At 43.5% G+C, this 123,590-nt stretch overlaps 4 protein-coding genes and 1 pseudogene across 9 annotated transcripts; 2 read left to right on the top strand and 3 right to left on the bottom strand.

Moving 5' to 3' along the window:
* The first annotated feature begins 4,568 nt into the window (after nucleotides 1-4,568).
* LOC115645798 lies at nucleotides 4,569-5,072 on the top strand (annotated as a pseudogene).
* Nucleotides 5,073-20,783: 15,711 nt separating this feature from the next.
* Nucleotides 20,784-22,303, bottom strand: FUT4 (fucosyltransferase 4). Its single transcript, XM_030555676.1, has one exon. The coding sequence runs from the start codon at nucleotides 22,301-22,303 to the stop codon at nucleotides 21,155-21,157; it is 1,149 nt and encodes a 382-aa protein (XP_030411536.1). The 3' UTR covers nucleotides 20,784-21,154.
* A 16,035-nt stretch (nucleotides 22,304-38,338) lies between these two features.
* C1H11orf97 (chromosome 1 C11orf97 homolog) lies at nucleotides 38,339-55,129 on the bottom strand. The gene is made up of 4 exons (XM_030559790.1): nucleotides 55,016-55,129; nucleotides 50,552-50,656; nucleotides 41,273-41,398; nucleotides 38,339-40,222 (listed from the first exon to the last, which is right to left on the bottom strand). The coding sequence occupies exons 1-4, from the start codon at nucleotides 55,116-55,118 to the stop codon at nucleotides 40,218-40,220; spliced, it is 339 nt and encodes a 112-aa protein (XP_030415650.1). The 5' UTR covers nucleotides 55,119-55,129; the 3' UTR covers nucleotides 38,339-40,217.
* Nucleotides 55,130-68,436: 13,307 nt separating this feature from the next.
* Nucleotides 68,437-72,623, bottom strand: ANKRD49 (ankyrin repeat domain 49). Of its 3 annotated transcripts, none has more exons than XM_030559755.1 (3): nucleotides 72,374-72,623; nucleotides 70,888-71,173; nucleotides 68,437-69,799 (listed from the first exon to the last, which is right to left on the bottom strand). In XM_030559755.1, the coding sequence occupies exons 2-3, from the start codon at nucleotides 71,158-71,160 to the stop codon at nucleotides 69,338-69,340; spliced, it is 735 nt and encodes a 244-aa protein (XP_030415615.1). In that variant the 5' UTR covers nucleotides 71,161-71,173; nucleotides 72,374-72,623; the 3' UTR covers nucleotides 68,437-69,337. The 3 variants fall into 3 exon arrangements, with proteins under 3 accessions (XP_030415615.1, XP_030415635.1, XP_030415625.1); XM_030559775.1 differs by having other exon boundaries at nucleotides 72,437-72,623; XM_030559765.1 differs by having other exon boundaries at nucleotides 72,503-72,623.
* A 97-nt stretch (nucleotides 72,624-72,720) lies between these two features.
* MRE11 (MRE11 homolog, double strand break repair nuclease) lies at nucleotides 72,721-121,585 on the top strand. 4 transcript variants are annotated; one of them, XM_030559720.1, is made up of 20 exons: nucleotides 72,721-72,823; nucleotides 74,275-74,414; nucleotides 74,855-74,987; nucleotides 76,004-76,164; nucleotides 77,401-77,488; nucleotides 78,351-78,492; nucleotides 83,739-83,853; nucleotides 85,431-85,616; nucleotides 86,714-86,885; nucleotides 87,636-87,716; nucleotides 88,242-88,368; nucleotides 94,177-94,280; nucleotides 100,540-100,713; nucleotides 103,053-103,115; nucleotides 105,968-106,193; nucleotides 107,698-107,781; nucleotides 112,415-112,473; nucleotides 114,492-114,559; nucleotides 115,399-115,477; nucleotides 119,821-121,585. In XM_030559720.1, exons 2-20 carry the CDS (start codon nucleotides 74,395-74,397, stop codon nucleotides 119,872-119,874), a joined length of 2,136 nt encoding a protein of 711 aa, XP_030415580.1. In that variant the 5' UTR covers nucleotides 72,721-72,823; nucleotides 74,275-74,394; the 3' UTR covers nucleotides 119,875-121,585. The 4 variants fall into 4 exon arrangements, with proteins under 4 accessions (XP_030415580.1, XP_030415572.1, XP_030415589.1 ...); XM_030559712.1 differs by having other exon boundaries at nucleotides 72,741-72,836; XM_030559729.1 differs by lacking the exon at nucleotides 72,721-72,823 and adding an exon at nucleotides 72,862-72,939.
* The last annotated feature ends 2,005 nt before the right edge of the window (nucleotides 121,586-123,590 follow it).

Here is a 123,590-nt window from a genome sequence, read left to right as displayed (position 1 = left end):
ATAGTGATTTAAATTACAATACAGAATACAAAGTGTACAGTGCTCACTTTATATTATTTTTTATTACAAATATTTGCACTGTAAAAATGATAAACAAAAATAGTATTTTTCAATTCACCTCATACAATTACCATAATGCAATCTCTTTTTTGTGAAAGTACAATTTACAAATGTAGATTTTTTTTCGTACATAACTGCACTCAGACACAAAACAATGTAAAACTTTGGAGCCTACGAGTCCACTCAGTCCTACCTCTTGTTCAGCCAATCACTAAGACAAACAAGTTTGTTCACATTTAAGGGAGATAATGCTGCCCTCTTCTTATTTACAATGTCACCAGAAAATGAAAACAGGCATTTGCAGGGCACTTTTGTAGCAGACACTGCAAAGTATTTACATGCCAGATATGGTATACATTCATGCTTCAGACACCAGAGGACTTGTATTAGGTGAACTGAAAAATACTATTTTTGTTTTTTACAGTGCAAATATTTGTAATAAAAAATAGATATAAAGTGAGCACTGTACACTTTGTATTATATGTTGTAATTGAAAATATTATATTTGAAAATGTAGAAAACTTCCAAAAATATTTAAAGATATGCTATTATTGTTTAACAGCACCATTAATCGTGCAATTAATAGTGATTAATTTTTTAAATCGCTTTACAGCCCTATATTAAACCATTATTTCTCACAGCACCTCTAGGAAGTAGATAAATATAACTGGGCTTATTTCTCCTTTTACAAACTGAGGGCTCAACTGTGGCTTTGCCATGAGCCCTGCATTAGTGGCAGTAAATCATTGCACTGCCCAGGAGCCGCTTAAGAGGGAGACTCTGATTCAGGAAGTCAATTTCCCTCCCAGTCCCCACGCTGCTCCAGAGAAGGGATATGCAGCACTAGGCCTATACCTGGTGCAGCATAGAGATAGCAGCGGAGCTACACTGCCAGGTACATTGGAGAAAGGTGCAGGGTGTGGCACAGTGCTCCCCTGCTCACCTGCACAGGGAAGGGATGTAATGGCTCTGTGGAGTCTCTGTCCCTTCCCATGCTGCTGTCCCCACTTCTGCCCTGCCACATAGTTTGGGCCATGATTAGGCCTGGAGAAACTAAGGGAAAGAAAGATTTAGCGCCCTACTCAAGGTCACACAGCAGAACAGTGGTAATCCCCAATCCCCTGCTCCAGTTGCCACACCTTTATTCATAGAATCATATAAATGTAGGGGTAGAAGGGACCTCAAGAGGTCATCTAGTCCACCCGCCCCCCCATGCCAAGGCAGGACCAAGTAAACCTAGATCATCCCTAACAGATATTTGTGTAACCTGTTCTTAAAAGCTTCCAATGATGAGGATTCCACAGCCTTCCTTTTTTTGGATTGAAAACTAGGGGTTTTTAAAAAGCAGAAAAAAATCACGGACAATGTCTGCTTTCCTTCAAAATTTGTTGTGTTTTTTTTAATTGAAAAGCTGAAATTAATCTGCCAAAACCTGAACATGGTTTGAGGTTTCAGAAGTGTGTGGCCAAATATTTGCTGCTTGCTGTGTTTGATTGTTTAAAGAAACAATAAAAAAAATCTGCTTAAAAAAAACCCCAAAACTTTTGAACCACATCAGCTTGTGACCAAACACCTGAGCCCATCCAGTCAGATTTTTCCAGGTTTCTGATACTCTGCTGGCTTCCTTGACTCATATCTGTCTCCATAACTTTGGGTTCATTTAGCTTAGAACATAAGAATGGCCATACTAGGTCAGACCAAAGGTCCATCCAGCCCAGTGTCCTGTCTACCGACAGTGGCTAATGCCAGGTGTCCCAGAGGAGTGAACCTAACAGGCAATGGTCAAGTAATCTCTCTTCTGCCATCCATCTCCACCCTCTGACAAACAGAGACCAGGAACACCATTCCTTACCTATCCTGACTAATAGCCACTAATGGACTTAACCTCCATGAATGTATCTGTTTCCTAGAGACTGGCTCCACAGGGTCACAAACTGGAGATGGTTACTGTGGGTTTGTCTTTAGTATAGCTTATGTACATACTCCATGAACTGAGCATTTGAGCTTGTTCCAGAATCTGGGATGAACCTATGTTGTGAAAACTGAAATGCTAAAAATAGCACATGCATGTGAATGGACACAGGGTGCTAAAATTAAATTAACCCAGGGAGTCACAAGGTTATTACTGGGGGTCACAAGCTGTCAGCCTCCACCTCAAACCTTGCTTTGCCTCCAACATTTATAATAGTGTTAAATATATTAAAAAGAGTTTTTAATTTATAAGGGTGAGGCCACACTCAGAAGTTTGCTATGTGAAAGCAGTCACCAATACAAAAGTTTCAGAACCACTGAATTAAGCCCTCTGGAGCCTCAGGGAATGCAGGGGAAGGGGGCTTCCCTTGGCAGGGTTGGGAAGGAGGTTGGTGGTTTAGGATATTGCTCTTCTCATATGATCCCTCTCCCATGACTCTATCACTGTTAATCTAAAGTGACTAATTTTAAATGAAGCTACCTTCCCATGACATGAATCTCCTGATGGCACTGAAATTAAATGTAGACTATAATTTGGCATTTGAGAAGTGAAAGGGATGGTAGCCCTAAGGGAAAAGATAACAGCTTGGCTCTTTGTGTTAAATAGCTGTCTTCAAGCCTCAAACCGCTGAATGAGCTTTAGGGTAGGGAAGGCTGTGCCTCCCCAAACAGCCTGGCCCTGCCACCTATCTGACCCTCATCCACTTCTGGATGCCCGACTGCCCCCCTCAGAATCCCTGACCCATCCTGCTCCTAGTCACCTGACCGCACCCTGAGATCCCCCCAACCACCACCCTGAGACCCCACCCCTCACAACCGCCCCCCCCGCTTCCTGTCCCCTGACTGCCCAAAACCCTATCCACTCCCCTGCCGAGTCCTGACAGACCCCCAGAATGCCCACGATCCAACTCCCCATTTCCCATCCCCTGACCACTCACCTAGAACCGCTGCCCCCTCCCTATCCCCTGACTGCCCTTTATCCAACCCCTCTGGCCCTGGCTCCCTTACCATGCCGCTTACCCCCGCCTCGCCCCTCTCCTGAAGCCTCAGCACGCCAAGTCCAGGAGCGGCCCTGGATAGCGCTGCAGCGGCCTGGCTCCAGGAGGACCTATGCTCGCAGCCCTGCTCCCTTACCATGTGGCTCTGAACGGAAGTAGCTTAGGCCCCACCTGAGTCACACCGCTTTAGCTCTGTCCAGGGCTGCTCCTAGACACGGCACGCTGAGGTGCCGGGGGATGGGGGAAGGTGGAGGCGGGGCTGGGGGGAGCCTCTGACATTCTCATGGGAGCCCCTGAGGGGCCTGGGGAAAATTGCCCCACTTGCCCCCCTCCTCAGGGCAGCCCTGCCTATTCCAGTGCTTAACTATTCTTATAGTTAGAAAGCTTTTCCTAATATTTAACTTTAATCTCCCTTGCTGCAGATTAAACAGTATCTATGGGGACATGGGAAACAATTGATCACCATCCTTTTTATAGTAACCCTTAACATGTTTGAAGACGTGTCAGGTTCCTTCTCAGTCTTCTTTTCTCAAGACTAAATATGCCATTTTTTTAAACCTTCTGTCATAGGTCAGGTCTACTAAACCTTTTTATCATTTTTATTGCACTCTACAGTTGTCCATCTCTTTCCTAGGTGTGGCACTCAAAACTCAGCAGTGCTGAGTAGTGCAGAACAATTACTTCCAGTGTCTTACATATGACAGTCCTGTTAATTCACCCCAGAATTACATTTGCCTTTTTCACAATTGCATCACATTTTGGCTCATATTGAATTTGTGATCCACTATAACCCGCAGATCCTGTTCTGCAGTATTAGTGCCTAGCCAGTTATTCACCATTTTTATTTATGCATTTGCTTGTTCCTTTCTAAGTGTTGTACCCTGCACTTGTCTTTTCTGATATTTATTTCAGGCCAATTCTCCAGTTTCAGTGGTTTGAGCATTGGCCTGCTAAACCCAGAGCTGTGAATTCAATCCTTGAGGGGGACATTTAGGGATCTGATGCAAAAATCTGTCTGGGGATTGGTCCAGCTCTGAGCAGGGGGTTGGACTAGATGACCTCTTGAGGTCCCTTTCAACCCTGATATTTTATGATTCTGTGACTGTCAACTTCCAGGGGCACCAGATCAACATTTGGGGCATTGGGGAACAGGAGTGCCAAATTGTTTTGTTTTGTTTGCTCGGCTGCTTCGGGAGCACCAAAAATGTTTTCTGTCTCTGGCAGCAAAACACATAGGGTTGGCCCTTCGTGGGCTCCTAGGTGAATTAATACTAGAACTAATACATATCCTAAGTATACTTTTAAAAGCAGAGAATGAAATGGCCATAATCTGCTAAGAGGATTTGAAGTTCTATGATTATTTTGCTCAGGAAAGATCCCCTCTTTTTTCCTGACTAGGACTTCGGAACAGCTCAAATAAAAATACCCTATCAGATCTCCATACCATGTTTTAACGAAGACCCTATGCAGGCTGAGCTAGGACATCCAACCATTTTAGTTAAGTTTCCTATAGTAGCCCCAGCCAGATGCGACAGCAAGATGGCGCTGGCCATGGCCCTAGTGGAGCTGAAGAGGCAGCCAGATGGCATGTGGGGCACAGGAGCTCAGCGACTGCTGCAGAGCCAGTCCTGAGACAAACCTGAGACCTGCGACCCTCATTACCCCTGGACTGTGGAATCCACTGATGAATACTTGTGGAGAGATTCGTTCCACCCACTAGAAACCCTACTTCCCCCAAACATGACTAGTACCCCAACCTGTCTGGCTGGAGAGCGCCATCAGATACTCCACCTGCCCTTCCTTACTTTGTGAGATGTCCCCACATGCACAACATTCCAGGCTATAAGGACATTACCTATGGCAAAAGGAGGATGACATTCATCAGGAAAATCGAAGGAGATATCTGGACCCTGGAGGAGGAAGTTCTTCACTCAGCTTGCTAGGAAACCACCACCTATTCAAGTCAAAGTCACTGGCAGCATCCATATCAGGGGCTATTTTGACAATGAATTGAAAGAGTGGTTGTTGAACAAGGGGTTTTAAATAAACCAGCTACCCTGTTTTCTTTGTGCTGATTTATGCTATCTGTCCCCTTCTGAGGAGGATGTGTTTTCTTGCTCATAGCTATTATAGACCCAGTTGAACCAGTCTTACTTTTTATGTAACGGCAGCAAGGAACCACAGGGGCACAACAAGGTTCCAGGAATATCCATAGTACACCCCATCCAAAGAAAGAGGAAGTGTCCAGGTAATGTCCTATTAGCACAATGCTTTTTGCCAAGAGAGGGAGCTGCACTATGACACCCATGTGAAAGTGAACAAAACTCCATCCTCTGCTGCGCTGAAGGACAAGTTCTGCTTAAATGCACTTTTATTTATACCACATGAAATGTGCAGGAAAAGTTTACAAAATGACCCTTCCCTGGGTGACTGTTGCAATAAAGTTAATTAAAAAAAAACAACAACACACCACTACATGCTATACCAAAACTGGGTACATTCATTAAAGTCACTAGATCTTTCCCTTCATTCTGAGTCTCAGTTAAATGCTCCAAATAGGACATATCTGGATTTGTTCTCTTTTTTCAGAGTGGATTACTATTTGTGAAGCCAGACAATTGACAGCCCGGGAAACTATAGTTCTCTGTATCCCCACAGAACAGATATAGCACAGGCTGCAAGTTTCACCAAACTGTCTCACCCATCTGCTAACACCAGAGTGGGAGGGCTGAGACAGATGACAACACATCATCATCATCATCATCATGCTCTTATTATGCCACTGACGTTTAGGGCAGCAACAAAGCTCCTCCACTCCTGTTTGTTTCTGGCAAGTCTTTCAATGGCTCCCCAGTTGTGCCCCAGGTTTTTCAGCTCGGCTTCCACAGCTCTTCGGCATGTTGTTTTCGTGCGGCCTTGTTTTCATTTGCCTTCAGATGTCCATTGTGATCAACACTGCATGTAAAGTTGAAATAGAAGCTTTTGATGACATTGATTATATGGAAAGGAATTCCATATGCCCACAGAATGTGCCAGAGGCTGGTCCTGTGAATGCTATCAAAAGCCTTTTCAAAATCTATGAAATTTATGTAGAATTGCCATTCTAAGTACTGTTCTATTATGTTTCGTAGAGTGAAGATCTGGTCTGTGCATCCATGCCCTTTCCGAAAACCAGCTTGCTCTTTTCTGAGAATGCTATCAACTGTGTCTGATATACACTGGACTATGATCTTACACAGATAAAAGTGTGATACCATGCCAGTTATTACAATCACTGAGAGTTCCTTTCTTTGGTATCTTCTCTATAACCCCATAAGTCCACTCATCTGGCACTTTTACCTTTCCCAGACTCATGTAAATAGAGGGGCCAGGATAGATGCTGCCCCCGCTCGTCCCGTACTTCAGGTACAGGGTCAGAACCTATCCCCTCTTCTGGCGGGAGCTTCCCCACCTCAGTTTCCCCCCACATTCTCCTGTGGGTTTGAGGTCTTATCCATGGGTACCATGTCCACAAGGCCCTCCATGGAGACCGGCCCTTCCTCTGAGGGGCCTGGGCCAACCAGCTCCCCCAGGTAGATCTCCTGCAGGTTCAGCCACTCTATGCTCTGTTGTTTAGGAGTTTTGTTGGTCTTGACGGCCCTTGCCCATCTTCACATCTCACAGCCTTTTGGCATAGGCAGTACACCCCCCCCCCAACTGGGGTACGCCCCTGCTCCCTTCTTAATGGTGGGCCCCAGTCTCTGTCCACCACCCGTGGGTATGGTAGCCCCTTCAAGACCCCCACTCACTTCCAGCTGAAGCAGCCCCTCACTTCCAGGGGTACCTGGGCTAGCTGGTAAAACTATCCCCTTTATCCACCTGGTAAAACTTTATCCTTGTATACAACCAAGGGCCTTTCTCGGTTTTACCGATGCTTGCTGCACAAACGTACAGCCGGATGCAGTATCCAGCAGGCCGGTTTGGGGTTTTCTCCCTACCCTTACGGGGATGGTGGTCAGGTTACATCTCCCTGCTCACTCCTCTACCTGGATCCACCCACAGAACTCGGCCCACCCACATTCCATCTCTGGGCAGTTCCATTTTATATGTCCTGGCTTTCCACATTGCAAGCAGCTTAGCCTGCCCACTCATTCAGGTTCCCCTCAGGGCTTGCCCTTCTTCTCCTGGGCCGCCCCAGAAACTGGTCCAGACTGTCTCCTCCGAGGCTCCCTCTCCTTCTAGGGCTCGTCCTCCCTCCACAGTACCTCAGCCTCGATGTATTCTTCAGTCAATCAGACTGCTGCCTTCAAAGTACCTGGCTGTTGTCGCCTCACCTAGATCCATATGGCCTTGGGGAGGCTTTGTAACAATTGTTCCTGTACTAAACTGTCCATAATCTCTGCTGTGGCAGACATCTCTGGCCTTAACCACCGGGTCACCCAGTCCACTAGCCTCTGGGTAGAGACTTGAGGCTACACATGCAGCACATGGCCTGGAATTTCTGCCAATAGCACTCAGCTGACAGGCCCAGGTGGTCCAAAATGGCAGCTCATATAGTCTCATAATCCCAGGCATGCTCCTCACTCAGCACCATGTAGGCTGCTTGAGCCTCTTCCACTAAGTATGGCAAAGCTGGAGAGCCCAGGTTGTCTTCTCCCACCCAGCACCTATGGCTACCTGCTCAAATGTCACCAGGAACACATCCTGGTCATCTGCCAGACTCCTTTTATGCAGTATCCAGCCCAGGGGTCAAGTCCTGTGACGGGTGAAGGCACCTACCACCCACTGTAGATGCTGTGCTTGTGCATTGGTTTGCTCCCTGATAAAGTCCTGCAGGCATCATTGCTGTTCTGCCTGTAAGGTCAGGAAGGCCTGCTTCTGTCTGGTGGGACAGCTGAACATTCCACAGAGCCTGCTGAATTTCCTCCTACTGCTTCACCAGCCATTTGAGGGTCTCCTCTGTGTCCAGAGTCACCAACCACAGTCACTGACCCCCAATCCCAGACAAGCCCTCACATGTAGCAGTGCCTGCTCCCAGCCCCTTCACAAACTCAGTCAAACTGCTCCAAAGTAAATGCACCAGTGCTCTTTTATTGTCTATACCTATCTCCCCACCACCTATTATTTACATACCTTACAGACCAACATCCTAGGAGACCACTAACTTCTCCTGCCAGTAGGGAGCTAGCCTTCCTTACATCTCCCTTTCCTGTCTCTCCCCATGCTTCCTCTCAGCCAGCTTTATATAGCAGGCTGGCTACTGAGGCCTCCAGGTGCATCCCCTCAGGTGATTAGGGCGTGGCCTCCCCCAGCCAGTCCTAACAATCCCCCTTTTAAGCAAAGCTGGGCTAACAGGGGTCTGGCTTGGATCTCCTAGCCAGCACCCTGTTACTTTGTCCCATTACTTGTTAATCTCCTCGTCTGCCTTCCCCTCCTCTTCATCAAGGTCTGCAAGTGCTTGAGACCTGTTCTTTAACTGCAGAACAAAGGCTTTCTGTATTTCAAGGGACTTTGGCTTTATCCATTGTGTTTTATAATAAACACTCCAAGCCTTAGCTATATTTTGAATAACATGAAAAATAGGATAGATCCTGGAAGGACAAGGCAGGTCAGATCCACTAGTGATAGCATAAAAATGGTGCTGATGGATGTTAATGACTTTAAAGCATTACCACCTCAGGCCAGATTCAGGATTAGCAATCGAATGCTCTATATCCCATTACTAATCCTTGAGTCATCCAGTCCATGGTTTGCAGAATTATTTTGTTGCTTGTATACAGCTAGGTATGTGTAGAAAACTAAACATGTAGAGGGGTTCAATCATAAAAATAATGTTATGGATAGTGTACTGTACAGATGTATTTTACTGCTAAAACACTGGTACCATGCAAGACATTCCTTTAGCGCAAGAGGTGAAAACTGGGGCTTTAGGCAAACAAAGTCCACAAATAACCATGTGGCCACAGTCATAGATTCATGGCCTTTAAGGTCAAAAGGGACCACCAGGTTATTTATCTCTGAGTGTCCCTAGCCTCAGTTTGTGAGAAGCTAGGAGGGGACAACAGGATGGATTCAATGATTGTCTGTTCTGTTCATTCCCTCTGAAGCACCTGGCATTGGCCACTGTTAGAAAACAGGATATCGGGCTAGATGGACCATTGGTCTGACCCATTATGGCCATTCTTATGTTAGTCTGACTGCCTGTATATCACAGGCCATACCTGTGATATACAGGAGGTATGTGTATGTGAAGTTCAGTGCAGCCACTGAATCACGACAATTGCTTTAAAAAGATCCCCCAGTCAATTATTACACATTCTGCAAAGCTTACTTCTTGCTTCTTATACAGTTCTTTGTTAAAGGATTTAGTCTGCAACATATGTTCAACTTCTTAAGCTTCTCTAGAGATACTGAAATTATGCTTAAATGTATTGCAAGTGCACCGTGGGCTGACTACAATAGTCATGAACACATAAAATTGTTCATATACTTGCGAATATATATGACTCTGCTTATGTGCTGCACAGCTGATTTGTTGGCAAGTGCACTTGAATATAATATAGGAAACTCCCAGTACCTCCCATCTTAATAATGCCTTTAATAAACAGTTTAAACTTATCCCCTTCACCTTTAGTAGATGGCTTTATGAAATTACCCAAGAACTGCTTCATTAGAATATATGAAATGTGTTCTTTTTCCTTGTTTTTTTTGTGGCTTTTTTATTTGTTTTTTCGTGGCAGCCTTACATCTGTTAGAACACAATATACAACAGCAAAGAAAGAGCATTTTCCTCTAGAACCCCAAAGCAGTAATGAAGTATGTGATGGTCACCAGTAAAGATTCTCTCAGCACACCCTAAAACATGGAGCCAAATTTAGCCTTGATGTAAGTGGACATTAGGCCACAGAAACTTACATACTTTAAAATGTCCTGTTGACTTTCAGTGTGTTCTTAAATCACTTAGGCACTTTTGAATATCCCACCCAAAGATAGGAGTCTGACTATATTCAGTTGGTAACCTATTCATAGAGGCATATAGGTGTCTATGTTGACTGAGGTTTAAGTAGCACGTGGCTTACAAATAGCCTGAGGGCCCAGATATATCCTTGGCAGCCTATAAGTGCTTTGGGAGTTACGGACTGGAGTAAAAACAAACAATGGATCCTTGATGTGAGTAACCCATTTTCTCCTGGGTGGGATAACACTCTCTCCCTTCCTTCCTTCCTCAGCACAGATAGAATTAGAAAGCAGTGTGGAATCTGGTTGCCCAGGAAGGGACTAAGGTATGTAGGATTTGCAGTATCAGGGGACAGGGAAAAATATATAATGACTACAGAAGATACACCTCCTATAAATGCCACTCGATATTGAATTTCAAAAAGCCCTGCAGAGAATCCAAAAAGTAGCTTTACAAATAGTACATTGGGTCACCCTCCCTCATTGATTCTTCCTTGTGAGATGCTCAGTCTTGTGTCATGGGCAGCATGATTAATTCAGAACATAACAGAGCTACACTAGGATATGTTGCAAGATGACAACTACACTAAAATGACACTATGCCAAATCTTGCCCAGTTCACACAAGTAGTCCCAGTGAAGTGAAAGATTACTCCATGAGTAAGGCAAACAGAACATGGCCTACAGTCATACAATGGTACAATCTGATGCTGCCTTCAAAGGTAGTTACCACCTCAGGCATATCTTTGATAATTATTATTTCAATAAATCATTATGTTGATATAGCATATACTTTCTGTATTATAATCATTTCACTATTTGTTATTATTTATTCATATTCTGGTAGCACCTCCACTGTGCTTGGCATTGTCTAAACACACAGGTAAACACGAGCCTTGCCAGAAAAAGCTGAAAATCTAAGGATATATCTTATCCTTTTGCACTCCTGTAGTTTTTTCTATGCAAGGGTCTCAACATACACTTTACAATCATAAATGAATTAAACCTCTCATCACAACACCGCTGTGGGATAAACAGAGTACATTTCCTTACCCTCCCCCATGTGCTTTAATCAGGAGACTATGCTTCCTCTTCTAAAGACATCAGTGCCTGCTGCTTATTCCTCACATCACATCATAATCTTTAATTTAAATATCATTCTAATTAGCTGCTGTGGAGGTAATTAAAGTGTCACAACAAATTCTAAGAACTGCAATCAAGAAATCTTTGGGAAAAATTTTTGTCAGAATCTAAGAAATGGTGTGTTAACTCTAAAGAAAATCTAATTTTTGCTAGCATCCTTAATATTCTGGAGGAAGAAATAGCTTGGTGTATAATATTCCAAGAAAGAAAGGAGGAGCCAAATTCTCAGTTGTTGAAGTCAGTTATGTTGATTTACACCAGCTGAGGAGCTGTATCTGTATCTCAGGTAATTTTGGAGACTCAGGTGGAAAGAGACCTCTCAAAGGAGGGGTTGCTCTATGAGCTCCTTAAAGCTACTCCTAGAACCAAGGAAAATGTCAATAAACATTTTAGGAAATTCTATTCCTAACCTCTCTGCAGACCTTTGGCAGAATTTGATAGATGGATTTGCAGACAATTGCCTGTGGCTCCATGATAAAGTTCAATAAGAACTTTAGTCTAATTTCTAGCTGTTCACATTCTAAAATGGAGTATATTAAGAGCCTCATTTCTAAGAGGTGGACCCCAGGTACCATTCACGTCAATGGGAGCTGCAGACTCTCAGCATCTTTGAAAATCAGGCCTATAAAAAAAAAAAAAAAAAAGAACCAGATGCCTGAATTTGCAAGCCTTTTCTATCTTGGTCTAATACATTTCTATCTCTTGGCCAATAGTGCTTTCAATAACCTGAACTAGGTGGTGTAAATACCCCTCATTTGGAAAAGGAGAGGAAACTGAGAAAACAGATAATCCTAACACTCCGCTTTTTCACATTGAAGTGCCATGAGTGAACATTTTTGTTACTGTCTCCGCATTGGCCAAGGCTCACTCTACTGATTTTGTCAGTGTGAATTCTTTCCTTTCTGTCTTAAGTCTTACAGATTTTGCCCTTTCATAGGCATGCAGATTTTGCCCAAAGCCCACACCCAAACCTGCTACCCAACATATTGATATATTTTTTCTTATTCTCTGCCTGCCTTATTGCAGAACTTTACAAGAGCCTGAAAGCAAAATATTTCACACTTGGGTCCAGAAAGGAGAAGAGTTTGACATGAACAGAACATTAGGTATGATGTCATCTCAAGAGCGTTACAAGGGCAAAGGGCTTTCTCATTCATGCATGGTCTGTTAAAACAAGCTCCTGAGCAGGGGTGGCTCTAGACATTTTGCTGCCCCAAGCACAGAGAGTCCGCTGAAGCCGTGGGACCAGTGGACCCGCTGCAGGCACACCTGCAGGAGGTCCACCGAAGCTGCGGAACCAGCGGACCCTCTGCAGGCAAGCCGCCGAAGGGAGCCTGCCTGCCGCCCTCGCGGCGACCAGCAGAGCACCCCCTGCGGCTTGCGGCCCCAAGCACCCAAGCAGCCTGTTTCTGGATGGGTTGTAGTGTTCTGCAACATTTGAAGGACTTACATTCCATGGGCATAACAGTATATCAGTCGAGATAAACCAGAGACATTGGAGTGCAGGAAGGTAGCATTAAAAATGTGTTTTGCCCTATGTACCAGGTTCGCTGGCAACACTCAAATGGATCAAAAAAGAGGGTTGATGGCCTCAACTTTTCAAAACAAAAGGGGAAATATAACCTATGATAATAGGCCAGGTGTTTATCTTAGCATGAAAATCCAAAAAGTGGCTTTAGTAATTCCGTACATGCACCTAGGGAATGAGAGACATTTCTTGTAAAGTAATATTTTTTTTGCTTTTCTATAGCACTTTCTGTTCAGTGATCACTAAGCATGTTGCAAATATTAGTTAAGTCTCATACTACACTTGTGAGGTAAGTATTATTAACCCCACTTTACAGATGCAAAAGATTTAGGTACACAGAGCCTAATCCAAAGTCTAATGAAATCAAAATTCCGAGGGTATTCCCACTGGATTAAAAGAGCTGCAGTTGGCCCAGGTCAGCTGACTTGGGCTCACAGTGCTTGGACAGCAGGACTAAAAATTTCAGAGTAGACTTTTGAGCTTGGGCTAGAGCCCAGGCTCTGGGACTCTACCCCCATAGGCATGGGAAATAGAGGTGCAGGGGGTGCTGAAGCACCCCCAGTTTTTAATTCAATGTTCTGCCGACCACCCTGCACCCAGGGTCCCAGTGCTGTTGTCCCAGTGCCTGGGGCTGTACTCCTGGCCCTGCACAGGGGTCCCGATTCCCAGCTGCAGGACCTGCACCTGGGGCTCTGTTCCAGGCCCTGCATGCGGGGTCCCAGCCTTGGCCCCCTTACCCCATCCATGTTCCCCCCTTTCTCCCCCATCCACAGTCCCACTCTTGGCCCCAACTCTGGGGGGGGGCACAGACAGGGGTTGGGGGGTGAGGTAAAAAGTTTGGGGTGGGAACCACTGGCTTTCAGCATCCCCACTGTAAATTGTTCCAGTGCCACTGCCTACCCGCTTGCGGGGTTCCAGGCACTGGGCTCCAGACCAGGCTGGAATGTCTACATAGCAATTTTATAGACTGTAACTCCTGGCACCTCTATTGACTTCAGTTAAAATCAGACTCAGAGAACTTAAGTAACACCCCCTCAATCACATAGAATCTCTGTAGCAAAACCAGAAATTGAACTCACATCTCCTGGTCATGTGCTTAAAATTAAAGACCATCTTTCCTCCCTCCGTTACATCAAGTAAAAGTACTGTGCTTATTATTTATGTTTTTAAGTAATATGTCAGATGAGACATATTATATATATTTATAAATTATTCAAATACTATACGGTGTCTATATCAATTTTATAGGTATCTATACTTAATTATAGATATGTCTTGATTTGTTATAGTGGCAGTAATTTTTACATTTGAAAAATAAAACACTTCTGGATTGCAAGTCAAGGAAGTGGTTTCTATGCATGAATCAGGTTTCAGTTTCCTGCACACGATTCTGCGTCAAAAGACGTATCTAACAGTAATGGGGAAAGAACGTCTGTTATTCCGTTAACATACTTGTTGGCAACTTGCCAGAATGTCATCTTAGCATGTTCCTAGCTCTGGTTAACGGAACTTACTTGTGCATGGGCATAAGCAATTGATTGATTTGGGAGTCCATGTTAACATCCAGGCTGAAATAATAGGGACTGAAAACAATCATGGATACTCTACAAAATAATCATACCTAAATAGAAAATCCATTAAGATCTGATGAGTTTATCACTCAGTGGAAATGAAGATTGAGGTCCCAAAAAAAAACCTCTTGCATAGACTGAACTCATTGGACCTGGTTCTCCTTTCACTGATACTTAGGGTTGGAAGGATTCAATTTTTAATCAATAAATGTCAGTACATCACTTTCACCATACACATACTTACTGACAAAATTTTATTATTATTGATGGACATATAAATTTACAGACAGGCAATGTAAGAAAAATGCTGTTTGAGAAATTAAAGTCAAAATCCAGTGATTTAGATTTGAATTAGGCTGGTTACAAATAGAGTGGCAAATGAATGGTAAAAACACACATAATTTGTTGATGTAAGGATATTTACTTTGTATATTTTGACATGTGATGTTGACAATTTGTGTTAACTTTTTGAATCTCAGCATCTACTGTCATAAAACTATCTGACCACCTGTAGCAAAGTGACGACTCACCAGCGCGGCACCTTCTGCTGGTTATCCTGGGAATTAGCTCACTAGCCTCCAAAGTGCCCTCTGCAGGCCAGTATCTCTCCTTGCTACTGGCCCCCATGTCCCTCCCAGATCCCAGTGCCCCTTCTCTCGGGGTTCTGCCCCCTGCAGTACCCCACAGTCTCACTCAGTCTCCCCTCCCCAGGGAACCCCCAACCTCCTATTCCCACTTTGCCTCAGTCTTGGGCTACAGACCGTCACCATCTAGCCCCCGCTCACTAGAGTGGACTGCAGTATAATTGCCACTCATCATTGGCAAGGAGGGTTTGGACCTGCTGCCTCTGCAACCCCAGTACCTTCTCAGCCTTTAACAAGGCCTGCAGCCTGGGGGCTTTCTAGGCCAGAGCTCCCCAGCTCCTCTGGCCTTTCCCCAACCCTGCTCCAGTCTAGGGACCCTCTCAGCTTCCAGGCAACCAGACCCTTCCCTCCCTACCACTAGAGAGAGACTCCTAGCTCCAGCCTCACAGCCCCTTTATAGGGCCAGCTGCGGCCTGATTGAGGCATGGCCTTAGCTGAGACTGCTTCCTCAATCAGCCTTTCCTCAGCCACAACCCTCTCCAGGGCTGCTTTTAACCCCTCTGGGCAGGAGTGGGGTGATCACCCTGCTACACCTTCTAATTTCCCACAACTGAACATTTATAAATAGAAAAAAATGCTTAAACCCCGTAATTTCACACACCTGTGAAAAGTTAAATAGATACAAATCTAAAAATAGCTTAATATAGATATTGATATGTCAAAATTATAAAAAATAAAATTTAATTCTGCCAAGTCCACTGATCCTGCAGTAACTCCATTGTGGTAGGTGGAGTTACCACTAATGTATACCCATGTGACAGAAGAATCAACCCCAAGGTGTATAAATTCCAAACTGTACAGGGAGACTTTGGCAAACCAGTAAAGTGCCTAAAACCACTATGGCTTATTGTTACAAAGCAACCTAGTCATCAGGCTGTAAAGTGGCCAAGCAGCTTGACCAAGACAGGAGGGAAGGGGTTGGGTGCCTCAGAAAGGGCAGCTTAACCCCGTGTCCTTCCTGATAAGAATTGTGTTGAAGTTGCTGATACATGCATTTTAAAAGAGCAGGATGTACCCTCAGGAATGTCTATTGGAGTCTCAAGGCTGCAGACTCTGGAAAACCCACACCTGGTTAATCAATAATCAGAAGGAGCCTCTTGCTTGATCATAGAAATTGCTTACTTAACAAGGTTTCTTTAAGGTACATGTCATTCTATTACTACTGTATAAATAAGGGGGAAAAGCTTGAGATAGTTGGACTTGTTTGGGGACTCTTTTGGACTCTCCTTCTGGCTGCATCTCACGGTCCCTACCGGCAGATGGAAGATTTGGCCACCGGAAGCCTGCTGCTGTGTCACTCGAAAGCCACACTCAGCTTTGATAATTATCAGGGGTTAGGGGTGTTTTACTAATCTTGTTGCGGACGTGCATAAGTGCTTGAGACTAGTAAAGTTTAGCTTTAAGTGAAAGCACTCTTATGTGGTCCTGTTTGTGGCAGCCATCTATCGATCGGACGGCCGTGTCTCCCCTGATTTATTTCCTGACACCTCCTCGCACAGAGTAAAAGTTACCAAGAGCTTTGGGTTGAAAGAACCCCGGGTAACAAAATTTCTATCATGAACTTCCACAAATTAGGGTTGACACCCACTGAGAATGACAAGGGCTTTGGCTGAAAATAGAGGTCTGACACATGCATCCATACAAGGGCTACACGGAGGACAGAGACTGTAATGGCATGAGGTCTAATGTGGCCTAAATGTAGGTTCCCACAGATAGATGATCTGCTGGTATAACTCCATTAATTGAGAATTTGGCCCCTAGATCCATATTTAGACATCTTAGAGGACTGACATGATTTTCAAAGGTGCTGAGCACCAGTTCTGCTCAGCACCCTTAGGCAGACAAATTTAAAAATTGTGTTTTTTGTCTGTAAATCACTGTGCACATCTATAGGATTATATCAACAGTAACATTATGGAAGGGGTAGTAAAATGGTACACTTTTAATGTATGACAGTGGTAGATAATGGTGCAAGAAGGTCAGGAGGGTCAAGAGATTATATGGAAGATAAAAAAGAGTTTCAGAGCTTTGGTCCCAATTAAGGAGAGCATCTCTATTCAGGAAAGCACTTGAGCACATGCATAATTTTAGGTACATACTTAAATGCTTTCCCGAATAGGCCATAATCAAGTACAGCGTATGGTACTCCTGGGGGAATTCTGCAACAAAAAAACAAAAATTCTGTTCACAAAATTTTAAAATTCTGCCAAAATCTGCATATTTTATTTGTCAAAATAACGCAATATAATCACACCAGTTTCAATTATTTTTGGTCATTTATTTCAAAATACCTGTCAGCAAGTATGTCTGTAACAATATCTACAGCAAAAAGGATTCAGGAAATGTTTTTTGAGAAATAGATTCCTTATTAGGCATATTAATATCGAACTCTGAATAATAATTCATTTAAACTACAACACAGTTTCTCAAAACTCATTGCACTGTGACCCCCTTCTACCAACAAAAATTACTACACAACCCCAGGAAGGGGGACTGAAGCCTGAGCCCTGCTGCCCCGGGCAGGTGGGCCAAAGTCAAAGCTTGAGGGCTTCAACCTAAGGCGGTGAGCTGGGGGCTATAACCTGAGTCCCACCATCCAGGGCTGAAGCCAAAACCTGACTCCCACTGGCCAGGGCTTCAGCCCTTGGGCTTTGGCTTCAGCCCTAGGCGTTGGGGCTTGGACAGGCTGTGTACTGCACCCTGGTTCCCCAAGAACACAGAGCTGCTACGTAATAGTTATGAGGAAGAAAAAGTGTCCTCATGGCTTAAAATAAGCCCAGGCAAAACTCTCCAAGAGCAGAGGGACAGTTCACACCTCATCAGGGCATGTATGGGACAAACCCAGCCCAGCCTCACAGGAACAAAGGACATTGGCCTAGGCAGCAGCAAAAGATCTGTTGGATTCTCGAGTGAGTCACCCCCTGCTTCCCTTGGTCAGTTCGGGACTACAATGAGGTAATGCTCACCTGATTCTGAAGGGTGGGGGCAAAGTCAAGAGGGAAGAAAGAACATAATAAAAGGGACAGAATTTACCATGCTCTCTCTCTTTCACCTCCATCCACAGACATCATCACCAAGTGACTGAAGTGCTGATCAGACAGGAGAACCTGGCTGAAGGGCAACCAGCCAGCCTGTGGTGAGAAGCATCTAAGTTTGTAATGGCACTGAAAGTGTTAAGATCAGCTTAGAATGCATTTTGCTTTTATTTCATTTGACCAAATCCAACTTGTTATGCTTTGACTTATAATCACTTAAAATTTATCTTTGCAGTTAATAAATTTGTTTATTCTACCTGAAGCAGTGTGTTTGGTTTGAAGCGTGACGGAGACTCCCCTTGGGATAACAAGCCTGGCACCTATCAATTTTGTTGTTAAATTGATGAACTCATATAAGCATGCAGTGTCCAGCAAGCATAACTGAACATTCCTAGAGTTGTGTCTGGGACTGGAGATATTGGCTAGTGTTATTCACTTGCAAGTAGCAGCTTATATGCTAGAGGCTGTGCATGAACAGCCCAGGAGTGGGGGTTCTCACAGCAGAGCAGGGTAAGGCTGGCTCCCAGAGTCAAGGACTGTCATGACCTAGCAGATCACTGGTCCGGGGGAAAGTCACAGTGGTACAGTAAGCAGGGTGTATGTGCAGCTTGTTACTCCAGCTGGAGTTCGCACTTTAAGCACTGATATTTGTGATTTTAAGTGAGTCTTAAGTGCAGTGGTTATTATATTATAAATCAAGATATACTGATCTCATAGAACTGGAAGGGACCCAAAGGGTCATTGAGTCCAGCCCCCTGCCTTCACTAGCAGGACCAAGTACTGATTTTTACCCCAGATCCTTAAGTGGCCCCCTCAAGGACTGGGCTCACAACCCTGGGTTTAGCAGGCCAATGCTCAAACCACTGCGCTTTTCTTCCCCCACCTGGTTAAGAACAGTCAGGAGGAGGTCACAGTTTTGTTATTTTCTGTTTGCTTATTTCAGGAAAGGAAAGTAGGAACAGAGAAGCAGAAAAATGACTACCAATGAGGCAACTACAAAACTAGAGCTTGCAAGACTGGAAGCGGAAGAGAAGGCAAAGGACCGTTTGTTTCAAATGTGGCAGGCAGAAATGAGGCTCAAAGAAACAGCTGCAACCAGGAAAACTACGGAGGCAGAGGCAGCCAGAGAGGAGACTGCACACAGAAGGGCTATGGAGGCAGGGTCAGCCAGGGAGGAGGCTGCACCCAGAAGGGCCATGGAGGAAAAAAAGAGAGAGAGAGAAAGAGATAGAGAGCGAAATCACCAACCGTACCTGCTAGAGAAGCAGAACCAGAACCCACTGACCCCAACAATTCCCATCACTCCAAAAATCCACAAATGGGAACACTTATGGCCTGCGTACAATGAGGACAATGATATTGCTGAATATCTGACTACCTTTGAAAGACTTTGTGTAATGCATGAAATTCCTGGTAAGACAGTTCCCACCCGAATTGTGAAATTAACTGGTAAAGCTCGAAATGTATTGAATGGAATGCCTATTGAAGAGGCTTTAGACAATTGTAAATTTAAATACACTGTATTGCAAAGATTTCAGATTACCCCTGAAACATATAGAGTTAAATTTAGGAATCTTAAGAGGGATATTGGTATGAGTAATGGGGAATATGTAAACAAAATTAAAGTTTTGTTGGGAAAATGGGTGAGGGGTAAAGAGGTGGCAAGTTTTGAAGGAATGCTAGATCTTGTTGCTCACAAGTATTTCTTAAGCATATGTAAAGCAGTGTCTATGGCACAAAGATGTAAAGACTATGGATGAGATGGCTTTTTTAGCTGATGCCTTTAAACAGACTCAGGCGTCTACTGAAGGCAGGCCACAGAAAGATGGGTTTAAAACTTCAAAGAGAAACTGCAGAGCAACAATTCATTTGCAAACTTAACACCATTAATTTGGGCTTGAACAAGGACTGGGAGTGGCTGGCTCACTACAAAAGTAATTTTCCCTCTCTTGGTATTGACACCTCCTCATCGGTTATTGGGAGTGGACCACATCCATCCTGACTGAATTGGCCTTGTCAACACTAGTTCTCTACTTGTAAGGTAACTCCCTTCTCTTCATGTGCCAATATATTTATGCCTGTAGCTGTAATTTTCATGCATCTGAAGAAGTGGGTTTTTTACCCATGAAAGCTTATGCCCAAATAAATATGTTAGTCTTTAAGGTGCTACCAGACTCCTTGTTGTTTTTACTTAGACTTAGTCCATCCCATGCTTTGCTGCACGTTAGGATACCCACCAAGCAGTGGAGGAAATACTTGCTACCCTTCAGAGCTGCTTATTGTTCTACTCACACCCACATCCTTCCACACACTTCTTCCTCACTGGGACTTTTAAGATGCCTAGTAAAGGATTTTTCCATTTTTATTTTTGGTTATAGCTATTTAAAACACTGTCAAAAACTGCCTGTGTATTGTTATACTATTACATTAAAGGGACAAGGCTCAGAATTTGTATGCAAAAGAATTTTCATCTTCCCAATGATCACTGTTAATACATTTGCCTTTGTTCAGCAGAAATATATTACCAGAAGGGAATAAAAATACAGTCAGAACTGTATGAGGAAGTCTCACAATCCTGGAAACTGTCACAGCTGACAAAATTGGCTGAGTGACAGAAACTGGATTTGATAACAGCCTTCCCTGAAGGAGGGTTCCAAAGAGCATGGATCTAGGCTGTTCTAAGTGGTAGCTGATGACAGAACAAGGAGTAATGGTCTGAAGTTGCAGTGGGGGAGGTCTAGGTTGGATATTAGGAAACACTATTTCACTAGGAGGGTGGTGAAGCACTGGAATGGGTTACCTAGGGAGATGGTGGAACCACCATCCTTAGAGGTTTTTAAGGTCAGGCTTGACAAAGCCCTGGCTGGGATGATTTAGTTGGTGTTGGTCCTTCTTTGAGCAGGAGATTGGACTAGATGATCTCCTGAGGTCTCTTCCAACCCTAATATTCTATGATTCTAACACCATGCTGCATTTATGGTTTCAGCTCTGAATCACCAGATAATCAAGTTCTTGAGAAAGTGCTGGGTCTGTCATAGCCCAAAGATGGAATTGCATAAGTTCATAACAAACATATAGCAGTCTGATGGCCTGTTCACCCACATTTTTAAACCTGCTTCTCAAGCGACAGCTCAGACACACTTCCGAAATCTTCTGGGGTTTTTGGCTGGGTGCATGACCCCATGAAAACTAGTGCTTTTTAAGCCTTGGTTTGGCTGTACTGCATCCTCAGGAGAAGCCAACAAAGAAAACCTCCCCAATCAACATTATTAGCTTTCAAACCAGCTGGCCAAATTTTGTATGATCTTGAGTTGATCCCCAGCTGTCCTGACAGCCTCACAAACCTTGCAATATTGCTCATCCCAGAAGGAAGTCATATGAACATTATATTTGTCCCTCCAGGCGAAGTACCGTCTGTAGAGGGGTTTGTTTTGGTCGAGGAATTTTAGGTAGATGGCTAACTTCCTAGGGCTGGGGAAGTCATCGATGTGGATGAAGGAGTTGGGTGGGATAAAAAGCTCGTAGTTGGACCTGGGAGGGCCCAGCACGATGGGCACAGCGCTGGATTTGAAGGCATTCCGCCACAGCTTCTCAGTGATGTAGTCGGTGTGCTGAGAGTTTTCAAAGGCCAGGTAGAACTTGTACTGGGAGATGGTCCTGACCATGCTGTCCTCCTCCAGCGCCAGGCCTTGTGCCCCATACACATCAATGGGGACATACTTCCTCAGCTGGTGGTAGTAGCGCACCCTGGCATGCGCCTCGTTCCAGTTGCTGATGACCCAGGCCACCAGCTTGGTCTTGCGGGGCAAGCTGAAGCGTGGGGATGCCTGCCTGGCACGGAGGTACCCATAGGGCACGAAGATGTCCGAGTCCACTCGGTAGGACATGGTCCAGTTGAAGATGCCAGCCAGGTCCCTGAGCCCAGGCGAGTGCGAGGGGGACTCAAAGTTCATCCACACCCACCGCTGGGCCGGGGGGCGCTGCGGGGGGCCGGCGGGCAGCTGGCCCAGGCCGTGGAGGACCAAGTCCCGGTGGTGGAAGATCACAGCCTGCGCCTCCCAGTAGCGGCTGCGGTTGGTGCTGGGCCGGCAGCCGCTGATGTTGAAGCGCAGCTGGCAGTCGGCCATGTGGCGGCGGTGGCCGAAGGGCTCCCACCAGAGCAGCACGGTCACCTCCGGCGGGGGCCGCGTCCGGCCGGGCCCCACGTCCAGCGGGGGCAGCTCCTGCAGGCAAGTGTACAGGGTCAGCGCGGTGCAGCTCAGCCCCGCCGCCAGCAGCAGCCGCCGCCCGCGGCGCAGTCCCCGGCACGGGGGCCCAGCGGGGCCCGGCTCCATCGGGGGCAGCCGCCCGCGTTGCCTCTGCTCTGGCCGGCGCCGCGAATGCTGGTGAGCCCGGGATCGAAGCGACGGAGCGAGCATCCTGCAGCCGCCGCGATTCCTCCAGCCCCCAGCTGCGGGATCCGGGGGAGGCTCCGAGCCACGCCCCGCCGGCCACGTTGTCCTCTCTGGTGCCGGCCCGGCGCTATCAGCCCTGCCCACTCGGGCCCCGGCCCTTGAGTAGCCGAGCAACCTCAGCTAACAGCCCTGTGCCAGCGCATCGGCCACTCCCCAGGGACCCGCCCCCCAGCAGGGAACAAACCACTCCCCAGGGACCCACCCCTACCTGCGCACAAACTCCTCCCCAGGGACCTTTACCCTGTTCCAGGGCACCAGTCGCTCCCTTAGGGGGACACCCCTCCCTGTGTAGGAACCGCTCCCTGCAGCGCATGTATCTCTTCTTCCCTCCTCCCTCGCCTACCCCTCCCCACGTTATTTCTCATCCCTTAGCACCACCTTGCCTGTAAAGATACCACATCTCTTCCCTTACTTCCATCCCTCCTCCTTCCCTTGTATGGTTCCCCTAGCAGCCCCACCATCCCTCCCCAAGGTGTGTTCCACTTCTGGCTGCTCAGCCTTTCTGGGCTGATTTATCTGCAGCATCATCTTACTGATGTGGCACGCCGTGGCTGAAGGCAGCATAAACACAATGAACGTCCTTGTTCACTCTGAATCCTGCAGAAAATACGGAAACCCACTTCTTCTCTTCCACCAGCTGCATCAGGGGTTGCACTTCAGGAAAGAGACACACATCCTACTCCACCCCACCCCGTCTGCCTCCAAGCATAGGCGTGAGGAGAGCACACAGGGAACAGAATATGAGGACACAGAGTACAGACTGTGAGAACTGTGGGCAGACACAGGGCAGGATGGGGACAGCAGAGGCCACAATAAGCACGGTGAGGAAAGGGCCCAGCGAACACTCAGCGTCAGGGTTGGAGGACTCTTGCTTCTTCATACACTTTCACTCATTCCTTTACTTCTGACTAGGCTCTCTCCTTCCAAAAGGTTTGGAACAGTCTCCATTCTCCAAATACTTTTCCTCCATCTTCTCCTTCAGATCACTCCTTCAAACACACAGGCCTTGGCCCATCCAAATCCCCTTCTCACATTGCCTCTATGTCTCCTTGTGTTTAAATCAGGTTGTGTATTTTCTGAGTTTGTCTATAAACCAGGTGGGGCAGGCAGGGACTTCCCCGTTTTAACAAAGTGCTGTGTACAGCTTTGGTGCTTTGTAAACCTGAGAGCTATTTTATGGAAAGGCGAAGTGTCCAAATCTGACACTCTATTTTCATATCCAATAGATATGTAGGGCCAACTTCACCTCTCATGTAAATCTACCCGCAGTCCATGGTGACCCATGATTTAGATGAGAACCTAGATTTTATTATAAATAATAACAATAATGATAATAGTAAATAATTTTATAACAGTAGCCTCTAGATGCCGGCCAGATCAGGGCCCCATATGTGCTAGGCACGGTGCAAATATAGAAAATGACAGTCCGTGCCGCAAAGATCTTAGGAGGATTTGTGTCAGGATTATGTTGATCCTGAAAAAGGAAGAAGAGTTTCTGTGTGGAGGTGTTCAAAGTTAGTTGGCATCATAGACAGCCCTCCAATTCCCTGTTCACAGCACTTACAAAAATCTAAGCAACAGTAGCCCTGATAGTCACTGTATATTTATAATAGTCTATCTGTGCTGGATCCTTATTTGCAAAGATTTACACAGTCTGCATAATATTTTCCTAATGTAAAAACAACACGCATCTCACCAGACAAATATAAGATCATGTTTATTTTGCTAAATTTGTCACTACTGTGGAAGTGGCTGGGGATTATTACATTTTAAGTCTGATGCTTTAGATAGTTATTTCCTTCAGTTGTGGGTATCCAGGTTTTGCTAGTAACTGGAATATGTTAAAAGCAAATGTAGATCCCAATCCTGCAGTGCGTTTTGCATTCAGTCAATGAAGCTTTGGGCAGGCTCCCTGGAGGATCAGCACCATAGTTATAAACACGCAGCACAGTTCTCTTATCTAAAGTAAATTGCACGTTACCCCTATTCTAATGCAATTGCCTTCTGCCAGGTGGTTAATGGCAGCAAAATGGGATGGGTTCAATACATCTAGGGCCCCACTTGAGAAACTGGCTTGAGCCCCCACCCAGAAATCTGGGAAAACGAAAGACTCCCTTCTTGGATTACCCACTGGCAAGTACTCCAAAACTGTGTACAAACAGAAAAATCTTTATTATAGGAAAAGGAACATAGTCATAAACTTGGGAAAACCCAGCAACAGAGTATGTATGTGAATAAAAAGTAAAATATCTCAGCCCTGGCCTTCCAGTAACTTTGCCTATATTCTGACTCCTTTCCTATCAACCGGTGAGAATGTTGGATGGGTGGTTATCCCTTGACCGCACCACCTCACCCATCCACCAAACCCTCCTCACAGTTTGGATCACATAGGTAACCAGCACCATGACCGGTATGCAGAAGTCAGTGCAGAGAATTGAGCACATGTATTATGTGTTCACTTTGGCCTAACTGGCTTAAAGAGAGGAGGACCATCTCCTGCTCTAACAGAAGAGTGCAATTGATATAAAAGGGCCACTTTATTGCTACCGATTCTTTAGCTGAGCCATTTTTGCTTGATAATTAGTGAAAACCTGGCCCCACTGAAGTGAGAAAACGCCACTGATGTCAATGGGGCTAGGATGTTGTCCATTATATTTATCATTCATAATGGCTATAATCATAATTCTTATGGCTTTCAGTAGTATAATTTCTAGCAGTGATGTCAGATGCTATTGAAAGTTCAACTACATAATTTTTTATTCATGTGGCTCCGCTTGGCACATCAAGTTTTTATTTTGGTAGCTTGCAGAGGTGGTTCTGTGTTAAGCATATTATGATTTGATCATACAAAGCCCAATCCTACACACAGTGAACTCAATCAGTATTTTGTCATTGCTTTAGAATTTATAAAGTACTTTGGGACCCCTCAAAGTGTAAGTTGCTATATGTTAAGTATTATTAAGAAATATGAAAATAAATATAATGTAAATTCCAACTCTTCTGTCTGTGTTTCACTGATGTAGGACAGGAGTCGGCAGCCTTTCAGAAGTGCTGTGCCGAGTCTTCATTTATTCACTCTAATTTAAGGTTTCGCGTGCCAGTGATACACTTTAATGTTTTTAGAAGGTCTCTTTCTTTAAGTCAATATATATAAATAAACTATTGTTGTATGTAAAGAAAATAAGGTTTTTTAAATGTTTAAGAAGCTTCATTTAAAATTAAAATTAAAATACAGAGCTCCTCGGTCTGGTGGCCAGGACTCGGGCAGTGTGAGTGCCACTGAAAATCAGCTCGCGTGCCGCTTTTGGTGTGCGTGCCATAGGTTGCCTACCCCTGATATAGGATATTGTTTCTCTCACTGATTGTGCAAGGCTTCCCCTTTTCATAGCCTTATCTGTTTTAAAGGTAAAACAAAAGGTTTGTTTTCTCTTTGGGGATTAGTGGTAACATTTGGCTAATTACTTTTGATTTCTGGCAGTCTCACATTGAGTCTTCAGTCAAAAATCTGAAATCTTACCTAAAAAGCCAAATAAACAAGTAGGAAAAACAGCTGCAATACACTTTGAGCCTGATTCTGTCTAATAACAAATTTCTAATAACAGCGTTAGTACAGATGGGGATACGTGTAGCATTAGCTTGGATCCTGGCACATATCAAGGTAACAGGAAATTAAATCACGGAAAAAGTAGCTAAAAATGCTATATGAAATGGAAGAATTGACACAGAAATACCTTTGAGTAAATGGGAATTCAAAAGCTTAGTACAGAAAAAATTAAAAGAGGAATGTCAAGAAAATTAATTAAAAAAAAGAAGGAAAAGATTTTTTGAAGTGAGGATAAAGATACATTTCAGAGCCTGGATAGGAAAAATGAAGTGCGGTTTTTTTTTTAGAATACTAACTGGCCACTGTAGCTTAAACAAAAACCTGTTGAAATAAATAGACACAAAGATGGACTATGTGTGCACTCACTGTAAGGTGGAAGAAACAGTTGATCACCTTTTCTGGGTATGTTAAGGCTTTGATGAAGAAAGGGGAAAGCTTTCTGAGGAATTCAAACATCTTAAGGTAACAAAAAAATACATTATGTTATTTAATGAAAAATATTGGGGAAATGGGGTAGTATTAGAAAGTGGTTGTTGCATTCTCTGAAAGACACAGGGTAGACTGAGAAAATATAAACTGAGTATAGTATTTAGGAATTATAGTTGATGGTGGCTATTAACTGTTCAGACAAATCTGCTTCCCCATTAAAAAAAGAAAAAGAAAGAAAAGTTATCTGAGCAACTGATTGCTCCTGCTCCAGCATCAGATCCTGCTCTTTCTCCAGCACCAGACCCTGCTTGTGCCTGCTGTACCAACCCCTGTTCCTTAGTTCCTGCTCTTCTCTCGACTTGCTTGTGGATCCTGCTTCACCCCCTTTGCTCCCAGTTCCTACTGTGCTCCTGGTCCATGTTCATCCTTGCCTAGCCTCCCTGCCCTTATGCCTCACTTCAGACCATAGGTTACCAGTCCTGGCTCTGACCGCCAGCTTGGACTTCTGACTCCAACTCTGGCTTGACTCTTGGCTCTGGCATTTGGTATCTGACCCCAGCTCTGACTCTCAGCTTCGATTCCTGACTCTGGCGATCAGCAATTGATTCTGGTGCTGTCCTTCAACTCCATTCCCTAACCTGGATGTGTGATTCTTGCACTAGACTGCCTGTGTCTCAGACCCTAACAACTGCTACCTCTTCCACAAACACCAGAAATTTGAGAGACAGCATAATAATCTCTTTTAAGATCACGTAATAATTATCATAATAATTAATAATAGTACATTGCACTTTTAAAGTGCCTTGCCTTTGACAGTCTAACAGCAAGTTGTAAATGTGGACTAGTTAAGCCTGGGAGATAGGTATTATAATTCCCACTTTACAGGTTGGGAAACTGAAGCTCAAGAAAATTGAGTGACTTGCCCTAGAAAGAATCAATGTCATTGCCAGGGTTAGAAGTCAGGAGTTTTTGTCTCTTGCTCCTGTGCTCACACTGCTGGGTCACCTTTTTTTTTAATTCTTCACTTTTTTTATAGAGAAGGAGTACAAAATTTGGACAAATTTCTGCATGTGAGCTCCCCTATACCTGATTCTCACCTGGTATAAGGGATTTTATTCCAGGAGTGTCACTTGGGCCTGCTTCCCTGCTGCTTGAGTAGGAGGAATGAGGTTATTTTACCTCTGTATCTGGCACTGGTGCCACTGCTGCTGGAACACTGTGTCTATTTCTGGTGCCCACAATTCAAGCAGGCTGTTGATAAATTGTAGAGGGTTCAGAGAAGAGCCACAAGGATGATTATAGGATTAGAAAACATACCTTATAGTGACAGACTCAACAAGCTCAATCTATTTAGCTTAACCAAGAGAAGGTTAAGGAGTGACTTTATTACAGTCTATAAGTACCGCCATGGGGAACATGGAAATATTTAATAATGGGCTCCTCAGTCTAGCAAACAAATCTATAACATGATCCAATGGCTGGAAGCTGAAACCAGACAAATTCTGACTTGAAATAAGGTGCACATTTTTAACAGTGAGGGTAATTACCCACTGCAACAATTTACCAAGGGTTATGGTGGATTCTCTATCACTGGTAACTTTTACATCACGATTGGATGTTTTAATGAAAGCTATGCTGTAGTTTCCACAGGCACTAATTCAAGGACATCTTATGGCCTGAGTTACACAGGAGGTCAAACTAGATGATCACGTGGTCCCTTCTGTCTTTACAATGTATAAATCCGAGGCAGGTGGCTCAGACTCTAAGAGCTGTAAGCAGCTCCCTGCACTGCCCCTCACCTTGCATGTGAGTGGAGCTCAGACAGGGTGAGGAATCTGCCTCTGAGGGTATGTCTACATTGCAATTAAAAACCCGCCTCTGGCCGGTGCCAGCTGACTTGGGCTTGTAGGATTCGAACTAAAGGGCTGTTTAATTGCAGTGAAGAGCTTGAATTTGGGCTCTGGCTGGGGCTCAAGGACCCTGTGAGTAGGGGCGGATGTGCAGAGCTCAGTCTTCAGCCCAAGTTGAATGTTTACAGTGCAGTTAACAGCCCCGTAGCCCAAGCTCCACAAGCCTGAGTCAGCTGGCACAGGCTAGGCCCGGGTTTCTAATTGCAGTGTAGACATAGTCTTAATTTCTCTGGGTGGGAAGACTGGAAACTGCAACATTTTCCTTAGCCATGGTTCTTCTACACAAACATAGGGTCTTATCTGGCAGTACCGCTCTCTCTTTACTTGGGCAAAACTCCCATTGATGTCAATGGCAAATATGCGCTAATAACAACTGAGTAATATTCCAGGATTGGGCCCTTAAGTCATAAAGGCATTGCAAAGCAAAACACATTTGCTTGTTTTGTATTCCAAATGTTTGCAGTTTCTAACAGCAGCAAATGTTTTTGCCCAGGAGCTGTCCAGCTGGTCTCTTCACCCTCTCTGACTCACTGTCTTCTTTACCACCTGATGTTTATTTAGATCTGAATTCTTTCTAAATTCATCAACTGTCTCAAAACTCCAGTTTAAAAAGGCACCGAAAGATGGTGATGCATTTTTAGTCCCAAACTATTGAGCCAGATACTGTAGTGCAATGGGAGATCTTGCAGAGTTTGTTTTAAAAACAGAAATGATTATTTTCACAGAATGGCAGGATACCATTTTCCTGCATATAAATATTTCTGGGTCAGATTTTCAAATCCTTTCTCCGCAAATAGTATTCAAGGGAGTGTTTGCAGAGTATGGCATTACTCAGTGTGAAAAAGTGGGTCAAATCCAGCACAAAATGAATTATATGCTATTTTCTGGTGTAATGTTTAAACACATACGTAATTTGATTACATGCAGTGTATTATTTGGACAATGTAATCTGTTTGGTTGAAGGATTAAACAATTCTGAAAAGTAACTGTGTATAAAAGATTAAATCCATGGTCTTTATATGCAGCAAAGGGATTGTGTCAGTGTGCAACAGGATTCTAGTAGGCAATAGTCCCACGTGCAGGACCGGCTCTAGGCACTAGCAAACCAAGCACGTGCTTGGGGCAGCACAATTTGAGGGGCGGCATTCCAGGAAGCTTTTTTTTTTTCTCTCTCTTTGGCAATTGCGCTCTTGGAGGTTTTTTTTTTTGCTTGAGGCGGCAAAAAAACCTAGAGCTGGCCCTGCCCAAGTGCATCTGAGTAGCATAGGCACCAACTTTCCCCGGTACCAGTGGGTGCTGGGCCCCCCCCCCGCCCTGGCCCCACCCTGATTTCACCCTTACTCCACCCCTGCCCTGCCCCAATTCCAACTCCTTTCCCAAAGTCCTTAGCCCAACTCTGCCCCCTCCCTGTCCCTATTGGACCCCTTCCTCAAATCCCCGCCACATTCCCCCTCCTCTCCCCTCCCTCAAGGCGCTTGCTGCGTGAAACAGCTATTTTGCAAGGCAAGTGCTGGGAGCTAGGGGGGAAAAGCAGGCACAAGGCACCCTCAGGGAAGGAGGTAGAGGCAGAGCAGAGGCGGAGGTGAGTTGGGCTGGGGGCAGGGAGTTGCCAGTGGGTGCAGAGCACCCACGAATTTTCCTCCATGGGTGCTCCAGCCCCAGAGCACCTACGGAGTCGTTGCCTATGCTGAGTAGGGTAGAATTAATCTATGCAGAGGGCTGTGTAAAGTTAATATTGCCAGATCAGGTCAGAGATGCACAGATGTGTTGACCACATCCTGATCTACAAACCTTGTCCCAGACTGCCTCTGTACTTTCTGTTGCAGAAGATGTTCTCAATGGCCATTCCACATGTTAAAGTCAGAGCCAAAACTGGAGCAAAAAACTTTCATTTCAAGATTCCAAACTGCTCTCAAGTTTTGTGACAAACACACAGAGGCAGCTGACAGCCACAGTATGACTCTGTGGATGTCTGTTAGTTCTTTTATGATACAGTGTTCCATTGTGAATCTTTAGTTAGAAGCAGTTCTTGAATAACTTGGCTATGAGACTTGGGTTTATAAATCCAGAGACAAAAAATAATTCTGCACAACCAAGATTTCTCCCCTACTCGAAGGTCCCATATATGATGAATCTATTGACTAAGGAAAAAGTGTTAAAAGACTAAGACTTGCACTTCTACAACTGGCTCCACTCAGATGGATCCTTGCATTGGCACCACTGAAGTCAGTGAGTTTCTGTACAAGTGCAAGGATCCACCCTTACAGAACTGCAGGATGAGACTATAGCTGCAAGTATTATATTAAACTTACTCATAGACTATCCCAACTGCTAAAACCAGACTATGCATAACTCTACTTCTACTCATGACAAGATGCAGGAGGAAATTCTTGGAGGAAAAACAAAAAGCCAATGACTTTTATGCCTTTAGTTATGTAATTCAGCACTCTTAATCAGCAACAACCATTTCATAGGGAGGTGTTTCCCTTATAATTTTGTCTCTGATTTTGGATCTCTTTTGTGTTAATAGTTAAAATATATTGCATGACTTTGAAAGACAAAAGTCAATATATGAGCATTTGTAAATCTTATCAACACTTACAAAAATAAGAAAGGTTCTTTGGTTTTTTTAATGGTAGGAATGTTTAGTTTGGAAATGGAGGGAGACATACAGGAGAGCTGTATAACAGAGAAGGCCAGTTGGACAATCCTTTTAACCTTGTCCCAGAATAAAAGATCAAATCAACAGCTGATAAAATTAAAAGACAAACACACTCAATGCAGATAAAGGGAAATATTTTTATGTGCAAGTACTTTGAACTCACAGTTGTGGAATATTATGGAAGCAAACTGTTTAATAAGATTCAATTGAATGATTAGATACATGAATAAAAATAGCACCTGTCTGTATATTAGCCAAGAGATAACAGTTCAAGAGCAATCAATCGTCAAGCTTCTAGGGAAAAAATGTTCAGTGAATAGGAGAAGAAATGGGCTCCATGGTTGTACAGTTGTGCAGGTGCAGTATGAGCCTTTTCATCCTCCTGTGAAACTCCTAGTACAAACTACTTTCACAGCTAGGAGACCAGACTAGATGGACAAAACTAGACAGAGGGTGAAAGGAAATTGCTGTGCTCCTTGTAGTCAATTTTACACCATCTTCACTGCAGCAAGGTGAGACTTAGGCTTCATAGGGTATGTCTACACTGCGATAAAAGATCCGCAGCACAGTTGACTTGGGCTTGAATGTCTAAGGGTACGTCCAGACTACCCGCCGTATCGGTGGGTAGTGATCGATTTTTCGGGGACCGATATATCGTGTCTCATCTAGACACGATATATCGATCCCAGAACGCGCTCCCCGTTGACTCTGGAACTCCACCGGAGCGAGCAGTGGTAGCAGAGTCAACACGGGGAGCCGTGGACATCGATCCCGCGTTGTGAGGACCCGAGGTAATGCGATCCGGTACTTCTACTTCAGCTACGCTATTCATGTAGCTGAAGTTGCGTATCTTAGATCGATACTCCCCCCTAGTGTAGCCCAGCCCTCAGTCTGCAGGGCTATAAAACTGCAGTGTAGACATTCCGGCTCAGGCTGGAGCCTGGGAGTGGGGAGTGTCTCAGAGCCTGGGCTCCACCATGAGCCTAAATGCCTACACTGCAGTTTTATAGCCCCACAGCCTGAGTCAACTGACCTGGGCTCTGAGACTCAGTGTCACAGGGTTTTTTATTGCAGTGTAGGCATTCATAATGCCTAAAGTGACTCCCAGGTCAGGTAGACAGATGTGCTTGAGCTAGCATGCTAAAAATAGCAGTGTGGATGTTGTGGCATGGGTGACTGCATGGGCTAGCTTCCTGAATGCAAGCCTGGCAGCTCCCCTGAGTCCATACTCAGGTGGCTAGCTCATGCCACCGCCCATGCTGCAAGTCCACACTGCTATTTTCTAGTGTGTGTCTCTCTGTCTGGGCTAGGAAGCTTTCGTCCAGCTTCAGTGTAAATGCACCCTCTAGCAAGGCGATGGGATCCCCCGTAGCCCTGTGGAGGGATGAGCCTCCTATAGCACCAACATGGACGGAGCCAGCGTGTCCTGTACCCGCCCCCCAGAGGGCAGGGCGCAGGACAGGAAGTAGAAAAGAGCAACTGCAGTGCTCACTTGGAAGCCAGCCGCTGGAGAGGCCAGATACCTGTGGCCTAGCTTCGGGTTGGGACAAGCCAGCAGGCTGTGGCCAACACGAGGACTAACCAGGCCAGCCCAGCCTACCCCTGGCCAGCTACCCTGAGAAGCAGCTGAGCCTACTCCTTGCCTACTACCTGGAGGAACTGATGGTGCTGAAAACCTCCGAGGACACCACCCTAACCCAGGTACCCTGGGGGGGGAGTCTGGAAGTAACCCGGGGGCAGTCGGCTCTGGTCTGGCTGCAGCACAGCCAGAACTGATGTCGGTGTGTTGCGGTCAGGATCCCCACTGACACAGCAGCGAGCCTCTTGTTGCTGCTGGGGCCCCAGGCTGGGATACAGTGGAGTGGATGGGCCTGTGTCCCTCCTGCCACCCCACTCATGGGTGGCAGTCTCTCCCTCACACCAGACACTCAGAAGCCTGAGCCCCTGACTGTGTGTTTGCTGCCCTGCCCTGACCTAGGGCCTGGGCCCATATTGAACTATTGGCTCCGCCCCAGCCTAAGGGCCTGAGCTCCTGATTGTGTGTTTGCTGCCATGCCCTAACCCAGGGCCTGGGCTCACATTGAACTATTGCAAGGCAGTGGGATCCCCCACAGCCCTGTGGAGGGACGAGCCTTGGCTGAACCCTTCTACACACCCTTAGACTTAGGGTGACCATATTTCCCAAAGGGAAAACGGGACACTGCATGGGACTAGCCTGAGGGCTTCCTTCCTCTCTTCGTGTCAGTGGCCATTACAAACGCAGGGGAAGGTTTATTCTGTGTGCAGCTCAGCAGTCAAAACAAAATGGAAGGGTTAAACGCTGAACAGCTGTACTTGAACCATGAGGTTGCTTCAGTTTCTGAGGAGTCGATTGGCCAGCCTTGGGATAGAAAGGACACTATCCCATGGGATTGTGGGATAGCATTGGTGGACTCTCAGGACTTAAGACGGGGCCCAGGCTGAGCTGTGTTCATACTACAAAACGATGGAGTTTGGGCCTGTGCCTCCATGGGACTCTATCTCAAACCCTCCACCCCTCAGGGTCCTGGGCCCAAGTCAGACCCATCAACGGCTATTAGCCAGGATAGGCAGGGATGCTGTCCCTAGCCTCTGTTTAACAGAAGCTGGGAATGGATTGTGACAGATTTATCAGAGGGGTAGCCGTGTTAGTCTCAGGATTAAACAAAGACTGTGAATGGCTTGCCAACCACAAAACCAGTTTCTCCTCCCTTGGTTTTCACACCTCAACTGCTAGAACAGGGCCTCATCCTCCCTGATTGAACTAACCTCGTTATCTCTAGCTTGCTTCTTGCTTGCATATATATATCTGCCCCTGGATATTTCCACTACATGCATCCGATGAAGTGGGTATTCACCCACGAAAGCTCATGCTCCAAAATGTCTGTTAGTCTATAAGGTGCCACAGGATTCTTTGCTGCTTTGACAGATTTATGTTACCAATCTGCCTGGGGCATCAGGTGATCAGGCTGAGGCCACAGGATCTTTAGGGGAGGAGATGAAGAGCACACCAAGTGCTGAATTTTAAAGCTTTATTAATAAAATAACAGCAGAGAGTGCTGGATATCCCCCACATCACTCAGTGAAAGGAAAAAGCCAAGCGTTAGTGTCCCAAGCTCTAGTCCATTTTCATACTCACACCCGCACTACCCAAGTCTGGCCAAGCCTGGGTCTAATATAAGAAGAGCAGGGAAGGGTAGATGAGAGTTCTTATCCCGTGAACAGGTTGTCCAGGGTCTGCTGTGATCTCTGACTTGCTTTGGCTCTCAGGATGCTTATTAAGTCCTGGGTTCTTTTGGGGGTGTTTTTGTTCAGGGCCCTCTGTGCCTGGTGCTCTACTACTCTTTATTCCAGTCCAAACCAGCTCGCTGTGGCCTCCTTGGCTTTCCCAAAACACACAGGCTTCAGAGACTTTGTTTTCCACCCCCATTGGCCTTCGCCATCTCCTTTGCTCTCACTGTTCTCACAGCAATCTCTGCAGCCCTACTCAACTTAATTCTCCTCTTCTCACGGCTGGGCAGCTGCGGATTTCTCATCAAGCCCATGACCTTGGACCAGGGTCAGCATCTTATCTTCAGATGAAGCTAGCTGAAGTGTCGAGTTAACCCGTTCTGTGCTCTCTTCCTCCCTCCCCCTTTGGTCTTTCGCAACCTGCAAAGGAATCTTCCACTTTACACTCACACACCTTTGACCCTCCCCTGAAATGCTTTGCAATGCTTGCAACTACATTAGCAACATACAATGCTAATTTGCCTCCCCATGAGACCCCCTGAGGGAGTCACTGGGCCTGTGACAGGATCACTTGATGATTACCTGTTCTGTTCATTCCCTCTGGGGCACCTGACATTTGCCAGTGTCGTAAGACAGGATACTGGGCTAGATGGACCTTTGGTCTGACCCCAGTATGGCCGTTCTTATGTTAGATTGAGTGAGCGTAGACAGAAGGAGGGTTTGGGTTGAGCCTGGACTTACACTGCAGTGTAGCTACACCCTTTTATGCTTTTTAAAATGTTACGCTAGGTAAATAACCATGTTCTAGGTCAGCGGTTCTCAAAACCTGAGGACCCCCATTTTGATTTTAAAATTTTGGGGGACCCCCAAGCCCCCCACTCAGCTCTGGGCCCCGCCCCCACTCCACCCTTTCCCCCAAGGCCCCACCACACCTCTTCCCACTCCCTATTCACTCCATCCCCCGTCCCTTCGTCGCTCACTTTCCCCCACCCTCATTCACTTTCACTAGGCTGGGGCAGGGGGTTGGGGTGCAGGAGGGGGTGCAGGGTGCAGGCTCTGGGAGGGAGTTCTGGTGCAGGAGGAGATGTGGGGTGCAGCCTCTGGAAGACATCTTTGGTGTGGGGTATGGGCTCTGGGGTGAGACACGGGTTTGGGGTGCAGGAGGGGGTGAGCTGTGCGGATTCTGGGAGGAAGTTTGAGTGCAGGAGGGGTGCAAGAGGCTTTGGGAGGGAGTTTGGCTCTGGGAGGGGGTATGGGCTCTGGGAGGGAGTTTGGGTGCAAGGAAGGGGTGAAGAGTGCGGGCTCTCGGCTGGGGCAGATGGTTGGGGGGGAGAGGGGAGGCACTTACCTCAGGTGGCTCCCGAAAGCAACCAGCACATCCCTTTGGCAGCGGCTTCTAGGTGGGGAGGGCAGGTGGTCTCAGCGCACTGCCCCTGCCTGCAGGTACTGCCCCTGCAGCTCCCATTGGCCTCAGTTCCCCGCTAATGGGAGCTGTGGAGTTGGCGCTGAGGCAGCGTGCAGAGACTGGGGCCGTAGGGACGTAGCAGCCACTCCTGGGAAAGGTGTGGAGCCGGGGCAGGTAGGGAGCCTGCCTTAGCCCCACTGCAGTGCCGGAGTTTTAGTGGCTAAAATCTCCCAGTTTGGCTTCAGTAGCCTCTGAAAGATAGACGGAAGGGGAGGAGTTCATCAGTGGGGCCCACAAGGCCCCTGGAGTTCCCTCGGGGACTCCCAAGGGTCCACAGACCCCCGTTTGAGAAATACTGCTCTAGGTTGATTTCTTTCCCATCTGTACCATACCAGTGACTACCATACATAGAATCATAGGGCTAGAAGGGACCTCAAGAGGTCATCTAGTCCAGTCCCCTGCACTCATGGCAGGACTAAGTATTATCTAGACCAGCGCTCTTCACTATTAAGTGGGGGCCACTTTGGCAAAAAACTGTCAATGTGAGAGCCACATGGGGTGGGGCCGAAGGGTTCAGAGTGAGGGCTCTGGCTGCGGGTGAAGGCTCTAGGGTGGAGCTGGGGGTGAGGAGTTCAGGGAGCAGCAGGGGGCTCAGGGCTGGGGCAGAGGGTTGGGATGCAGGGGTGCTGCCTCTGAGGCGGGGCCGGGGATAAGGAGTTTGGGATGCAGGCAAACTGCCCCAGGGCTGTGGCCAGAGGACTCCCCAAGCCCTCTCTGCTGGCAGGCAGCATGGGAGCTCCGGGGGAAGGGGCCTTTTCTCCCCCTGCTGGCAGGCAGAATGGGAGCTACGGGGGAAGGGACCCTTTCCCCTACCCAGCCAGCAGCAGGAATCTCCAGGATCAGGGGAGAGGCCCATAGCAGCCCTGCAAGCCCCAACTTGCTCCCCTCCCCAGTTCCCGCCCACCCCCTACCTCTCTCATCTTCAGCTATTTATAGCCTGCTACACAGCTGCGCAGCTTAGCGGCAATTTAGGGAGCCACACTTAGAGTCGATGGGTGCTGCTACTGGTTCGCGGGCCTTGCAGTGAAGAATACTGATCTAGACCACCCGACAGGTGTTTGTCTAAGCTGCTTTTAAAAACCTCCAATGATGGAGATTTCACAACCTCCTTAGGCAGTTTATTCCCGTGCTTAACCACCCTAACAAGCAGTTTTTCCTAATGTCCAACCTAGTGGTTTGAGTATTGGCCTGCTAAATCCAGGGTTGTGAGCTCAATCCTTGAGGGGGCTCAATCCATTTAGGGAACTGAGGTAAAAATCTGTCTGGGGATTGGTCCTGCTTTGAGCAGCGGGTTGGACTAGATGATCTCCTGAGGTCCCTTCCAACCTTGATATTCTATGATAAACCACCCTTGCTGGAATTTAAGCCCATTTCTTCTAGTTCTGTCCTCAGAGATTAAGGAGAACAAGTTTTCTTCCTCCTCCTTGTAACAATCTTTTAGGTACTTGAAAACCGTTATCATGTCCCCACTCAGTCTTCTCTTCTTCAGACAAAACAAACCAACGTTTTTCAATCTTCCCTCATAGGTCATGTTTTCTAGACCTTTAATCATTTTTTTTTGCTCTTTTCTGGACTCTCTCCAATTGTCCAAACTTTCCTGAAGTGTGGCACCTAGAACTGGACACAATATTCTAGTAAAGGCCTAATCGGTGTGGAGTAGAGCAGAAGAATTACTTCTCATCTTCTTACAACACTCCTGCTACTACATCGCAGAATAATATTTGCAACAGAGTTACGCTGTTGACTCATATTTAGCTTGTGGTCCACTATGACCTCCAGATTGCTTTCTGCAGTACTCCTTCCTAGGCAGTCATTACCCATTGTGTATGTGTGCAACTGATTGTTACTTGCTAAGTGGAGTAATTTGCAGTTGCCCTTAATGAATTTCATCCCATTTACAGCACTTCAGACCAAAGACAGGAGTTGCAGAGGGAGCAAAGTAACAGGAATGGAAGATGATTTTGTCAGAAGTTTTTTGGCTGGATTAAGAGTGGGCCAGGTTAGTATGGAAAAGACCCAAGGTGATGTGGTCATGGATGAGTAATATGTCTGTTAGGGTAAAAAGGAAGACTGTTCATATGGAATTTCGCACTGGTCACTGAAAAACTGAAGACAACAACAAGTCTGTTCTTAGAAAAGAGGCAAATTCTCATGTCTGGTTCATTATTATGTTAACTGATGGTTAACAAGAGCAAGAGCATGGCAGCTGCACATGCCCAGCACCGCTCAGGATCAGGCCACATGAAAGGTGTGGACCAGCAGTCTGCACAGAGTATGAGGAACCAGGAACTCCTGAGCTCCAGCTCCCTCATCGACCTCGGGCAAGTCACTTAACCCTGCATGCCTCAGTCTCCCCCCTCTGTAAAATGAAAATAATGCTTACTTCACAAGTGTGTTGCGAGAATACTTGTGAAGTTCTCTGAAGATGAAAACTCTGGGATAAGGGCTAAACCTGGAGTAAAACGTGACAAGTAGTTGGGAATATGCTGTAACTGTTTCTATCAATAAGTAATGGATTTCTCATTAAAATTTCTTTGTATCTTACTGTAATAATGCCTAAAGGTTGCAGTTAATTTAGAAATGGGCACCAAGGAACCCAGAAATAATTAATAGTCTCTTTAACACATGAGGATAGATATTAATTCACAATCTTTTAATGTTGGGCCTACAAGATGCTGCCATCAATAAATGAGCCCAGACAAAGGAGGTTAAAACAACTGCAAATTGTTTTATAATCTTGCTGTAGGGATTGGTATCACTTTACAGTAAAATTGCCAAAAAGAGGGCCAAAAATACCAGCATTAACTATACTTTACCTTCAAATACATTTCACAGTTCATGTGTGGCAAATGCGCCTTTTATTGTGGAGTTCCTAACTGATATGCTGGCCAAGATACATGCAGATTTCCTTTTGCTCAGACATGGATGTTACAGTAATATCAGCTGACTAAGAAATACAACGGTAAGTAACAATTGAGCAGAACAGTGAGCCCATTACTTTCCCCAACGCTTTAGATGGACAGGCCTACATTTTCAGAAGTGACTAGTGATTTGGAGCGGCCAACTGGAGACACCAAAAAGGGCCCAGATTTTGACAGGGCAGGTGCTCAGCATTTTGTGAAAACCAGGTCCCTCTAAGGTGTCTCAAGCTGGGCACCAAAAACCTACTTGCTTTTGAAAATTCAGGCCACAAGACAATTGTCAAGGAAAGACAATAAAATATAGCAGCAGAAATAAATACAGGAAATTCTCTAACGTCCAGATTGTAGGCATCTCTTCTTGATTCTCCCTCTTCCACCTCTTACCACCTCCTCTTCTCTCTTCTTTTATCTATTTTATTGCTTTCCCCTCATTTCTATTTAATTTTCTTATTTGAATCTTTCCTTCCTCTGAAAGCATCTCCCTCCCGCTCCTTCTTTGCCTCTCTCCTATTTGCCCCTTGTTCTGTTATCTACCCTGCTTGTTCTCCCTAGGTTGCCTGTGTCCACTTATTCCTCCTCTTCTGCTTTTTCCTACTTTGCCCTCCCTTGTCTCTCTGTTCCTTCTTGCCTCTCTCCTATATTGCATGGTATCTGGATGGTCCTTCTCTCTCTCCTTCCCCTCACCCCCCTTTCCTGTGAATTTTCCCTGTCTCTCTAGCATCAGGATATTTGCCTCTTCCCTCACACCTCTGGTTTCCATTCTTTTGTCCCTTCCCTCTTTTTCCTGGGGATTCCCTTATTCCTCCATTAAACTTTGCAGGCTTCTTGTCTATGCAGTACCCCTTATTTTTCATCCTTGTCCCATTATCCTAGTCTGTGTCCAGTTCCTCTCTTCTCTACCCTAGGATCTCACCAGCTTTTCTTTCCCCCCACTCTAGCATTCCTCCAGTCCCTCTCAGGGGAGAGGGAGAGTACAGCTGATGCTGTCATTGCTGTATGTATGTGTGAAGGGGGATGTGTTGGTGAGCATGGGAGCTGAAGCCAGATCACATAGTATTGGGATAACTATGTCAACTATGGGTGTGATACTAAAATAGCTATACCAGTATAACCTATAGTGTGGACATAGTTATACCAGTATAAAGGTGTCTTATATCACTATTGCTTATTCCCCAGGCCCCTTCCCATATAAGAAAAAGCTCTACTGGGATAAGCATGTTATATGGCTATAACTGCATCCACACTAGTGGAAATGTGCCACTTTAACTATACTGCTACAATTGTTATATGTAGACAAGGCCTTAGTACAAGGTTATTTGCCCAATATGTTAATTTGAGGTAAAAAAATATCAATAAACCTGAGTGGCCGATCTGTATCTGCCAATGCCTGCAAACAGATAGGTTTGGCAATCAAGCCTTTACACATTCAACATCTTCTAGCTGGAGCGCTCTGTCGTTAGAGCTGATCAGATGCCAGTACAGATGGCTTTATTATTTTATTATACAAAATATAATACACGGTCTATATTGTGGTACTTTGAGTTTGCTGGAACAAAATAATCGTGGGCTTGGTAACACGTGGAGGTGCCTGCCCTGACCCACATCCTCCAGAAAGGGAGATGTTGCTTTTCATTGGGGCTATCCTAGAAGCAAAAATATATGGAAACAGAAATTAGTACAGATTTTATTTGGCAGGGGATATTTTTAAACAGCCTTTGCCTCAGAATTCTAGCACATTTTATATTTGTAAGGAAGCAGAACAAGACAAAGAGAGCACAGTATGTTGAAATCCACGGTGGAGCACTGCACACAGCACAACATGTGATCTTTGAGGAAAGGAGAGTAACAGTGGAGGTTGGGGAGGAAATAAGGTGTAGATATTGTGTATATCTGTGTCTAAGCCAACAATGTATGGGCCCCCCAAAAATGAGTTCTTAGGGGATTGCTAATAGCTTAATCACAGAATCACATGCCCAGGCAGGAGGAGAGAACTGCTACAGAAGAGCTGAAGCAAGTCCTGCCTGGAGTGCCCACTCACCAGCCTGGTGAAGAGGAGACCCATTTAACCACACAGTATGCAGAGAGTATGAACTCTGCATGCTCCCCCTGGCCCTAACAGCACTGCCCTGCCAGAGCTTATAAACTCTGTATGCTCCTGAACTTGGCTGCCTTCTCCCCACAACAGTCTACAAATTCCTCAGGAAGAGAGCTGATGGGCATAGTGTGCGTGCTATGCTGATAGCTGGGAGAGGACAGGCCCATTGGACTGAAGAGGCCCCTTGGGGATTGTAAGGAGAAACCTCCCCAAGCTGCCCACTATCCCTCTCAGATGGGAGACGGGCAGAGGAAGGGAGTCACTGCAGTCCAAGACCTGAAGAAAACTCTAATCCCATGAAGAGAGGAGAGCAAGTGTGACTCAGGATCCACATAGAGCTATTGAGATCCATCCACCAACATGAATAAAAAGAAAGTATTCTGCATCTTCAAGCAGGGGCCTTAGCACATGAGCTTAAGGTGGCTCAACAAAGCAGCACTAAGCAGCTTTCCTATGTAAGGTCTGCAACCTAGTGTCCTGCTATTTGCTGAAGGAAAAGAAAGGGTTGGTTGAAATGTTAAAAAATATTATAAAACAGTGTCATCCTAATGTTGCAAAATGAGGTGTTACAGTTGAAATCTACTGATTATTGTCTTACTTCTTATTCCTCCGTGCCTGGAATAGTACTTGGGCTGTGAAAGTAAACTGTTTCTGTTCTGTGATGCTGGTGTCAAGCCTCTCACGGAGAAATTTCTTTTCACACTCCATATTCCTTCCAGAGCCACTGTTAATAATTGATTAGAATAATACCATTAAAACTGATAATTCTAGCTTGGGTTGTTTTACTTTTCAGCTAGGTTGTTGTAAAGAATTAATATAAGCCACTTTTAAAACAAATATCTTTGGTCAATGCAATGAACAGAAACAACATAATATACTACAGATGAGCACTACACAAAGGATATAGCACACAATTAACTTAATATACTTTATTTTTCTATAATTTGGATCAACGGTTATTGAATTTAAGGTTTTCATTAATTCCTTCCCCAAACAACACCAAGAGAAGCTCTACAAACTCATCCTCCAAGAACCCACACCAGGGACCTTCTACCAGCCACAGCACTCTTACTAAGGAATATAGGGACTCCTAGAAACCATCCTCAAACCTCTCACCACACAAAGGCCCAGCTTCCCCCAGGACATAATGAACTTTCTCCACAAACGCTGCAACATTAACAACGTCCATCGGTACACCATCGTTGCCACCATGGTTGTCACTTCCCTTTATGTCAACATCCCTCACAATGACAGCATAGCTGTTTGCCTCAAATATTTACAAGACAACAGACGACTCTGGGCTATCCACCCCAGGCACATCACTAAACTCATCAATTTCATCCTCATCCATAACAATTTTACATTCAACAACAAACACTTTGTCCAAACCCTGGGAACAGCCAGGGGTATGAGGACAGCTCCCCAATATGCCAACCTCTTCATGGGCCACCTTGAAGAAGAATTTCTGGTCAAATGCACTACAAACCAATGATACACCTGAGATACACTGAGGATATTTTCATCCTCTGAAGAGATGACTTAAACTCCCTCATAGATTTCCACCACAACTTCAACAGCCATCACCAGTCCATTAAACTCTAGAACACTCCCTACCAGCAGCAACTTCCTAGACACCATGATCAGCTTTTACAATGGAACCCTACAGATAACTACATACAAGAAACCCACGGATCACCACACCTACCTTCATAGATCCAGTAACCACCCCAAACATACCAAGAAATCTGTTATCTACAGCCAGGCACTCAGATACCACAGAATATGTTCTGAGGAGAAAGTCTGGGATATACTCCTTAAAACACTCAAAACTACCGTCACCAACCAAGGACACTCCACCAGAGAAGTAGATTGCATCAAGGAATGGGGCTCCCAAATACCCCAAGAGAATCTGCTTCAATACAAAAATAAAATCCCTTCTGACCGCATACCACTAGTTGTCACCTATCACCCCACACTGAAATCTACATGGGGTATAATAAGGTTAAGAGTTTGTCATGGGTATTTTTAGTAAAAGTCAGAGACAGGATGCAGACAATAAACGATAAATCACAGAAGCCTGAGCCCCCAACCTGGCACTGACAGCCTGAGCCCTGCTGTGCAGGGCTGAAGTTATGGAGGTCATGCAAAATCACGGAATCTGTGACCTCCATGACCAACTCATAGTCTTAGTGTATCATCAAACAACTATCAACCCATACTTGACGGAGATCCCATTGTGAAAGACACATCAACTCAAAGCGGCACTAGACCACGCCAGAACAACAGATGCAAAACCTGCCGACATATCTCTACTGCTACAATGCTCAACATTCCCTACAAAACACCTTTCAAGATCCATGGTCCTACACATGCCTATCACAACATGTTGTGTCAGGGGTGCTAGAAAAAAATGTATAGTGGGGGTGCTGAGAGCCATTGAACCAAACTGTAAATGATGGAAGCCACTTCAAGCCAAGGGGTACAGTAGCACCCCAAGTTTCAGCACCTACGTGTGGCATACCTCACCTAGTGCACTAAATGCGAAAATAGAAACTATGTGGGTGAAACCAGACAATCATTGTGCTCTGGAATGAACTTACACTGGAAAATGTTAAAAGACAACAACAAACCTTTTGTTAAAACACAAAAACGCCCTGTGAGTGAACTCTATATCTGACCTATCAGCCCTCATCCTCAAAAGAAACCTGCACAACACTTTCAAAAGACGAAGCTGGGAGCTTAAATTCATTACTCAGCTAGACACCAAAAATCATGAATTGAACAAAGATGCTGGATTTATGGCTTATTACAACAATCTGTAACCCACTAACCCCCTCTTTCTGTCCTATAACTGCAGAGGTGTTAATGGGCCACTGTAGCTTGAATGGTCCCTTATACTATGGGCTAACTACCTATGCTAAACACTCTGTTCCATTCTATTCTATGCATCTGATGAAGAGGGCTGTAGCCCACGAAAGCTTATGCTCAAATAAATCTGTTAGTCTCTAAGGTGCCACAAGTACTCCTGTTCTATTCCACCCGGCATTTTGCTGTGACTCTGGCAGTTCCTTTTCCAGACCTGAAGAAGAGTTCTGTGCGGCTTGATAGCTTGTCTCTCAGGATAAGTCTACACTTAAAACTCTACAACAGCGCATCTGCACTGATGCAGCTGTGCCACTGTAGTACTTTAATGAATACGCTCTACACCGACAGGAGAGAGCTCTCCTGTCAGCATAGTTAATCCACCCCCAGAGAGGCGGTAGCTATGTCAGCAGGAGAAGCTCTCCCACCGACATAGTGCTGTCTACAAAGAAGGTTAAATCAGTATAACTACGTCACTCAGGAGAGTGGATTTTTCATCCCCCTGAGCGATACAATTAAGTCGATATAGGTCTGTAGTGCAGACCAGACCTCACCAACAGAAGCTGGTTCAATATAAGATATTACCTCACCCACCTTGTATCCCTATTAAGGGTACCTTTCAATTCCAAGTGTGCTGGTGATTTACATTACAATAGAAACAGCCTTTCTATACCTTCTCCCATCTAAGGGTAAAGTCTTTTTATCAAAGATGTTTGCCCATCCAGCCCCCTGAAAAATCAAGAGCTTCTGCAGGAAATATCAGGATGAGAGTGTGCAGACAGGAACAAGGTTTTTAGACTGACATTAACTCAGGTGCAAGCATATTTTCAAATAACAGAAAATTCAACTCTCCTTAAGATTGGAGAGATTTTTAAAAAGGAATAACTCATGTAGAAAGAGTTTTATTAATAGGAATTCAGACTGATTTTACCCTACTACTGTGACGATATTAAAGAGCATGTTGTAATTATTAAAGAAAAAGCCTTTTGTGTTACTATGTATGAGGAGCAGGACATTATTACAATTAACTGAATAAGCCTGTTAAAAGCTAAGGACCCAGCCCCATGTTATACTGTGTATTCTCAACCCACAGTGAAGGCAGTGGTTGTTGAGAACTCTCAGTACTTTCCTGGATCAGATCCTCTAATGGTCTTGTGAGGATTTAAATGCATTTTGCCAGCCCCTGACTGTTGCGGAATCAGACAGATACCTCATTAATATGTTTTTTCAAACAACCATTTACTTAAGAGAAGTGAATGTGTCATATACACTTTATATATGGATTCCATTACAGAATGGATGGATGGACCTAGTAGATATGCTGTAAAAGCAGACTTCCTGGATGAACTAAGTAGGTATGATAGATTCATCAAATTATTTTAAAACTAAGATTTAAAACAAACAAAAATAACACATTGGTTCTAATGTCTGTGCAAATGTTTGATCAAAATGTACTGTAGGTACAATCTTGCACTTGCAGGGAGATGGGCTGAATGACCTACACGGTTTTTTCCATCTCTAACATCAATGATTTTATGCTACCTAACATTTCACAGCTAGGCAGCAATATTGCTAGATTACAGTGTGATTCTCGCAGTCAGATGGAAAACATTCAAAATCTCACTAATGTATAAAAGGCAGGTTAAATGAGGCATTGAAAAGGATTAAGTAAAAATGTGGAAGAACAATAAAGAGGTTTGTATTTATAATGTGGTGACTCAAAGTCCTGTAGGTGCAGATTCATTCACCTTCTAGAAACTGCTCTTGCATTCATCGGGAATTTGGCCAAATCTGCAATTGCCCATTGGGCAGGAAAAAAACAGCCTGAGAGAAGAGATTGCAAAAAGGAACTGTTTTAAGCTTCATTTACCAATAATCCTTCACATCAGCTACCAGTCAGATCTGCTGGGCTTAGCTGTAGGAATACATAGTCATGAAACAACTGTAATATAAAGGTTAAACAATAATTAAACAAGCAACAAAAAATATGCTGAGATGCCTTTCAGTGTAGTCAATGGAGATTTCGAAACCAATTAATGAAAAGCCAGTTAGTGATATCAGCTAACAAAATGTTCCAAGAATGTTTCAGTGATTTCTGCCAGATACCCTCCTTCCTTGTTCCCAATCTGGTATATTAGTACGGATCTTCTTAAACTGCAATGTAATCCTCTCATGCCTGGAGGGCAAAATCTTGCCCTCCTAGCCCACTCGAAACTCACTCTGAGGCCATGTCTACATCTAAAATTTTGCAGCGCTGGTTGTTACAGCTGTATTAGTACAGCTGTATAGGGCCAGCGCTGCAGAGTGGCCACACTTACAGCAACCAGCGCTGCAAGTGGTGTTAGATGTGGCCACACTGCAGCGCTGTTGGGCGGCTTCAAGGGGGGTTCCGGGACGAGAGAGCAAACCGGGAAAGGAAACCAGCTTCCCCGCGGTTTGCTCTCTCGGTCCCGGAGCCAGCCAGCAAACCGCAGGGAAGGAGACCTGCTTGCTCGGGGTTCCGGGACCGAGAGAGCAAACCGGGAACGCCGCGGTTTGCTCTCTCGGTCCCGGAGCCAGCCAGCAAACCGCAGGGAAGGAGACCTGCTTGCTCGGGGTTCCGGGACCGAGAGAGCAAACCGGGAACGCCGCGGTTTGCTCTCTCGGTCCCGGAGCCAGCCAGCAAACCGCAGGGAAGGAGACCTGCTTGCTCGGGGTTCCGGGACCGAGAGAGCAAACCGGGAACGCCGCGGTTTGCTCTCTCGGTCCCGGAGCCACCCAGCAAACCGCAGGGAAGGAGACCTGCTTGCTCGGGGTTCCGGGACCGAGAGAGCAAACCGTGGCGAAGCTGGTTTCCTTTCCCGGTTTGCTCTCTCGGTCCCGGAACCCCGAGCAAGCAGGTCTCCTTCCCTGCGGTTTGCTGGGTGGCTCCGGGACCGAGAGAGCAAACCGCGGCGTTCCCGGTTTGCTCTCTCGGTCCCGGAACCCCGAGCAAGCAGGTCTCCTTCCCTGCGGTTTGCTGGGTGGCTCCGGGAACGCGAGAGCAAACCGCGGCGAAGCTGGTCTCCTTTCCCGGTTTGCTCTCTCGGTCCCGGAACCCCGAGCAAGCAGGTCTCCTTCCCTGCGGTTTGCTGGGTGGCTCCGGGAACGCGAGAGCAAACCGCGGCGAAGCTGGTCTCCTTTCCCGGTTTGCTCTCTCGGTCCCGGAACCCCGAGCAAGCAGGTCTCCTTCCCTGCGGTTTGCTGGGTGGCTCCGGGACCGAGAGAGCAAACCGGGAAAGGAAACCAGCTTGATTACCAGAGGCTTCCTCCTTCCACGGAGGTCAAGAAAAGCGCTGGTAACTGTCTACATTGGATTACCAGCGCTGGATCACCAGCGCTGGATCCTCTACACCCGAGACAAAACGGGAGTACGGCCAGCGCTGCAAACAGGGAGTTGCAGCGCTGGTGGTGCCCTGCAGATGTGTACACCTTCAAAGTTGCAGCGCTGTAACTCCCTCACCAGCGCTGCAACTTTCTGATGTAGACAAGCCCTGACTTTAATAGGAACACTGGGTATGTATGCAAGGAATGCAAGATTGGATCTTGAGTCTGCAAATTAGTGGTCTCATTCTCTTTGTCCACAGACCATTGCAACTGTTGCATAATAATAATGACTTGTTTTTTTTTAATGAGGGGAGGAGCTAATCAAGATGAGGGGGCCGCAGAGGGAGGGGAGCAACCAGGCTGGGAGTGGGGCAGAAGGACCAAGGGGCTAGCTTCAGGGCTGGCGCAGGACAAACCAAGCTGCAAAGGGAGACGGCCAGGGCAGGCAAAAAAACTGAAGTGGGGGGGGAGGAAGGCTACGTGAGGCAAATGGGGCAGGCAACAAGGGGCAAAGCTAGAGGGCCTGTTGCAGAGGGGAAGGGGTCAGTACGGGGTGGGGGGGAGTGCATGCAACCACGAGCACTTGTGCAAAGGCAAATGTTTAGCTGGCTGCTGCTGCAGGCCCAAACGGTGGCAATAGGGCGTGGCAGGCCAGGCAAGCAGCTGAGTCCCAGAGGCAGGAACTGAGGCAGATGGTAAGTGGTCTGTGGGGGTGATGGAGGGGGCAGCGGTGATGGTGGGGGTTGGTGGGAGACACTGATGGACCAGGGTAGGACTTGGTAGGAGTTAGGAACTCTTGCCCCAAAGCCTCCATTCAGGGTGGAGGAAGTATGGTTGTTCTTCATAGAAAGGGAATATAGGGTATATTGGAACACACAAGATTAATGTTTAGCAACCAAACTGTATGGTAGGAGAGTTGAAAACATAGCCTCCCATGTCTTCACTGGAAAAAAGGTTGTGGTTTTATGCTGCGATAGCCATCTGAGTGTAAAATCCTAGTGGAGACAAAGCACTGTAGTTTTTAACTCAATATAGCTAGTTCCCAAGGGGGAGTATTGACCTTGAGTAGCTACAGTGGTATAGCTATAGGTAAAACTACCTATGTCATGTCTCATTGCTTTCTCGGTGTAAAAACCACACCTTTTTTGCAGTGAAGATAAAACCTGAGTTACAGTGACTCTAGAGGAGTGGGAAGATGGAGAATACTTTTTAGACTTACCTCTGAATTTAGCTTTTGGTCACATACAGGCTTGGCAGAATTAGGCCTTGGCTACACTGGCGCTTTACAGCGCTGCAACTTTCTCGCTCAGGAGGGTTAAAAACACCCCCCTGAGCGCAGCAAGTTACAGCGCTGTAAAGCGCCAGTGTAAACAGTGCTAATCCCCACGGGGAGGTGGAGTACCTGCAGCGCTGGGAGAGCTCTCTCCCAGCGGTGGCGCTGCGACCACACTCACACTTCAAAGCGCTGCCGTGGGAGCACTCTCGCGGCAGCGCTGTACAGCTGCAAGTGTAACCATATCCTCAGATTTTTTTAAAAATAATTTTGATGGATAATATCAATATTTGTTTTTAAACATGTTTTTATTTTTACAGTTGCAGGAAATCCTGGGCCCCAAATTTCCTGGTGTCCTACGCAGCTGCGTAGTTTGCATATGGGTAAGGATGGCCCTGACTGTACACTTTGTATTCTGTGTTATAATTGAAAACAATATTTGAAAATGAAGAAAAACATCCAAATATATTTAAATAAATTTAAATTGGTATTCTATTATTGTTTAATACTGTGATTGAAACTGCAATTAATTGTAACTATTTTTTAATCTTGTGATTAATTGCAATTTTTTTAATCGTTTGACAGCCTTACTTTATAGGTGTTAAAACACAAACTGTCAACATCGTATATCAAAATATTCAAAGTACATATTCTTAAATCAAACTCTAAGAAGTTCCTTAACACCATTATCTTACTTTTCCTATAGGTAAATTTTGCTTATTATTAATGGAAATAATTTTAATGGTTTTGCTTTAATGAACTGACCCAGTGTATATACAGTGCAATCAGCATTTAGGGATAAAAATCTAATACTTCAAAACCAAGTCATATATGCAAAGGAAAAGCACAATATAACAGTAGCATAAGTTAAACCTATCTAGAAAATGACTGTTACAGAAGCACCCTCTTTATGGGATATACAATCATTAGCAGAGCTAAGACAGGATACTACAGAAGAAACAGTAGCCTTGTTTGTGCAGGACAATTTTAGTTTCAAATGATTGGATTTGGGAAACTCTGTGAATAGATTCAGGCAGACACAAATCAAGACTGGAGAGATCTTAAAGAATAAAATAGCCACAAGGATATATTTCTGAACATGTGACTTAAAAACAGATGGATCATATGTTCTTAAAATATTTGAACTACGTATAGACCGGAGCATATTCATTGAAAAAAAAATGATATGCAAAGTATGTTTTGAGACCTGGTACAGGATTTATTTAAACTCACTCTGGGTCTTATCCAGAAAGTACCTTTGGGGCCATGCAAGCCCTAAAAAGTTGCTGCAGATCCTGGTTCTGTAGCAGTCTAATTTGCTCAATAGAAAGACTGAAATGTCCTGGAAACCGATACATTAAAAATAACATTTATATCCCAAATGGCAAGTTGCAGAGCTGACTAGGAAGCAGAGATCTCTTTGCCTCTTGTAATCTAGTGTCATATTTTAAAACACTCTTCTGTCCCTTGTGTGATGGAGTAGGAACTGTTTGTGTGGGGGATGGGAGAGCCAGAGATGTCTTTAGGTGAGGGACAGGTGCTCAGCCTGTAACTGGAGCCAGGGAGGTGGGAGGTGTGTCAGCACCTTTGCCTGGGAAGCTGGACAAAGGGAGGGGGCCGGCTGGAGGGGGTTGAGTTTAGTTTCGGTTTTGGGCTGGGTGGTTGGAATTCAGGGAATCCTAAGCTGGGATCCAAAGACCCTGAACCCCCAGAAGGACTCGATTGAGGGGTCCTGGTTGTGCCTCCAAGCTCTGCTGTAACCTGCATTCCGGTTGTCCAATAAACCTTCTGTTTTACTGGCTGGCTGAGAGTCACTGTGAATCCCAGGAAGAGGGGTGCAAGGCTGGACTCCCCCACACTCCGTGACACCTTGCCATTACACTTCAAATGGGAATTCCAGAGTAGCATAAACCTCTTGAATGACCACAAGCAAATCAGACAAGTTCCTAAATCCATGGTCTGAGTGGCTGCAATTTAGTTTAATAAAATATGGAGTTAGAAATATGCTGAACTCAGTGTTTAAGAAATAAAGGTAAAGAGCTATTTTCTCTGTGCAATGGTGTCAAGAAGGTAACAGGTATATTTGCCATAAGAAAATTTGATAAATACCAGATTACTGAACCACATGGTCTTTTCCAGGTTCTACGTTGCTATAATGTCAAGCTGATGAATTGCTTGGACTTCTATGTGCTCTGTATGTTCCCCAAGTTTTAGAATGATGGAACAAATAATGGGCCGTAAGGATTTCTCCAAGTTCTGTACATTCCAATAAGGATGATAATCAACATCATGGTTTTGCTTTAATAAACTGACCTAGTTTTGAACATACTCTCTCATCAGCATTTGAGATTCCATTTCCCAAACAAACATTTCTTACTTTCTGACTACAGAGATTACCTGCAGCTGGATGTTTAATTTGGCATCCATCTCTCCGAAAATAAAGCTCTTCTTCAAGTACTTCCTTAACTCTCTTAGGTGGCTCAACATATACAAATTTCTTCCCTGTTTGCAAAACATATTGCAAAAAATTGGTTACTTTAAAGCCCCAAATTGTTAATGTACTTCTTGTTTGATCCTGCTCTATTGGTGTTTTTAATACCCCTTCCCACTTCTCATCATTCTGCATCCAGTGATACGCAGTCAGGCCCAAATATTCCAAACTTGGGTGGCACTGTGGCTCCCAATATTATGGCCACAGGGGAACTGTTTAGAAACCTTTGCAGGGTTCAGAAAGTGCAAGACTGTGCTTGGATTCACTGAACACCGTGACATGGCACTGCAACTTTTGAGACTATGGGCTTGTCTACATCAGAAAGTTGCAGCGCTGGTGAGGGAGTTACAGCGCTGCAACTTAGGAGGTGTACACATCTGCAGGGCACCACCAGCGCTGCAACTCCCTGTTTGCAGCGCTGGCCGTACTCCAGTTTTGTCTCGGGTGTAGTGGATCCAGCGCTGGTAATCAAGTATAGACACTTACCAGCGCTTTTCTTGACCTCCGTGGAATAAGCAGGTATCCCAGCATACCTGAGGAAGCCTCTGGTAATCAAGCTGGTCTCCTTCCCCGGCTTGCTCTCGCGTTCCCCGAACCAGCAGGTCTCCTTCCCTGAGGTTTGCTGGGTGGTTCCGGGAACGCGAGAGCAAACCGCGGCGAAGCTGGTCTCCTTTCCCGGTTTGCTCTCTCGTTCCCCGAACCCCCGAGCAAGCAGGTCTCCTTCCCTGCGGTTTGCAGGGTGGTTCGGGGAACGCGAGAGCAAACCGCGGCGAAGCTGGTCTCCTTCCCCGTTTGCTCTCGCGTTCCCCGAACCCCCGAGCAAGCAGGTCTCCTTCCCTGTGGTTTGCAGGGTGGTTCGGGGAACGCGAGAGCAAACCGCGGCGAAGCTGGTCTCCTTCCCCGGTTTGCTCTCGCATTCCCCGAACCCCCCTTGAAGCCGCCCAACAGCGCTGCAGTGTGGCCACATCTAACACCACTTGCAGCGCTGGTTGCTGTAAGTGTGGCCACTCTGCAGCGCTGGCCCTATACAGCAGTACTAATACAGCTGTAACAACCAGCGCTGCAAAATTTTAGATGTAGACATGGCCTATGGTATATCTACACTGCAAGGAGCAGCCTGTGACAGTGAGTCTTGGAGTCCAGGATCTACAGACTCAGGCTCATGGGGCTCATATTACAGCGCTAAAAACAGCTGTGTAGACCAGGGGTAGGCAATCTATGGCACCCGTGCCAAAGGCGGCACACAAGTTGATTTTCAGTGGCACTCACACTGTCCAGGTCCTGGCCACCGGTCCAGGGGGCTCTGCATTTTAATTTAATTTTAAATTAAGCTTATTAAACATTTTAAAAACCTTATTTACTTTACATACAACAATAGTTTAGTTATATATTATACACTTATAGAAAGAGACCTTCTAAAAACGTTAAAATGTATTACTGGCATGCGAAACCTTAAATTAGAGTGAATAAATGAAGACTTGGCACACCACTTCTGAAAGGCTGCTGACCCCTGGTGTAGACATTACAGCTTGTGCTAGAGCCCCTACCCCGTTCGCTCCCCAGGGCCTCCGTGAGCTGCAATTATTTTTAGCACTCGACGAACCAGTCTGAAGACTTGGGCTCTGAGACATGCTGTCATGGGCTGCCATTTGCAGCATACATGTACCATGACCCCATGATGTTGTTCCAGCACATGAAGATCCCAGGGGAATGACAGTGCAGGGGGGTGGAGCCTACTGAGACACCCAGGGTAAATGGACAGGTCACACTCCTGCCCAAGGAGAAGACAGTGTCCTCGGCAGGGTGGGGATGTCTGAGACTCCCCGGGGAAGGCTACTGTTCACTATAGGGTGGGGATGGGGTAGGAAAAGAGCTGTAGGAGGAAGGGTGAAGGGGCAGGAGAGACTACACAAGCATAGTGTGATGACCTTCAGGGAGATGTGGGGAGACTCCCCCAAGGAAAGGCACTGCAGGAAAGGATGAGTTGGGAAGCGGGGAGACCACTAGGGCAATGGTCTCCTATTTTTTCTCATGTGCGGACCTCTAAAAAATTTCTAATTGAGGTGCAGACCCCTTTGAAAATGTATTGTCTATATATACAGGTGAACAGATTCAGTCACTTTTCAGTCTAAGTCTTTCATGGACTCCTTAAACATAGTCTGTGGACCATCAGGGGTTCATGGACCAAAGGTTGAGAACTATTACGCTAGGGAAAGGATAGTGATTCCTGGAGGTTGCTGGGGTGTTTGGGATCCCATGGGGAAGCAGTGTCACCCACAAGGAGCACTGGAGAAGATGAGGTGAGACCCACCACAGGAGAGGGCTGGGGTGACACCACCAGGGCCAAGGCTGTGCCAACTACTGGGGAATGGATGGGGAGACCAGGGCAGGACAATCCCACTTGAAGGGAGGTTGTCATAAACAGATAGCTAAGGGTTAATGTTCTTTTACCTGTAAAGGGTTAACACAGGGAACCAAACACCTGACCAGAGGACCAATCAGGAAACAAGACTTTTTCAAATCTCGGTGGAGGGAAGTTTTGGGGTGTGACTTCTTTGTCTTGTGTCTGTGCCCTCTTGGCTCTGAGAGTGATTTCTCTATCTCCTGCCTTTCTAATCTGCTGTTTCCAAGTTGTAAGTACAAGGATAATAAGGCAATAGGTTTATATTGTTTTCTTTTGTATTTACATGTGTGTAGTTGCTGGAAGGTTTTAAATTGTATTCTTTTTGGATAAGGCTGTTTATTCATTTTTTTCCTTTAAGCAATTGACCCTGTATATTGTCAGCTTGATACAGAGCCTATTTTTAATGTCTTTTTCATTCTTTTTTATATAAAGCTTTCTCCTTAAGACCTGTTGGAGTTTTTTTTTAGTGGGGACTCCAGGGAATTGAGTCTGCAGCTCAGCAGGGAATTGGTGGGAGGAAGAAGTCAGGGGGAAAATCTCTTTGTGTTAGATTTACTAAGCCTGACTTTGCATACCCTCTGGGTGAGGGGGGAGGGAGATTAGCTCTCTCAGTACTTGTGTTTCCAGGACTGGAAGCAGGGAATCTCCTAGGGTCATCCAGGGAGGGGAGCCTGGGAGGAAGTAACAAGGAAACAAGGGGAGGGGGTTATTTCCCTTTGTTGTAAGACTCAAGGCATCTGAGTCTGGGGAGTCCCCCAGGGAAGGTTTTGGGGAGACCACAGTGAGCTAGGCACTGAATAATTCCTAGTGGTGGCAGCCATACCAGGTCCAAGCTGGTAACTAAGCTTGGAGGTTTTCATGCTAACACCCATATTTTGGACACTAAGGTCCAGATCTGGGAAGAAATGTTATGACAGGTGGATAGTGAGATGGGATTCTGGGGCAGGTCAGTGCCCTTTGCAGGGGGGATGAATGAGGCATGTGACCACAGCGGTGGGGCAGGGAAGCAGCCCTGCTGGGGGATGGATGGGGAGATGAGACAGGACAGCAGGGCAGTGCCCCTGCAGGGGATGGATGGCAGCCAGATGGGACACCCCAGGGCTGGGGTGGATGGGAGCTGGGACCCCAGCGTAGGGCGGTGCCCCTGCAGGGGGGGTGGATGGGAGCTGGGACCCCAGGGTAGGGCGGTGCCCCTGCAGGGGGGGTGGATGGGAGCTGGGACCCCTGGGTAGGGCGGTGCCCCTGCAGGGGGGTGGATGGGAGCTGGGACCCCAGGGTAGGGCGGTGCCCCTGCAGGGGGGGTGGATGGGAGCTGGGACCCCAGGGTAGGGCGGTGCCCCTGCAGGGGGGGTGGATGGGAGCTGGGACCCCAGGGTAGGGCGGTGCCCCTGCAGGGGGGTGGATGGGAGCTGGGACCCCTGGGTAGGGCGGTGCCCCTGCAGGGGGGTGGATGGGAGCTGGGACCCCAGCGTAGGGCGGTGCCCCTGCAGGGGGGTGGATGGGAGCTGGGACCCCAGGGTAGGGCGGTGCCCCTGCAGGGGGGTGGATGGGAGCTGGGACCCCAGCGTAGGGCGGTGCCCCTGCAGGGGGGGTGGATGGGAGCTGGGACCCCAGCGTAGGGCGGTGCCCCTGCAGGGGGGTGGATGGGAGCTGGGACCCCAGGGTAGGGCGGTGCCCCTGCAGGGGGGTGGATGGGAGCTGGGACCCCAGGGTAGGGCGGTGCCCCTGCAGGGGGGGTGGATGGGAGCTGGGACCCCAGCGTAGGGCGGTGCCCCTGCAGGGGGGTGGATGGGAGCTGGGACCCCAGGGTAGGGCGGTGCCCCTGCAGGGGACGGATGGCAGCCGGACGGGACACCCCAGGGCTGGGGGGGATGGCAGCTGGGAACCCAGGGCAGGACACTGCCCTTGCAGGGAGACGGTGGGGACACCCCAGGGCTGGGGGTGGCGGGACGGCCCCACCACTCACAGGGCTGGCCGCAGTGGCCGCTCCCCGCCGGCTCCGCACAGACGCTGCTTCCCGCTTCCCCGGCCACCGGCTCCTGCTGCTGCTCCCCGGCCGCCTCCCTCATGCCGCCGCCTCTGCCGGCCGCGCCCAGCCCGGCTGCGGGACGCGCCGGCCCGTTGCCATAGGAGCTCAGGGGCGGGGGAGGGAGGAGCGGGCGGCAGGGCCCGGGGACGAGGCTCGGGCTCCACTGGGGGCGCGGGGAGACGGGCCCCGCAGCCGGGGCTGGGGCCACGGGACACTGCCCCAGCGGGCCCGCAGGGCGCCGCCGGGTGACGGGGGGAGCGGGTGGGGAGGCGGAGGCTCGGGGCGTTCCTGGCGCTGCGCGGCTCTCCCCTAGCTCTGTGTTACGCGGCTCATGAACCAGCCTGGCTCCTCTAGCGGCACTTTTCGTCCCCAGGGGCTCTCTGAGCGAGGCGGCTGCAAGCAGCGCCATCTGCACCCCGTGCTGCACCAGCTCTGGGCCTGCCCCTTCCCACACCTGCACCAGGCTGTCTCCACCCGCACCCCAGGCCTGGGCTCACACACACCCAGTGCTGCACCAGCTCTGGGCACCCCTGAGTGCCACTCCCCACCACCCCAGCCCTGGGCTCTGGCTCCTCCACCCGCACCGCCTGCTGCCCCAGCCCTGGGCTCTTCCCCCACTCCCCCACCTGCACCCTCCTTCTGCCCTAGCCCTGGGTCACTGGTGACGTGCTCCCAGGGCAGGTCATTCAGCAGGCTTTTTGGATGTGCACAGAACACAGAGGATTGGTTCCCATATGGTTACAGAACTGCAGTAAAGTGCAACAATTTTCAGCTTGTGTGATTGGAGGCTATCTGGCTGTTGAAAATAGCAATTCCAGTCCTAAAAACCACTGGGAAGCATTCTTGCCCAATTTTTAGCTACATTTTGTATAGCAAATTACAGTGGATCAGTGTATTTGATTTGGGAGAAATGAAGTAGCAGCTGCCCAAATTGAGCTTGAGCACTCCTGAATTTTGGGGTGTTCAAATCTGGAAGGCAGGTGCTAGATTCCCTTTCTGAATATTAGCTAAATCTGGACAGGGAAAAGTCAATTTCTGCTTCCATGGCTCAGAAGCGGAGCTCCTCCAAAGTGCCTGGTACTGTGTCTAACGCTGCCCAGGTCCAGTAGAGTCTCCCCTCCCTTACTTCTCATTTTAAATTCTAGAGGGATCCATGTACCTCCCTTACTAGGCTTCAGATAGAGAGAGGCACTGTCCATTTACTCCACCCAATTCCTTCTTTGGGGGCTGCAAGGTGAGGTCACACCAGTATCCCTAAGCCAGTCTGGAGATGTCTTCTGAAGGGGATATCCGGGCCAAAGCCTTCTACTCCTTGGGCACACTTGTTCCCCATTCAGAGTGCCATCCCTCTCTAGCAGTGAGCTCAAGCTACAGCATGAGGTTTCAGCTACCATACTTCCTCCCCCCCTTTCCTGTTGGTAGTGACCAAGGGAATACTGGGAAATGTAGTTCTTTCCCTGCTTCAGGGCTGCTTTTATAGGCAGGGAGCTAACCAAGGAACTAAAGCTCCCAGGGCCCCATGTTGGTTCTCAGCTCCCAGACTCGATCCCTGCTAGCTGCTGCCCCTGCAAATGGGCTGCCCCAAGCAACTGCTTGCTTTGCTGGTGCCTAGAGCTGCCCCTGCCCCTGCCTGAGGTAGGTGGGGAAGGGAGGCGAAGCGTGTGTCTCAAGTTCACCCAGTGGTAAACCTAGCAACGTAACATGAGTCCTGGCTCCTGAGCCCCTGCTTCGCCCACCCCATTGCCGCCTGAACTAGTGACAGGGGCAGCAGGAGCTATGGAAAACTCCAGTTCCATCCTCTTCCTTTGGCTGCTTAGGCCAGTGGTTCTCAAACTTTTGTCCTGGTGCCCCCTTTCACATAGCAAGCCCCCCTTTATAAATTAAAAACACTTTTAGATATATCTAATACCATTATAAATGCTGGAGGCAAAGCGGGATTTGGGGTAGAGGCTGACAGCTGGCAACCCCCAATGTAATAACCTCATGACCCCCTGAGGGGTTGTGACCCCCCAGTTTGAGAACCCCTATTTTAGACTGTACAATCTTCAGGGCAGGGATTGGGTCTTCCCCTGCCTTTGGAAAGTCCCTAGCACATTTGAGGCACTATCACAGTCTAAAGAAATAATAATTTGGGTAAAATAAATTAAATAAAGACACACCTCCTCCTGGCTACAGCATGGGAACAAATCTACACGGACACATCCCCAGAGCCCTAACCAGGGGTATTCTATCTGCTACCCAAGATCCATAAACCTGGAAACCTTGGATGCCCCATTATCTCAGGCCTCAGCACTCTTACAGCAGGATTATCTGGCTATTTGGACTCTCTCCTCAGACCTACGCTTTGAGCACTCCCAGCTATCTTCAAGACACCACCAACTTCCTGAGGAAGCTACAATGCATTGGTGATCTTCTTGAAAACACCGTCCTGGCCACCATGGATGTAGAAGCCCTCTACACCAATATTCCACATGAGGATGGACTACAAGCTGTCAAGAACAGACCCCTGATGAGGCCACAGCATGCCTGGTGGCTGAGCTCTGTGACTTTGTCCTAACCCACAACCATTTCAGATTTGGGGACAACGTATACCTTCAAGTCAGCGGCACTGCTATGGATACCCACATGGTCCCACAATATTTCAACATTTTTATGGCTGACTTGGAACAACGCTTCCTCAGCTCTCGTCCCCTAGCGCCCCTCCTCTATTTGTGCTACATTTGTGCTACATCTTCATCATATGGACCCATGGAAAGGAGGCCCTTGAGGAATTCCACCTGGATTTCAACAATTTCCACGCCACCATCAACCTCAGCCTGGATCAGTCTACACAAGAGATCCACTTCCTAGACACTACAGTGCAGATAAGAGATGGTCACATAAACACAACCCAATACCAGAAACCTACTGTTCGCTATACTTACCTACATGCCTCCAGCTTCCTTCCAGGACACATCACACGATCCACTGTCTATAGCCAAGCCCTAAGATACAACTGAATTTGTTCCAATCCCTCAGACAGAGACAAACACCTACAAGATATTTATCAAGCATTCTTAAAGCTACAATACCCACCTGGGGAAGTGAGGAAACAGATTGACAGAGCGAGATGGGTATCTGGAAATCACCTACTACAGGACAGGCCCAACAAGGAAAATAACAGAACACCACTGGCCATCACGTACAGTCCCAGCTAAAACCTCTCCAGCGCATTATCAACGATTTACAACCCATCCTGGAAAATGATCCCTCACTCTCACAGACCTTGGGAGGCAGGCCAGTCCTCACTTACAGAAAACCCACCAACCTAAAGCAAATACCAGCAACTACACACCACACCACAGAAACACCAACCCAGGAACCAATCCCTGTAGCAAACCTCATTGCCTACTCTGTCCCCATATCTACTCTAGTGACACCATCAGAGGACCCAACCACATCAGCCAGACCATCAAGGGCTCATTCACCTGCATGTCTACTAATGTGATATATGCTACCATATGCCAGCAATGCCTCCCTGCCACATACATTGGCCAAACCGGATAGTCCCTACGTAAAAGAATAAAGACGCAAACTGGACATCAGGAATGGTAACATACAAAAGCCAGTAGGTGAACACTTCAACCTTCCTGGATTTTATAAACAGATTTAAAAGTAACTATTCTTGAGGAAAAAAAACTTCAGAAACAGACTTCAAAGAGAAACAGCAGAACTAAAATTCATTTGCAGATTTAACACCATTAATTTGGGCTTGAATAGGGACTGGGAGTGGCTGGCTCATTACAAAAGCAGCTTTGCCTTTCCTGGAATTTACACCTCCTCATCTATTATTGGGAGTGGACTACATCCACCCTGATCGAATTGGCCCTGTCAACACTGGTTCTTCACTTGTGAGGTAACTCCCTTCTCTTCATGTGTCATTATATAATGCCTGCATCTGTGACTTTCACTCCATGCATCTGAAGAAGTGAGGTTTTTTTACCCACGAAAGCTTATGCCCAAATAAATCTGTTAGTTTTTAAGGTGCCACCAGACTCCTTGTTGTTTCTGTGGATACAGACTAACATGTCTGCCCCCGATACTCCTCCTTTGCGGTCCCACTTTTTAGGTCTTCCACATGTTTTGTAGGCCAGGTAAAGGTAGTTGGGTAAACTGCCTTTTTTACCAGATTGCACTCTTTGTCCTATGGCTAGGATTGGTTCTAGCTCAAGGCCAGTTTCTGTGATTTATGGCAAACTATGTATTAATTCTTTGCAGCCTTATAAACTGGCTGTGAGTGGCCACTATAATTAAAAGTGGGTGTGGGTTTTTAACTGTTACTGGATCTGAAAGGTTTATGCAAGTCAGTATGTTGGACATGGAGTTTGCACATTGCGCTAATTAACCTTTTCTTTGCCACATCTCTACATGGTGCCAGTGTTGTGCCTTTTAGCAGCACAGCTATTTAAAGGAGAGGACCTACAAAAAATACATCACAGTAACAAAATAAAAAATATGCTGCTATGTAGATTGGCTGTTGTAGATTTATAGTGTAGGAAGAATGTCTGATTTTAATAATTAAGTTTGCAAACTGTATAAAATTAAGCATCTTGAAATGTATTCCATTCATAAAAATAAAGCACAGAGCTTTGCCTCTTCTTGTTTAGCGGATGTTTTATTTTTTCTAGATTTGAGAAAAAAAATGTTGGTATTTATTGTAGTACATAGAGAACGCCACTAGATGGAGGTAGGATTGCAAAGATTGATGATCTGATGCTGGTCTGGTAGAAAATTGTGAGTTTTGCTAGTCACATCAATTGAAGCAGCCTCAAGGAGACCCAGACTGAATTTTGAAAAAGATGAAATTAAAGCTTGTTTTATGGGTACAGTACCTAGTTGTATGGTGCAGAGTTTGTAATCAGTAAGGAGTCATATCTAAGGAATGGTAATTTTGAAAACCTGGGCTTGTCTATGTTTATCGTTTTTAGTTGTGTTTTCACGTTAACCTGTGCTAACACATTTGTAACTTCTAGTGTAAACCCTAACCTAGACTTTGAGTTAAACTTGATTAGCAGTATATGTCTGTGTCCTGGAACAAATGCTCGTTCAGCATCTAGCATTTACAATCATATTAATAAAAGTGTTAAAACACCATTAAATAAAAATATAGACAAGACCTATGTTACTATCATGTTTGCATCTCTGTTACTCTGTGTGATACTGGTGTAGTTTGGACTCAAGGGTTTCATTCACTTTCTGCAGACATGCTACAAATAGAATTTCCAAACAATGTGATGATTAAAAACCAAGATTGTACTTTGAAATTTTACTTTTCAATTGCAATTCTGTACATTATAATAGAAGTGCTGAGTAATACTACTTTTGTAATACTTTTCATCTCAAACTACTTTACAAAGGAAGGCAAGTCTCCAAAGTACAGAGAGGTGAAGCATCTGTACCAGGGATCGGCAACCTTTGGCACGCAGCCCGCCAGGGTAAGTACCGGGCTGGGCCGGTTTGTTTACCTGCTGCGTCCGCAGGTTCGGCCAATCGCAGCTCCCACTGGCCGTGGTTTGCCGCTCCAGGCCAATGGGGGTGGTGGGAAGCGGTGGCCAGCACATCTCTTAGCCTGCGCCGCTTCCCGCTGCCCCCATTCCACCTGACGAAGAGAGGGAAGAGCATCTTTGCAAGCAGGCTGGCTAACCTAGTGAGGAGGGCTTTAAACTAGAGGACTCCTGCCTCATACTGAGAAAGCAGGACCATCAGCGAGTTATCTTAAGTGCCTATACAGAAATGCAAGAAGCCTGGGAAACAAGCAGGGAGAACTGGAAGTCCTAGCACAGTCAAGGAACTGTGATGTGATTAGAATAACAGAGACTTGGTGGGATAACTCACATGACTGGAGTACGGTCATGGATGGATATAAATGTTCAGGAAGGACAGGCAGGGCAGAAAAGGTGGGGGAGTTGCACTGTATGTAAGAGAGCAGTATGACTGCTCAGAGCTCCGGTATGAAACTGCAGAAAAACCTGAGAGTCTCTGGATTAAGTTTAGAAGTATGAGCAACAAGGGTGATGTCATGGTGGGAGTCTGCTATAGACCACCAGACCAGGGGGATGAGGTGGACGAGGCTTTCTTCTGGCAACTAACAGAAGTTACTAGATGACAGGCCCTGGTTCTCATGGGAGACTTCAATCACCCTGATATCTGCTGGGAGAGCAATACAGCGGTGCAAAGACAATCCAGGAAGTTTTTGGAAAGTGTAGGGGACAATTTCCTGGTGCAAGTGCTGGAGGAACCAACTTGGGGCAGAGCTCTTCTTGACCTGCTGCTCACAAACAGGGAAGAATTAGTAGGAAAAGCAAAAGTGGAAGGGAACCTGGGAGGCAGTGACCATGAGATGGTCGAGTTCAGGGTCCTGACACAAGGAAGTAGGGAGAGCAGAAGAATATGGACCCCGGACTTCAGAAAAGCAGACTTTGACTCTCGTAGGGAACTGATGGGCAGGATCCCCTGGGAGAATAACATGAGGGAGAAAGGAGTCCAGGAGAGCTGGCTGTATTTTAAAGAATCCTTATTGAGGTTGCAAGAACAAACCATCATGATGTGTAGAAAGAATAGTAAATATAGCAGGCGACCAACTTGGCTTAACAGGGAAATCCTTGCTGATCTTAAACACAAAAAAGCAGCTTACAAGAAGTGGGAGATTGGACAAATGACCAGGGAGGAGTATAAAAATATTGCCCAGGCATACGAGAGTGAAATCAGGAAGGCCAAATCACACCTGGAGTTGCAGCTAGCAAGAGATGTTAAGAGTAACAAGAAGGGTTTCTTCAGGTATGTTAGTGACAAGAAGGTGGTCAAGGAAAGTGTGGGCCCCTTACTGAATGAGGGAGGCAACCTAGTGACAGAGGATGTGGAAAAAGCTAAGGTACTCAATGCTTTTTTTGCCTCTGTTTCACGAACAAGGTCAGCTCCCAGACTGCTGCACTGGGCAGCACGACATGGGGAGGAGGTGACCGGCTCTCTGTGGAGAAAGAAGTGGTTCAGGACTATTTAAAAAAGCTGGATGGACACAAATCCATGGGGCCAATGGCTCTGCAATCACATCTGCCAACTCCTTTAGCACCCCAGATGCTAAAGGAGTTGGCAGATGTGATTGCAGAGCCATTGGCTATTATCTTTGAAAACTCATGGCAATCGGGGGTGGTCCTGAATGACTGGAAAAAGGCTAATGTAGTGCCCATCTTTAAAAAAGGGAAGCAGGAGGATCCGGGGAACTACAGGCTAGTCAGCCTCACCTCAGTCCCTGGAAAAATCATGGAGCAGGTCCTCAAGAAATCAATTCTGAAGCACTTAGAGAAGAGGAAAGCGATCAGGAACAGTCAGCATGGATTCACCAAGGGCAAGTCATGCCTGACTAACCTAATTGCCTTCTCATAGACTCATAGACTCTAGGACTGGAAGGGACCTCGAGAGGTCATCGAGTCCAGTCCCCTGCCCTCATGGCAGGACCAAATACTGTCTAGACCATCCCTGATAGACATTTATCTAACCTACTCTTAAATGTCTCCAGCGATGGAGATTCCACAACTTCCCTAGGCAATCTATTCCAGTGTTTAACTACCCTGACAGTTAGGAACTTTTTCCTAGTGTCCAACCTAAATCTCCCTTGCTGCAGTTTAAGTCCATTGCTTCTTGTTCTACCATTGGAGGCCAAGGTGAACAAGTTTTCTCCCTCCTCCTGATGACACCCTTTTAGATACCTGAAAACTGCTATCAGGTTTCTATGATGAGATAACTCGCTCTGTGGATGAGGGGAAAGCAGCGGACATGTTATTCCTTGACTTTAGCAAAGCTTTTGATACGGTCTCCCACAGTATTCTTGCCGGCAAGTTTAAGAAGTATGGGCTGGATGAATGGACTATAAGGTGGATAGAAAGCTGGCTAGATCATCGGGCTCAACAGGTAGTGATGAATGGCTCCATGTCTAGTTGGCAGCCATTATCAAGCGGAGTGCCCCAAGGGTTGGTCCTGGGGCCGGTTTTGTTCAATATCTCCATTAAGGATCTGGAGGATTGCACTCTCAGCAAGTTTGCAGATGACACTAAACTGGGAGGAGTGGTAGGTATGCTGGAGGGTAGGGATAGGATAGAGAGGGACTTAGACAAATTAGAGGATTGGGCCAAAAGAAATGTGATGAGGTTCAACAAGGACAAGTGAAGAGTCCTGCACTTAGGACAGAAGAATCCCATGCACTGCTACAGACAGGGACCGAATGGCTAGGCAGCAATTCTGCAGAAAAGGACCTAGGGGTTACAGTGGATGAGAAGCTGGATATGAGTCAACAGTGTGCCCTTGTTGCCAAGAAGGCTACTAGCATTTTGGGCTGTATAAGTAGTGGCATTGCCAGCAGATTGAGGGACCTGATAATTCCCTTCTATTTGACATTGATGAGGCCTCATCTGGAGTACTGTGTCCAATTTTGGGCCCCACACTACAAGAAGGATGTGGAAAAATTGGAAAGAGCCCAGCGGAGGGCAACAACAATGATTAGGGGGCTGGAGCACATGACTTATGAGGAGAGGCAGAGGGAACTGTGATTGTTTAGTCTGCAGGAGAGAAGAATGAGCGGGGATTTGATAACTGCTTTCAACTATCTGAAAGGGGGTTCCAAAGAGGATGGATCTAAACTGTTCTCAGTGGTAGCAGATGACAGAACAAGGAGTAATGGTCTCAAGTTGCAGTGAGAGAAGTTTAGGTTGGATATTAGGAAAAACTTTTTCACTAGGAGGATGGTGAAGCACTGGAATGGGTTACCTAGGAAGGTGGTGGAATCTCCTTCCTTAGAGGTTTTTAAGGTCAGGCTTGACAAAGCCCTGGCTGGGATGATTTAGTTGGAGATTGGTCCTGCTTTGAGCAGGGGGTTGGACTAGATGACTTCCTGAGGTCCCTTCCAACCCTGATATTCTATGATTCCTTGAAAAGTCATAAATTTACACAGATAGCAATGATTTTTGCTTCAAACATAATGTACTTTTTTAACACCTGCTACTGATAAATCGAAGTGGTACACACCCTTCTTTCCACACTCCAGGAAAAATAACTCAGGTTTGAAAAAGTACCCTATTGTAGCTAGTTAATAATCCAGATATGTTCATTTTTCAAAGTAAATAACAACATTGACTAGTTCTATAGGTGCATCTATCCCAGTGAAAGCACTGGGCACAGGAAGTGCAAGTCTACTTCAGTCATAAAACTTTTGCTTGCTTTCAGAAGGGCTGAATCTATTGTTGAAAGAGAGCAGGCTTAAGACAGGGAGCTGTTCAACCAGCAGACTAAAATTTCCTGCTGAGCAAAACAAGGATGAGTACTCTATATAGTGCCAAGACTACAGCACGCACTAATTCCATCCGGTAGCAAAAGTCACATAGTCAACAAGGCAGTGATCTTAGCTATGTACTGTAGATGTGCAATTGGTCTAGGTTGGAAGTAACCAAAGTGCAGCACATGAAACAAATGTGGTGCAAGAGTCCTGTGACAAGCATTCCACCACTAAGAGAAAAAGAGAACATTGCACACAGGGCCTGAACATCTACGCTACAATTAAACAGTGTTACCAGATTTGCCCATTACTTTGGGTATGCTAATTTGGGGTAAGCTCATCTGGGGGGAGCGGGGGCAAAGGGTTCTGTAATTCTACCGTGTACTGCTTGTGTCACTTGTGTTTTCATACAGAGCTCTACTTCTCCCTTCTGCAAGTTCTCTCCCGATGGAGCTATCCTGCAGGACTTAGGTTCCCCAGGGCTGGGTTCCTCCAGCCCCAGAATCAGATGAACACACACAATTAACAAAATGCATCTGAGTGGACCAGGTTAATCAGCACTCCCAAATTGACCCCTTATAGGTCCCTGGACTAAGCAAGCTGGGTCGAGCAGAACTTCCAAGCTTTCACTCTTATATGCCCTTGGACTCAGCAGGCTGTGTCGAACAGCACTTCCACTCTGCCACCCTCATATGCCATGGGCACCACACCTGAATAGAGTATGCCTGAGCAGGCTGGGTCGAGTAGCACTTTCAAGCTGCCATCCTCCTATGCCACAGGTTCAGCATGTCTCTATCCCCACTTTCACATTACAGTTGTTCTGGTAGTAACCTTTTGATGAGAAAAGACCACAGGATTTTTGGGCGCTACAAGGATCCTTAGCTTAGGTAAGAGGAGCGTTGCTGTAGAGCAAATGGGGAAGCCAAAAACACAAAGAGAGAGAGGGAGGGGAGGGAAACAACCAGCTTAACCATAAACGTTATTTATTGCCAGGTAATAACCATACAAGGAGACATAAACAAACAAAACAGTTCAAATTTAAGCTAGATGTAATATTGTATTACAAAAGTCAGGTTTAGAAAACTGTATCTGATCACACAAGTTAGGGTTAGAAAGCTATATGTAGAGTAGAAAAGAGAGAGAGAGAGTTGAGTTCTCAGCACTCCATGAAGCTTGAACTGGTCGGGATTCCCAGGTGTGATGGTAGCTGAGGGTATGGAGTGCTGGATACAGGCAGAGCCCCCAGCACCATCAGTCAGGAGAAGATGAAGTCCCAGTGAAACAGATGCAGAGTTTCGATCCAGGCATCAGAACACTTACTTGAGTGTGGGTAGGGTGTTTTTGTTGGGAAACAACAGTGGTTCAAGGGAGAACACTAGATTTATGGGTAAACTGAAGGCTCAAGGGAGTATACCAAAGTTATTTTGTTCAGGCTAGACAATAGGAACTGATCATTCCTGGCTATTGGAGGTATTCCTTCAAGGGAGCTAACAATGCAATTAGGCAGCTTCAGTATTTTGGATACCAATAAAGAATTTATTACTAGAATTGGTCAGATAACTACTGAGCTGGGTGTGTGCAGGTGTGGATTCATTAACCTCTGGAGTAGAGATCCCCCATGATGCAGTGCTTCCCTGCTTTTCTGGTCCCAGAGTTCTGTGTGGTTCTTGCCTTGGAATCTCTTTCTCCACCGTGTGTGCTAATGGAGTTGCCTCCCTGTCCCATCTTCGATGCAAATGAGGGTAGGGGAGTTGCCTTAATCCTGTCACCCTTGTCAGGAGGGGTTTAGGAGTGTCTCCCAGTGCCTTTTCCTTGCTTATTGTGAGGGTATGGCTACACTTGAAACTTCGAAGCACTGCCGGGGCAGCGCTTTGAGGTGCAAGTGTGGTCGCCGTGCCAGCGCTGGGAAAGAGCTCTCCCAGCGCTGCACGTACTCCACATCCTCTACAGGTGTAGCTTGCAGCGCTGGGAGCCGCACTCCCAGTGCTGCGGCACTGTTTACACTGAGGCTTTACAGGGCTGTATCTTGCAGCGCTCAGGGGTGTATTTTTTTCACACCCCTGAGCGCGAAAGTTGCAGCGCTGTAAAGCGCCAGTGTAGCCATGGCCTAAGTCTTCTGAGTGGTTTTGGCTCGAGCAGAGGCGGCGGGGATGGATGGGTGGGTGGGGGGAATGGGTCCTTTGTGAGTCAGACAGCCTGGATACTGTGCCCTGGTTCCCCAAAAGCACAGAGCTGACAGGTAAAAACAGTCCCTTAGCCCATGCACCATGGCCCTGAGTCTGCTGGCATGGGCCAGCTGCAGGTTTTTAATTGCAGTATAGATATAACTTCAGTGACTAAATTTTCAGAATAAAACTTCCTTATGTGCCTAGGCTTCTGCCTCTGGGCATTTGCAGTACTGCTTCAGTGTCAACATCCAGATGCTTCTGCCTAAATGCCAGAGCAATTCATGAAGCAGGACGTGCCTGGGGGGAACCTGATCCAGTAGGTGTGCTCAGCTCCAGTATAGATAGAAGAGGTGGTATTTTTCCCAATTTGTAACATTTAGCCTAGTGGTTAGACCACTCTTTCAGCTGAGAGACCCAGGTTCAGTTCCTCTCCTCTGCCTGACTGGGGGAAGAAGATTTGAATAGTCTCAGGAGAGTGCTTTAACCACTGAGATACAGAATGTTGTGAGGTGGGGCTCCCTTAACCTTTCTTGTTGAAGCTCTTCTGGTGTGTATAAATATTTAAAGAATCATTAGCCCAGAGAGAGAAAGATTCTGTAGCCTGGTGGTTAGAAGACCCAAGGTCCTGTCCCCCTTCTCCCATGACCCTCCTGCATCCCAGATGCATGCTCTAATCACTGAACTAGCCTCCTGCACTGGCCATTTTGTGTAGAGTGAGACAGAAACCTTACTCATTCTCACAATAAATGAGTTAGGCACCTAAGCCACCTGATTGCAGGAGACAGGTTCCTAGATGTGGGCCTTGTGTCCCTGCAGCCCAAAGTTATGTGCCTATTTCTGTGAGGAGGTGGGGCTTAGGACACACCCCTCTCCTCAGTGTCTCCCCTTAGCTAGCTTACCTGGCTCACGAGCCAGTACACTGAGTTTTTGTGGATCACATGCTAGGGAGTCTGTCCTGTCCCATTCATTATTTAGGCACCTAACTTAGTCTTTGTGGATCACAGTGTTGTTCCTGTGATTTTTCTAGGCACCTAAAAGGCAAAGCTGAGCATTGCAATTCCCTTTGTAGATCTGAGCCTGAGCCGCTTGAAGAGGAAGGTGTTGGCAGGAGAAACTGCTGGAGTCAAGGGCTACCCAGTGTTGCCAATGCTTGTGATTTCATTAAGACATACACCAAACATGATGAGACTCATAAAGCTCTAGCTCCTGGGCATACATGAGAATCTACTTTAAACTAAAAGCTGAAAGTAAGTTTCTAGCTCTCATAGTTGCAGAGAAAAGCTTGCCAATGTCACACAAGTGCACCCCACAAGGTTCAAAAAACAGTGAGAACTCAAGATGCATGATTTTTAATCCAATCCCATGTTTTTTGTGCCTGCCTCATGATATTTGAGTGCTCCAGGTTGACAATACTGGCCACTCATCAGTTAAAAAGGGGATCAAACAGAGAACTGAACTTGAGGAACTGTTCAAAAGTTAGAGAGAATTTCTGAGAAAACACACAAAATGAAATGTATAAGCCTAGAATGGTGTCCTGACTCCTGTGTTAGAATGAACCGTATAAGACTTCAGCATGGATCAGACACACTACTAAAGTCCCTTCCGCCCTAGAAAATGTTCCAATCAAGTCAGACACAACAGTATTTTGTTTATCTTGACATGCTTAACTTGTAGACAAGTGTGTATTCAGATGCATCTAAACATTATTTCTTAACTAATTTTGAAGGAAAGTGTAAACAGGACCCTTAATGATAGTCATCTCCATACAAAAGTACCAATAAAACTAAACTGGAACTGCTTTTAACACTATAGGAATACTGCTCTTGGTCTATGACCAGACAATTTCATTATTAGGCCTTCAACAAAGATCCACAACACAAACAATATTTAGTGTTAAGTATTTTATTTTAAAATAAGGAGACTATATATTTTGAATGTCCCCGTATAAGTTAGTTACATTCAGTTGGCATTTTTGTGCACTTGAAGTTAAAACAAGTGTCTCAAAAGTTTAAAACAAACAGTAACTACCAATGTGTGCATACCAGCTAGCTTACTTAACAGTTAATGTTCCAGCTTCCTCCTTGACTTGATATTAGTGTTTCTGACTTTAACTACAGTAGATCCTTGCTAATTTGCACTGATTAAGTGGAGACCCACTGCAAATTACTAAATTTACCAAAACTTTATCCTGCAGAACACTTCAAATCCCATTCTGTATAAGTCAGGAACATAGCCAGGTGGAGGGAAGAGAGGGAGCGGGGAAAAAAAGGCACCACCCGCTGCTGTGCTCTTACTGGCGGGGCAGCACTCCGGGTCTTCGGTGGCAAGACCGTCACTCGCTCCGCAGGTCTTCAGTGGCATTTCGGTGATGAAGCTTCAGTGCCGCTGAAGACACCTGAAGTGAGTGAAGGTCCTGCTGCCAAAGTGCCACCGAAAACCTGGAGCGCCGCTCCGTCAGTAAAAGTGCCACAGTGGGTGGTGCCTTTTTTTTCGCTCCCGGGTGAGTAAAATTAAAAAGGCGCCACTTGTGCTCAGTGGAGGAGCGGCCACTCAGCTATGCTACTAATATAAGTGATAATATGTCTAAGTCTGAGTAAGTATATGGTCATTTATTTTGCAAAAATAATGAAATCTTAATCATGAGACCTCCCTCTACAATATCACCCATTAAATCTTTTCTGAAAAGTGGGGAGAAACCACTTGTTTTGGGTGAAAGTATAAAGAATGCTGTGTTACAAAGAGGAAGCAAGTGAAATTCACATTCTGAAGTTTAAATAATGAGAATTTCTAAGAATCTGGCACAGAATTTGTGCAATTTTCTACAATTTCAAAAAGGTAGTGATATATGTCAGTTCTTCTAGCAATATCAAATGCAGTTTCATCCAAGTTATTTTTTAGGTTTGGTTTCACGTAACGATTCATCAGCAGAAGTTCTAGTGTTTCTTTACTCCCTCGGTTTCCTGCAGCAAGATGCAATGGTGTCAGTAATCCATTTGTTTGAGCGTTGATATCTGCACCATGCTGAAGTAAAAACGAAGCCACCTTTGTATTGTTCCACTTACATGCACTATGTAGAGGTGTCCAGCCGTCCACTGTCAGTGCATGGACATCTGCACCTTGGGCAATTAATTCACGCACAACATCTAAATGTCCACCGTAGGCAGCTCGATGGAGGGGTGTGTATTGATCTTCGTCTTGGATGTTAACAGGAGCTAGCTTTTGAGAAAGGAGCCTGCGCACTGTGCTAAGCTATGTAAGAAAGACAGATAGCTTAAAATAACCCTCACTCAGTGAGATGCACTGCTTTTATTTCTACAATCTAGAGACAGCCTGGTACGCAGTCAAATCAAGTTTATAATATTGGTCTCAGGAAGAAGCTTGTACACATCAAACAATTGTAAAATGATACCCGTTATTTTACTGCTGCTATTTCTTTTGGAGAACAGACATGAACACACTGGTACATGAACATGTGTGTGTGCAAACTCTGTACTTTTAGACAGTAGTTTATGTAACAAGTATAATTAAATAAGGTCAATTTATAGTCCGCTGATTTTAGTGCATATAGGATAAAGTACTATTTAATAGGAATGTTTTTGTCAAGAGTAACTATCTTCCCCTTCAGTCAAAACACAATTCAATTCATCTCCTGTATATACACAGCATAGTTTTGAAGAAAAAAAAAAAGAGGAAAATAAAAAGACCATGTTTGAGGTAAGAATTTTTGGGTTTGTTTTATCTTATGGATAAACAGGAATTATCCCACTGGATTAGACCAGTAGTCTACTTAGTACAACATCCTGTTTCTGGCCCCAGTTCAGGCAAGCATGTGCTTAAAGGTACTTGCTTCAGTCCCACTGACTTAAAGCAACTCCATTTCCAATTATGGAATAACTTGCCCAAGGTTATTCCTAACTCCCTTCACATAGTGCTTAGTTTATGCCCTAAAGCATGAGATGTTTTACTGACCTGGACCAGGAGCCAGGCCGGAGGGAGCCACGGGTGAGCTGGGGCCGGGGGTGCTCAACCGGGGTGCCAGGCTGGAGGGAGCTGCTGAGCCAGCCGCACCTCCCCTCCCCCCAGCTTACCTTCCTGCCTGTTGCTTGTTTCAGGCTTCCCGCAAACATCTGATTCGCGGGAAGCTGCGGAAGGGAGGAGAAGGGGGGCAGAGCATTCAGGAAAGGAGGAGGAAGTGAGCTGGGGCCGGGATGGAGTGCAGGAGCTTTTATTAAATAAAGCCCCCATAGAACCGGTTATCCTGGAACAACTGGTTCTAAAAGGCCTTCTATATTTAACAACTGGTTCCTGCTATATATAGTGGATGAACTCCTTCTTACCTGATTTTTTTCAGCTGCCCAAAGCAGCAGTTTTTCTGGATTGTTCTCCATTTTCTTTTCTTGCAGTTGGTACCACTCCTCACTTTTTTCCTCCTCTTCATCTTCCTCATCAGACTCTCCTGACCAAAGACTCTGAGTTCCTATAGGAATTAGATGTCTGTGTGTTTCCAACAATTCAAGTTGGTTAAAGTTCTCAGAAAATTCCAGTAGCTCTTCTCTGTCATCTTTTCTATTGTCAATATTTTTCTCATCTGATTTTCTACTTTCATTCATTTTTAGTTACCATCTGTAAATGTCAAATGTACAGAGTTAAATATTTTTTCTTCATGTGCTGTCTTGCTTCTTTTCTGAGTCATTCAGCATTACCTCCTATCAAACACACATACATAAATCATCAACCAAAGCTAAAACAAGGGTTGTGCCAATAGGAGCAACACAATGAAACACTTTTCAAGAACCAATTTTAAGAATGCCAATTTTATGTAAATTTTACCAAACTGGCTATGTAAACAGGAACTGTGTTAGCTGCAGTTAACATATTTCCTATCAAACAGCCCCCCCCCAGAAATAGAGAGCTTGTACACAGTAATTATGACATCTGCAAAAGTATATGGAGCAGCATTGAATGTGCATTCTGCATAATGTGCTTGGAATACCCTGCAGAAGCAAAAGGGTTAACAGAGTTTAGACATTTTATAATGTATATTTTCAACATTAGTTTTTGTTACAACTCAAAAGTAAAACAGAAGCAATAATGACTTATCTACACATTTCATCCAAAAGCCTAGGATAGCTTTAGGGTGTAGATGAGGTGAAAAAGATGGAGAACATTGGGCATTTCCTCTGTAAAGCACCACAGCTAGGAGAGAAACCCAAGACCAGGGCAGAAAGGCAGCCCTGCACTCAGCAGGACAGGATTTTTCTCTATCAGTGATACTGTGGGAACTGCCTGAGCATGCAATCCTCAAAAGCATGCATTCAATTTAATCCATCAGCTCCCTTGCCCCCACCCAAGAATTAGTTCATCCATCTTTAAAATTCAAAGAGAAGGGATGGAAGCCAAGGTCAGCCTCCTGTCCACTGCTGCCAGGTTCCTCCTGCCCCTTTCCTCTACCTATTCCCTGAGTCACTTGTCCCTTCTGGCTCCTGCTGCCAGGATGCAGCTGGTGCCCAACAGACGGGCTAGTTAGCATTGTACTCAGCAGGGTAGCTCGTCTGATACCACTTCCCCAAAAAACGTACTCTCGTTCCACATCCCAGTTTGTTCTGATGATGCAAAACATGTCTCAGGTGACTGGTAACCTGAGCTGGACTCTAGCCAGGTCACTGTGGCATTCACAGAACCATGAGATTTGTAAGGACTGACAGTAGCCAAGAGCTCAGGTTCACGTGCCACCCCACAGCCAACACCTGCAGACCCCCCCCCGTCCCCACTCTCCGGGGGCAGAAGGTGCAATACTGATGCCAGGGAACGAGGGCCACTTACTAAACCAGCTGCGCCACTTCTGGCAGCACTGAGCGGTCCTGCTAAGGGACAGCACCGACCCACCCAGGCGCGCTGAGCTTCCGAGCTGTGACTGGCTCCCGCCCTGGGCTGCTACGGGGGCAAAAATACCTGCCCAGCCTGACGCATTTCAAGGGCGCGGCTGGCTGGCGACGGCGGCCCGGGCCTCAGTGACACTCCCTCTCCACATGAAAGCACACAGAGCCCAGCACGACACTTCCGGTCCGCAGCTCCTCCCGGAAGTGGCCGTGTCGCTGCCTGTGATTGGTTCCAGTGTGGCCAATTACGTCCCTGCCTTGCCCCGGTCTCGAGGAGGAATGGGTAAAGCGGGAGCTGGTGGGCAGTTATCGCGAGAGGACACTACTCAGTCTATCCCCGCCCCTTCAGCGCTATGGAAACTGAAAGCGCGGCGAGGCCCGGGCTGCTGACGCGGTAGGGCTGCCGGGTGAGGGCCGCGCGGCGAGGCGGGGCTGAGCCGGGCCTCAGGGGAGACGGGCCGGGCGGGCCCCAGCGCAGCCCGCAGCGCCCTGAGCCGCTCTGCGCAGCGGGTGGGTGGGTGGTTGATCTCTCCCCGGCTGCCTGGCATCGTTGCCATCCCCGTGCCATGCCCTGGTGCCCCGATGAGAAGCGGCGCGGCGTTTACATGGCATGGCTGGTGCCGCGTAGCTTGGATGCAGGCTCTGGCCTGCCGGGCAGGTGTGAGAGCCGCTAACGTACTTGGGTCACGTGGCGGGATTGAACGGGGAACCGCCAGCGCTCAAGGGCCTCTTTGCTGGGGCTGTAACAGCAGATCTCCGCGGGTCGGCACAGGGGGACTGTAACGCCCGGCAGTGGGCTACACACAAGCACCTGGATCCCTGCATCGCTGGTCCATTGGCCCTATCTCTGCCACTGGCGCTGTACAGCGCTGCAACTTTCTCCTCAGGGGTGTGAAAAAAACAGGGCTTGGCTACACTCTAAACTTCAAAGCGCTGCCCGGGGAGCGCTTTGAAGTGTGAATGTGGTCCTAGCCAGCGCTGGGAGAGAACGCTGCACGTACTCCACCTCCTCATGGGGATTAGCTTGCAGCGCTGGGAGCCGCACTCCCGGTGCTGTGGCAGTGTTTACACTGGCGCTTTACAGCGCTGTATCTTGCAGCGCTCAGGGGGGTGTTTTTTTCATACCCCTGAGCGCGAAAGTTGCAGTGCTGTAAAGCGCCAGTGTAGCCAAGGCCTGAGAGTTGCAAGATACAGCACTGTAAAGCGCCAGTGTAAACAGTGCCACAGCGCCGGGAGCGCGGCTCCCAGCGCTGCAAGCTAATCCCCATGAGGAGGTGGAGTACGTGCAGTGCTGGAAGAGCTCTCTCCCCGAGCTGGCACCGCGACCACATTCACGCGGCAGCGCTTTGAAGTTTCGAGTGTAGCCAAGCCCGCAAGACACAGCATCGCATGCGTCCCTGCTTGCTTTGGGCTGTGCTTCTGTCCACTCCAATGCGTGTTTGCTCACAGGCAGCCTGCCAGCATGGCCCCCTCGTGTGGGGAAGTTTGGGTGCCAGCTGATTAGAGAGTTCTGTCTCATTGCAGTTCAGGAGCCGCATCGTTACTTAAATGGCGAAGGATAGCTCTTCCAAAGCCCTGTTTCTGGGACAGCTTCTATACTATATACCTTTTGAAATGCCATTTCGGTGTGCAAGGGGCAGAAATAGAGATCCGTTTTGCCCCATATACTTGATTACATTGTGCAGCAGTGAAATGGATAAACAAAAATGTGTCATTTTCTTATGTACATCTGACTTTTTGTATTTTTAAAAAAGCAGTACAGCTATCAGTGCAAAACTTGGTGGGTGGCATGAACTCAGTTTATTACGTGCTTAATTGTAATCCATTTGTATTTGTGTCTTTTAGACACTATTCTGTGTATTCGAAGCTAGAACTGAACTTTCTGCCTTGTACTGACCCATCAAGCTCTGTTCAGAACTGCTCAGTGAGGAGTCCTAGCCACCTGGAGCCATTGTGAGCGCAGAGATGAGTCGCATCAACTCAGGGTAAGCTCCTGTGTTTTTCAGGCCCATAACCTCCCTATGCAAACATTGCACGTTTCTGTTCCATCTGAAAGGAAACAGTCAACTGGCAAGCTATTCAGTTTTTTAAAAAATGAATTAAATACAGTTTCAAGTACTTGATCTTCCCATTTCTCTCAGCCAATATTTGTGGTTTTATGAAGAATTTTTTTTTGGATCCATTTGCAGGATCTGGCCTATAACCTCTTCCATTTACCGTAACTTTAGGTGGTGTTTGCAACAGAAGTAGGTTAAACATTTTGAGACAGACTTGCTTTTTAAGTTGATGATGTTCTGTTAACTGAACAAAATGCAATGTTTTCTGTGCCAGACTGTTTGTGCATTTGGTGATTTTTGGAAAAGACTGTTGAAATAGCTGAATTCATAGTACAGTTTGCTATTTTTATTTTTTTAATTCAATTTAGGGATGGAGAAGATACCTTCAAAATCTTGGTTGCCACTGACATTCACCTTGGGTACTTGGAGAAGGATCCTGTGCGTGGAAATGATACGTTTGTAACTTTTGATGAAATTTTGAGACATGCTCAAGAAAAAGAAGTAAGCAGCCTTTTGGAAAATAAGGTTATGAGACTGGACTTTGGATGCTTTCCAGAAAGTATTAGGAAGGTTGTCCCCAATCCTGTATCTGGATCTTGTGGAGCCCTTTGAAGATTGTGGCCCTTGTTCTGAAGTGATTATAAGAAAGTTGCTCAATCTAAAGAGGGGTTTGAGCAAGAGTAGAAATGAAGCTGATGTTCAGTTCTTAGCTGCTAATATGGTACCTTAAACGTAATAATGGAAGTACTGGACAGATTTATTTTCAGGGACTCTGGTAGGAGTGAGCCATTTATTTTGGACATTGAGTACCTGATATTGGAATGAGCTCCAGGAAGACAGACCCACATTGGTTTCAGTGGAGGTTGTTAGCAGGGAAGCTCATTGCAGAATTAAATGGAATTTAGGCTCTGGTGCCTTTTAAAATGGGAGTTAGGCGTGCCTTCTATTCTTAGGAGTGTAATAATTCCCAGATAGATCCAAATGTATATTCGTAATCCTGACGGAACTGTTTTGTTGACTATCCAGTCATTTAACATGTATTCAGAAATTCAGATTGGTTGGGCATCCTTTTCAAAATAATACAAAGTGAATTAATAATGATTTCCTAGGGCTAGAGACAATAAATTTCCAGCTTCTCCCCTGTGAAATACTTAAACGTTTAAAAAAAAAAAAAAAACCTGGGGTGGAACACCTGTAAAATATTGTTGGCATTTTCCTTGTAATTGATTTTAAGAATTCTGTAGTACTGGTTTGCCAAGTGTTATATGCTTTTGTTGTTGTGGTTTTGTAAATTCAGATTCTTTTAATTTTTCTGAATATTGTTAGATAATTTAACTATAAGCATTTTAGGTTTTATGTGTTTTACAATCTATAAATATGATATTAACTTTGAAGACCTGGTAAGAAATTCCATACACTTCAACAAAAAATCAGTGTTTTACAAGAGCATATAGGGAATTGCTTTTAAGATAATACAGAATACCATTTGACTATAACAAAGCTCTTGATCTCTCTAGGTGGATTTTATTTTATTAGGTGGGGATCTTTTTCATGAAAATAAACCATCCAGAAAAACATTGCACAATTGCATTGAATTATTAAGAAAATACTGCATGGGTGATCATCCTGTCCAATTTGAAATTTTGAGTGACCAGTCCGTCAATTTTGGTTTTAGCAAGTAAGTATATTTTACTGTGATGAAATAACTACAGTATGTTGTGCAATTTGCTTCTTAGTAAGTACAGTAAGCTGCCACTGCAGTAAATTTAAGAGTCTAATCCTGTAAGCAGCTTATGGGCAGACCTCTGCAAGTCAGTGGATTTCTGTGAATTTTCAGTAGTCCGCTGTGTGGAGCAGGTTGCAGGATCAATTCCTTGATCTATTTTCTGAGAAAATATTCTTATGAACTTTGTCACCATCTTTTTGGATGACTTTTCTAGGTATATTGCATATTATATACATTCTGATATACATAAGCCCAGTATTGGAAATATAGAATCATGTCAGTTTGCTCATTTGAATAGTCATTGAATACAATAGCACTGGTTGTATGAACTAAAATTATTTGTAGTATTGGGTCCCCATAATCCTATCTAGGCTTTTGAGCTTTTAGAACTGAAGATTTTAACATACATTAAACTGCTCAAACTTTTGAAAACAAAATTCAGCTTTGGACAGAGACAAGGCATGAATGTTGAAAAGGAGATTTTTTTTTTTTCAATGGAGACTATATGAAACAAATTTCCAGCCTTAAATATAACAAAGTGTGTACCAGGTGAACACAGTGATGCAGTACAATGCAAACTCCCATCTGTATCCAAAGTCTTGTTTATCCAAAATTATGTAATGACTTTCCTCCCCCACACTCCTGCCTGCTGTCTGTCTTTCTTAGCTATGTCTATGGTCTCCATCTGAAGAATTTGAGCACCTCGCAGTTATTAATGTATTTATCCTCACAACACTCTTGTGAGATAAAGCAGCGCTATTATCCCCATTTCACAGGTAGGAAACTGGCACAGAGTCTAAATCCTCAAAGGCATTTAGGCTCTGCGATTTCAATGAAAGTTAAGGACCTGAATACCTTTTGAGGATCTGGGCCTAAGTGACTTGTCAACATCACCCAGGAAGTCTGTGGTGGAGCAGGAACCTGAACTCAGGTCTCCTAAGTCCTAAACTGGTACCTTTAACCGCTGCCCTTCCTCTCTTAGTCCCATTTAATTTAGATAAAGTGAGACCTCATTTAATAATCACCTGCTTCAGAGTGTTGCTTAATGTTTCTTTATTAATGTTCATATAAAATGCTTTAATATACAGTTGAAGTTTCTGTATAAGTTGTTTTGATAAGAAAAATTGTATCATGTATGTTGTGTATGCAAAGAGCTTATAGGCAAATGTAAACTTTTTTCCTATTCAGATTTCCATGGGTGAACTACCAGGATGGGAATCTCAACATTTCTATTCCAGTTTTTAGTATTCATGGCAATCATGATGATCCCACAGGGGTAATTATTATAATGATGACAAGAATTATACCATTGCATAAATACTAGTATTTTTTTTCCTTTGGGAACAGGTTACTAATAGCAGTCACCCCATTTCACTTTTAAATTTCCTTTTTAATTAACTGGGTGCATTTTCCTTTGTTTTGCTCATGTTAGGCTCTACATTCAATTATTAGGAGGGGTGGGAAGAGAGGATATAGGACCATATGATCTGCCTGTCTAATATCTTATTTTAGGGATTTCTAGAGCTAGAGATGGGATAAAGACTTATTGCCCCCCAAAATACAAGAGAAATTAAAAGGATTTTCAAAAATTAGGTGTAGAAAAGTTCAACATTTTTTTTTATGTAAGAAAATGTCTTTAATATCTTGAGGTTTAATGTCAGTCTTTTTCCATGCATTTAGATTATTTGTTAGCTGTATGTTTTAAATTAATTTACAGCTTTAGTTACTACTTCTGGTCTGTATGAAGGAAGCCATCATAATGTTGGTCAAATATTTTTAATTGTTGCTTAAAATTAAAAAAGAGTCAAGTTATTAAAGTTTTAAAAAGTGCATAAGGCTCATGTTTTCAAACTACTGTTCATAAAGGTTTTCATTATGCATTTGGCATGGTGGATCTGTAATATATAGGATTATTACTATTATTCACAACCTACAAAAAATGAGCTATTTAATAACAGCAAAAATGTAACTTGGTAGTTCATACTGAGCAATCAATTTAGCCAAGCCAGGTCTCATTCAGACTTCCTTTTTACAATACTTAGTAAAGTATTACTATTTGTCTTCCAGTGTTGAACAAACTTAGAAGTTGAATTTAAGTACAAATCCATTATCTTTCTGTTCCTTAATATTTTCAATAGGCAGATGCATTGTGTGCACTGGATATTTTAAGCAGTGCAGGATTGCTGAATCATTTTGGACGCTCATCATCTGTAGAGAAGATAGACATTAGTCCCATTTTACTCCACAAGGGAAGCACAAAAATTGCTCTATATGGATTAGGTAAGCTTCCGTTCTGTTCAGCTAGATATTTCAGAAGCATGTCTAGACCCTTCTTTATATCACAGAGTTCTATTTCCTTCCTTACTGAGGTTTATATCAGGGGTTGGCAACCTTTCAGAAGTGCTGTGCCGAGTCTTCATTTATTCACTCTAATTTAAGGTTTTGCATGCTAGTCATACATTTTAACGTTTTTAAAAGGTATCTTTCTATAAGTCTATAACATATAACTAAACTATTGTTGTATGTAAATTAAATAAGGTTTTAAAAATGTTTAAGAAGCTTCATTTAAAATTAAATTAAAATGAAAATTAAAGTGCCCCCCCCACCCCCGACCGGTGGCCAGGACCCGGGCAGTGTGAGTGCCACTGAAAATCAGCTCATGTGCCGCAGGTTGCCTACCCCTGGTTTATATTCTAACTTCATATAGAAGTAGTGAGCCAGGTAAAGAATCTTAGAATCAATATTTCTGGGGAAAGGTGCTAGACATTGCTCAAAAGCATGTGTGCACATGCTGTATCTCTGATCCTGAGATGAACTTGCAAAAGTAGTATGTGACCTCCTGTCCATGAGATTCTATTTTTTTTTTTTTTTAATTCTCTCTTAATAGGTTTTGTCATTGACTTGTAGTTTGTTCACAGTAGGGCATGTTTACTCACTGAGTGGAGCAGGCATAATCACTTTCTTACCCTACATTCTTTTCACAGGCTGCTTGTAAAGAGGCAAATTTGATTTTTAGTTTGTCGTGTTTTATAAAACCCTTAATGGTGCATATTCCGTCTATATTTTTATGACTTCCTGTGAGTCCTGTTGAGGTTTGTATCTGTGCTCTTGATAGCAGCTTTTAGGGATTCCACTATTGTGTCAGGAGTCAGCAAGTTTAATATGGTGGTATGTAGGATATACTTGTTTGTTAAGTGGAATCTCTTGTTGAATGAAACCCATTCCTCTCCATTTTTACCCCAACAACTCAACATTGTTTGGGATTTTTTAATAGTGCTTGTTGCGCTTGTCTGAAATAGGCGTCTGTGCCAAAAAAACACTTTCTTGTCCTGTCCAGCTGCATAAATAGCATCTGTCTCCGTCAGTTCCTCACCTCTTTTGAGAAACACCTGAAAGTTTTTCTCTTTCAGAGGTGTTTTATGATAGATTTCAGCCTCAGTATGTAGGACCCTTTTTCCTTCCTCTCATGTAGTGCTCTCTCTTTATTTCTTGGGTTTTTGTTTAGATGGTAGTTTTCTTCATGTTTTAAAGATAATTGTTTTGCACTGTGATACCATTGTGTAGTATCCATAATGTGTTGGTATAAGACTCTCTTTTTAAAAAAAATTTGCACATCTTGCCACTTGTACTTCTTGTTTACTATTATAAGAGTGGATTATTTTTTTTCCAAGTTATGATAGTGGAAAATGGAAATTTGATTATAAGTGTTGCTGGCAAAGTAAGATCCTAATTATAAGCAGAATTCACTGCAGATCAGGGTCTTCATATAGAGAGGTATTTAATAAGTGTGGTGCTGCTTGAAATCTAGTGAAGCTAATGCTTCATATCACACGTATAAAGGTGTTAACAAATATTTTTAACTTTTAAGTAGATGTGTTTGCCAACAGTGTTATTGATTAGCAATAACCTTTTTCTTATGTGCAAGTTAAAAGAAAAAAACAACAGCAACTTTTCTTCCTTGGTGGAAAAAATACTTCAGTTCCTCGTAGAAATTATGATTATTACTTTTAAGGATTTTATTGAAGTGCCTTACTTGGTTTTTGTGGAGGAGATTTAGATGCAAAAATTTTAATTATTTTGTACCTCCCCCCGCACCCCGGGGGGGGAAGAAATCTGCGCCACTATGTGATGAAGAACTTAATTTTTTTTGCGCGGAATTTCCTTTCCCCCACAGAAATAGGCTGCAGTGCTGGTGGCTGTCACTGGGGGCCACTGGACCCAGCGGAGCCCAGCTTGGACATAGAAGACATGGTCTGAGGGAGGGGGAGGGAGCTAGAGGGTTCCCAGCAGCTGCAGTTCCCAACATGCACTGAGGGAAGAAGACAGCGGCACACAGTAAACTTCACGCAAGCCAGCATCAGGCTGTTTCTCCCTTTGGATCCCTGGGTTTCTGAGGAGTAGGGGGTGGGTGTCAGGGCGAGGGGGCCCCACAGCTGGGCTCTGATAGGGAAGGGTTTGGGGGTTTGGGCTGGGGGAAACCCACACCTGGGCTCTGGGGAGGGTGGGTTGTGGGTGTCTAGCCCCCAGCTGGCCTCTGCAGGGGGTGACGAGGGGCCAGAGAAACAGGAACTGGGTTGTCATAGGGGTTTCTTTCAATTCTGTTACTCTTGGGAGAATTTTTTTGTGTGTCTGTATTGTTACAGACATACTTGCTGACAAGTATTTTGAAATAAATTACCAAAATAACTGAAACTGGCATGATTACATAGTGTTATTTTGACAAATACAATTTGCAGAATTTTAAAATAGTGCAGAATTTTTAATTTTTTGCTGCAGAATTCCCCCAGGAGTAAATTCCAAGCAGCCCTCAAGTACTGTATGTTGCTTATTGTGTCCATGATGTAAGGTAGGGGTAGGCAACCTATGGCATCCATGCCAAACGCGGCACACGAGCTGATTTTCAGTGGCACTCACACTGCCTGGGTCCTGGCTACCCATCCGGGCGGCTCTGCATTTTAATTTAATTTTAGATGAAGTTTCTTAAACATTTTAAAAACCTTACTTACTTTACATACAACAATAGTTTAGTTCTATATTATAGACTTATAGAAAGAGACCTAAAAACGTTAAAATGTATGACTGGCATGCGAAACCTTAAATTAGAGTGAATAAATGAAGACTCGGCACACCACTTCTGAAAGGTTGCCGATCCCTGATGTGAGTGAGGCATAATCTTTAAAATAAACACATCAAATGAAAAACATAAAAGCTTTACTAAAATAAATATTTTAGGGCTTGATTCTGCTAGGTGTTGAGTGCCTCTAGCACCTATTCAGGTCAGCTGGAACTGAGATTAATCACTCCTGGCTACATTTGGCATTGAGAGCACTGCACCTTTCAGGATCAGACCCATGAAGAAAATAGGTTGGTTTAATAGATGGCCATTGTTTGCAAACAGCAATTTTTTGAGTCTACTTCACTGGTTCCCTGTATGTAGTCTAGTCAATTTTTGTTTAGCCTTTTCATATACAACCAAAAAGGAGAGAGAAGTGCATATATATAAATAAAATAGGGCTGTCACACAATGAAACAGATTAGTCGTGTGTTGAAACAATAATAGAATACCATTTATTTAAATATTTTTGGATGTTTTCTACATTTTCAAATATATTGATTTAAATTACAACACAGTACACAAAGTGTACAGTGCTCACTTTATATTTATTTTTGATTACAAATATTTGCACACTGTAAAATACAGAAGAAATGGTATTTTTCAATTCACCTGATACAAGTACGGTAGTGCAATCTCTTTATAATGAAAGTTGAACTTACAAATGTAGAATTATGTACAAAAAATAGCTGCATTCAAAAACAAAACAATGTAAAACTTTAGAACCTACAAGTCCACTCAGTCTTACTTCAGCCAATCACTCAGACAAACAAGTTTGGTTACAGTTTGCAGGAGATAATGCTGCCCATGTCTTGTTTACAATGTCACCTGAAAGTGAGAACAGGTGTTCGCATGGTACTGTTGTAGCTGGCATCGCAAGATATATATGTGCCAGATGCGCTAAAGATTCATATGTCCCTTCATGCTTCAGCCACCATTCCAGAGGACATGCGTCCATGTTGATGACAGGTTCTGTTCGGTAACAGTCCAAAGCCAGAGTGGACCAGTGCATGTTCATTTTCATCATCTGAGTCAGCTACCACCAGCAGAAGGTTGATTTTTTTTTTTTTTTTCCCTATTTTGGTGGTTCGAGTTCTGTAGTTTCCGCATCAGAGTGTTGCTCTTTTTAGACATGTGGAGAATGCCTTCACACCTTGTCCCTCTCAGATTTTGGAAGGCACTTGAGATTCTTAAATCTTGGGTCGAGTGCTGTATCTATCCTTAGAAATCTCACATTGGTATCTTCTTTGCGTTTTGTCAAAGCTGCTGTGAAATGTTCGTTTTAAGAATACTGTGCTGGGTCATCATCCAAAACTGCTATAACATGAAATATGTGGCAGAATGTGGTTAAAACAGAGCAGGGGACATACAGTTCTCCTCCAAGGAATTCAGTCACAAATTTAATTAGCACATTATTTTTTTAACAAGTATCATCAGTATGGAAGCATGTCCTCTGAAATGGTGGCTGAAGCATGAAGAGGCATACAAATGTTTAGCATATCTGGCACATAAATACCTTGCAATGCCATCTACAAAAGTGCCATGCAAATTCCTGTTCTCACTTTCTGGTGACATTGTAAATAAGAGGGCAGCATTATTTCCTGTAAATGTAAACAAACTTGTTTGTCTTAGAAATTGTCTGAACAATAAGTAGGACTGAGTGGACTTGTAGGCTCAGAAGTTTTACATTGTTTTGTTTTTGAGTGCAGTTATGTAACCAAAAAAATCTACATTTGTAAATTGCACTTTCACGACAAAAAGATTGCACTACAGTACTCGTATGAGGTGAATTGAAAAATACTATTTCTGTTGTTTTTACAATGCAAATATTTGTAATAAAAAATAACATACACTTGATTTCAGTTACAATACAGAATACAATATACATGAAAATATAGAAAAACATTTAAAATATTTAATAAATTTCAATTCGTATTCTATTATTTAACAGTATGATTAATCGTGATCAATTTTTTTAATCAAGTTACCAGTAATCGCAAGAGTTAATTGTGATTGATCAAAACCCCTAATATATATATATATATATATATATATATATATATATATATATATATATATATATATATATATATATAAAATATTAAAAAATCATAAAGCCTGATGATTGGCATGGGGAGTCAAGGGCAGGTGTAATAGCTGCTGGAATTAATTTCAACCTTTTTTTTTTATTTTAAGGACTAGATTTCAGGTTGACGAGGTTTCCATTTTAGAGACAGAGTATGTTAAATAATAAAATTACCTTGATCAAATCCGTGTTAGTGCCTCAAGGTTCTTTAACAATCAAAAGATAAGGTATAGTCTTGCCACACAACTTCACTTTCCATGCTTTTGCTGATAAAATATAATTTATTGTACAGTAACATTGATTAACATTTTGCCATGGACATTCCAGGATCTATACCAGATGAGAGGCTATATCGAATGTTTGTCAATAAGCAGGTAACCATGCTGAGACCAAAGGAAGATGAAGATAATTGGTTTAATTTGTTTGTAATTCATCAGAACAGGTAACAGTATTGACTGATTATGATTTTTTTTTTCTAAGTAGATGTATGGTTTTGTGCAACAAAAATATTTAAACACTGTGTAGGAAAATTAGGTTCATGACCTGACACCTGCTACCTTGGGGCTTGTCTACACTGGCAGTTTACAGCGCTGCAACTTTCTCGGTCAGGGGTGTGAAAAAACACCCCACTGAACGCTGCAAGTTTCAGCGCTGTAAAGCACCAGTGTAGACAGTACACCAGTGCTGGGAGCCACACACCTCGTGGAGGTGATTTTTTTAGAATGCTGGGAGAGCCCTCTTCCAGCGCTCTGCCATGACCACACAAGCCATGTTAAAACATGCCACTGTAGACTAGCCCTAAGACTGTTGGATATTAGGTGCATGAAGAAAGTGGAATATGTCAAATCTTTCTGTAACAACCCTGTCCAGCTGATCTGATTACAGAAAAGACATATGGAAAGAAGGGTGGAGTAAAAGAGTTCACACTTGGTGGAAAGGGTGACCTCTGAACAAGGAGGTTGAAAACAGCACAGCTTCCTCAACTGAGTTTCCAGGGAGGGTGCAGTTTGTCACAAAACAACTGTGAATTCTCTACTCTGAACTACTGTGTGTGTGAGGAGAAATATGAGTGTATAAATTTGCATGTTATAACTGGATTGATTATAGTACAGAACGGCACAAAAGATATACATAAGTTGGGTTTGCATGTCTGACGTTTTCATTTGCACTTTCCAACATTTTAAAAATCTACTGTGGCAAGAGTATTGTACATGGTTGTACTGTTGCACATATGTTATTTTCCCAGAAGTGTTAGCAGGCAAAGAGTGAAAATCACAATATTGTCATCTGTTTTGTTCTGCATCTGTTCAGGAAAGAGTATGTGAAGGTGTCACAGATATTTCCAGGAAAAACATGAGGAAGCAAAAGTCTGGGAATGTTGTAGAGGGAGCACCATCAGATAGTGCTCATTACTGACCCCATCCAGCTGGCTGAAGGAGCAGCAATAACTGGATAGAAGGGGTCTGTTGTGGGTCCCCATTTTAGAGAAGAAAAAAAAAAAAGTAAAGGAGTGGGAAGTGAGGATTAAATATTTAGGATTAACACTAAAAAGAGAGAAGTGGAGGAATTTTTTCCTTTAAACAGAGGCTGTAACAAAAAGGCTTGAGAGGTGGGAAAGAGGTTCATGTGGAGGAAAAGTGAAGAGCACACAAGCCAAGTGAAAGGAGAAAGGAATTGGAGGGTAGAGGGAATAGAAGTAAATAAGCTTAATGTTAGAACAGAAATGGTCGTTTAGTTTTTTAGCTACCTTCTTACCTGTGAGGAAAAATAACTCTTAACTCAGCATTTGAATAATAACTCATATCTTTGCAGGGAATAAAAAGGAGGAATATTTATTGTCCATGTGCATGTGAAATATATGCATTGCCAAATATTGGAAAAATCCAAACCAAATTTATTTGTAATATTGGTTATTATATAAATTAGTGCTTTACAACTGTTCTTTCTCCCTACCCTCCGCTCCCCCAAAACATCCAAAACTGTACTTGGTTCTAATTCTCTTCCTTTTCTTTGAAACAGGAGTAAACATGGAGCCACCAATTACATTCCAGAGCAGTTTTTAGATGACTTCATTGACCTTGTTATTTGGGGTCACGAACATGAATGTAAAATAGCTCCAACCCGAAATGAACAGCAACTTTTCTATGTATCTCAGCCTGGAAGTTCAGTGGTTACTTCTCTGTCGCCAGGGGAAGCTATAAAAAAGTATGTGTTTTCTTGAGTTTTGTTCTAATATTTTTCTCGCATGCTGTTTTTAAGCAGGACATCTCCTACACCAGGGGTGTGGACCTTGAGGTGGGGCCAGAAATGAGGAGTTCAGGGTGCAACAGGGGGCTCTGGGCTGGGGCAGGAGGTTGGGGTGTGGGAGAGGGATTGGGGGTTGGGGCACAGGAGGGGGTCAGGGGTGCAGGCTCCGGGCGGCGCCTACCTGAAGCAGCTCCTGGAAGCAGTGGCATGTCCCTGCTCTGGCTCCTATGCGGAGGTGAGGCCAGGCTGTTCTGTGCGCTGCCCCATCCACAGGTGCCTCCCCTGCATCTCCCATTAGCCACAGTTCCCAGCCAATGGGAGCTGCGGGGGTGGCGCTTGGGGCGGAGGCAGCTCATGCAGCCCCCTGGCTGTTCCTAAGCGTAGGAGCTGGAAGGGGGATATGCCGCTGCTTCTGGGAGCCTCGTCGTGTGTGTGTGTGTGTGTGTGTGTGTGTGTGTGTGTGTGTGTGTGTGTGTGGAGCAGCCTCTGACCTCGCTCCCGGGCTGGAGTGTAGGAGCAGGGCAAGCCCCAGACCCCGCTCCCCAGCAGGAAGTCGAGGGCTGGATGTGGCCTTTGGGCCGTAGTTTGCCCACTCCTGTCCTACACAGAAGATACGTTTATTGAAATATGAGGGAATGGATTGGGATATAGTGTTGTTCTGTCTGACAGTTTTAAAAGTTTATTAGAGAATACATAGCGTAATTAGCCAAAGGGTTAAAATCAGTATTTTATGATAACTTAGCCCTGGCTTCTTTAAGCTAAATTCAGCCTTGTAAGTAGGTACAACTCTGTTCACTTAGGTGGAGTTAGCCTGGAAAAATGAAGGGGCTCTTGCATCCTGTCTACTTCCACACATGCACACGCTTTCATATAATGACTAGGTGCAATCTGGCCCTTATAGATGTAATGTCCTGAGGGCACGACCTGAAGTACTGCTCTGAGCAGATTGTTACTGCTTTACAGATTTTCAGTGAGGTTGATGTAAGAATGAAGGAGAGTTTTGTTCTGAATTCTGTGACTTATCTGTCCTCATTTCCAAAATTATTTAATTCCAGGCACATTGGTTTGCTGCATATTAAAGGCAAAAAAATGAATATGGAGAAGATTCCTCTTGAAACAGTACGAAGTTTCTACATAGAGGACATTGTTCTAGCTGATCATCCAGACATTTTTAACCCAGACAATCCAAAAGTAACACAAGCAGTACAAGCATTCTGTATAGAAAAGGTAACTGCCTTGTATTTGAACTGTAGGAAGGGAATGTGATCTTGTGGTTAGCATAAGACTGGAAATTGGAACACCTTCATTTTCTCCCCACGTGTGCCGCCGACATGCTGATGCCTGGGGGGAGGGATAGCTCAGTGGTTTGAGCATTGGCCTGCTAAACCCAGGATTGTGAGTTCAATCCTTGAGGGGGCCACCTAGGGCTCTGGGGCAAAAACCAGTACTTGGTCCTGCTAGTGGAGGCAGGGGGCTGGATTTGATGACCTTTCAAGGTCCCTTCCAGTTCTAGGAGGTAGGATATCTCCATTAATTTAATTTAAAGTCTCTTCATTACTCTGTCTATCAATACTGACCACCCCCACCCTTTCTTAGGATCGCCCGTCAAGTGAAGAATCACAGTTGTATCTAATACAGAAGTGTTCACATATTCTAGAACTTCATAATATTTAATATGACACTAAACTATCTAATGAAAACCTGAGAAGGCTTGTTAGCTACTAGCAGGAAACTTAATTCTAATACCGCAGTCTTTTTTGCTGAGTTCGAGTCTTTTGTGTTTCACACATTTTTGGCCAAATTCTGCCATCTCTTATGCATATGTGCATAAGCTCTTTATTACTTAGACACTTTTTTCCCCCAGCACAGTTAGTTTTAGACAATGGCTGGAAAGGTCCAAGTAGCTATAACCAGAGAAAGTAATAGGTGCTGAAGAGTAACTTTTATATCTACCCCTTCATTGCTTGTGCTGCTCAGGTTGAAACACTGCTGGATAATGCAGAAAGAGAGCGTCTGGGAAATCCACGCCAGCCAGAAAAACCTCTCATAAGATTACGCGTAAGACTTAGTTGCTTTATTCTAAAACTCTTGTTGACTTGATTGCTTTATGCTACATGTTCTTTACAAGTTTTATATTTAATAATTTACCTGCTCATACACAATTTAAATTGTGTTGTTTTGTTTTAAATCCCACCCTCACTGTACATGTACCCTGAGCCTTTGTGGCATGACCAGTACAATCCAGTGGGCGATTGTATGGGATTCCCTTCAGTGCGTGCCACTGATCTTCTTTTATTGGTTGGTGGGATAGAACATGTTGTCAGATATTAAGGAATGTGATGTTGCTGCTTACAGAGGCATACATGCCACCTTTGCAGCACTCCTAGATGTAAGAGTCAGAGACAGGATTGGTATTTAAGTGTATGGTGTTAACATTAGCACCTGACTGGCTCATTGTTCAGACTTTTATTTAAAAAAATAATAAAAGAGAGGAAGAAAGAAACTGATGCATCTTAGACTATTTGAAGTGCTTGGTTTCCTTGCCTCTATCCCAAATTTCATCTTGTGACATTTTCATTTTAGGTTGATTACAGTGGAGGTTTTGAACCATTCAGTATTCACCGTTTCAGTCAGAAGTTCATGGAAAGGACAGCTAATCCAAAGGACATTATACACTTTTTCAGACATCGTGAACAAAAAGAGAAAAATGGTAAAAACAAAATTTGTCAGTTAAAAGTAACATGGAAGTTTTATTTAACTTTTAAAACCAATATTTTTAGAGGTTCGCTATCTGTATAAAATATGTAATTAACAGAGACTGTATTATTTTGCTTTACCATAGCACCTAGAACCTTAGTCAAGGACCAAGACCCTACCAATAGAAGTCTGCAAGGACCCCTCCAGATCCATACAATTTTTGCAGGAGTATGTGTTCTTTTTGTTGTTTTAAAACTTGGTGTTCAGAGGAGCACCCTCTCTCAACAGTTTATAGAGAGTGACTTTATGGCCTCAGAGTATCTTTCTAAACTGTGTGTTTAATGCTGTGCATAAAACTGCATCACAGTTGGGTTCTCAATAAGTGAACAAATTAAGAGGTAGAATAGCAGTTCTTATATGATTTAAAAGCATCCATGGGGCTGTGAAAACTTCGGAGAGTTGAGTTTTTCTGTGATTTCTTTCCTTGAGACATGTCAGAACATTTACCCATTTGACAAGGAGCATGTCCTGACTTCAGAACATCTGAGCACCATTGGGGGTAGGAAATAGCCTTATTATCCACATACAAACTTCCCTTTCTCTTTATAAGTCAGTGCTCACATGGAGGATATCAGAGGTTTTTCTCTCTTCCCTTCCTGGCTGCATCCATTTACTTAGTACATTCATGCTTAGGACATATTCATCTAAAAGTTGTAGGAAAAATTTGCTGAGGTATATTTGACTTCTCTGAAAACCTAGTAGCTAAATCTTTGCCTAAAATCCCAATCTGAAATGTTGCCATGTTTTTCTTTTTGGATTTAGTAAGAATCCATGTGCTTGATGCGGAATAGTGTGATCTATTTGCCTTGATCCATTACCAGATTATCCTATTCCAGGTGCCTTCTATCAGAGTGTTCCTGCCATTAAAATAACAGCCACTTGTCACAGTGTAAATCCTACTATGCCCAGAATTTTTAATAACTGGTTAATAGGTGTTGACAATTTTGTCCTAATAATGAATCCCTAATAGTCACTAATGAAGATGTGGTTTGTATAAGAACATGCTGTGCTGATCTAATGGACTTCTAATGTACATTAGTGCTTTATAAGTAATCTAATTCCATTGACAGGTGTGTATACAGCGGCACTTGAATTAAGTTGAAAACATTATGCTTCACAGTTAGTAAACACACTTAAAAAGCTCTTAACTAATTTTGAATTAGGTTGCTATTCTTCTGGGTGGGATTGTTTGATTTAATTGAGCACATAATTAATTTATTTAGAAATCTTTACCTTATTTGTCCTTTGAAACTACAAAATAGCTACTGTAAGCTTGATCAAATTGGACTTTTCACTTGTCTGCTTAATAAGCAGCTCTGCTTTGAAAAGTGAACATTCTGTGTTTGTGTCTCAGTGACTTCTTTGCTTAATGCCTGTTAACACAGGGTTGATGATTAGTAAAATTAATACAATTCATGACTCAGTATAGAATGAATTGATCTTCCAATCAGATCTGCATGTATAACAGATCTGATTGGAAGACACTACAGGTTCACTATTGTCTCCAGGTGGATATGTGGTTCAGCAGAAGGTGAAAGGATACAACTGGAGTTCTTACATCTGACCTCACATGTAGATTTCCCATTACAAGGCTAGATCTGATGAGTGTATTCACATTGTATGTGAGTGCTAGAATGGGGATAGGATTGGACTAGTGTTGTAGTCTTTTCCAATGGAAAAGACCTATTTGGGCTTATCAGATTACTCAGCTATAGTGGTGCTGAAGTAAGTGAGGTTGGTTTAGTCCATGGTGTCTGTAGATGTTGATTCTTCTAGAACAGCTCAGAATTTTAGATTATAACTTCTGTGGCATGTTGATATAGCTGACTATATTTTTGCACAGAGCCTAGCACAATGAGGTTCTCGACTTGGGGGTAATTTTTGGGCATTACTGCTGTAATAAGATGTTGGTTAGTTCCACCTAGTAAAACTGAGCACTCTCTCGAGATCTTGTGTTTGGCTTGGAATTGGAAGTTGGACAGATGGATATAACGGATTTGTTGAGTAACCATTGTCCTTCTGGTTTGAAGTTAGTATGAACCTGTCCTTCAGGGACCTGTTTTTGAAGATCTTCTCTGAGTCTGATGGAACAAGTGAACTTCCAGGGCAGCTTTGATGGAGATTATTGATTAGCCAGCTGATTTCTCTATCAGTGCTTTGGTGGGACCTGATAATGTTTATTGTTCCACTATTGATCAGGTGGCCCCGAATGCCCTCTTGGAGAAGGAAGGCAACACAGGTCACCATAGTTTACAGGTGATGTCTTGTGTAGAATGTTCATATTGCTTTGTGGATGAAATTGCTATCTAGTGAAGGCCAGCAGAGAGATACTGGCTCTACTGTTGGTGAAATTTGCCAGTACTGTATTTTTCTATGCAGGAGTTGTGTACCCTCTGCTCAGGAAACCAAGTCTTGACTTTGGGCATGGATGGGTGCTAGCCGGCTGCCACTTGATCTGGGTAAGACAGAGATAATATACATGACTTGTGGGAAGTAGTCTAAAGAGTTTGCAAAGAATAATTTGGCACCTTTCACTGAAGGATTGTAGCCACCATTTGGAATACAGGTGCATATTTAAATATATTATTAGGTCCTGTACTTCTGGATCCTCAGGGTGTGATTGTGGCCAAGGTTACTTTTTCCTTCTGTGCCTCACAGGAAGCGTGTGACCTTTTCTCTTTGATATGGACCTTGCCAATTATCCTTTCATCGAATCATAGAAATTATGATTGGAAGAGACTTCAGGAGGTCATCTAGTCCAACCCCCTGGTCAAAGCAGACCAACACCAGCTAAATCATCCCAGCCAGGGCTTTGTCAAGCCGGGCCTTAAAAACCTTTAAGGATGGAGATTCCACCACCTCCCTAGATAACCCATTCCAGTGCTTCACCACCCTCCTAGTGAACAGTGTTTCCTAATATCCAACCTAGACCTCCCGCACTGCAATTTAAGACCATTACTCTCTGTTCTGTTATCTGCCACCACTGAGAACAGCCGAGCTCCATCCTCTTTGGAACCCCTCTTCAGGTAGTTAAAGACTGCTATCAAATCCCCCTTCACTCTTCTGTTCTGCAGACTAAACAACCCCAATTCCCTTAGCCTCGCCTCGTAAGTCATGTGCAGCGCGCCCTCCCCGATCATTTTTGTTGCCCTCCGCTGTATTTGCTCCAGTTTGTCCACATCCTTTCTACAGTGGGGATGGACACAAAACTGGACACAATACTCCAGATGTGGCCTCACCAGGGCTGAATAGAGGGGAATAATCACTTCCCTCGATCTGCTGGCAGTGCTCCTACTAATGCATCCCAATATGCGTTAGCCTTCTTGGCAACAAGACTCATTTCCAGCTTCTCATCCACTGTGATCCCGAGGTCCTTTTCTGCAGAACTGTCGCTTAGCCAGTCAGTCCTCATCTTGTAGCGGTGCATGGGATTCTTCCATCCTCATTGCAGGACTCTGCACTTGTCCTTGTTGGACCGCATCAGATTTCTTTTGGCCCAATCCTCCAATTTGTCTAGGTTGCTCTGGACCCTGTCTCAACGTCAAGGGCACTCTGCTTAATACTGGCTGCCAACTAGACATTGAGTCGTTGATCACTACCTGTTGAGCCCAACAATCTAGCCAGCTTTCTATCTACCTTATAATCCATTCATCCAATCCATACTTTTTTAACTTGCTTGGAAGAATACTGTGGGAGACCATATCAAAAGCGTTGCTAAAGTCAAGGTATATCATGTCCACTGCCTTCCCCATATCCCCAGAGCCAGTTATCTCATCATAGAAGGCAATCAGTTTGGTCAGACATGACTTGCCCTTCATGAATCCATGCTGACTGTTCCTGATCATCTTCCCCTCTGCCAAGTGCCTCAAAATGGTTTCCTTGACGGAGTGCTCCATGATTTTTCCAGGGACTGAGGTGAGGTGAGGTCTGGGTTCTCCTTCTTCCCTTTTTTAAATATGGGCACTATATTGGTCTTTTTCCAATTGTCTAGGACCTTCCCCAATCACCATGAGGTTTCAAAGATAATGGCCGTTGGCTCTGCAATCACATCAGCCAATTTCCTCAGTACCCTTGGATGCATTAGATTTGGACCCATGGACTTGTGCATGTTCAGCTTTTCTAAATAGTCCTTCACCCAGGGGTGGGCAAACTTTTTGGGCTGAGGGCCACATCTGGGTATGGAAATTTTATGGTGGGCCACGAATGCTCATGGTTCCCGGCCAATGGGAGCTGTGGGGGTGGCGCTTGGGTTAGGAACAGTGTGCAGAGCCTTCTGGCTGCTGCTATGCGTAGGAGCCAGAAGAGGGACATGCTGCTGCTTCTGGGAGCCATGCAGAGCCCCAGCACGTGTAGAGCAGGGCAAGCCCCAGACCCTGGTCCCCATCAGGAACTCGAGGGACAGATTAAAACATCTGAAGGGCCGGATGCGGCCCCCAGGCCGTAGTTTGCTCACCCCTACCTTTAACCTGTTCCGTTACCACTCAGGGCTGCTCACTTCCTCCCCATACTGTGCTGCCCAGTGCAGTAGTGTGGGAGCTGACCTTGTTTGTGAAGACCAAGGCAAAAAAAGAATTGAGCACTTCAGCTTTTTTCACATCATCACTAGGTTGCCTCCCCGTTCATTAAGGTGCACACCTTCTTATTTCTAACATACTGTAGAAACCCTTCTTGTTATCCTTCACATCACTTGCCAGCTTCAACTCCTGTTGTGTTTTGGCCTTCTTGATTACACCCTTCCATGCTTGAGCAATATTTTTATACTCCTCCCTAGTCATCTGTCCAAGTTTCCACTTCTTGTAAATTTCCTTTTTGTGCTTAAGCTTAATGAAAATGTCACTGTTATGCCAAGCTGGTCTCCTGCCATATTTGCTATTCTTTCTGCACATCGGGATGGTTTGTTCCTGTGCCCTCCATAAGTCTTCTTTAAAATACAGCCAGCTTTCCCTGATTCCTTTCCCCCTCATATTAGCCTCCCAAGGGATCCTGTCTATCAGATCCCTAATGGAGTCAGAGTCTGCTTTTCTGAAGTCCAGGGTCCATATTTCTTTCCTATTTTCATCGGATTACTGTAATATGTTCTAACCTTCAGAAACTCAAGCTAATGAGGAATGTGGTGACCCATTTATTAAGCAGAGCTTCACATTGGGAGCATGTTACACCAGTGCTCTGGTGTCTGACTGGCTGTCAGTAAGTTTCTAAGGGCAGTACAAAGCATTGCTTTTAACATGTAGGGCCTTAAATGCAAGCTTAGGACCTGCCTGCTTGAGACACCATCTCTCTCTCCATATTCTCCTGGTGCATTTGAAATTGGCAAAGACATTTGAGCGTTAGCTCCTTCAATGTAAGAGAGGGCGCTGCTGACATGGTGTTCTCCGTGAGGGGCCTTTGATTTTGAAATTTGCTCTCCTTTTGATTTGTCAGAGCCCAGTTTTTGTTGCTCAGTCCCTGTCTTCTTCCAGGCATTTAGGGGGGTTGGAGGGGTTTTATTATTATGCCTTCTACAGATGGAATTCTATTTGGGCATATTTGTATATTTATTATTGGAGTAGAATGAGCCGTCAGGGGATTTATTGTGGAAAATTTTAAGTTATTGAAGAACTCCTAGACTGGTGGCCAGTGCTGTTGCAAGAGTCTTATTTTCAACAATTTTTATTACCTTTTGTATTATAATAAATCAGGGTTATGTTAGTAGCTTTTAACACCTAAATTGATGTGTGAGGACAACTCTATTAAAATAAGAACCCATTTATCTCTTTTCTAGAAGATGAGATTAATTTTGGAAAGCTTATTAGAAGACCTGCTTCGGAGGGGACAACCCTGAGAGTGGAAGACCTTGTGAAGCAATATTTCCAGACAGCAGAGAAGGTAACTTTATTATTGTGTTTTTAAGTCCTTGGTGCATTTATGAAATCACACGTTTGATTGCTATGGTGATAGTTTTTTTCCTATGGAGGTTTGACAGGGCTCTGTCCTTGGTGCCCCTTCTTGTTTCTCTCCACATCTTATCTTTTGGGTAATCTCATCTGCAAACACAGATTCAGTTTCCCTCTCTGTACTGACAACTCTCTTCTTTCTTTCTGTCCAAACTGAAACGTGTGCTATCTCTCTGACATCTCCTCCTCATGGATGTCTGGCCATCAGCTCAAGCTCAGTGTGGCTTAAACTGAGCTCCTAAACACTGTGGACAGTGCCAGTGTCCTGCATGTCACTCAGGGCCATAACCTGGGTGTCCTGTTTGACTCGGCTCTCACTCTCTATGTGCTCACGTACAGGCTTAGCATCTCTAAGATATAAGCTTTCTAATCTATCCATGCAGCTAAAATGCTTGTCCAGGCTCTCATCCTCAATATCTTTCTCTTTGGTCTTGACAAATGCAGTCTTCCTCATTCAGAATGATGCTTTTGAGTTCATCTCCCAAGCCCGTTGCTTTCACCATGTTGCCCCTCTTCTTGCATCCCGCCACTGGTTTCCCCCTTCTCTGTTGCATCAAGCATAAGCTGCTTGTCTTAGTTTTCAAGACCCTTCATGGTCTATCCCCATCCTGCCTATCATCTCTTATTGGCTATTGAGATGTTAATTCTCTTGCTTCAGATCAGCCCATGGCGCCAACCTCCATCTCCCACTTCGTGCTTTCTCTCATGCTACCTCTCACACTTGGGAGGAACTCCCAATAAACATCCATGAAACTAACTACTTATCCTCCTTCAAAAACCTCCTCAAAATTCTCCTTTCTCAGGATGCCAACAAAAAACTTGACAATGGTTAGTCTCTGTACTGAGCCTATCATGCTGACCAGTATTGGCTCATTGTTTCTTTTTATTCTGTCTATATCCATTTCTTGTTTTATATTTAGATTGTAAGCTCTTTGGAGCAGGGACTGTCTTTTTTTGTTAGTTGGTTTGTAGGTCCCTAATATATTCATATTTCTGTCTTTCTCAATCTCTGTCACCTAAGCCACCTGAAATGAGTGTAAATAGTAGGACTGTTGCGCGGTTTAACAAAATTAATTACGTGATTAAACAATAATAGAGTACCATTTATTTAAATATTTTTGGATGTTTTCTACACTTTCAAATATATTGATTTCAATTACAACACAGAATACAAAGTCTGCAGTGCTCACTTTATATTTAGTTTTGTTTACAAGTATTTGCACTGTAAAAAAAAAAAAAAGAAATAATATTTTTCAATTCACCTAATACAAGTACTGCAGTGCAATCTCTTTATCATGAAAGCTGCACTTACAAATGTAGAACTGTGTGTGTGGAAAAAAAAAAAAGGGGGGGGTGAGGGGGGTTTAAAATTTTAGAGCCTACAAGTCCACTCAGTCCTACTTCTTGTTCAACCAATCACCCAGATAAACAAGTTTGTTTACATTTGCAGGAGATAATGCTGCCTGCTTCTTGTTTACAATGTCACCTGAAAGTGAGAATAGGCATTCGCATGGCACGGTTGTAGCCAGCGTCGCAAGATATTTATGTGCCAGATGTGCTAAAGATTCATATGTCCTTTCATGCTTCAACCACCATTCCAGGGGACATGCGTTCATGCTGATGACAGGTTCTGCTTGATAACAATCCAAAGCAGTGCGGATCGACGCTTGTTCATTTTCTTTATCTGAGTCAGATGCCACAAGCAGATTGTCGATTTTCTTTTTTGCTGGTTCTGTAGTTTCCGCATCAGATTGTTGCTCTTTTAAGACTTCTCAAAGCATGCTCCACACCTCGTCCCTCTCAGATTTTGGATGACACTTCAGATTCTTAAACCTTGGGGTGAGTGCTGTGTAGCTATCTTTAGAAATCTCACATTGGTACCTTCTTTGCATTTTGTGAAATCTGTAGTGAAAGTGTTCATAAAATGAACATGTGCTGGGTCATCATCCAAGACTGCTGTAACATGAAATATATGACAGAATGTGGGTAAAACAGAGCAGGGGACATATAGTTCTCCCCCAAGGAATTCAGTCACAAATTTAATTAACATATTATTTTTTTTTAACAAGCGTCATCAGTATGGAAGCATGTCCTCTGGAATGGTGGCCGAAGGGGCATATGAATGTTTAGCATATCTGGCACATAAATACCTTGCAATACCATCTACAAAAGTGCCATGCAAATGCCTGTTCTCACTTTCTGGTGACATTGTAAATAAGAAGAGGGCAGCATTATCTCCTGTAAATGTAAACAAACTTGTTTGACTAAGCGATTGGCTGAACAGAAAGTAGGACTGAGTGGACTTGTAGGCTCTGAAGTTTTGCATTGTTTTGTTTTTGAGTGCAGTTATGTAACAAAAAAAATCTATATTTGTAAGTCGCACTTTCACCACAGAGATTGCACTATAGTACTTGTATGAGGTAAATTGAAAAAAATCTATTTCTTTTATCTTTTTTTACAGTGCAAATATTTGTAATAAAAAATAATATACGCTTTGATTTCAGTTTCAACGTAGAATACAATATATATGAAAATGCAGAAAAAAATCCAAAATATTTAATAAAATTAAATTGGTATTCTGTTTAACAGTGTGATTAAAACCACGATTAATCATGATTAATTTTTTAAATTGCAATTAATTATGAGTTAATCGCATGTTAACTGCGATTAATCGACAGCCCTAATAATATCCATTTCGTATTGAACTTTTTTTGAACTAACTAAATGTTGATAATGTACTTTAAATTAAGCACAATCAAGTTAATCACTACCAGATTTTGAGGAAAAATAACATGGTTAATAAAGCAGCTTTTATTCCCCCTTGCTCAAGTCTAAACTATAAGTTGTATTAGGTCATAAACTCTTAGTAAGATGCTAATACTTTACACTTACTTTTTCCAGATGACATTATTGCGTATAAAACTTAGGAAAATAGTTCCACTGACATGAATAAGAGTAAGAGTTCGTAGGATTAGACCCATATGTCTTGATTCTATGAAATGCTGAGGAGTTTGAAGGACTTGGGTCTTTAGAGACTCCCAGTGGTGTTAATTCAAGAAGCCACAGGGTGCTCTCACAGAACTTTATGAGATGAAAGGAAAAGAAAAAAGATTCCAGTGTTCTGCATTTATCACAGTGTTGGAAGTTTTTAATGTCCTGTTATAACAGCTTGCTATTGCATTCGTTTTCTTTAATTACAGTAATAGCTTTTCCATGTTGTGACAGAATGCCTGTTAATACATTTATATAAGAATGTACTGACTGTCAAAAATAATACTTCCTTAAAAAAAGACCGCTCTAAGTGTAATGCTAATGCATTTGCTTCATGGGGAATAAAGCGAACAGTTAATTTTAATAGCTATATAGGGTTTTTTTTTCCAAGTGTATTTAATTTAACTGTTTCTCAGTAGAAAAGGCTCCGCTGCTTCTGACATAATTCTTTTAATAAAATAGCACCTTAAGGGACAGCTGGAAGATTTGACAATAAATTAAGCATACATAATGTTCCTGAGTAAGAGTGTTAGTGCTGCATTATCACAGACTAAAGAGAGCATGCTACTCAAATGTCCGTATCCTTGCTTGGTTGAATAACAGCTTCTGGTTAATGGAAACATATTGCCAGGAACCAATCTGTCCCATTAATATTAATTGGATTCGGATATTAACCACAGGTATGCCACTTAGCAACGTTTTTAGAGGAGAGGTCCATCCTATAATGAACTTTCAGGCTTTGAGCATGTGCAGCTAAAACTTCTGCTGTGTGCCATGGCTTCCAGAGGCATGGACCTATCTCTCATCAATAAAGTTTGTGTGCTGGAAGCCTTGTGCTTATCAAGTAAGAATGGCTGAAAGGTTTGATGTCACCAAAGTCCATTGATTCTTGCATTCAGAACAGCCTTAACATTTTACAGGGGAACAACACATCCCGAGGCTGCAAGTGTCAATGCGATGGAAAGGAGGCAGATGTTGGTGAAGCCCTGGTTTCAGCATAAGCTTGGACAGGATGCTCGACTCTCCAGGCTGATGCTGAAACAGAAAGTGAGTCAACTGGCGGCAGAGAAGGAGTTCAACCCTTCAGATGGCTCAGTTGGTGGAAAGCCCAGCACAACATGGTTTAGTGTAAGGAGCATGGTGAGAAACAAGATGATTACCTTCTGGCAGCTACTGAATGGTGGACAGACACTTTACCCAGCATTCTCGAGCAGTTTCAGACACATGGCATCTTTAATGTTGACAAGTCTGATCTCTTTTACCAGGGCATTGGCCTTCTGAAAGAAGGGTTTGCAGGACAGGAAATAAGCTGTAGATCATATCATATTGCTGTGTTATACAAACATGGATGGGACAGAGAAACGACCTCTAATGGTGGTCAGAAAAAGCAAGTGCCCCTATGGTTTCTCTAAGGACCGTTCAGAGCTGCCTGTGATCTACAGGAACTCAGCCAATGCATGGATGGATGACACGTTTGCTCTGTGAAGAGTGGCTTAAGAACTGGAACAGAGAGTTGTGGCTACAAGATAGACACACGTGCCTCTTGACTGACATTGCCCACCTCATTCAGCTAATGTAGAGCTATTGCACTTTGTGTTAAAATTCTTGCTCCAATGCAGCCTCAGTCATGCAGCCAATGGATTGTGTACATCATTGCTTCTCTAATGTTGACCCAAACATATGAGTGGTGGATGTTGTCAAATTGATGAATGCAGTTCATCTTGCTAAGGAGTCCTGGGCTGCTGTTCTCTCATAGACTGTTCTAAAGTGCTTCAGAAAAGAAGTTTGCAGTAACACGAAATGATGGCTTGTGTATATCGATGTGCTGGTCAATGTTTCTCTTTCTGAAAATTCTAACAGCAGAGGAGTTTGAGGCCATTGTTGAGTATAACAGTTGTTTAGAGATGGAAGGTGAGCTTTCTGATCCTGAACTTCTGGAAGCTGTCGTGATTGTAAAGTGTCAACAGGCTGGTAAGGCACAAGAGAATAGTGAGTCATATGATGAATCTGAAGAGTCTTCCCTCACAGAGCAGCTAGATGCAGTGAATGTTTTTCACAGGCTATGCCAGAGTTGTGGCCTTGAGAACAGTTATGAGGCTGCATGCAACGTGGAGAAGGATTATATGGGTGGAGATAGTAAACTAAGATGGGACAACTTTTGTCCTTAAAACCTTTTTTGGTAAAAATCTTGTGCTACTTTAATTTGTGACACAGAGCACTCACTGTAGGAACAGTACTGTTCAGCATACAGAGACATTATCATAATGGCCCCTTCTGACCTTAAAGTCCATGATTCTATGATTCTTTGATTCTATAAGTGTTTCATACGTTTTCATTTTAAAAAAATGCTTTTTCTTTATAATTGTGACTCTTAGCAAGTGGAGATTTCGTAAGTTTTCTGGATGTGGTTTTGGTACACTATGCAGTGTTCTCCTTTACTGAGTATCAATGTTTGGCTTTCTTTTTTTAGTACTGAAAATTAATAAATGGTTCCACAATTACTGTTCTGTACAATGTATTGCTGTTCTTTGCTTGTTTTTCTGTGTATAACCCCTGAAAACAGTGCCTTCCGCATATTGGCAACTTCTAGATAATAGCAACTTTTTTCTGGGAGCCAAGAGGTTGCTGTGAAGTGAAATCTACTGTGCCTATAATATACAAAATAAATCAGTTTCTTTCTGATTTCCCAGCACCTAGTCTAATGTTTCAGTGGTTAAATTTTTTCTTTTCATGTTATACAGACACAAGAGTGCTGCTAAAATATTATTTTGGTAACAGACACACATTAGAGGTACAAAAACAAATGTAAATTTAGTTTAGTTCATTTTAGTCCTGAAAGAAATCCAGTAAGATTAGCATTATCACTTCCTCCATTTAAATGATTCTCTTGTGAGATGTATTTTACTCTTTTCTTCCATTACTAATCATAATGCTTTTTAGCTTAATTGATCCTTCATTTTGTTTTACATAACACATTAATCCTTTAATGCTAAAGGTTCTTGACTAGAAAGAATAATCTGTTAGCTTTTCCTGATGTTATCCAATTCTTTGACTAATAGCTTAAAATATTTTTGTATATTTCTCTTTTCTGAAAAATAATATGACTGTAATACTCTGGGATAAATATTGCTGTTTGAGGGAAGTTTTTTGTTTTTGTTTTTAACCTTCTCCCTCCCTCCCTCCCTTTCTGTATCCTAAAGAAAGTACAGCTTTCACTCTTGACTGAAAGAGGAATGGGTGAAGCAGTGCAGGAATTTGTTGACAAAGAAGAGAAAGATGCTATCGAAGAGTTGGTGAAATTTCAATTAGAGAAAACTCAGAGGTTTCTTAAGGAACGTCACACTGATGCAGAGGAGGCAAAAATAGATGAGGAGGTTAGTCCTGAATTACGCTCAGTCCTTCTGGTTAGGAGCAGAAGATTGTCGTTTATTGACAGCTTTGTGGGTGTTTTGAAGCTTGCACAACACCTGCCTCTAGCCAGTCCGCTCAGTGCTTCACATTCATGAACACACACAAAAATTAAATATATATCTTAGAAGCTGCTTAATCTCTTTTTAAAATTGTATCCTGTAGTTTGATATGTTGCTTCCTACTCCATCTTAGTGGAATATTTTGTAATTGTTCATAATAGGATCTTATGTGTACACAATCTGTCAATTTTTAAGGATATGTGGCCTACAACTTAAGCTCTGTGCAAACTCTGACTGAGATAACGTACATACTGGCAAGTATGGGTAGATGCAAATGTTTAGTTTGCCTTTAAGACTTGGGATCAAATTGACCACTGTTGTTTATCAATAGTCTTTGGATTGCACTTGCTCATGCCATTGGTTAAAAAAGTAGCAACTTGATGCCTAATTTGAACTTAAACTTTTTACTGTAAACAGAGCAGTGGGTCTAGATGCATATTCTGTGATGCCAGTTTTCTCTTTCCGTTTCTTCCCTTCTCTCTTTCACCTCCTACTTACCTTCACTTTTATTTTTCCTCTTTATTCCTGACCTCTTCCCATGCTTTTTCTGGGGTCTATTGTATTTCTTAATATCCCACTACCTCTCGATGCTCTATTGCCTGTTCTCTGTCACTTTTACACTTTGTACCTGTTGTGACAGTTGAGCTTACAGACTTAATTCTTACAGTTGAGTTCACAATTCAAATACGTAAAAGTTCATAAGATGTGACAATAACATCTAAGAATAAATGTTGATAGGAAAAGGTAGGAGAGGAAGACAGAATAACTGAATTAGCCTTAACAAAAAGGCTAAGTTGATATAATTTAAAGACTGTGTGTTAAAATTATGCTTGCTAACAACAGGAGATGTGGACCCAGAAGTTAATGAGCCAAAACTGGTATGCCCCATATTAGCCCTAATTAGTAAATAGAATAACAAGGGGGTGGGCAATTCTACCCTTTTTGGATCCTTAAACTAAAGAGATTTTGTGGGGAACAAAAAAAGAAAAACACGAGGGAAAAGCGAACAGAAGCTACTGTAACTGAGTTTCACCAGCATGGCTGCTACCGCCTCTGTTTTCTGGAACCCTACACTTTCATTATCATGGTCCTGAAAGGTGTCATGACCAAAACAGGACAAAGAAAGAGGGACTCAGATGACATCACCACCCCTACCAGCTCCAGCTGAAAGCCAAACACCATGTGGAATAACAATTATTACCATCTTTAACATTCTAAAAGACTGTCAAACAATGGGGCTTTTTCCCTTTCTAAAAACAGCCTACAGCTAAAGGGAACTAGAACAAGAGATGCTTTAAAATGGAAGCCTTATTGAATACTTTAAATTTCAGTTGCTTTAACTGCTTTCCCTTCTTTTTTGTGTCTTTAATAAAAAAGGTAAAGGGATTTTTAATAGTGTGATTTCCATGGTGCTAAACAAGCTGAGCTCTCTCTATAATTAAGCCCCAGACCTTGTTTAACATTGTTTAATGTTCGATAGTGACTATGTTATGTTAATACCTTTTGCCGGTATATTCCATCTAAAGTAACGCATCTCCTTCCTTTGTACCCCATATCAAGCACATTTTCAGCCAGTGCTGAGCTTTACTGCGTTGGCACACATCCCATGAAATGTGAGATTCATGGGCTGCAGTGTTGGCCTCCCTTCCTCCTAATGGCCTTTGAACATGTTGTTGGGCATCCTTTGTTCTCCGACTAGTTTAGATCTAATGTGAGAGTAGCACCAGCCCCATGATTTTTTCTGCAGATGCATGTTGCTGGTATGCTCTAATATCTAATGATGCCAATAAGCAGTAGTGGTGCTGCAGATTTACTTCGAGCCCTGAATCTCTGGTGGTGATTTTTTTTTTACTAGGAGAGGACTAGATCAAACTAGTCTACATTACTTAATGATTTTTTACTTTGCTTCTAAAAAAAGAGGTCTCTCTATATCCCTTGGGTATTCTGGACTCATCCTTTTACAAACATATCTCAAATGTATTGTTTGTACCTGCTAATGTAATTGTTGCTCTTTGCAGTCAGCAGAGCCTTCCTGGCAAAGTGTTGAGTAGTGATGCCATTCTATTTCTGTTCAAAACTAATCCGGTAAAAGAACAGACATTCAGTTGATTTCTTTAAAAATCTAAGTTCACCTCACCTCTAAGCTATTAAAACAGGAACACTTTTCTTGGAATTTTTGTGTCTTCAGTTATTGTACAGTCCAGACTATTAATTTGGTCTTATTTTATATTACTGTGATCTAGGTGCGAAAATTTAGGGAGGCCAGAAAAGAGAATATTGAAGAGGAAGAGGAAGAAGTTCGTGAGGTAATTCCCTTAAAACACAAATGTAGGGTGTAGAATATGTGTCGGTATTGATGTTGCATAAGTGGAGCACTGTCTTCTTCTATTAGTGTATAATAGAATAAATAATAGATACATTCTCTATCACCCAGGCCTAATTGTTCAAGAAGAATGAGAGAACCCTATGGCAAGTTTTATTGATTTCTGTGAAAGAGAGAGATTCCACAAGGTCTTGTGTTGGATGCAGAATTGCAAATCACCTGAAAATATCCTTGTGTGTGATATTCCCTCAAAGTCATAGCATGCTTCTGGTTTAAAACTCAAACAAAAAACATTCTGAATCTGGATGTCCAGTTTACAGTTCAAATTAGATTACAAATAACAAATTTTGTTGTTTTTCTCTACATTATAAAGTCACTACAGCTTATTTTAAAAAGGTAAAAATCCCAGATTATACCACTGTTCATCTGTGTGAAAACAAACCGTTCCCTTGTAGAAGACACAAGAATGTGTCAGTAAATTGCATAGTAACTAAGCAACTATCAATAATTATGCAAATTGTAAAGACATTCAAACATAAATGTCCACTTTGCTGTGTATAATTTGCTTATGTGGACTCTCTTCTTGGTACATAATTGTGGGATATAATCCCATGCATAAAACCTATATTAAGACTCCTTATAAGTGAAGTCCCAGAATCTATTAAACCAGTGATTCTCGAACTTTTGTAATGGCGACCTCTTTCACATAGCAAGCCTCTGAGTGAGACCTCCTTCCCCTTATAAACTAAAAACACTTTATATATTTAGCACCATTATAAATGCTGGAGGCAACGTGGGGTTTGGGGTGGAGGCTGACAGCTTGTGACTCCCTCGGAATAACTGTGTGACCCCCTTGAGGGGTCCCGACCTCCAGTTTGAGAACCCCTATATTAAATTGACCTTTATGTAAGTGGTTTTGCAATTACTAGGGATTTTTTGTTTGACAAAAGGATATCAGGTTTCTGTTCTGTTTTTTGGCTGCACTTTAGTGCTGTATATCTAGGGAGACATATTGAAGCACAGAATGTACAGTATTCAAAAGTCCAGAGTGAAGTATTTAACAGTCTGTTTATGCAGAGTATATCTATGAGACACAGAGTGCAAAAGAAATGGCCTAACTGGAGCCACTCCCTAGTCATCCATATGTCTGGTATCATTTGGGAGACAGTTCCACCGAAATAACCAACCTTGGATCCATACAATTTAGACAGCAATTGCAAATTTCCAAGCCAACGTTAATAGTGCCTGAGCAGTCCCAGCAGCAGTGAATTAATGTCCCTGTTGATGAACTACATGTCAGGGAGACATCTGAATCTAATGTTCACAGTGTTGGTAACAGGTTGGTCCCAGAATATTAATAATTTTAAAAAAAAGTACAGATAGATTTCCTGATTATTATTTTTTCTTTCAGTGTGTGAGAGCATGTAATGGGTTTGGGTTGGGTTTTTCTAAGGTAGTCCATTCTGGAGTAGGGAGTCCTTCTGCAGAGATGTTCAGAATCTAATGTCCATTTGTCTATAAGAATTAAAATAATATCTACTTGAGCAACGTATATTCGGATTCACCACCATAGAATTAGATGCGATTGGCAACTTCTGGGCTTGTCAAATTCAGCACTTGGTTTGCAGCAAGCTGGGGTGTAAATCTCCACACTAGGCTGATAAGTTCCCTAGTGTGTGCTTTGATCTATCTATCCTGCTTTGAAACAGGAGTGAAGGGCACCCAGTGCAAGGTGGTAGGGTCCACACAGATACTTTAGTGTGTGACAGGCTAGTGTGGGGTAGATTTACACCCCAGCTTGCCGTGAACTAAAGCTTTTTGTGTAGACAAGTCCTTCCAATGAGCAGTGCTGAACTCTAGCTGTAAAGGTGTGTTACAGTTAGTGAGGTGAAAACTACAAATACTACCTAGTCAGGATGCCCTTTTACCTCATATGGTTCAAATTAATAGTGTAAATGGGAGGTTAGCTATGTCCTTACGCCCTGGACTATCTCTGGATCAAATTTTCAAAATGGCCTAAATGACTTAGGGTCCTAAGTCCCATTTGAAAGTCAGTAAGGGACTTAAAGTCCCTTAATTATAAGAACAATAATAATAGCACCTGTGTTTTCTGTATGGTTAAACTGTGATTTAAGTTTCTGTCTAATCTACAAATGGGAATATGGACAGGATCTAGTGGAAATCTAGAAATGCCAAATTCACTTCCAGCCTTGTTCTTCTCATTTAATGACTTCAGTGGATTTACATTGGTGAAAGGAGAATTGAACCCTTAATCTTTTTAAGAAAAAGGAAAAAAGAAAATGTTAACTGTCTGCTTATTCATAAAGCCCATTAATCTTTATACCAGATGGCAGTTCCCTTTCTTAGTATCTTTACCTCACTTCTCCAAACAGTGTTTTCTCTCAGTTATTTTTCAAATCACAGTCCTTGGGTTGTAGAAACTGCTCAGTTGTTTAGATACTTCCCCCTTAATGACCCATCTTTCAGAAGCAGGTTTTGCTAAGTTAATGGAAGAATGTGCATATTGCCTCTTGGAGAAAGCTGTTTTCTCTATTGTAGGGTGGCTGACTTGTTAGTCCATTTCACAATTTGTTATAACACAGTCGTTTTTTCAGACTTCTTTGAATGGGAGTGAAGCATTTTATAAACAATCCTGACTTAATGTACAGATTGGGACTGCATCAAAATGACTAGAAGAAAGATCTGTTTTCTGAGTGACTTACATTACCATTGAAGTTGGCCCTAAATCTGAATTCTTGTAAACACGTCACCCTATGGTTTCAACTGTGGTGCATTTTACTGTTAAAATTAACTACTCTGTATCATTTCTTTCAGGCTATGAGCAGGGCTAGAGCTCACAGATCTCATGAGGCTGCTCTTGCCTCTGGTTCTAGTGATGATGATCTTATGGATATGGGAATGTCAGAACAAAAAACCAATGATGATTCAGATGCTGGCTCCTCTGCATCATTCAGCAGAGGAAGAGGTCGAGGAAGGGGTCAGGCAAGAGGTGGAAGAGGGCAAATCTCAACATCAAGAGGAGCCTCTCGAAGAGGAAGAGGTCTGTAGTTTCTTACATTCCTTGTTTTGCAATTATTAGCCATTTCCCCTTGTTTTAAAAAAAAAAAAAAAAAAGAGAGAAAGAAAAAGGCCTTTTCTGTAATGCTCCCATGAAATGCCCTATTGGCTTCTTGTTTAATCAGATTCACGATGTTGTAATCTTTTTACTGCCAGCATTTTTGGCACCAGTTGCTGCAGTAACTTGCCACCTTACAAAGATTAAGTTGAAATACTCAGGTTTTGACAAGAGGAAAAAATACCATGTTCCTATGCTGCAGTAGTTATAGCAGTCTCCTGGGGAAGCCCTATGCACAGACGTGTATGTCTTTTCTTCTGTATTAATATTAGGCAATACCTTTGCTGGCTAATGTTTGTATTATTATAGCTTCCAATGTGGGCTAGGTGCTGTCCATGTGTAAAAGGTAGTCTCTTCCCCCACAAGGACTTGTGAAACAAGTAGTCCTTCCTAAGGCTTAGAAAACTTGTCTTAATCGGGAAAATAGGACTTTTTTTTTTTTTTTTTTTTTTTTTTGAACCAAAAATATCAAACCACCTCTTGGTCTGGTTGTAATTGATTGTGCCCTTTTAATGAGTTACACTCCTTGTTGTTAAGGCCTTTAATAATTTTTTTTTAAAGTATCCAATTCTGCAGATGGATCAGCTAGCCAAGACTCTCACTGACTTCAATGGGTTCAGCATGTTTGTAGGGGGACTAGCAGATCTGACAGCAAGATCAGGGCCTATGAATTCAAATTAAGACTGGGAACTTCAAAAATAAATTGGTTATGGAAACCACTAATGGGGAAAATGTGCCCAATGTACTGTCAAGAAAGGGAATAAGTTTTTGGCCATGGGGTAGACACTATGTCAGAAGCTAAATCATGCTCCCATTTTTATCCACTTTCTAGTCTGAAGAGTATGAACTGTGATAAAGATGAGTGTTTTTAATTAAATTTCTTACTCAGCCCTCAAATATTCTTGTTGATTATTGGTATCAATCACTGCAGTGTGTTGTATATGTTCTGTAGGCTCTTCTTTATAAACCATTAAAGAAGAAATGAAAATGGGCTATAAATATTACTGAATTGGTGTTCCACTGAAAAAAGCAGTATAGCTGGGGGTAGCACTGATGTGGCTCAGGCTAGCTACCTGAGTACATACACAGAGTTTCGGGGTGTGGGGGCGGTGGAGGCGTTGTACTCAGATGGCTAGCCAAGCCGCCACCAATGCTATCCCCTCAGAACACCCTGGGTATGTATTCAGGTAGCTAGCCAGAGCTGCTACCTGTGCTGTCGCCAGCTACACTGATATTTTCTGCTCTCTAGTTCATGCAGAGCTAGTAAGTGTCTGTCTTCCTGATCTGGGAAGCAGTTTCTTGGCTACAGTGTAGACATACCCTTAGTTGTGGATCTTTTGATGCTCGTTTTTTAGAATTTCATAATTAACAGAAAAAATGCAAAGAGAGCTAAATATTGATTTTTTGTGTGTGTGTATTGTCCCTACAGGAAACACTACCCAAGAACAGTCTAATAGCAGTAGAAATTACAAGCCTGTGTCTACTCCTACCAAGAATATGAACATCATAGATGGTATGTTCAGAATAGTGTGTTGTTTTCACATGCCCTCTAAAATTGCTGTCACTTTGCAGAATGATGTAGAGCAGTGTTTCTCAAAGTCGGGCCGCCGCTTGTTCAGGGAAAGCCTCTGGTGGTCCAGGCCGATTTGTTTACCTGCTGCATCTGCAGGTTCAGCCGATCATGGCTCCTACTGGCTGCAGTTTGCTGCTCCAGGCCAATGGGGGCTGCGGGAAGCGATGCGGGCCGAGGGGTGTGCTGGCCACCACTTCCTCCTGCCCCCATTGGCCTGGAGTGGTGAACTGTGGCCAGTGGGAGCCGCGATCAGCTGAACCCACAGATGCGGCAGGTAAACAAACCGGCCCAGGCCGCCAGGGGCTTTCCCTAAACAAGCGGCGGACCAGCTTTGAGAAGCACTGATGTAGAGCATTGAATGGGTTTGGGTTGGGTTTGCAGAATGATGCCATAATGCAGTTAAGAAGTTTATGATGCAACCTTTATTTCCAGTAGATAAAATTCAACCATCACTTGGAGCTTCGTTTGGCTGTTGTTAAGTAGGGAGGTAAACTGTTAGCGAGGTTTAGTCCAGCTGACTTCTTTTCCTACCGCATCTCTTACCTATCATTTTAAGAGGATTGATTAATGGGGTTAATTGGTCTACCTCTCTCTACTTTAACAGCTCATGAGTTCAGGTTGTTTCAAGAACTTCCCCCTTCAGATGCAAAATGCATCCAGAAGAGTGTCTTTGTTGAAGCCTCACAAATTGTGTGGCCCAAACTAAGTGGCTAGTTCTGGATTTGTGATGAAGCCTTCTCTTAGAGAAGGGGACAAGGCTGGCGTGGGGTGAGAGGTGTTTATTCAGCTCATAGTGAGTGAAACAAAAGACTAAGAGTGAGCATAACACACGTAATTTTGGAATCCAGAAATACAATTGCCACTAGTACCAGTAAGTGCAAATAAGTAACACAGTTAAGCACTAACACTGGGCAACAACTTTTGCACCATAAGAATTTTTTGTAGAGCTCATGACAGATAAAATGGTATGTTTAGAGACCTTGAGCCAGATCCTGCTCTCTGTTACATCAGTATAAATCTGGAGTGACTCGATTAAGAAAATATTAAACTTAGATTTACCCAGTGTCATTCAGATCATCACTGGGACACTTAGAAATTAAGTGCTATAAAATACATTTTTCAATTGCAGTTTTAAAAAAATCCTGTCTCGGGATCTCTGAAATTATTACACTGGGTTAGTAATCTTCAAAATCTCATCATTAAAAAGTTTGGGTTCCTATAAAAAGATCAATTTAAAATTGCAGACTGTCTGGCTTCTTTATGCAGATGTTAGTTTTTAAAATCATCTTTTAAAATACACTGGACCCTCACTATATGTGGGATTTGGGATCCATGAGTGGTACCACGTTAACGCAGGGACCCTGTTACAGCAGGGACCGCGTTAAAATGAAGTGCAATTAAAGTAATTAGATTTGGGATCCGTGACTGAGACTGCGTTATATGTGAATTGGTGTTATATAGATGCGCGTTCTAGCGAGGGTCTGGTGTATATTAGCACCTGTCCTTATAAAGCTTGTTGCACAACCTCGGCATTTTGGAAGTATATTGGATTTATATTGGATTTTTTTTTACATATATTATTAAAAACATTATTTTCCATTTTCATTTATACTGCCCCTCTTGGGCTCACTTGATTATAAGTCAGGGGTCAGCAACCTTTCAGAAGTGCTGTGCTGAGTCTTCATTTATTCACTCTAATTTGAGGTTTCGCGTGCCAGTAATACATTTTAATGTTTTTGGAAGGTCTCTTTCTATAAGTCTGTAATATATATCTAAACTATTGTTGTATGTAATGTAAATAAGGTTTTAAAAATGTTTAAGAAGCTTCATTTAAAATTAAATTAAAATGCAGAGGCCCTTGGACCGGTGGCTAAGACCTGGGCAGTGTGAGTGCCACTGAAAATCAGCTTGCGTGCTGCTTTCGGCACGTGTGCCATAGGTTGCCTATCCCTGTTATAAGTATTCAGTTGGAGTATATCATGTGGGACAGAAAAATTAATACCAGACGTTCTGACCTGTTAATTACCTTTGTGCACACGAATGCAAATGAACCACTGGAGTCTCCAAAATTCCCACTTTCAAAGTCTCTCTTAATTCAAGAATGTTTAATTCAATGATATTTGAAGATTAGCTGTGAAAAGAAGTGGCTGATAATTCATTAAAATATCCAAGTAACCTTTATATCTCATCTGCATCACTGCCCAAATAAAGGCTCGTTTCGTTGTTTGAGCATCATTCAGAAATGAACTGCATTTTATAGCATTAGCTTAGCACAAAGTGAACCTATTTGTTTTATTTGAAATTACTATGGATCTCCATTGAGCTCAGTGGTTTGAGCTTTGGCCTGCTAAACCTAGGTTTGTGAGTTCAATCCTTGAGAGGGCCATTTGGGGATTGGTCCTGCTTTTACCAGGGGTTTGGACTAGATGATCTCTTGAGGTCTCTTCGAACCCTGATAATCTATAAGCGGGGTTTTTTATGAAATCCTTTAGAATACGCACAGTCTTCAATATTGTATTGCATTATATTTAATAACAGCTGTGCCCCCAATCCTGCCAGCTGGTCCATAGGGCTGGGTCCTAATATCTACGCGGAGTCCTAACGAAGTCAGTGGGGCTCTCCATTATCATGGTCTTGCATGAATGCATCACACTGTAGGATCAAGGCCTATGTTTCTTCTGAATCACTGTCACAACTTGTGCATGTTTAGTTTTAGACTAAATTACTCAATGTTTTTAGGAAATATTTTTTAAAAACTCCTATTTTGCAGACATACTAGACTACTTTTCATTGGCAGGCAGTGCAAGCTGAAAATCTTCTAATAAACATCTAAATTTCTTGTGAAAATTATACATGCTCTTGAGTAAAACATATGACTGATTTTCGAAGTTGGTCATGTCAAAAATGGAAAATTTTAATTCTTCGCAGACTTGAAGTGATCTGTGCAAACCTACAAAATGCTTTTCATATTTATAAAACTATTTTAAATGTATTTTTTCTATTGTGATTTTAATGTGGACCTTTAATTAGTGAATTAATGCTCATTTGGCGCCTCACCAGAATAAGTGCTGAAAATATAATCTCTCTTGAAGTAACTGTACGACAGTGATAGAAAACTCTAACTTTTAGTAACAAGACATTTTCATGACCATCTGATTTTTACTTTAGATAATTGGAACACCTCTAGAGGTCTGGCTCTGAGGAGGTCAAATTAAATTGTTAAATTAGAAATACAGTAGGAGAACCAGCTGATGATAAAATGTCCTGCTGACATGCATTACTTAAGTACAGGCTATTTTAATTCTGGTGTATCTCACTGTGGCAAATAGCTTTCAGGGAGCCACTGGAATACCAGGCCTTACTGGAGATTTAGCTTATCAACACTGCACAGAAATTAAGAAACTCGCTTTTGCCACAGAGCCAAAGCGTTGTCCAGAAACACAAATGACTTTTCTTGATGGAACCAGTGTATTCAAATCCAGTTTCAAAGGCTGAGTTGTGGCAACTTTTGAGAATTTAAAACTTTAATGGATGCACTTAAAGACAGTTGTTTCTTGATTTGTAAATGAATCTGCCTATGAGTTGGGAATCCAAGCATGCACTTTGGCTAATAAGTTTTTCAGAACAAAGCATTATTCATGTAGCAGTGCCAAATCCCTTCAAAACCTGACTGCTGTGCCAGTGAGGCACTGCTCGCAGATATCTGTAAAAGAACACAGCTGTGTTTTCTATTTGCAGTTTAAACAAGGCCAGGTTTATCATATCCAATGTAAAAGGTAGCAAGGCAAATTAACCACAGTTCAGTGAAAGTGACTAAGAAGAAGTCATTTGTTTTATGAGGTAGGTTTTGCATTTGTTTGATAAATAGAAAAAATGTTTCTCTTCTTTGCTGAAAAGAAACCTCATACAATAAGCACCATTAAGAAATGAACATTTTCTCGCAATTAACACATCACAGTATCAGAGGTACTGCAGGTCTTGCCTATTCTAAGTACTATATAGGAAGACACTGCAGCATCTCTTTATCTAGGCGCTTTCCGCATGAGCACCTTGTTGTCTCAGATACCACATTGGGTGGGGCAGAGGGAAAACAATGATTATTTCAGTTTTGTTGACTTGTGCTACAAGAATTAGAATAAAACTCTTATTTACTAAAACATGACTTAAAATAAAGCAAAAATATATTATCCAGAAAAATTGGACTTCTGAAATTGTAATGTTAACATTAAGCTACATGAACTAAACGTTAATTTAGTTTGTATTTGTGAATGTTTTATCTAACCAGTAGGATTATACTTTCCCCAGCTAGAATAGGAAACTATCAATTTTGCCTCCACTAACTAACTTGGGAAAGGCCCAACTCCTATTTTGTCTGGAATGTTGTGGGAGAAATCATAAAAAGTAAACTATAGTAAGTCTGTGTACCAGGCCTTTTTATTTATACTTTGTAGTAAAATACATTTCAGTCAAAATGTGAAGGTGAGACCCTTGTGTGATATGATGTGATCAGATAATGAAATGTGGTTATTTCAAGTACCTTCCATATGATATATTCTCATCTGTTTTATTTTAGCCTTTAAAGCTGCCCGGCAACAGCCCTCTCGGAATTCATCTGCTAAGAATTACTCAGAGGTGAGAAGCCATTTTGCATATGTGTAAAGTTATAGTACTGCTGTGTTTGTGTATAGCACCCTGAGGCCATGTCTACGTTACAAGCTTATGTCGTCTCAAGTTACATTGGTATACAGCCACTGCAGTTAGTACATCACTTGTGTGCATGCTTACTTGGCTCCTTGTGTCGGCGGTGCACGTATTGACCAGGAGTGCTTGTATCGATGCAGTGCACCATGGGTAGATATCCCATAGGTGGTAGTGATTTGAGCTGATGTCTCACTCCTGAGGGTAGCACAGGGAGAAAGAGCACAGCTGCTGCAGGCATCCTGAAGCTGCCTGGGACCGTATGCTGCTAGCCTGTGTACTCCAATGGAGCCTGCAGAAATTATTGCTGAGTGGTGTGGGAAAGTGTCCTACTGTGGAAGAAGAATTAAGGCAGCCATCCCTAGAAATCTTTTGAAAGAGGACTGGAGAGTGCATCCGTGAAAATGTCATTGAGATCTCTCTGGAGGATTCACAGGACACCCCGGTGTACATAAATAAACTTTTGTGTGCCCTTCCCCTGCCCTCTCTCCCAAACTCTAAAGGGTTTGTTGTACCCTCTGTTGGTTGTACCATGACCTCTTCTAGCTCAAGTAAGTTAAGGATAAGTCAAAAGATGCATGCTGCTACTTTTGTGGTGCATCCCTGTAATTTAAAATTAACTTTAACTTACCCGACCTTGCTTCTCCTGCATTGGGCTTGCCCATGCTCGACCGGCTGGACTGTGATGGAATCAAAAACGGGTCCTGGTTGGCTGCAAAGCTGGATTCCCCTGGTTGCCTCTCAGGGCTTATGACTCTGGCTCCTCAGATGTATCCACAGTGCTGGGAGGAGGGGGGATGCTTGGGTATGGCATGTAGCTTTTTGTAAACGCAGCAGATCTATTGTTGGTCTCCCTGACCTTCTGGTACACTTGCCGAAACTCCTTGGCTTTCATGCAGTACTGCTGCTAGTCCCTGTCATACCCTTTCTGCATCCCCCAAGCAATCTGCTCGTAGATGCCAAGGTTTCTGCGGCTGGTTCGTAGCTGTGTCTGCATAGCCTCTTCTCCCCACAGGCCCAGGAGATCCAGTGTCTCCTGTCCACTTTAGGCAGGAGTGTCTCTGTAGCATGTAGCTTGTATGGTCAGCTGGGCAGCTGCACTCAAGAATGGAGAGCTGCTAGGTGTGCTTGCCACGCCAGGCAATCAGGAAGAGGAATTTCAAAAATTCATGGGGCTTCAAAGGGGAAGCAAGGCTTCTGGCCTCCATAACTCCAGGACAGCAGAGTTCACAATGGTGACCAGAGTGGTCAATGTAGGGCATTGTGGGACAGCTGCTGCAGGACATTTGGTTGACATAAATAACGCAGTGTCTATACGCATTGATCTAAGTACATCGACTGTGACTCTATGCCACTCGGGGAGGTGGTATTAAGTTGGCGTAATGGAGCACTTACGTTGGTAGGAGCCAAACTTAAAGGTAGACATATACAAAGCTACGTCGACCTGTGTAGAGTAGATCAGCTCTGATTAACTGGCTTTTTCAAAATAAAGGCAAAATATACTAATTAAGGCCCAAATATATTTCTTTACTACACCATGAATAGCCAATGTGTGAGATTCACGGAAGGCCAGTAGGACAAATGTTGTGGCTGAACTGATTTGAGAACTTGAAAAGGAAAAGAAAATGGGTCAATGTGCAGGTCAGTAATTTGGACACCTTGATAACAGTTGTAAGCCTCGAGAGATTCTCAGTCCCAGTCTGCTAGTCACCTTGTAGACTATACGATCCAAGCCAGTAAAGCACTTAAGCACATGGTTACGATTAAGGATGTGAGTAGTCCCTGTGAGGTTTTTTTTGTTTTATCCAGGTTAAATTGTTTGAAGTGTAGACACTTCAGAAAACACTAAACAAAAAGCGAAAAAACTAGCGCACTGTAGCTGTCACTACATGTTACATCCCAAAAGAGTACGTAATGTGCTACCTTCTGTAAAATATTATTGTGTTTTCCAGGACATTATAGATGATGACTCTGATGTGGAAGAAGTTTCTTTTACTGCTGCTTCCAAAGTTACTCAAAGGTTGGTACAGTTATTTCAAAAAGGGCAGAGAGCCGTTTGAGGGTTTGTAAGCCCCTCTGGAGTGGTATACATGAGTTGGGCCATAGCACTATTTTCCTCTGATTGTCAGTAAAGAGTTACAATAGCTGAAACTCACTTTTAAAAATTCAAAATTTAATATATAATTTGCTCAACTGTTTTAAGTAGAAAAATTAACTTCTATATGTAAGAGAATTTCATAGTGGTTGAGTGAGGTTCCCCCGCAACCTTCTTTTTCTTCTTGAGACATTCAACAGTTAGTGTGAGAAAATGCAGCTGAGGGACTTGAAAGTGCATGTTGCCATGATGAGAACAGATCATGTGTATGTTTTACCATCTTTTACAGTATATTAATTATTAGCCAGATTTTCAGAAGTATTCAGTTCCCCCACCGTACGCCACCCCACCCTTGCTCACATATAGGCATCTGGCCAGACTTTTTTTAAAGGCCTTGGTACACAGTAGCTCCTGTTGCTGAATACTTTTGAAAATCTGGTCACTTTGTTTAGGGATGCACCTGGAAGTGTCTCTCTTCTAAAAATATAACCAACATTGCTAATAACCAGCAGACAACTGATTGCCATGTAAAGAACATCACTTCTGAATTCCTTCAATAAAACCTCATTTGTTACATGTTTTCAGAACTAATGCATACACTTAGCAGCAACCTGAGAACTCCATGACTTGGATTAATAGGATAATGGGATCTACAAACAATATTTTTATTTAGGTTTGATCCGGCCAAACAGAGAAAACTTAGAATGTCTGATTCTGGTGCCATGCTCTGTGATCATTAAGTTTTTCCTGTTGTACCCCTTAAGGTTGTCAAGCACGTCTACATCCAGCAAAAGGAGCTCACAAAGCCAAATAACTAGAGGGGTTGACTTTGAATCAGATGAGGTACAGTATGATCTTCTCTTGTCATAATTCTCACAACTTCATATTATCACTTTTCAAAATATTAAACTGATTAAAGGTATATCATAATTTCAAAAAAGGAGGGACCCAAATGATGGAGCTAGTTAAACAGAAATTGAAAGGAAAGTTACAAGGATAAAATGCCTGCAAACTGCATGGAAACTAGTTAAAGGTACATAATGGAGCTCAAACTACATATATGCCTCAAATAAAAAAAAAGATACAGAAAAAAACAGAAATAAACATCACCACAGCTAAACAGCAGAGTAAAAAAACATAGTTAGAAGCAAAAAGGCAGCCTTTAAAAATTCATAAAAGTCATATCCTGCAGAAAGGTTTCTAGGGGGCTATAGTGGATCACAAGCTAAATATGAGTAAACAATATAACACTATTGCAAAAAAAATCAAACACAGTTCTGGGATGTAGCAGTAGGAGTGTGGTAAGCAAAACACATGAAGTACTTCTTCAACTCTACTCCACACTGATAAGGCCTCAGCTGGAGTATTGTGTCCAGTTCTGGGTGCCTCCTTTCAGGAAAGATGTGAACAAATTGGAGAAAGGCAGAGGAGAGCAACAAAAATGATTTGAGGTCTAGAAAACATGACCTATGAGAGAAGATTGGAAAAATTGGATTTGTTTAGTCTGGAGAAGAGAGGACTGAGAGGGAACGCAATAACAGTTTTCAAATACATAAAATGTTACTACAAGGAAGAGGGTGAAAAATTGGTTCTCCTTATCCTCTGATGATAGGGCAAGAAGCAATAGGCTTAAACTGCAGTACCTAACTGTCAAGGTAGTTAAATGCTGGAACAAATTGCCTAGGGAGGTTGTGGAATCTCCATTACTGGAGGTTTTTAAGAACAGGTTAGATAAACATCTGTCAGGAATTGTCTAGTTATTACTGAGTTGTACCTTGAGTGCAGTGGACTGGACTAGATGACCTACTGAGGTCCCTTCCCGTCCTACACTTACGATTCTATGAAATATGAAATTGCACACCTACTGTGTAGGGTATGTAATCTATCACTTAAATCAACCTCTGTGTCAGAAGGCTGGAGAATAGCTGATGTAATGTTGATTTAAAAAAAAAAAAAGGCTTACTGGCTTACTTATTGCCAAGATTGCCTCTGCAACCTTACTTCAGTACTAGCAAACTGGTTGAGACTGTGGTAAAGAACAAAATTATTAGATACATAGATAAACATGATATGGCAGCAAAGAGTCAGGGTGGCTTTTGTAAAGAGAAATCATGCCTCACCAATATGTTAGAATTCTTTGAGGGTGTCAACAAGCATGTGGCCAAGATTGATCCAGTGAATATAGTATATTTGGACTTTCAGAAAGCCTTTTTGACAAGGTGCTTCACCAAAGACTCTTAAGCAAAGCAAGCAATCATGGGTTAATATGGCTGCTCTTCTCCTAGATCAGTAACTGGTTAAAGAATAGGAAACAAAGACTAGGAATAAATAGTCAGTCTTCACAATGTAGAGAGGTTAATAGTTTGCCCTCTTCCCCCCAGCCCACCACCAAGATGAGGTGGCCAAAATTTACAAACAGTGCAAAATTACTCAAGATAGTTAAGTCCAAAAGTGACAGTGAAGAGTTACAAAGGGATTTCACGAAACTGAGTGGCTTGGCAACAAAATAGTGTGTTAAGTGCAGAGTGTACTGCACATCGGAAAAAATAATCCCAACTATATATACAAAATGATGGTATCTAAATGAGCTGTTACCACTCAAGAAAGAAATCTTGGAGTCCTTGTGGATAGTTGTCTGAAAACATCTGTGTAAGAGCAATCAAAAAAGCTTACAGAACATTAGGAACCATTAGGAAAGGGACAGTAATATAACAGAAAATACACCTCTACCTCGATGTAACACTGTCCTTGGGAGTCAAAAAAATCTTACTGCGTTATAGGTGAAACCGCATTATATGGAACTTGATTTGATCCGCCGAAGCACGCGGCGCCCCCTTCCTCCCCAGAAAGCTGCTTTACAGCATTATATCCGAATTCGTGTTATATCAGGTGGCGTTATAACGGGGTAGAGGGGTATCATAATGCCACTATATAAATCCATGATACAACTGCACTTTGAATTCTGTGTGCAGTTCTGGTTACCCCATCTCAAAATTGGAAAAAGTACAGAGAAGGGCAACAAAAATCACGAAGGGTGTAGAACAGCTTTCATTTGAGAAAAAGACTTGAACTATTCGGCTTAGAAGAGAGATGACTAAGGGAGGATATGAAAGAAGTTTATAAAATCATGAATGGTGTAAAGAAAGGGAATAAAGAAGTATTTACCCCTTCACATAACTCAAGAACCATGGGTTATCCAGTGAAATTAATAGGCCACAGATTTAAAAGAAGCAGAAGGAAATACTTCTTCACACAACCTATCAACTCGTTCTTTTTGCCATGGGATGTTGTGAAGGCCAAAAGTATAATTGTATTAAAGAAAGAATGATACACATTTATGGACTATAGATCCATCAATGACTGTTAGCCAAGATGGTCAGGGATGCCACCCCATACACCAGGTGTACTTAAACCTCCAACTGCCTGAAGCTGAGACTGGACATTGGGATAAGTTACTTAAAATTGAGCTTTTCTTTTCATTCCCTCCAAAGCATGTTGCATTGGCCACTTTCAGGAGGCAGGATACTGGTCTAGATGAACCATTGGTCTGACCCAGTATGACTGTTCTGTTCTAACTAATATTTATTTATAAGGATTTTTTTACACTTGTCTCTAATAGCACTGTACTGCATTGTATATTAAAATCAATAAAACTAATAGTTGCAGTTCACTCAGTAAGGGCAAGAAAACAAGTTGTCACATTTGCTCTTCTTGTCCTTATGCACAAGAAAAAAATGGGGGTATTTTTGGGTTCCCAGCCCTTCATGATAATGTTTGAACTACCACAACCACCCCTAGTCCCCCGTCCATGTCCAATGTTACAAGTACATGGCTGTTCCTTTGTGGTACTACAAGATGGACTAACTCTCTGTTGTTACAGTATGTCTAATGGGTTTATGCTGCTACACGTTACTGTAGTATATGAACATCTGATTATGTTGTATTTTCCAGAGCTCTCTGACTGTAAGATGCTTAGTACAAAAGAAATGTAAATAAGCGAATGCGGTGTAATGACGTTTAGCTAACAAAATGCAAATATAGTAAAAACGAATTCCAGATACCATATTACTTGCTTTTCAAATTCTTGATATTCTGTGGATCTAAAATATTTTTCTAGTTTGTTAAAATTATTGTACATCTTTGTGTGCATTTCAAAATAATGCTGCAGAAATTGTCCCTATTCAGGACAACATTTATACATGTGTTTTCCTGAATCAAAACCAGCATAATTACAGCATGAATGAGATGTTTCCAACTTACCCAAGCAATAGAAACTTTACTTTTGTATTTAAAAAAGTTGCCATAGTCTGCAGTTTGGAAATGAATGGGACAGAGTTCTCTGTCTGCACTACTGTTACAAATTATGAAAAATATATGAGAGAGGGTAAAAAATAATTTGTGTGTTTTAAAATTGAAAGATGAACTTCATATTACCTGCCCTTACCTGCTAAGACAAGTCCTGTAATCCGGTAATAATAATACCTGGATCCTATATAGCACTTTTCATCAACAGATGTCATAGTGCTTCACGCTTCATTCTCAATGTCACATCAGGTTTTATTCATATTAGACTACTTTTATGGACATCTAACTTATAGAGATACATAGGATTTGACAAACCATATTGGATTGTTGGTTCATTGAGTCTGGTATCCTAGCTGGCAGTGGCCAATATCTGACATCCAGAGGAAATGTTAACCACCCTTTTTGTCTCTTTTCTTCAGACCCTGTCCTCCCTCCAGCTCCTGATACACAAACAGTTGTGCAGTGCTGTATGATAAGGGGGACAGAATTGTTCCCTGGCCCCTGCAGATATATTGTGTCTATGTTCTCTTTTACGGATATCAGGAATATATACAGTGCAGGAGAGAGATGTCTTTCCTGTTTTACGAGGGCATATTTGGAAATAACTGATTCTAATCTCAGAATATCTATTGCAATCAGATTAAAAACTAGCCTGATTACTGCTCTCTTTATGATGTCGTATTTACAGTTTATATCAATAAATAATATCCTCCTTCATATTGAAAATAATAGAACAAAAAGAAAGAAACTAACAGAAACAGGCAGAGTGGAAAATATGGAGTAAGACGGCAGGCTGTCTGATTTAGCCAGCTCTCATATTAATTCTGCCTTTTTAATTCAAAATGCCTTGAAAGCTTTTAAAATGAACTTTTACATTGCAGGATGAATTTGATCCCTTCAAGAGCACTGCTACTTCCAGAAGAAAGCACAGATGATTCTGGATTCATTATATAAAATCACACTGCACAAATGCCCAGGTCTTGTGACAGAATCAGAAAACAATATGCAAGGTTTTAGATAGTGTTTTACTCTAAACTCTTTTTTGCCTTAATGTTTCAATTCTTTTGTGAAAGATTAACTCTCAGTGGTACTGTGTATGCAATATAACTTGACGTATATGTTGGTTTACTAGATGTAAATACCAGTAAAAACTTTGAGAAATATTCCGTAGGATAATTTGAAAATGTTTCCTTCTGTAAAACTTCTAAAAGGTTCTTTTAATCTCTGGGGACGTGTATAAAAGAATTCTTCCTTCTATAAAAGTTCTCACTGGGTTTTAAATTTTATAGAGGAATAAATTAAAGCAATATGCATGGATGGATACAGTTAACATATTTTTCAGACCTAACGAACATTGCATTTATCTGCAGTTTGGTATAGTTATTAGAAAAATTCAAGGACCCAAAGATGCAACTTTCAATATTAAAACTATTAATGCCCAGAAAGGGTCTGCTGTTACTATCTTCTATAAAAATGTACAGAAGTGTACAGAAATGTACAGAAATTTTGCCTGCAATTCTAGAAAATGGCTTTAGGTTAAGTTGGTTTGCATATTTCTATCACTCAAGTGAGACTTCTAGGATAGAACCCTGCAACTGTGCAAGTAAAACTTTCAGAAGTTGGCATGAGTCTTACCTACATAAATAATATGGAATTGGGCCAGTAATGGATGAGACACTGCCTCTGTTTGTTTATTTGTGCAAATGACATGTTTCGTGGTATTGGGTTTTTTTTTTCTGTTTTCAGTATTCCCACTGAAACAACACTAATTCAGTAATGCATTCAGTAATGCTTGAATGATTTGTTTCCAAAGTGAGAACAGAAAAACATAATCAAAATAGGAATTACAGCAGTTGTTGTTTTAAAAAGTCAAGATTTCCCCACGCTTGGTGCCAGCTGAGAGACCACAGCTATATTCTTCAGTAGGATCATCCTGAGAGCTAGGACAGTTTGGGGCTTAACTGCAAGACCTCTCGGTGGGCTGTGTGGCCCATTTGGTCTCCCTGACTGACTGACTGCCTCTGGGATGTTGAAGAAGCACTATGCTACATACAACAGTTGGGTGGGAAAGTGCAGAAGCATGAACTATTCCTGAAGCTAAATGGAGTTTGGCAGCTGTGTGGCCATGGTTCTGGCCTATCATGGCCACCTTGGGGTCTGCATTCACTTTTGCTGTTGTGAACCCAAACGAGCCATAGAGGCTCTGAGAACTCTGTGGAAGTTGTCAGATCCAGGACTTGTCCCTCAAGGTATTTAATAATTGTTGGTAGTTTTGAAAGCAATCTGTTCCCTTATGGTATCAGAACATGCTTATTCTGGCAATGTTTGCAATGGCCTAACTCTTCTTCTGCCTCTTCACCAACAGCTATTTTTGCTATGCATAGACTTGCTTCTATAAGCTTCTCTGTAAAGGGGGACTATTTATGTTTTGTGCTAGAAGCCAAAAATATGCCAAACTGCCATCAATCTCACTAGTAAGAAAAGTTACCTTATGCAGGTCCTGTCATAAAACCCCCATATAATGTTATGTGAACAATGGATGTAAGTTGTATGTCCCTGTGTATTTTGCATTGAATCTGAAGGATTTAAATGTAAAATCATAGCTCTTTTTTATATGTTGCTAGCTAAATAAAATTTTATACTGAAAATAAATTAACAGTCTCCTAATTATTAAAAAAAAATCATTATAGTGCTTGTTTGAGGGGAGTTTTTTTAATGTCTCAGTCACACAGGTTACAAGGAGCCAATCCTGCATTTTCTTTTTAGATATTTTGTCCATTTTCTGTGTGAAATCCAGTATTTCCCATGTCTTCCCTGTTATCCCTTTTACATGATCTCCCATTTAGCTCTCAGATTTATAGTACATTTGTATGCACTATTTCTAGATTAATTGCCACAGTTCTCAAATATCACTATAAAACTCAAAGATATTACATTTTTTACACACTAGAGAGGTAAAATAACCACCTTTATATATAAACATAACTAGCTTTATATTTAAACATTACTTCTAGAACTTAATGTTGAGGATGGTACTCTGGCCTGGTAATAGTAGAATCATAGAACTGGATGAGACCTCGAGAGGTCATCTAGTCTAGTCCCCTGCACTCAAGGCAGGACTAAGTATTATCTAGACCATCCCTGACAGGTGTTTGTCCAACGTGCTCTTAAAAATCCCCAGTGATGGAGATTCCACAACCTCCCTAGGCAATGTCTTCCGGTGCTTAATGACCCTGATAGGAAGGTTTTCCTAATGTCCAAGCCAAACTGCCCTTGCTGCACTTTAAGCCCATTTCTTCTTGTCCTGTCCTCAGAGGTTAGAACATCAATTTTTCCTCCCTCCTTCTTGTAACAACCTTTTAGGTACTTGAAAACTGTTATCATGTCCACTCTCAATCTTCTCTTCTCCAGACTAAACAAACGAAGTTTTTTCAATCTTCCCTCATAGGTCTAGTTTTCTAGACCTTTAATCATTTTTGTTGCTCTTCTCTGGACTTTCTCCAATTTGTCCACGTTTCCTGAAATGTGGTGCCCAAGACTGGACACAATACTCCAGTTGCAGCCTAATCAGTGAAGAGTAGAAGGGAAGAATTACTTCTCGTGGTTTGCTTACAACACTCCTGCTAATACTTCCCAAAATTATATTTGTTTTTTTGCAACAGTGTTACACTGTTGACTCATATTTAGCTTGTGAGTCACTATGACTCCCAGATTCCTTTCTGCGGTACTCCTTCCTAGTCAGACATTTCACATTTTGTATGTGTGCAGCTGATTAGTCCTTCCTGAGTGGAGTACTTTTGTATTTGTCCTTATTAAATTTCATCCTGTTTACTTCAGACCATTTCTCCAGTTTCTCCAGATCATTTTGAATTTTAATCCTATTCTCCAGTGCACTTGCAACCCCTCCTAGCCTGATATCATCCATACATTTTGTAAGCATACTCTCTCTATCATTATCTAAATTATTGATGAAGATATTGAACAGAACCAAAACCCAGAACTGATCCTTGTGGGACCCCATTTGTTATGTCCTTCCTGCTTGACTATGAACTTCTGACAACTACTCTCTGTGAACGGTTTCGAACCAGTTATGCACCCACTGTATAGTAGTTCCTCTGCTGTATTTCCCTAGATTGTTTATGAGAAGGCCATGTGAGACTGTATCAAAAACCTTACTAAAGACAAGATATATCACATCTACAACTTTCCCCCATCTACAAGACTTGTTACCCTGTCAAAGAAAGCTATTAGGTTGTTTTATCACAATTTGTTTTTGACAAATCCATGCTGACTGTTGTTTATCTTATTATCTTCTAGGTGTTTGCAAATTGATAGCTTAATTATTTGTTCCATTATCTTTCTGGGTACTGAAGTTAAGCTGACTGGTCTTTAATTCCATGGGTTCTCCTTTTTTTCATAGATTGGCACTATATTTTCCCTTTTCCAGTCATAGACTCATAGAGTTAAGGTCAGAAGGGACCATTATGATCATCTAGTCTGACCTGCACAATGCAGGCCACAGAATCTCATCCACCCACTCCTGTAACAAACCCCTAACCTATGTCTGAGTTATTGAAGTCCTCAAATCGTGGTTTAAAGACCTCAAAGTGCAGAGAATCCTCCTGCAAGTGACCCATGCCCCACGCTGCAG

The sequence above is a fragment of the Gopherus evgoodei genome, chromosome 1 (assembly GCF_007399415.2).
Source record: "Gopherus evgoodei ecotype Sinaloan lineage chromosome 1, rGopEvg1_v1.p, whole genome shotgun sequence".
NCBI classification, from domain to species: domain Eukaryota; kingdom Metazoa; phylum Chordata; order Testudines; family Testudinidae; genus Gopherus; species Gopherus evgoodei.
This window is presented reverse-complemented; position numbering and strand designations above follow the sequence as displayed.

Bases quoted from the DNA above. Each gene is read 5' to 3' on its own strand.
- C1H11orf97 (XM_030559790.1), bottom strand. From the start codon at position 55,118: ATGAGGGAGGCGGCCGGGGAGCAGCAGCAGGAGCCGGTGGCCGGGGAA. The intron at 50,657-55,015 runs GTGAGTGGTGGG...TTTTGCAAACAG, and splicing joins CGGCCACTGCGGCCAGCCCT to GGAAGAAATTTGTATATGTT. The intron at 41,399-50,551 runs GTAATCTCTGTA...AATTATTAACAG, and splicing joins AATTAAACATCCAGCTGCAG to TGGCTCTGGAAGGAATATGG.
- MRE11 (XM_030559720.1), top strand. From the start codon at position 74,395: ATGAGTCGCATCAACTCAGG. The intron at 85,617-86,713 runs GTATGTGTTTTC...ATTTAATTCCAG, and splicing joins CCAGGGGAAGCTATAAAAAA to GCACATTGGTTTGCTGCATA. The intron at 103,116-105,967 runs GTAATTCCCTTA...CATTTCTTTCAG, and splicing joins AAGAGGAAGAAGTTCGTGAG to GCTATGAGCAGGGCTAGAGC.
- ANKRD49 (XM_030559755.1), bottom strand. From the start codon at position 71,160: ATGAATGAAAGTAGAAAATCAGATGAGAAAAATATTGACAATAGAAAA. The intron at 69,800-70,887 runs GTAAGAAGGAGT...TTTCTTACATAG, and splicing joins GGGCAGCTGAAAAAAATCAG to CTTAGCACAGTGCGCAGGCT.
- FUT4 (XM_030555676.1), bottom strand. From the start codon at position 22,303: ATGCTCGCTCCGTCGCTTCGATCCCGGGCTCACCAGCATTCGCGGCGC.